Raw genomic sequence first — 144,179 nt, forward strand, 5'->3', positions numbered from 1 at the left:
TAAACACACACACCGTTATATATATATATATATATATATATATATATATCATTCCATGAAATATAGGACACATTGGTGACATGTTCTATGTTGAATATGATGGAAAGAGTTTCCCGGGTGAGATCTAGGGCAGCAGAGATGGTGAATTCTACAATGGAGCAAGCTGGCAGCTACTGGCAATGGACATCATCACCAGATGAAATATTTATTACATCTTCACAGTTAATCAGAAAGATAAAGATAAAGAAAGATAAACAGGCCCCCATTCATTCACGTGGATTCTACAGTTTTGAGTCATTTGTATCAAAGCTGTTTGACTGGGGGACAGAAATGTAACACGAGTCACATTCATATGTAAAATGAGTCACGTGTCATAGTTGATTGTAAGTATACTTTGGTTAACATTCAGTTTTTTGTTTGTGTGTAAATGATAAGTTTAGGGTCTTATAAGTGTATAGTATAACAATCGAACTGTAAAAATAATTAGGAGGGCAGGTTTAAATAAATATATAAGCCCCCTCAGTTTCTATGACCATTCTGTTGTAACACGAGTCACGCATATAAACAATAACATTTAACTACTAAGAGTGTATTTTGTTTCTGCTTGTAAGCATTAATTATGACTACCTACCCCATATATTATTGTCATATTTTTAAAATGTTGAATTTAATCTTTATTTTTGTGTGTGGTGCATTTAAACTTCTAAAAATTAACATGTAATGTAAGGCTAGTTGTATGGAATGATATATATATAATATATAACAGTCATGGCCAAAAGTTTTGAGAATGACAAGTATTGGTTTTCACAAGGTTTGCTACTTAAGTGTTTTTAGACCTTTTTGGCAGATGTTACTACGGTATACTGAAGTAAAATTACAAGCATTTGATAAGAATTTGATTGACAACATGCCAGGGCGAATTGCAGAGCTCTTGAAAAAGAAGGGTCAACACTGCAAATATTGACTCTTTGCATAAACCTGATGTAATTGTCAATAAAAGCCTTTGACACTTATGAAATGCTTATAATTTTACTTCAGTATACCATAGTAACATGTGACAAAAAGGTCTAAAAACACTGAAGCAGCAAACTTTGTGAAAACCAATACTTGTGTCATTCTCAAAACTTTTGGCCATGGCTGTACACATACATATATACATACAGTACTTTGCAGCATTTTTTCCACACCAGCCTAAAACTTGCAAAGTAAGAATGCTATCAAAAACAGAAGTATTAATAGTTTATTTTTTATCAGTTAGCAAAGTGAATGAACAGAAGAGAAATCTAAATCAAATCAATATTTGGTGTGACCACCCCTTTCAAAATAGCATCAATTCTTCTAGGTAGATTTGCACACAGCTTTTGAAGGAACTCGGCAGGGAGGTTGTTCCAAACATCTTGGAGGGGTTGGGTATGAGATACCAGTGGTTGGGATGCTGCTGTTCAGAATACCTTCAGTGGCATCCCAACAGTGAAGATCCCAACAGTGGTAGGTAAGTATAGTACAACTAACCCTAACCCCTACTCTATCCCTCCCTCCCTAGTGCCTAAACCCAACCTCCCCGCACCCTAGCTCTCCCTCCCCGATGCCTAAACCTAACCTCCCCCTCCCCGTGCCTAACCCTAACCTCTCCCTCCCTGCGCCCTCCATCTTCTCACGGTGGAGGGGGCTGCTGGGAGATGTAATTCTCCCAGTGCCCGTTAGGGAAGGGGGGTGCATACTTACACTTGGGGAAACACACACCGGGGGTCACTCACACTCACTCATAAACACTCACTTGGACATACTGCTGCTGCAGGAGACCAGGTCCCGACGCTGGATGCAGAAGACAGCTCTTTTGAAGGTGAGTATTACTGACTAATTAAGCTAATTGGAAACTTCCAATTACTTAATTAGTCATTAGGAGGGATGCCGCCGGGGTCACACAGCATTTCTCAACCTTTTTTCCTAAAATTAGGGATCTTAGGAAAAATTGGTCATGCTCTGGAGGTGCGCTAAAAAAAAAAAGACCTCCCGGCGCACAAATAATAGAAAACCCTGCTCCTAATTGAATAGCAAAAATCCCGCACCTGCAGGCAAAATCCTGCGGGTGCAGGATTTTTGCTATTCTCGACCCCAATTGAATATGCCCCAATGATGTTGAGATCAAGGCTCTGTGGGGGCCATAACATAACTTCCAGGACTCCTTGTTCTTCTTTATGCTCTATTTTTCTGCACCCCTGTTCCTATGTTTTCATGCATAGTAGAGACACAGCCTTTTTTCCACGTCAAAAGGTATGGCTTTTTAGCCGCAATTCTCCCATGAAGACCACTTCTGGCCAGACTTCTCCGAACAGTAGATGGATGTACCTGGGTCCCACTGATTTCTGCCAGTTTTAAGCTGATGGCACTGCTGGACATCTTCCGATTTAGAAGGGAAGTAAGCATGATGTGTCTTTCATCTGATGCACTAAGTTTCCTTGGCCGACCACGGAGTCTACGGTCCTCAACGTTGCCCGTTTCTTTGTGCTTCTTCAAAAGAACAGCACAATTTGAAATCCCAGTCTGCTTTGAAATCTTTGCCTTGATGAGACCTTGCTGATGCAGTATAACTACCTTGTGTCTTGTTGCTGTGCTCAGTCTTGCCATGGTGTATGACCTGAGACATGAAACGGTCTTCCACAACCTCACCTTTGTAGCATAGTTTGGCTGTTCCTCACCCAGTTTGAAGCCTCCTACACAGCTGTTTCTGTTTCAGTTAATGACTATGTGTCAACCTACATATGAAAATGATGATCATTATCACCTGTTTGATATGGTTGGTTAATCATACACCTGACTAAAATCCTACAAAATCCCTGACTTTGTGCAAGTGTACCTAGAATTGATGCTGTTTTGAAGGCAAAGGGCGGTCACACCAAGTATTTATTTGGTTTACATTTCTCTTCTGTTCATTCACTTTGCATTTTGTTAATTGATAAAAATAAACTATTAAACACTTCTATTTTTGAAAGGATTCTTACTTTGCAGCATTTTTTCCTCACCTGCCTAAAACTTTTGCACAGCATTGTATATTTATATTTAATATTAATCCTCTGAATAGTCTTATTTATGCAATTTGTGACTATTATGTTGGTCAGTGTGTCGACATCATCGTATGCTCTAGAAGGGTGATCCCTAAACTGAGAACCTGGTTATTAAATTTTATTTCATATTATTTTTTATACATTTTTTGTAAGTAAAACAGATTATTATACTTGACAGTGCCTTTTTCTTATTCTACCACTGAGCTCTGACTGCTCTGTAAGATCCTCCCCCCTCTGCCATCACATGACATGCTGAGAGGGCTGAGCCTGCCTGTGTGTGACTAGAAGCCATATTGCTTTCTCCTCCAGAGACATTTTGAAAAGGATAGTAATTTTTGTTTGCTGTGCTGCAAAAATTCATTATCAGATGCATGATTGGCTAAAAAAAACTTTACTTGCTATTTAATGGGAGAAAAGAAAAAGTTCTATTTGGGATTACAGAAACCAGTATAAAAAATAAATGGTTAGACAGTAATGAAGACTTCCGGACATATTTATGAAGTGGTGTCTCTTTTTCACTTATTAGTGCTGCTCTAAATGTTTAGGTCAATGCCTCCACAGCATATGAGTTACCTCCTACTGAGGACTCAGGGCCTGATGCAGCAAGGAACGCACGGATTCAGACCATGCACCCGGCTGCTGCGAGAATATGCTAATGAATGCATACGCACGGCAATCGCAGCAGAATAAGCAGACGCCCAGCACTACATAATACCAACCTCACTGGCGTCCTCTATACCTGGCAAGACAGCGGAAGCATCGGTAACATCAAGAACCATCGGACCCATACGCACAATAGTGGTTGACCTGACCCTCCCACAGACATAGCGAGACTTCCTGTGTGCAACCAGACCTCAAGCTGGGCATAATTATGCACGTCCCTGAAACAGTGTTTAAATGCACAGGCATTCTTGCGTTTGCCCTACCCCTCCCCCGTCACCACCTACAAATGGCACATTCAGTCAGTCATTTGGCCCTGGGGCTGCGGACACTGAGTACGCATACTCCATCGCACTGGTCAGTTCGCGCACTCGCACTGCGATGCAGAGCAAAACCATCGACCGATGGCGTGTATCTGCATCCGTGCGTTCCTTGCTGAATCAGACCCTCAGTTGGGTAGGTTTCTCCTAAATGGCTTAGGTTCCAGCCATCACCCCCAGCCATAGGTAGGACAATGCTTTAAATTAACAATTTGTACGGGAGTTCTCCTTGAAAGACAAGATCCTGGAGTTTCCTGGAGAGAGCAAGGTGGTAGCAGACTTAAGAGTAATTAAAATGACAAAAAACTTGTAAGACAAGTAAAACATAATAAAGAGGAGGATGAAGAAATGGAAACGAAATAAAAGGTAGGATGAAGAATTTCTAAAACGAAGAGGTACGTGTAAGGTAAATATGGATGTGTGCTTTTCAAATCCAGTCTTCTCTTCTAAGTTAGTTTATAGGTATAGTGCATTATTATAAATGTGAGCAGCACCAATATCCTGTAACTCTACAGAGAGGTGTGTTGGTGATAGAATGAGCTGGCCCCACTTCTAGAGCAGGGGTGGGGAACCTTTTTTCTGCCGAGGGCCATTTTGATATATATAACATTATTCGCGGGCCCGGTGTAGGCCACGCTCCCTCCATGTGACATCACACGGGGGCGGGACCACAATCACTGGTGATTACAGCAATGCCCGGAGCATCCTGAGGATGTTCCGTGGAGCTGTAAGGGCAGCGGTGTGACTGTCTGAAGTTTCCTAAGGATGCTTCTGGCGGCACTGCTGCATAGATTCTGGCTGCAGGGTGCCATTCTGAGGCTGGCAGAGAAAAGCTCCGAGGGGAGGACCAAATGATTCTAAGGGCCTTATGCGGCCCCCTGGCCTGAGGTTCCCCATCCCTGTTCTAGAGCAACAATTGAAGCAATTTGGCGTGCAGGCCAGGATGATATTATTAGGATGACACGAGTGAGAAATAGTGTTAGACCCACCTGACCCTGAGAAAACCTCTATATGATTATTGTTCACAGGGAGCATCTCCAATAAATAGATGTGATAACAATGACCCCTGTAAACAAATTCCACTGGTCACATATGACATACATATTTTCTAAAGCAACATGGCATCTGATGCTCTGGTTCCTGTTTAACTGTCACTCCTATGCTACCTTGGTGGGCTCCAACACTATGGATGCTTCAGTATAGAGAGAAGTAACACACCAAACTTATTTCTTGTAGTGTCGTGTTCAGAAAATGACTTTGGACAGAGGGCCAAAACAGAAGAGTTATGGTAAAACTTACCCTTGTTAACTCTTTCTTTGAGGTCCATAGGGTCCACAGGGGAAACAATGGGGTGTAGGTGGGACTTGGAGGACCGGACACCAACGGCAAAGCTTTCAATCCCAGGATGCTCCGGTCCTTCCACCTATACCCCGCCCACAGCATGAGGGCAACTCCGTTTTGTTAACAAGCCCAAGGCAGGAGCAGGATAGAAGAGAAGACTAGTACACTGAAGAAACCCATAGAAGCTAGGTATGTAGGGCAGGTGCCCTGTGGACCGAATGGACTTCAAAGAAAGAGAGTTAACAAGGGTAAGTTTTACCATAACTCTCCTTTTCTTCTTCAGGGTCCATAGGGCTCCACAGGGGAGACAATGGGGATGTCCCAAAGCAGTTGTTCAAGGACGGGGACGCTCCTGAGCTGAAAGAAGAACCCTGCACCTGAAGTAAGCATCCTGAAAGTTAAATGTATCAAAGACATAAAACCCAAGAAGTTGTGGACAGAAGACCACATGGCCACTTTGCATAGCTGTTCAGCAGCGGCGCCACGCCAGGCTTCCCACGAGGGACCCACAGAGGGTGTAGAATGAGTAGATACTGTAGCCAGAACAGGAAGGCCTGTCTGAGTGTAAGCCTGTGAGATAGTCATGCAAAGCCATCTGGCCAGAGTCTGTTTATTAGCTGGCCATCCCTTCTTATATAATCCATATAAGATGAAGAGAGAGTCCGATTTCCTGATGGAACTAGTACAGTCCACGTAGATCTTCAGAGCACGGACCACATCCAAAGAAGCCTTACCTGCCGAGAGGTCTGGCGCTTGAAAGGCCGAAACCACAAGTTCCTCATTAAAGTGGAAATGAGAAACCACTTTGGGAAGGAAGCCCGGGCGCGTTGTAAGAACAGCCCTGTCCTGATGAAAGATTAAAAAGGGGGAGCGACATGAAAGCACCCCTAAATGCGATACCCTACGGGCAGATGCTACAGGCAGAAGAAAGAGTCTTCGCAGCGAGCCACTTGACATCCACTGATTCCAGGGGTTCAAATGGAGGTTCCTGAAGTGCATGGAGAACCACTGACAAATCCCACGTAGCAACAGGAGGGACAAAGAGAGGTTGTATACGTAGAACACCTTGTAGGAAGGTGTGAACATCCGGTAGAAGAGCAATTCTGCGCTGGAACCAGATGGACAAAGCAGAGACGTCCACTTTCAGAGATGCTAGGCGGAGTCCAAGATCCAATCCAGGCAAGTATTCTAGAAAAACTTGAGGGTCATAGTTTCTAGGAGCACACCACTGGAAATATGCATGCCATATCCGGTGATAAATTCTGTCCGAGGCCGATTTAAATGCTGTGAGCATGGTCTGGATCACAGAGCTAGAAAATCCCTTAAGCCTTAGGTGGGATTTCTCAAAAGTCAAGCCGTTAAAGACAGGCAAGCCAGGTCTGGATGTAGACAACAGGTCTAAGAGTAGAGGAAGTTGAAGAGGAACATTTATGGAGAGACTTTGAAGATGAGAGTACCAATGGCATCTGGGCCAAGCCGAAGCTACCAACAGGACCATGCCTCCTTCCTGTTTGAACTTCCGAAGAACCCGATGAAGAAGAGATATTGGAGGGAAGAGGTACACCAAATGGAGGGTCCACCTCACAGATAATGCATCCACGAAGGGCACGTTGGGTCCCTTGTCCTGGCTCCATACACTGGAAGTTTGTGGTTGTGTCTTGAGGCCATGAGGTCCACATCCTGTAGACACCATTTGTCCACTGTCCACCAGGAGCTGAAAGACTTCTGGAGGTAGAGACCACTCTCCTGCATGCACGTCGTGACGGCTGAGGACATCCGCTTCCCAATTGAGAATTCCTGGGATGAACACTTTGGAGATGGCTAGGAAATGGAGTTTGGCCCATGTGAGAATGCGGGACACTTCTGCCATTGCTGTCCGACTTAGAGTGCCTCCTTGGTGATTGAGGTAGGCCACTCCCGTGGCGTTGTTGGACTGTACTTGTACTGGCCCGCCCTGAAGAATATCCTGAGCCAGAGTGAGAGCTCTGTAGATGGCTCGGCGTTCCAAGACGTTGATTGGTAAGACCGTCTTAGCTGGAGTCCTGCGGCTTTGGAAGGAGTGCTGGCCGGTCACTGCGCATCACACGCGGAGACTTACGTCCGTGGTGAGGAATGCCCAGTCCGGGATTCAAAAGGGGCGACCTTTGTTTAGGTGGGACATCTGTAGCCACAAGGATAGGGACAGGTGAACCTCTGGAGAGAGGCCCATCGTCTGGGATCTGAGCAGATGGGACAGCCCGTTCCACCTGGAGAGGACCAGGTGTTGTAGGGGCCTGGAGTGAAACTTAGCAAACTCCACCATGTCGAAGGTGGACATCATGGATCCCAAGGTCTGCATTGCAGAGTGAATTAACACTCAGCAACTGTGGTGTAATCTGTGCACTCAGTGCTGTAATACAGAGATTTTGTCCGCTATCAGAAAGATTCTCTGAGCCTGAGAATCCAGGAAGGGTCCCAGATGTACCATTCTTTAATTAGGGGTCAGGGAAGACTTTTTCCAGTTGATCAGTCAACCATGCATTTGTAGAAAGGCAATGGTTACCTGTAGATGGTGGTGAATACTTTCTGGCCAACAGCAAGAGCTCGTCTAAGTATGGGAGCAGTCTGATCCATTGACGACGACGATAGGCCACCATAACTGCCATGATCTTAGTAAAGACCCGAGGAGCCGTTGAAAGGCCAAAAGGCAGAGCCTGAAATTGGTATTGTTGCTGTAGTATGGCCAACCGGAGATATTGTTGATGAGAAGGCGCTATAGGTACATGTAGGTAAGCATCATGAATGTCCAGAGACACCATAAAGTCCCCAGGCTAAATAGCCAGGATAATAGAGCGAGGGTTTCCATATGAAACCTGGGCACTCTGTTAAACTTGTACAGAGACTTGAGGTTAGGCCGATGAGACCCGTTGGGCTTCTGAACTAAGAAAAGGGTAGAATAGCCCTTCCCTCACTGTGAGGAGGAGTCCGAAATTATTACTGCCGAGGGCAGTAAGGACTGAATGGCATTTTGGAGCAGCAGGGCCTTGCTTGGGTCCGATTGAGGTCCTGTGCAAAAGAACTGCTGGGGAGGTCACCTGAGGAAAGAGAGGACATATCCGTGGGAGACCACTTCTCTTACCCAGGTGTATGATGTGGTCAGACCTGGGCGAATTGAAGAAGTCGGCCTCCCACCCTGGGAGCCCCCATGGAGAGGCCCGCTCCATTAGGCTGAAGGCTTGTCCTCAGATTTGGTAGGTGGATGTCTAGTAGCCCAGGTCTGTTTACTCCTAAGCTTGGAGGCCTTAGTTGATGCAGGATGCCTTGGAAAGGACTGACCTTTAGCTTTTCCTTGAGGACAAAATGATGACATCCAAGGCTTCGCATTATATGCAGAGGGTATAAACGTCATCTTGGAAGCTGCCAAGGTAGTCACAATTTTGTCCAATTCTGGGCCAAACAGGATATCCCCAGAATAAGGCAGAGACTCCAATGCCTTTTTAGAGTCCAAATCTGCCTTCCATGAGAGGAGCCAAACAATACGGCGGGCTACTACAGAAGTGGCAGATGCAATGGAAGCTAGGAATGCCGTATCCATAGCTGCTTCACCAAAATAGGAGCCTGCATCTCTGATGCCTCGAGGGAACATCTGTTCTACATATCTCACAGAGGGAAATGTCTATTCTAGGGCCTCTGCCCAACTCTGAATGGCTTTTGCCACCCAGGCCGTAGCCCTAGTAGGACGAGTAATAGCTCCTGTAAGAGAGTATATAGATTTTAGACAAGCTTCCATCCTTCTATCCATAGACTCCTTCAAGGAGGTTGCAGTATGGATAGGTAAGGTAGCATTCTTGACCAGACGTGTTACGTGGGAACCCATTGCTGGGGAAGAGGGTAAAAGGAACTTAAACATTTAGGCAGCTGAAATCGGTTACTGGGCATATTCCATGGTTCACACATATGATCAGATAGCTGATCAGAGTGAGGGAACTCTGGCAAAACTACCTTCTGCCTTTTAAAGAGTGGCTCTTTGCCTTAGGAGCGGGTTTTGAAAAAAGTAGCCCAGAGTGGGTCCTGAGGAGAGGACACCTTGGCAGTATAACAAGATGCACAAAAACCATCCTGAATGAGGTCCTCTGAAGCAAAGGCTGCTGAGCAGGACTTACAAGACACCAGAGTGGGGTGAGTGGGCTTCTTGTTATTCTTGCCTCTGCCAGACCTAACTGCAAGATTAATGTAACACACAATCTGACACAGTGCAGTGAGCAACCCAGATGTATGTGTAATATGGCACGGTGAAGTGCGCAACAGCAATATATAGTATGTGGTAGACCTCACAAATATAGGGAGATGGCCGACAGATGCAGAGTTCCCGGCAGCGGAAGCCCGACAGCACTGGAAATCCCGATTGTCCTAAGGTAAGTATCTACTAACCTAACCCCCTAACCTTTCTTAGGGGTGCCTAACCCTAATCTCCCCCCCAAGTGCCTAACCCTAACCCCCCCTTTCCCCGCTGCCTAAACCTAAGTCCCCCTGGGGGTCCCTAATCCTCCCTCCCCCTAGCCTAACCCTAACCCTCCCGGGGGGGGGGTGCCTAACCCTAAGTCCCCCCCAGGTGCCCTAAACCTAACCCTCCCCCCCCGCGGCTGTCCGCTCGCGGTGCCCGGCATCCCTTCGATCGGGGCGCCGGTCTCCCGGCGTCGGGGAAATGTCAGGCGTTTACATCTAGACGCCCGGCATTTCATCCCTCGCCGGGTTATGACAGTCGGGAAGCTGGCTGCTGGTATTAAGGCAGCCGGCTTCCCGATTGTATACCGGTACAATGAACCCCCTAAACCTTAGTATGCCAGAGTTATAGTAGAATAAAGGCAAAGGTATAAGCTGACAGTAATATGAAAAAAAAGAAAACAGTCACATACAAATGAAGAATATACAACTGCAGTGGGCACTAAAATCAACTACACAGACCGCAGTGGCTGGTAGGATATAGCGCTGTATAACCTGGCCCTTGGGAGAGGTATACAAGGAGACTGGACCCATGCGTTCCCAGAGACCTGAATGCAGAAAATGGCTGCCGTGAGTCTCAGAGGGGGCGGAGGGTGAGGGAGGAGCAGCAAGACCGCAGTGGAATGGCGCATTGAGCTGGGGGAGGGACCACAGGGAGAGCGCCATCTCCCCTATGCCGACATTAACCACCGGGTCTCCTGGCTTTAATTGTGACTGTTTGTAATGCCCTGGTGGTCTAGTGGAGTCCCGGACGAACCGGTGTCCACAACAGCACCTCCGGTCCGTCTCCTGAGACCGAAGGCAAGACTGCGCATAGTCCCGACTGCAGTCTGGGGTCCTGGTAACCTTGCTAGTTGGGTCCCCTGTAGCAAGGGTGGGCTGCATTTGGCTGCCCCTGCTCTATACAGACATAGCTTATTCAATCATGCTGCCAGTAGTTTGGTGTCAGTACCACAAAGTCACTGATGCTATTGGGTGCATTGTTGCAATGAATTAAAGGAATTATAGTTTATTGGAACAATCATTGCACAGCAGCTGCTCTTAGAAGTGCACTGTGTACTGCAAAGTAGAAAACGGTCGCTGGGGTTTCACAATGCCTCATACAAAGACTTATTTTATTTGGGGTCACTATAATAATAAAACAGCCATGTCTTTAGTAAATATCAGCTTTATTACAGATAGCCTAACCATGCTGGGACGGTATGGATGCATTTGAAGCTGGCCAGGGCATCGAAGGAAGCTTATTGGCCATGGCAGACATCAAATCCACACTAGGGGGTCAGGCAAAGGGGGAAGTATTTCCCAAATTGCAGAGGTCAGAGTAGAGATTCCAATACTGGATTCCTGGAAAGTTTTTGGCCCCAGATATACCCGGGATTAAAAACATTAAATCCTGGGTATTATTGGATAACACGTACCGAGAGAAAACACCAACTCATGGTAAATACAGGTATATACTTTACAATCCTTGTATTTAATAGGTGCTCAGTGTTCTCATAGGCCCCACAATGTGTATTGGTGTTAATGTATGTAACTCCATCGGTATTTTATTTTAATTACATTTTTTCAATTACCAAGATGATTTCATAGTCATTGCCCATAACAGTTCTGCCGCTTTACGGAGGTAATACACCGCATACGAACATTCAGGGAAAATTCTAAAAACAGTTGCAAAAGAACTCTTTGGTGTTGCCCATAGCAACCTATGAGTTTTTTTTTTCCCGTCATTTTTTTAAACTGCAAAACAAAAATATGGCAGTTGGTTTCTATGGGCAACAAACTGTTTTTCATAAATGTCCAAACATTTTTTATTTTTTATTAACAATTGGGCAGTTAAAAAAAACAGGAGATATGGTAAGAACTTACCTTTGTTATCTCTGTTTCTCCGAAGTCCATAGGGTCCACAGGGTTGACCTTGGGGTTATAGCTGGAACAGGATCCATGGGCACCACACAGTTAAGCTTTTAGCTCCCAGGATGCACTTGGGTCCTCTTCTATACCCCGCCCCCGAGCCACAGGCACCTCAGTTGGTAAGCAGCCTAGGCCGGAGGAGAATATGGAACAGAGAGAAGGAAGACACACAAGAAACCATACTCACAGCAATAGGAGACGGAAAACCGGTGACCAGTAACACAGCCCATATGAAGCCAGGTGCGTCAGGGCGGGCGCCCTGTGGACCCTATGGACTTCGTAGAAACAGAGATAAAGGTAAGTTCTTACCATAACTCTTGTTTTCTACTTCAGGGTCCACAGGGTTGACCTTGGGGATGTCCCAAAGCAGTTCAACTAAGGGCGGGGACGCTCCTGTGCTGAAAGGAGCACCCGGCGCCCAAAGGAAGCATCCTGAGAGGCGAAGGTGTCAAACGCATAGAACCTCAAAAACGTTTGAATAGAAGACCAAGTGGCCGCCTTACACAGCTGAACAGCAGAAGCGCCACTTCTAGCAGCCCAAGAGGGACCCACAGAACGAGTGGAATGAGCCTTAACAGAGGCTGGCACAGGTAAACCCTCTTGTGCATAAGCCTCACAAATAACGGAACGAAGCCAACGGGCTAACGTTTGTTTGTTGGCAGGCCAACCCCTCTTGTGAAAACCAAAGAGGATAAACAAGGAATCAGACTTCCTAACCGAAGCCGTCCGGTCTACATAAATTCTAAGCGCCCGGACCACATCTAAGGAAGTCTCACCAGCTGAAAGATCAGGGGACTGAAAAGCTGGCACAACAAGTTCCTGATTAATGTGGAACTTCGAGACCACTTTGGGCAAAAACTCAGGACGAGTGCGGAGCACCGCTCTGTCCTGGTGAAAAATCAGGAAAGGAGGGCGACAGGAAAGCGCCCCCAATTCAGACACCCTCCTGGCCGAAGCAATTGCCAGGAGAAAAACCGTCTTAAATGTCAGCCACTTGAGCTCCACCGCCTCAAGAGGCTCAAACGGAGGACCCTGCAGGACCCGTAGCACCACCGTCAAGTCCCAAGGAGCCACAGGAGGCACAAAGGGAGGCTGGATCCTGAGAACACCCTGGAAAAAGGTGTGAACGTCTGGTAGTATTGCAATCCGCCGTTGAAACCACACGGACAAGGCGGACACATGAACCTTCAGAGATGCAAGGCGTAAGCCGAGATCCAATCCTGACTGAAGAAATTCCAAGATCCTGGAAACTCTGAACACCTGAGGATCATAATGTCTGGACTCACACCGCTGAAAGTAAGTGTGCCACACTCTGATAAATCCGTGCTGAAGCAGGCTTGCGTGCCCTGAGCATGGTACCAATAACCGAACTGGAGAAGCCCCGAGACCTCAAGAAGGCTGTCTCAAGAGCCACGCCGTCAAAGACAGCCGACCCAGATCCGGGTAAAGGCAGGGCCCCTGAGACAACAGGTCCCGACGCTGAGGAAGAAGGTACGGAGCGTCGATGGAGAGGCTCCTGAGATCGGAGTACCAAGGACGTCTGGGCCACGCCGGAGCTACCAGCACGAGCATGCCGCCGTCCTGCTTGAATTTCCGCAGAACCCGAGGAAGCAGGGATAGCGGAGGAAACAGATACGCCAGGTGAAACGTCCATTTCACCGACAGTGCGTCCACCAGACTTGCGCCTGCGTCTCTTGTCCTTGACCCGTAAACGGGCAACTTGTGATTGTGACGGGAGGCCATCAAGTCCAGCTCCGGCAGTCCCCACCTGTCCACGAGTAGCTGAAACACCTCTGGGTGAAGCGACCATTCCCCGGGATGCACGTCGTGACGGCTGAGGAAGTCCGCCTCCCAATTGAGGACTCCGGGGATGAAGACCGCCGAGATCGCCGGAATGTGACCCTCCGCCCAAGTCAGGATACGAGACACCTCCGACATCGCTGCCTGACTGCGAGTTCCGCCTTGGTGGTTGATATACGCCACCGTGGTGGCGTTGTCGGACTGCACCTGTACCGCCCTTCCGTGAAGAGCGGGGCCGGACGACTGCAGGGCCCTGTATACTGCCCGCAGTTCCAGGATGTTGATGGGGAGAAGTGCTTCTTCCGCTGACCAACGACCCTGAAGCGACAAAGAGCCGGTCACTGCCCCCCAACCCCGGAGACTGGCATCCGTCGTGAGCAGGACCCAGTCCGGGATCCAAAATGGGCGCCCCTCGACCAGATGAGCTGTCTGAAGCCACCAAGCCAAAGATTGCCGAACGTCCGGAGACAACACCAGCACCTGAGAGCGGATCCGGCGAGGTAACCCGTTCCATTCTGATAGAATCAGCCCCTGCAGGGGCCGGGAATGGAACTGGGCAAATTCCACCATGTCGAATGTCGACACCATGGACCCCAGAACTCTCATAGCCGAATGGACCGACAGACGGCAACGGCTCAGGCAACTGCGTATCCGCAGCTGTAGGGAGGCGACCTTCTCCGGAGTCAGGAAGATCCTTTGCTGACGCGAATCCAGCAGGGCTCCCAAATGAACCATCCGCTGTGATGGAATCAGGGAGGACTTTTTCCAATTTATCAACCACCCGTGTGCTTGCAGGCAAGCGATCGTCAGGTGGAGATGTTGAAGCAGTACCTCCGGGGAGCTCGCCAGCAACAGGAGGTCGTCCAGATACGGCAGCAGCCGTACATTCTGGTTCCGAAGATGTGCGGCCATGACCGCCATAATCTTCGTGAACACCCTTGGTGCCGTGGAGAGACCAAAGGCAGCGCCCGGAACTGATAGTGGTGTTGAAGGATAGCGAACCTGATACCGCTGGTGTGAAAATGCTATCGGAACATGGTGGTAGGCGTCCTGGATGTCCAGGGACACCATGTAATCCCCCGGTTCCATCGCCAGAATGATGGAACGTAACGTTTCCATCCTGAACTTGGGAACTCTGAGGAATTTGTTCAGAGACTTCAAGTTGAGAATAGGGCGATGAGAACCATTGGGTTTCTGCACCAGAAACAGAGACGAATAATACCCCGTCCCTCGTTGTGATAGAGGAACGGGAACAATGACCCCTGCTTTCAGCAAGGACTCTATAACCTCCTGAACCTGTAACGCCTTGGTCTTGTCCTGAGAAGGACTTGTGCAGAAAAACTGGTGGGGTGGTCTGTGCCGAAAAGACAGGGCGTACCCCTGGGAGACCACTTCTCGAACCCAGGCATCCGTGGTGGTATTGTGCCAGCACTGGGCAAATAGAAGAAGTCGGCCTCCCACTCTGAGGTCCCCCAGAGGGAGGCCCGTCCCATCAGGCCGCAGGTTTATCTTCCTGCTTGGAAGAAGGGCGCCGAGCACTCCAGGCTTGCTTCTTGGGTTTAGAGGCAGTCTTACTCGCAGACTGTCTCGGGAAGGACTGACCTTTCGCCTTACCCTGAACCCGAAAGGAACGAAAAGCCGAACTCCGGACCTTAGCAGGCAGTGCCGCCGAAGGGAGGAAGGCCGACTTGGATTTAGCCAGGGTGTCCACTATTTTGTCCAAGTCCGGACCAAATAGTAATTCCCCATTGAAAGGTAAGGCCTCCAGACCCTTCTTTGAATCAGAGTCCGCTCTCCAGGACCGCAACCACAAGGATCGGCGGCCAGACACCGCTGCAGCCGATACCCGCGAGGTCAGCAGACTAGCATCTAAAGAAGCTTCACCAATGTAAGAAGCAGCGTCCCTCATTTGTCCCAACAACGCCCGCTGGACATCCGGAGCGTCGTCTGGGAAGGTATCTTCCAATGCATTGGCCCACCCCTCAATGGCCTTGGCCACCCAGGAGATGGCCATGGACGGTCGGGCCACCGCCCCGGAGAGGGAGTAAACAGACTTTAAGCAAGTCTCAACTTTCCTGTCCGTGGGATCCTTCAGCGAGGATATCGACGGTAATGGTAAGGTGGCGCCCCGAGTTAAACGGGTTACATGGGAATCCACCGCCGGTGGAGTTTCCCATTTTTTACAATGTGCCTCAGGGAAGGGGTAATTAGAAGCCAACCGCTTCTGAGGAAGGAATCTCTTACTGGGCGCCTGCCAAGCTACCGCCATATGATCCGTCAACTGATCCGACAGGGGGAACACCGCAGAAGCCACCTTAGTTTTTTTGAAACTAGGAAACTTCGACTTAGGAACCGGTGCCTCATCCTCTATAAGAAGAATAGCTCGCACCGCCCTAACTAGTGCTCGCACATTAATGGACGACTTGGTATCCATTTCCTGGACCGAGGCGTCCGAGTCAGTGTCATCAGGGACCTCCCCATCATCTGAGGAACCCTCTGAGTCCGATACCTGAGCAGCCCGTGTCATGAGTGGGCGTTTTGAAATCCTAGAAGGCATGTCAGTCTGCAACATTGACTGAAAAGCCGAGGAAGCGGCCGCCAAATTTTGCACGGAGTTGGAGAGCACATCCACCCATGGTGGAGGAGTCGCCATAGAGGCCTGAAAAGGTACCACAGGCTGCTGCGGCACAGGGCAAGCCTGTATATACATAGGCAACCCCGCATAGGGACCTACTGATTGAGACCCAGGAGGACTCCGCAATAACTGCGGGACACCCGGGGAATGGGGGATGGTCGGCTGGGGCACCGCCCTAGTAGGGAGAGCAGTCGGGACCGACAGACGGTCCGCAATAGACACCAGCACTTGAGAAAACATCGCCCACGGTGGTTCCTGCGCCAGAGAAGGTCTGGATGGGCCAGGAGCCACCTGGCATCGACTACACAGGCCATCCTGTGACAAATCCTCCCTATCTACTCCTGCAGAACAGCGTCCGCAGGAGGCCAACACCGGAGCCACTGAGCGCTCAACCTCCTCGTCTGACATGACAGAATATATTATATATCTGGCACCAGGGTAGAAGTAAAACGCACTCACCGGTGTGCTGAACAACAGCCCACAATATGGCACTGAGTAGCACACAACTGTATGTGACGGACCTCACAAATACGTGATCTATATAAGTGAGGTCAGTAGAAACGCCCCTCCCCCACACACCTGTAGGGCTTGTAGGAGAAGTAAAGGGATAGGTATAAGCTGACAGTAAGTAGAAAATAAGCACAGACGGCAGCACTAGCAATAGTCACATACCATGCAGGAAGATATACTCACTGCACCTTTACACTACAATCAACCTGCCCAGATTCAGTGTCTGGGAGGGCTATAGTGCTGTGTACGCTGTCCTTAATCAGGGGAGAGGTACACAGGGGGACCGGTCCGCGTGCTCCCTGAGATCTGCGCTGCCACTGGGAAAATGGGCGCTGGAGACCTCAGAGGAGGAGTGGCCGTGTAACTGCAGCTCAGCGACGCCAGACTGCGTGCTGAAAGGCGCGCTGAGCTGAGGGGAGGAGCCGCTGACAGGGAAGGCTTCCTCCCCTGGCTGGCCATAACCCCAGGGATGCTGGCTTCCCGCTTGCCCCTTTATCCCTGGTGGTCTAGTGGTCCCACGGGTTATGGGGGGGGCCCGCCGCCACTGCCAGCAGCCTCCGGTCTGTCCCCAGGACCGGAGGCTAAAGGACTGCATTTAAGGCATTCCGCGCGCCGCCGGTAGCCAGCGACGCGCGGCTTACCTGAATCCCCGGCGACTCCGGCAGCAGTCCTGGGAGGTAGGCAGAGTCCGGCTAGTACGGACTCTGCCCTCCCGCCGCGATCCCCAGATCAGTACTGGCGTCGCGGCGCCAGTCGGGGATCAGAGCGGCAGCGTGGGCGTCTGTACAGACAGCCCTTCGCTGCCATCTGTAGTAAAAAGATTAAAATAAATAAAATCTAACTTAAAATAAAAAGCTTCTGGGGGCTGCTCCTGCAGCCCCCCTGCGCGGTGACCGACTCCGGCCGGGCACCAGCTTACACTGAGGTGCCTGTGGCTCGGGGGCGGGGTATAGAGGAGGACCCAAGTGCATCCTGTGAGCTAAAAGCTTAACTGTGTGGTGCCCATGGATCCTGTTCCAGCTATAACCCCAAGGTCAACCCTGTGGTCCCCCTATGGACCCTGAAGTAGAAAAAATAAAAAAATCATCTTTAGTTTATCATTTAGAGAACAGTTTAAAGTTAAAATTTAGGTGAAAAAAAAATAACCCCAGAATTCTTTAGCACCCATAATAATCCCAAAAATTGTTGAAGGAGTCAATTGAACAACAAACTGAGGGCCTGATTCAGAGCCGGACGCTATTTGCGGACAGTCGATCTGAAAAAGGGGCCGGATATTTAAATTAAGCGTTCGCTCTTTGCGGTCTGTTGACGCCTCTATGTCTGAACGAGCGAACGAAACATGCGCTCGGTATTTTGTAAAGACGCCCCCTGGCTGCTCGCATAAATACGTCATCTCCGCTATTTATTTGATGAATCGAGTACATCGAAAGGCGTATGAACTGCTCGCTATTCTTGTGGTAGCATTTTCCTACCGCAAATCATGCGAGCAGTTCAGGCTAAAAGACAACCAAGTGACGTGGCCGATGACGCTGCTTTGTTAATTATGCACACCCTTAAAACGCCCGTTTTGACCGTTTGGCACGCCTGCGTTCGGATTTCCACTCCCCGTTTTCAAGCACCTTCCCCTGTTACCACCCACAAACGCCTCATCCTGTCACTCAAATTAGCAGGCATTCACTATTTTGCGAGCACACGATTTCCGACCGCACTGACTGGTTGGCGCATGCGCATTACAACCCATACGCATGCGCAGATGTGCGAACATCGCTCGGAGCGAACGAGCGGCCGCTTACGAGCGGATCTGAATCAGGCCCTGAGACATGTTTGAGGTCTTATGGAACACTATTACATAAAGTGATGGTAACCAAGGTTACAAATACCTTTCTAGTAACACAATAAATACAAAGATATTTTTAATGACCTGCTACTGATACAAGAGATCAAGACATGCACACAAAATATTAGAATTTGTTAATTTTAAGTAACATTTTGCCAGGGAAATTATAGATTTTTGGGAATGCAGCTTTATTGATCGTTTGATTTTCAGTCGGATGCCAGCGAAACAGAAATGTCAGTTTACAAAAAGTGGGCTGATCCCAGTAGTGTGGATCAATAGTGTTTGGCAATGGCACCATAATAACATACAAAATGCACAAGTGACATGGAAGTAACAATGAAGGCCACCACGCCATTTAAACATCACACATAAGTTACCCATGCACTGCGATATCATAACCACGTGCGCGTGTGGGCTGAAAACGAGAAGAATGTGCTATAAAGTTCCCCTCAGGGGGGGGGTAATTAATGGGCACGGAGGAAAATGAAGCGGCAAGATGGCAGCATTTACGGGCTGCAATGGAGCCAGGAGTTATCCATCTCATTCAATTTGGCCGCCAACAGGTTTGGCCAAACTGAACGGTAATCCTCTTGCTGGAACGATCCTTGTGTGGCCAACTGTCCTTCCAGCAGTGCACACGGTATAAAACTGGAGTCGTCTTATGGCTCCCATTCCTTGCAGGGAATCAGGTGGGAATACGACTCCGCAGATACTCAAGAACTGCTACAGTACCTTTTGCCAAAATAGCCGCCCGCGGGTTTCGAAAAGGGTTTCCTTCCAAGTTCAGAGCTCTGCGGACAGGAAACATGACGTTATTTTACTCAGCGACCGGTTTATACATAATCTATTCACTTGCACTGTGGGCTCTCAATCAGGCATGAGCAAGCCACTAAGTTGCTGGACTTACATTTTGAAGGATTTAAGAAACATGTTACCATTATTTCCTGATAGGCGGTTGATTGTACACAGTGCAGTACACTAAGGAAGCCATAGCATGATAACAATACATGATCATCTAAAAAGGATGGAAACGCAAGTATTTGTTTTTGCAGTCGAGCAGCGACAACAATGTGATCTGTAGGATGGGGTGTCCAGTGACATGGAATTGGCAGCTACATTCTGTGTGGGAGCATGTTAGCCAGTATCATAGACACAGGAGCATTCTAGCTATGAAAAGGAACAAAAATAGATATAGAGCGCCCGCTCTGAATCAGGGAGGTTTTTTTTTTTTTTTTTTTTGTGCGTCCTCCTGGATGCTCACATAGCTGTGGGTTACCACCCACAGCTTATGCGAGCGTCCATGATGATGGTCGCGATGGTCAAGACCATCGCGACCATCGGGCTTGCGCTGAGACCCTTGCGGTCTAGTGATGTCAGTGGGGCCGGACCCAGACGGTAGGCGTTCCCATGGGAACGCCTCCGTCTGGCAGTCACGCCCCCGGCATGCCCACCAAAGGGGGCGTGCTGTCACTCAACATCGACAGCACGCCCCCTTTGCTGCGAGACCCCGAGCGACGGCTTCCCCGTCGCTCGCGGGGTCTCGCGCATGCGCACGACGGAGCTCCCTCCGTCGTGCGCATGCGCACTTGGGCACCATCGACTCACTTGCGAGCGTACAGCGCTCGCGAACGGGTCTGAATGAGACCCAGAAATCATACGGATGTCTACCTGATGCTGTACAAACCTACAGGATTACAGGACACAGGGTCCCTTATGCATACAAGAAACAACAAGAGATATGGTAAGAACTTACCTTTGTTATCTCTGTTTCTACGAAGTCCATAGGGTCCACAGGGTGACCTTGGGGTATAGCTGGATCCTGGATCCTCGGGCACCACGGAGTTAAAGCTTTCAGCTGCTCCCAGGATGCACTTGGGTTCAACCTCCCCTATACCCCGCCCCCGAGCCACAGGCACCTCAGTTGGTAAGCAGCCCAGGCCGGAGGAGGAGACGAAACAGAGAGAAGGAAGATTGGAGCACACAAGAACCATACTCACAGAAATGGGTGACGGAAAACCGGTGACCAGTCACAGAGCCCATATGAAGCCAGGTGCGTCAGGGCAGGTGCCCTGTGGACCCTATGGACTTCGTAGAAACAGAGATAACAAAGGTAAGTTCTTACCATATCTCTTGTTTTCTACTTCAGGGTCCATAGGGGTCCACAGGGTGACCTTGGGGACGTCCCAAAGCAGTCCAACTAAGGGCGGGGACGCTCCTGTGCTGATAGGAGAATCCGGCGCCCAAAGGATGCATCCTGAGAGGCAAAGGTGTCAAACGCATAGAACCTCAAAAAGGTCTGAATGGAAGACCAGGTGGCCACCTTACACAGCTGAACAGCAGAGGCGCCACGGCTAGCAGCCCACGAAGGGCCCACAGACCTTGTGGAATGAGCCTTAACAGAGGCTGGAACAGGTAAACTCTCCTGCATATAAGCCTCAATAATAACAGAATGAAGCCAATGGGCTAGAGTCTGTTTGTTGCAGGCCAACCCCTCTTGTGAAAACCAAAGAGGATAAACAAAGAATCCGACTTCCTCACAGAACTAGTCTGGTCCACATAAACCTGGAGTGCATGGACAACGTCTAAGGAAGCCTCCCCAGCCGAAAGATCAGGCGACTGAAAGGCTGGTACAACAATTTCCTGATTAATGTGGAACCTGGAAACCACCTTAGGCAGGAACTCTGTCCTGATGAAAAATCAGAAAAGGAGGACGACAAGAAAGCGCCCCCAAATCTGAAACCCTCCTGGCAGAAGCAATTGCCAAGAGGAAAACAGTTTTAAAAGTTAACCACTTGAGCTCCACTGACTCCAAGGGCTCAAAAGGCGGACCCTGTAAGGCCCGAAGAACCACCGCCAAATCCCACGGGGCCACAGGTGGCACAAAGGGAGGCTGGATTCTCAAAACTCCCTGGAAAAAGGTGTGTACGTCCGGCATAGCAGCGATCCTGCGCTGGAACCACACCGACAGAGCAGACACGTGCACCTTCAGCGAAGAAAGACGTAATCCTAAGTCCAAACCCGACTGAAGGAAAGCCAGAATACGCGAAACCCGGAACACCTGGGGATCATAGTTTCTGGCCTCGCACCACTGAAAGTAAGTGTGCCACACTCTGTGATAGATCCTCACGGAAGCAGGCTTGCGCGCCCTCAGCATGGTGGTAATAACGGAGCTAGAAAAGCCCCGAGACCTCAGGACGGCTGTCTCAAGAGCCATGCCGTCAAAGATAGTCGACCCAGATCCGGGTGAAGACAGGGCCCCCTGAGACAACAGGTCCCGCCGTTGAGGTAGGACGTACGGAGTGTCGATGGACAGGCTCCGCAGATCGGAGTACCACGGCCTTCTGGGCCACGCTGGTGCCACCAGGATCAGTGTGCCTCCGTCCTGTTTGAACTTGCGCAGGACCCGAGGCAGCAGAGATATCGGAGGGAACAAGTAAGCCAGTTGAAACAGCCATTTCACCGACAGCGCGTCTATCAGACTTGCGCCTGCGTCCCTTGTCCTTGACCCATACTCAGGCAGCTTGTGATTGTGACGGGACGCCATCAGGTCCAGCTCTGGCAGCCCCCACTTGTCCACGAGTAGTTGGAATACCTCTGGATGAAGCGACCATTCCCCGGGATGCACGTCATAACGGCTGAGGAAGTCTGCCTCCCAATTGAGGACTCCTGGGATGAAAACTGCCGAGAGAGCTGGAAGATAGCGCTCCGCCCAAGCCAGGACACGGGACACCTCCGACATCACAGCTCGACTGCGAGTCCCTCCCTGGTGATTGATGTACGCCACCGTGGTGGCGTTGTCTGACTGCACCTGAACGGCCCTTCCGTGAAGAGCGGTGCTGGACAACTGCAGGGCTCTGTATACTGCCCGCAGTTCCAGGATGTTGATGGGAAGAAGCGCTTCCTCCGCCGACCAACGACCCTGAAGTGACAAGGAGCCTGTCACCGCCCCCCAACCCCGGAGACTGGCATCTGTCGTGAGCAGAACCCATTCCGGGATCCAAAAGGGGCGCCCCTCTAGGAGATGAACTGTCTGCAGTCACCAGGCTAGGGACAGACGCACCTCCGAGGACAACACCAGCATCTGAGAGCGGATCCTGTGTGGCAATCCGTTCCATTCCGAAAGAATCAGCCCCTGCAGGGGCCTGGAATGGAACTGGGCAACCTCCACCATGTCGATTGCCGACACCATGGACCCCAAAACTCTCATCGCTGAGTGCACCGACACTCTGCCACTGCTCAGACAACTGTGAATCCGCAGCTGTAAGGAGGAGACCTTCTCTGGAGTCAGAAAAATCCGTTGCTGATGAGAGTCCAGCAGGGCCCCCAAATGAACCATCCGTTGTGATGGGATGAGGGAGGACTTCTTCCAGTTGATCAACCAGCCGTGCGCCTGTAGACAAGCGACCGTCAGGTGGAGATGCTGGATCAGTACCTCAGGGGAGCTTGCCAGCAAGAGGAGGTCGTCTAGATACGGTAGCAACCGTATTCCCTGGCTCCGAAGATGAGCCGCCATGACCGCCATCACCTTGGTAAATACCCTTGGTGCCGTGGAGAGACCAAAGGGTAGAGCCCTGAATTGGTAGTGGTTGTAGAGAATAGCAAACCGCAGAAACCGTTGGTGCGATGTTGCTATAGGCACATGGAGGTAGGCGTCCTGGATATCCAGGGAGACCATATAGTCCCCTGGTTCCATCGCCAGAATGATGGAACGCAAAAGTTTCCATCCTGAATTTGGGAACCCTGAGAAACCTGTTCAGGGACTTCAAATTTAGGATGGGGCGATGAGAGCCATTGGGTTTCTGCACCAGAAACAGCGTAGAGTAATACCCCATCCCACGTTGAGACTGTGGTACGGGTATAATGACCCCCGCCGTCAGCAAGGCCTCTATGGCTTCCTGAACCTGCAAGGCCTTGGTTTTGTCCTGAGAAGGACTTGTGCAAAAAAACTGGGCAGGCGGCCTGTGCCGAAAAGACAGGGCATACCCCTGGGAGACCACTTCTCGCACCCAGGCATCCGTGGTGGTATTCTGCCAGCACTGGGCAAATTGAAGAAGTCGGCCTCCCACTCTGGGGTCCCCCAGAGGGAGGCCCGTCCCATCACGCAGAAGGCTTATCTTCTTGCTTGGAAGAAGGGCGCCTAGCACTCCAGGCTTGCTTCTTTGGCTTTGAGGCGGTCTTGGGTGCGGACAGCCTCGGGAAGGACTGACCCTTTGCCTTGCCCTGAACCCGAAAGGAACGAAAGGCCGAGCTCCGGACCTTAGCAGGTGTAGTAGCTGAAGGGAGGAAGGCTGACTTGGATTTTGCCAGGGTATCTACTATTTTGTCCAGGTCCGGACCAAATAGTAATTCTCAATTAAAAGGTAAGGCCTCCAAGCCTTTCTTTGAATCCGCGTCTGCTCTCCAAGACCGCAACCACAAGGATCTACGAGCAGACACTGCTGCCGCCGAAACCCTAGAGGTCAACAGGCTAGCATCCAACGATGCTTCTCCAATGTAGGAGGCGGCATCTCTCATCTGTCCTAACAACGCCCTCTGGACGTCCGGAGCTTCATCCGTAAACGTGTTCTCCAAGGCGTTGGCCCACCCCTCAATGGCCTTGGCCACCCAGGAGATGGCCATGGACGGCCGGGCTACAGCCCCTGAGAGAGAATAAATAGACTTTAGACAAGTCTCCACCTTCCTGTCCGTAGGATCCTTCAGCGAGGATATAGACGGCAATGGCAAAGTAGCACTCCTGATGAGGCGTGTTACATGGGAATCGACTGCAGGCGGAGTTTCCCATTTCTTACAATGCGCTTCCGGGAATGGATAATTGGACGCCAAGCGTTTCTGTGGCAGGAAACGCTTACTGGGTGTCTGCCAGGCCACCGCCATGTGATCAGTCAACTGATCAGACAAGGGGAACGCTGCAGAAGTAACCTTAGCTTTTTTAAAACTAGGATACCTCGACTTGGGAGCGGGTGCCTCATCCTCAATCAGAAGAATGGCCCGCACCGCCTTAACCAGAGCCCGCACATTGATGGAAGACCTAGTGTCTACCTCCTGGACTGAGGCATCTGAGGCTGAGTCATCCTGCACCTCACCATCATCCGAGGACCCCTCAGAATCCGAAAGATGCGCAGCCTGCGCCATGACTGAGCGTTTATACGCCCTGGAGGGCACGTCACTGCGCAACATCGACTGAAAAGCCGAAGATGCTGCCGCCAAATCTTGGACAGTGTGGGAAAGCGCATCCACCCAGGGTGGAGGAGCTGCCACAGGAGCCTGAAACGGCACCACAGCCTGCTGCGCCACAGGGGTGGACTGAATATACATTGGCAACCCCGCATAGGGACCAACAGGCTGAGACTCCGGGGGAGTCTGCAATAATTGTGGGACACCCGGGGAATGGGGGATGGCAGGCAGGGGCAACGCCCTAGTAGGGGCGGCAGTCGGGACCGACAGACGGTCCGCGATGGACACCAGCACCTGGGAATACATCGCCCATGGTGGCTCCTGCGACATGGGAGGTTTAGACATACCAGGGAGTGCCTGGCACCGTCCGCACAGGCCGTCCTGTGACAAATCCTCCCTATCCACTCCTGCAGAACAGCGCCTGCAGGAGAACAATACCGGAGCCCCGGAGTGCTCAATCTCCTCCTCAGACATGACTTAGGAAGAAAACGTGCGCACTCACCAGTGTGCTGAACAACAGCCCACAATATGGTACTGTGTAGCACACAACTGTATGTGACGGACCTCACAAATACGTGATTTATATAGGCAAGGTCTGTAGAAACACCCTTCCCCCGCACACCTGTAGGGCTTGTAGGAGAAGGAAAGGGATAGGTATAGGCTGACAGTAAGTAGAAAAAAGACACAGACAGGCAGCACTAGCAAAAGTCACATACCATGCAGGAAGATATAGTCACTGCACCTTTCCACTACAATCAACCTCCCAGATTCAGTGTCTGGGAGGGCTATAGTGCTGTGTACACTGTCCTTGTCGGGGGAGACGTACACAGGGGGACCGGTCCGCGTGCTCCCTGAGAGAATCTGCGCTGCCACTGGAGAAAATGGCCGTTGGAGACCTCAGAGGAGGAGTGGCCGAGTAACTGCAGCTCAGCGACGCCAGACTCCGTGCTGAAAGGCGCGCTGAGCTGAGGGGAGGAGCCGCTAGACAGGGAAGGCTTCCTCCCCTGGCTAGCATATTTAACCCCCGGGTTGCCGGCATCCCGCTTGCCGCATAATTTACCCTGGTGGTCTAGTGGTCTGGCGGGGTATGCCTCCGCTGGAGGGGGGGCCCGCCGCCACCGCTAGCGCCCCCGGTCTGTCCCCTAGAACCGGGGGCATGGGACTGCATTTACAAGGAACCTTAATCTCCCTGGCGTCTTCCGGCAGCAGTCCCGGGGGAAGCCAGAGTCCAGCTAGTACAGACTCTGGCTTCCCCCGCTGCGATCCCCAGTTCAGTGCTGGCGTCGCGGCGCCAGCAGGGAGAAGGGAGCGGCAGCGTGGGCGTCTGTACAGACAGCCCATCGCTGCCGCTCTGGAGAAAAAAACTATAGTAAAAAAATTAAACTAAGTTAAAATAAAAAGCTTTAGGGGGCTGCTCCTGCAGCCCCGCCCCCCGCAGGGTGACCCGACTCCGGCCGGGCACCATCTTAAACTGAGGTGCCTGTGGCTCGGGGGCGGGGTATAGGGGAGGTTGGACCCAAGTGCATCCTGGGAGCAGCTGAAAGCTTTAACTCCGTGGTGCCCGAGGATCCAGCTATACCCCAAGGTCACCCTGTGGACCCCTATGGACCCTGAAGTAGAAAAAGTGTTAATGAATAGATGTGTAAAGGATTAAAAAGAGGAGGAAGAGAAGGCTCGAACCTTGTACAGTTAGGGCCCACACAGAGTTGAACTGCATGTACAACTCCATCGGCACGAGCTTGCTATAACATTGCCTAGGTGTGGACGCCCCCTTGTCGCCCTGCAACTCTACATGGGCTGCTATCTATAGGGTGCAGAAAGTAGGGTTATCTACAGAACAAGCGCGTTCACAGAGAACAGTACACTCTTAAAAGAAAGATATCATACAATTGCGTGACGTATTACAGTCCACGGTGACGCGACTGTGAAATGGTAAGAGGGGGGTCATTCCATGTCACGGGAACCAATGTCGATTACCTCTGCGCACATTTAGTACTACAAGGGAGGGGCTCAAATCCAAATTCAGAACTTTTTATCTCAGGAAGGTTTTTATTTATTAGAATTTGAAATGTCAACAATCTGAAAATTTTGACATTTAACAGTATACAAAAGCGAATATTCTCAGGTCAGAACAGGTGCACTTTGTGGAAGGTTTTAAATGTGCCGATAACGCTAACATTAAAAGCCCACTCTACAGCCGGAGTGTATTTTAGTGGAAACTGGTACAATGACTGATTGAGAGTTTCAGCATTTGCTGTAAGACGGGGGTATTTAACATGCGGCCCTCCAGCTGCTGTGGAACTACACATCCCAGCATGCCCTGTCACAGGTTTACTAATAGGGCATGTCAAAACTGTGGCAAGGCATGCTGGGATGTTTAGTTCCACAGCAGCAGGAGAGCCGCATGTGGAATACCTCTGCTGTAAGACATTATTCCCAGCCCATTAATGATGTTCAGATTCTCCATTTGTCTTTGTTTCTTAAGGTCACAAAACTTCTGCATCTGTGGATAACTAACTTTATCTCCTGTCCCGTACCTCAGACTTTCACAGTTCCCCAGGGCAGGAGGAACTTGCAGGAGGTCGTTATTCTGGAGATCCAGGGTAGAGAGTTTGGTTAGTTTTATTAGCTGGAGAGGATCTAGGCAGCCGATCTGATTGCTGCTGATAAGAATGGTGTCCAAAGTGGGGATGCGGTAGAGAACGTCAGGGAATGTTTTAAACCTGGTAATATAAATGCAAAAGTCAAAAGCTTTATTTCATATAACTATTCCAGGTAATCTAAAACACAAGACACTCTGCAAAATGTTACAGCAAGGACGAGATCTTTGTGAATACAAGCACAGTGGACTAAGTTTATATTCTTTAGTGCTCACTACAATAAATACCGATGTCACCGCAAAGTACTTAGGGGCACAATGTAGTGCTTTATATGAACCGATAGTACAGGTAGAGGCCTGTGTTACAGAATGTGTTCTGTGTCGGCTCTCTAAAGACTGCTGTAAAGTAACACCTAAGACATGAGGACAGGAGAATCGGTTCTAGAAAAAGCAGTATTCTAGGAAATCAAATTAGTTTCAGCGTGATGTACTGGCGATGTATAGAGCACAACTCCCGTACATACGGTATACACACCTTTATGGGACTGCTAGGTACAATGCGTGATGTATAGAACACACTAATCACATACATACGATATGCACACCCTTATGGGGCTGTTAGGTAAAATGCGTGATGTACCGTTGATGAATAGTGCGCACAAATCCCATACATACTGTATGTACAGCCTTATGGGGCTGCTAGGTAAAACGCGTCATGTACCGGCAATGTATAGTGCACACAAATCCCATAAATACGATATGCACAGCCTTATGGGGCTGCTAGGTAAAACGCGTCATGTACCGGCAATGTATAGTGCACACAAATCCCATAAATACGATATGCACAGCCTTATGGGGCTGCTAGGTAAAACGCGTGATGTACACATCCCATACATACGATAACATAACATTGTTCATTTTACTATGCACTTTTATGAAGCGGCTACGTCAAATGCGGAAAGTTGCAAGCATTCAACGACACTTTGTCAACCTCACAACTACTTGAGTTGCCCATATTATGTTCTACAAATAAATACAACTGTCTCCAAAGCTTGGCTTGTGTTCTATCTACAGGCAACACAAATAAACAGCTGTGTCTGCTCATACAAATACAAGAATGGAAAGCACAGAAGGAAGCCAGAAAAAAAACAACAATATAGTAAATAACGTCAAGAAGGCAGGTTCAAGCCAAGAGAGTAATTTGAAGGAGAGGAACACCTTTAAGAATATCTGCATCCAACATGCAAATCTGGTAATATATAGCACTAGTAACAAGCGCTAACTCTTACAGACCTGTTAAAAGAAAGGATTATGGTCTGCAGCCGAGTCAGCGCTTCCAGCTCATCAGGAAGGCCCACAAGCGCATTGTTCCTGCAATGTAAAACGTAAAGAATGCAAATTCCGCTGCTGCACAGAGCAAGGACTATACATGTTTATTTAAGATTCTTGTTCGAAAAGGTTTTCTTTTAAAAAAAATAAAAATAATAAATATAAGTTGTTACATGGTAAAGATAAGCTGGTGACTGGCAACTATTGATCATAAGGTGGCACTTTACACTGAAGTCTCTGGCTAAGTACTACAGGCAGCGTATCATTTCCCAGTATACTATAGGCTACCGGATACCTGTAGACGAAGAAGAAATTTTACGCTGAGCTCATAATCATGAACGCGTAGTCTATTAAATCATTAACTATGACGGAGGCACCGTGGAGGCATCATTTGTGGGCTTAGGGTTCCAAATTTACAGCTAAGGGAATAGTATTTCTGTGAACAGTGTCACATATTCAGGGTTGTGCGATATTTTATAGGTAGGAAACTTTCTCCTACGGAGAGCAGAGCGTGCTATAAATCAATATACGCAGACAGAATGCACTTCAATGATGATCAGAGTGTATTCCGTGTCTCAATGGACAACAGTACTGCTGGTCTGGCAACTTATTATACAGTGAATTAACTTGGTAACCCTAGTGGAATACTGTGAGTTTCTAGCACAGCACAGACGTTTACCAGTCTATCATTATTATTTATGTAACTTTCTGGCTACATCGTGTAACTTTGCAGTTTGTTCTCATGTTTTCCTGACTTTGTAGATGCTGAGACAACATTTAAATAAAAAGCAAAAAATAAAAAAATATGTAATAAAAATATGAACAGAAAGAAAACCCCAATGTCTAACCAATATGTACTGAATAAGAAAGACCCATTTAAGACCATGGAGATTTGTAGACTGTTAGCTCTCAATCCTTAAAGCTACACAGCTCGTCTACAGATCACATTTTGTGCTATGTGTTGTTGATGGTTGCTGTTGGAAATCGTCACCATTGTAATTAGGCTTCTTACTCTACTTCCCTGCTGCTATAATAAAATGAAGCAGATTGCTGGAACCAAGACGTGCCAAGGGTAAGGACATGGGACGGATTTGTCTACATTAGTGTGAAAGTTATGGATCAAGTACTTACCGCATGTCTAGGTGTGTTAATCTCAACAGCATGCACAGATTCAGGGAAATTGCTGGGATTTTATTGAAGCCGAGGTTGACATCACACACGGAATCTTTTAGTTCCACTATCCTGTAAATAAATCAAACATATTTGACGTTGGAATGATTTGTGAAATCCACCCCTGATGACAACATTCCTAGCTAATAGATCTAAGCTTTGTGGGCTGTCCGTTCAGCTCCGGACCCCCCTGATCAGCTCCTTCCCCACAGGGCCAGGGCCCGCCCGGTCAGCTCCCTCCTCAAAGGGTCATGGCCCGCCCGGTCAGCTCCCTCCCCAAAGGGTCATGGTCCATCCGGTCAGCTCCCTCCTCAAAGGGTCATGGCCCGCCCGGTCAGCTCCCTCCCCAAAGGACCATGGCCCATCCGGTCAGCTCCCTCCTCACAGGGTCATGGCCCAACCCGGACTGCTCCCTCCCCACAGGCCTAGCGCCTGCCCGGTCAGTTCCCTTCACACAGGGTCAAGGTCCACCCAGTCAGCTCCCCATATCATTGGTTGTTCTTTCAGTCCTGGCTATGTATTTATTAACGCGTGATGGGCTTTTCGCTCTTTCCACACTTTCAAAAATCCTACTGCAGCACCTAAACTAAATGATCCAATAAGCTAACGACCCCGTTACTCTATTACCTGTCCAAGTTAACCAGTTTTGGGGGAAGCTATTTAGCATCACAAGTTTTAAATGAAAATACTTTTAATTTAAGAAAAAAAAAAAAATAATAATAATTCCCCATAAACCTTAACATTATCAAAATGAAGAATGTCAGAACCATAAAGGAACTAAAAATGTTCGGGCTACGAGATGAAACACGCCAGCTGCGCACACCCCCCCCGGGATAAAGCGGTGGAACGCCACTCCAGTCATTTTCAGTAAGTGGGAAGGTTTTAAAATCCATGTCAAGGACTCTTAAAAAGGCAGATACTTGTCTCGGAAAGTGCTGTGAAATTATATCTCCCTTCCCCTGGCGCATGTAAAGCTATCAGAACATAATTTTTTGTTTTCTCCACGTTTTACAAATCCATGCAATGCAAGGTTGCTGCACCATTCCTTCCACAAGAGAAGGAAATGGATGTATTTAGAGAAAAGTCCTGACAATAGGAGAAAATAATAATAATATATCAGATTCATAAAATCAAGCAACTAGCAAAAAAAGGACATATTGTATTTGGGTATATTTTTAGAACATGTTGCCGGCTATATATAACTAGCTCCATTAACCTTTGTGACTTATATAAGATGTATCATGCAAACACCACTGACGGGTTATGTGGTTATAATGTACCCTTTATAAGAACCAAGACAGTGACCGTATGATCCACACTGACTAGTCTAATAGTCATTCCTGAGCAAAGCAAAGTAGAGGTGGTCAGTGTTTACGGGCGCTCACGCAGTCTGGTGCGGTTATCGTAGAACAGGATTTACCTCTTGGCCCTAATCAGCTAACTGAACAGCCACATTTAATGTCATGGTGCCACAGTAACATAGTTGTATATAAATCATAGCACACTTCTGTGTCTTCTTTTTCTTTTGCAACATAAGTGCCGTTAACAGGCGATAACATTTAGCACCGTGGGAAACCAGCTACACAGACTGAAACATTGTTACCTTGGATTTTTGTTGCAAACACAAGAAAAGAAAAGTACAAGTGCACAACTCCAACCTTACCAATTATATATAATACATTATGCAATAGAATTTTGCAATGCATAGAGGTTTTAGCATAATCATGGCCATGGTTATGGGCCTACCCACCGTGCCCAGGTAACCTCTGAGGGTAGGTCCCTAACCTACTGGGGATGAAATCCAGAGCACAGGACACCCCCAAACAGGCCCAGCTGAGCCACCCCAGGGCATCACTCTAATGAGAGAAGGTGAAGTGTAAGAAAGTGTAAGATAGATAAGAGCAGCTGCTGCTGCATATATAAGAAGGTGAAAAATACATACAGTCAGGTGCATAAATATTGGGACACTGAAAGAATTTTCATATTTTGGCCTCTATTCACCACCACAATGAGGGGTATTCAATATGAAACGTTAACTTCACGGTCGAAGTTAACGTTTCATATCGGAGTTTTTTCCTGCGTTAAAGTCTGGTGCGCGCTCCCGCTTATCCCCGTATTCAATATAAAATTAACGAAAACGGGAAACTCCGAATTTGCGTAAAATTACGAATTTTTCCTTAAAATAATTGTAAGACCCCCCTAAAGTTGTAAAAACATGGGGGAACACTATGGGTACCCCCGTTTTAGCCTTTAATTGAAAGTCAGGGATTTAAATAGCCGCAGCAGGTGTTTTTTTCCCGACATTGAAGAAGTGATGCAGAAGAACACTTAGGTTATTTTTTTCATTTTTTTAAGTGGTCCCATCAAATTTGGGGTACATGAAAATGGGTACTAGCATATTTTGATGTCCCTAAAGTAAGTTTTTAAAAATTCTGCATTTGTGCACCTGCCGCTATAATTCTATTCTTCAAAACACCTGCCGCATACATGCAGAATAGCCCTGAACCTATTTCCCTATTGCTTAACAATTTTTTCCCATTTTTTTTTTTTTGCACCCCAATTTTTTTATTAATTTTTTGGGGTGTCCCTATTTTTTTTTTTTTTTACTTTTTTTGACACAGTTCTTTTTTAAATGTCATTCTCAGGGGTGCAGGCTATTTTTTTTAAGCCTGCACCCCTAAACCCCAATTCTGCACTTTTTTTCGACACCTATTCAATGGTGAAAAGTTATCACCGTTTTTTATCAAAGACTTGTCAAAACTGCAATAAGTCTTTGAAATTGAATAGGGTGCAAAAGTCAAACCTGCGATAATGACGTCATAATTGCGATATTAACGCAAAAACGATGTTATCGCACCCATATTGAATACCCCTGAATGGCTTTGAAATGAAACAAACAAGATGTGCTTTAACTGCAGACTTTCAGATTTAATTTGAGGGCAATTCCATCCAAATCAGGTGAACGGTATAGGAATTACAACGGTTTCTATATGTGCCTCCCACTTTTTAAAGGGGCGAAAAGAAATGGGACTTTCAACTCAAAAGCTATTTCATGGACAGGTGTGGGCTATTCCCTCGTTATTTCATTATCAATTAAGCAGGTAAAAGGTCTGGAGTTGATTCTAGGTGTGACATTTGCATTTGGAATCAGTTGCTGTCGACTCTCAATATGAGATCCAAAGAGCTGTCACTATCAGTGAAGCAAGCCATCATTAGGCTGAAAAATCAAAACAAACTCATCAGAGAGATCGCAAAAACATTAGGTGTGGCCAAATCAACTGTTTGGAACATTCTTAAAAAGAAAGAACGCAGCGGAGAACTCAGCAACACCAAAAGACCCGGAAGACCACGGAAAACAACTGTGGTGGATGACAGAAGAATTATTTCCCTGGTGAAGAAAAACCCCTTCACAACAGTTGGCCAAATCAAGAACACTCTCCAGGAGGTAGGTGTATATGTGTCAAAGTCAACAATCAAGAGAAAAGACTTCACAAGAGTGAATATAGAGGGTTCACCACAAGATGTAAACCAGTGGTGAGCCACAAAAACAGGAAGACCAGATTAGAGTTTGCCAAACAACATCTAAAAAAGCCATTACAGTTCTGGAACAACATCCTATGGACAGATGAGACAAAGATCAACTTGTACCAGAGTGATGGGAAGAGAAGAGTATGGAGAAGGAAAGGAACTGCTCATGATCCAAAACATACCACCTCATCAGTGAAGCATGGTGGTGGTATTGTCATGGCGTGGGCATTTATGGCTGCCAATGGAACTGGTTCCCTTGTATTTATTGATGATGTGACTGCTGACAAAAGCAGCAGAATGAATTCTGAAGTGTTTCGGGCAATATTATATGCTCATATTCAGTCAAATGCTTCAAAACTCATTGGACGGCGCTTCACAGTGCAGATGGACAATGACCCGAAGCATACTGCAAAAGCAACCAAAGAGTTTTCTAAGGCTAAAAAGTGGAATGTTATGCAATGGCCAAGTCATTCCCCTGACCTGAATCGATTGAGCATGCATTTCACTTTATGAAGACAAAACTGAAGGGAAAATGCCCCAAGAACAAGCAGGAACTGAAGACATTTGCAGTAGAGGCCTGGCAGAGCATCACCAGGGATGAAACCCAGCGTCTGGTGATGTCTATGCGTTCCAGACATCAGGCTGTAATTGCCTGTAAAGGATTTGCAACAAAGTATTAAAAAGTGAAAGTTAGATTTAGGATTGTTTAGTTTGTCCCATTACTTTTGGCCCCTTAAAAAGTAGGAGGCACATATAGAAACCGTTGTAATTCCTACACCGTTCACCTGATTTGGATGTAGTTACCCTCAAATTAGATCTGAAAGTCTGCAGTTAAAGCACATCTTGTTTGTTTCAAAACCATTGTGGTGGTGAATAGAGGCCAAAATATGAAAATTCTGTTAATGTCCCAATATTTATGCACCTGACTGTATATATTAAACAAACAATAAAGGTGCTAAAAGTGCAAAAAGGAAAATGTGTTTATAATGCGATGCCCTGAAGCAGCCCAACCAAACCAATCCAGGGGACCCATGCCCCAAAAATCAACCCATAGCTGCACTGCTGTACAACATTTTTTAGGATTTACCTAGGATTGTGCTTTGTACTAAGGTGCAGTCAAAATGCCAGAATCCCTGCTTAAAACCAATGGGGGAGGGGTGCTAATCTAGGCTGAAGGCGTCTCAAACCTTCATGTGTGCATGGGAGCACACTAAATAGAGTACCGTATATACTCGAGTATAAGCAGAGTTTTTCAGCACAAAAAATGTGCTGAAAAAGTACCCCCTCGGCTTATACTCGAGTCAAGTGTAGCGCTGACCGGACGGAGTTCGGTCAGCGCTACACACTGCCAAACACACAGCCGCCGGAGCCGGCAGCTGCGTGTTTGGTGTAATCAGCAGCCGCTGAGAGTCTGTCAGACTCTCAGCGGCTGCTGCTGCTCCCACTGCGGGAGCCATCTTCCGGCTCCCGCAGTGGGTGATGGGAGACACGTCGTCATGACGACGTCTCTCCCATTCAAAGCGGCCGGAGGAGCGGACAGCGGCGGGACCAGGAGCGGGAGTTTAAGATAAGTGTTTATTTTTTTTAAATTCTTTTCACGTCTCTCTCTACTAGGGGGGGTGGGGAATACAGGGGGCACTACCAGGGGGCGATGACTACAGGGGCACTACCAGGGGGCGATTACTACAGGGGGCACTACCAAGGGGCATTATCAGGGGGCGATTACTACAGGGGCCACAACCAGGGGGAATTACTACTGGGGGCACTACCAGCTGCTGCCATTTCCCACACTAGGCTTATACTCGAGTCAGTAAGTTTTCCCAGTTTTTTTGGGTAAAAGTAGGTACCTCGGCTTATATTCAGGTCGACTTATACTCGAGTATATACGGTATATAGAAAGGGGGGCCCTAGACTGCACACCCTGAAAATATGTATAATATATATATATATATATATATATATATATATATATATAATGGGAGGTGCTACCTGTGAAGACTATTGTTGCAAACACAAGAAAAACAAGAGATATGGTAAGAACTTACCTTTGTTATCTCTGTTTCTACGAAGTCCATAGGGTCCACAGGGTTGACCTTGGGGGTATAGCTGGATCTGGATCCACGGGCACCACGCAGTTAAAGCTTTGCTGCTCCCAGGATGCACTTGGGTCCGTCCTCCTCTATACCCCGCCCCGGCCACAGGCACCTCAGTTGGTAAGCAGCTAAGGCCGGAGGAGGAGACTAAACAGAGAGAAGGAAGACTGGAACACACAAGAAACCATACTCACAGAAATGGGAGACGGAAAACCGGTGACCAGCCACACAGCCCATTTGAAGCCAGGTGCGTCAGGGCGGGCGCCCTGTGGACCCTATGGACTTCGTAGAAACAGAGATAACAAAGGTAAGTTCTTACCATATCTCTTGTTTTCTACTTCAGGGTCCATAGGGGGTCCACAGGGTTGACCTTGGGGATGTCCCAAAGCAGTTCAACTAAGGGCGGGGACGCTCCTGTGCTGAAAGGAGTACCCGGCGCCCAAAGGATGCATCCTGAGAGGCGAAGGTGTCAAACGCATAAAACCTCAAAAACGTCTGAATTGAAGACCAAGTAGCCGCCTTACACAGCTGAACAGCGGAGGCGCCACGTCTAGCAGCCCAAGAGGGACCCACAGAACGAGTGGAATGAGCCTTAACAGAGGCTGGCACAGGTAAACCCTCCTGCGCATAAGCCTCACAAATAACTGAACGAAGCCAACAGGCTAACGTTTGCTTGTTGGCAGGCCAACCCCTCTTGTGAAAACCGAAAAGGACAAACAAAGAATCCGACTTCCTAACCGAAGCAGTCCGGTCCACATAGATTCTAAGTGCCCGGACCACATCCAAGGAAGCCTCACCAGCAGAAAGATCAGGTGACTGAAAAGCTGGCACAACAAGTTCCTGATTAATGTGGAACTTTGAAACCACTTTGGGCAAAAACTCAGGACGCGTGCGGAGCACTGCCCTGTCCTGGTGAAAAATCAGAAAAGGAGGGCGACAGGAAAGCGCCCCCAATTCTGAAACCCTCCTGGCCGAAGCAATTGCCAGGAGAAAAATGGTCTTAAACGTCAGCCACTTGAGCTCCACCGACTCAAGCGGCTCAAAAGGAGGACCCTGCAAGACCCTCAGTACCACCGTCAAGTCCCACGGAGCCACCGGAGGCACGAAGGGAGGCTGGATCCTGAGAACACCTTGGAAAAAGGTGTAAACATCTGGCAGTGTAGCAATCCGTCGCTGAAACCACACGGACAAAGCAGACACATGAACCTTCAGAGAGGCCAGGCGTAAGCCGAGGTCCAAACCCGATTGAAGAAATTCCAAGATTCTGGAAACCCGGAACACCTGCGGATCATAGTTTCTGGATTCACACCACTGAAAATAAGTGCGCCACACCCTGTGGTAAATCCGCGCGGAGGCAGGCTTGCGTGCCCTAAGCATGGTACCAATCACTGAACTGGAGAAACCCCTAGACCTTAAGACGGCTGTCTCAAGAGCCACGCCGTCAAAGACAACCGACCCAGATCCGGGTAAAGGCAGGGCCCCTGAGACAACAGGTCCCGACGCTGAGGAAGAAGGTACGGAGCGTCGATGGAGAGGCACCTCAGATCGGAGTACCAAGGACGTCTGGGCCACGCCGGCGCCACCAGCACGAGCGTGCCGCCGTCCTGCTTGAATTTCCGCAGAACCCGAGGAAGTAAGGATATCGGAGGAAACAGATACGCCAGGTGAAACGTCCATTTCACCGACAGAGCGTCTACCAGACAGGCGCCTGCGTCTCTTGTCCTTGACCCGTAAACGGGCAACTTGTGATTGTGACGGGAGGCCATCAAGTCCAGCTCCGGCAGCCCCCACCTGTCCACGAGTAGCTGAAACACCTCTGGGTGAAGCGACCATTCCCCGGGATGCACATCGTGACGGCTGAGGAAGTCCGCCTCCCAATTGAGGACTCCGGGAATGAAGACTGCCGAGATCGCTGGAACGTGACACTCTGCCCAAGCAAGAATGCGAGACACCTCCGACATTGCTGCCCGACTGCGAGTTCCCCCTTGGTGGTTGATGTACGCCACCGTGGTGGCGTTGTCGGACTGCACCTGAACCGCCCTTCCGTGAAGAGCGGGGACGGACGACTGCAGGGCCCTGTACACAGCCCGCAGTTCCAGGATGTTGATGGGGAGAAGTGCTTCTTCCGCAGACCAACGACCCTGAAGCGATAATGAGCCGGTCACTGCCCCCCAACCCCGAAGACTGGCATCCGTCGTGAGCAGGACCCAGTCCGGGATCCAAAAGGGGCGCCCCTCGACCAGATGCACCGTCTGAAGCCACCAAGCCAAAGACTGCCGAACCTCCGCGGACAACACCAGCATCTGAGAGCGGATCCGGTGAGGTAACCCGTTCCATTCCGATAGAATCAGCCCCTGCAGGGGCCGGGAATGGAACTGGGCAAATTCCACCATGTCGAATGTCGACACCATGGACCCCAGAACTCTCATAGCTGAATGGACCGACAGGCGGCAACTGCTCAGGCAACTGTGTATCCGCAGCTGCAGGGAGGAGACCTTCTCTGGAGTCAGGAAAATCCGCTGCTGACGAGAATCCAGCAGGGCTCCCAAATGAACCATCCGCTGTGATGGAATCAGGGAGGACTTCTTTCAGTTTATCAACCACCCGTGTGCTTGAAGACAAGCAATTGTCAGGTGGAGATGTCGAAGAAGCACCTCCGGGGAGCTCGCCAGCAGCAGAAGATCGTCCAGGTACGGCAACAGACGTAGACCCTGACCCCGAAGGTGGGCAGCCATAACCGCCATCACCTTGGTGAACACCCTCGGAGCCGCGGAAAGGCCAAAAGGCAACGCCCGAAATTGGTAGTGATGGTTCAGGATAGCAAACCTCAGATACCGCTGATGTGCCGGTGCTATGGGCACATGGAGATAGGCGTCCTGGATATCGAGGGAGACCATATAATCCCCGGGTTCCATCGCCAGAATGATGGAACGTAACGTTTCCATCCTGAACCTGGGAACTCTGAGGTATCTGTTCAGAGACTTCAAATTCAGGATAGGGCGATGAGAACCATTGGGTTTCTGTACCAGAAACAGAGTAGAATAGTACCCCGTCCCGCGCTGAGACTGCGGAACGGGAACAATGACCCCTGCTTGTAGCAAGGATTCTATAGCTACCTGAATCTGACCCGCTTTGGTCTTGTCCAGAGAAGGACTCGTACAGAAAAACTGGTGGGGCGGCCTGAACCGAAAAGACAGGGCGTACCCCTGAGAGACTACTTCTCGAACCCAGGCATCCGTGGTGGTATTGTGCCAACACTGGGCGAATTGGAGAAGTCGGCCTCCCACTCTGGGGTCCCCCAGAGAGAGGCCCGTCCCATCAGGCAGCAGGCTTATCCTCCTGCTTGGAAGAAGGGCGCCGAGCACTCCATGCCTGCTTCTTGGGCTTGGGTGCGGCCTTGGTCGCCGAATGTCTCGGGAAGGACTGGCCCTTGGCCTTACCCTGAACCCGAAAGGACCGAAAGGCAGAGCTCCTCACTTTAGCCGGCGCAGAGGCCGAAGGGAGAAAAGCCGACTTGGACTTAGCCAAAGTATCCACTATTCTGTCCAAATCCGGACCAAATAGTAAATCACCATTAAAAGGCAAGGCCTCCAGACCCTTTTTTGAATCTGCATCAGCCCTCCAGGACCTCAGCCACAGGGAGCGCCGAGCAGATACCGCTGCAGCCGACACCCGAGAAGTGAGCAGGCTGGCATCCAAAGACGCTTCCCCAATATAGGAAGCTGCATCCCGCATCTGTCCCACTAACGCTCTCTGGATATCCGGAGCCTCATCAGGAAAGGTATCCTCCAAGGCATTGGCCCATGCCTCAATGGCTTTAGCCACCCAGGAGATAGCCATGGACGGGCGAGCCACCGCCCCGGAAAGAGAATAAATGGACTTTAAACAAGTCTCCACCTTCCTGTCCGTGGGATCCTTCAAAGAGGAGATAGACGGCAATGGCAACGTCGCGCTTTTGATCAAGCGGGTAACGTGGGAAACCACCGCCGGCGGAGTTTCCCATTTCCTGCAATGAGCTTCAGGAAAAGGATAGTTCGCCGCCAACCTCTTCTGTGGATGGAACCTCTTACTAGGTAATTGCCAGGCCGCCGCCATATGATCCTATAATTGATCAGACAGGGGGCTCAGTTGAGGTCACCTTGGCCTTTTTAAAGGTAGGAAACTTCGACCTAGGAGCCGGCGCATCATCCTCAACATGTAGGATAGCCCGCACCGCCCTAACTAAGGCTGGAACATTAATGGAGGACTTAGCTTCCACCTCCTGCCCCATGACATCAGAGTCAGAGTCCTCATGAATTTCTCCATCATCTGAGGACACTTCCGAGTCCGACAACTGCGCAGCTAGTGAACTCACAACCGGACGTTTAGACACCCTTGGTGGCACATCACCTTGCAACATGGACTGAAACGCCGAGGATGAAGCCGCCAGACTCTGTACGGAGCTGGATAGAACATCCACCCAAGGCGGAGGAGCCGTCGGAGCAAAACTCTGCAAAGGCACTACAGACTGACACGTCCCTGGGGAAGACTGCACATACACAGGCAGTCCCGAGTAAGGACCCACAGTCTGGGCCCCGGGGGAAGACCGCAACATTTGTGGAACCCTCGGGGAATGGGGGATGGTGGGCTGCGGTAACGCCCTAGAAGGGACCGCTGATGGGACCGATAACCGGTCCGCAATAGACGCCAGCACCTGTGAAAACATCGCCCAAGGAGGGTCCTGTGATACAGGGGGGTTGGAGGGGCCCGGTACCAGCTGGCACCGCCCGCACAGACCATCCTGAGATAAGTCCTCCCCATCAACTCCAGCAGCACAGCGTCTGCAGGAAAATAGCACAGGAGCCACAGAGCGCTCAGTCTCCTCATCAGACATGATACCATAAATCACAAGAAACAGGTATCACCAGAGGAATTACGGTTTTAACACCCGCGCACTCACCAGTATGCGACACAACAGCCCAGATATGGTACTGTGTAGCACACAACAGTATGTGACTGACCCCACAAATACGTGTTTTATATAAGTGAGGGTCTCAGAAAAACGCCCTTCCCCCACACACCTGCCGGGCCGTAGGAGAAGGAAAAGGATAGGTATAAGCTGACAGTAAAGGAGAATAAGTCACAGACAGGCAGCACTAGCAATAGTCACATACAATGCAGAAAAGTTATACTCACTGCACCTTCCGCTACAATCAACCGCCCAGATTCAGTGTCTGGGAGGGCTATAGCGCTGTGTACACTGTCCTTTAGCAGGGGAGAGGTACACAGGGGGACCGGTCCACTTGATACCGCCTGGGAGTCTGCGATGTGCCAGTAAAGATGGCTGCCGGAGACCTCAGAGGAGGAGTGGCCGAGAGATAAGAGCAGCTCAGCGACGCCAGACTCCTAGTTGAAAGGCGCGCTGAGCTGAGGGGAGGAGCCGCTAGACAGGGAAGGCTGCCTCCCCTGGCTAGCAATTAACCCCCGGGTTGCCGGTCCCGCTACCAGCCTGATACCCTGGTGGTCTAGCGGACACGCGGGGTATTCCTCAATTGAGGGGGAGCCCGCCGCCGCCGCTAGCGCCTCCGGTCTGTCCCCAGAGACCGGAGGCTCCTGACTGCATTGAAGTATCCGCGGGCCGCCGCACGCGGCGACCCGCGGCTTACCTGATCCCCGTCCGTCCGGCAGCAGTCAAGGGAGTCCCCAGAGCCCGGCTAGTACAGGCTCTGGGGTCCCGCCGCGATCCCCAGAGCTGTACTGGCGTCGCGGCGCCAGCGGGGAGAAGGAGCGGCAGCGTGGACGTCCTAAAGGACAGTCTGATGCTGTCGCTCTGATAGTGTAAAAAAAATAAATAAATAAAAAATTTCTCTTTTAAAATAAAGCTTAGGGGCTGCTCCTGCAGCCCCACTGCAACAGGGTGACCCAACTCCGGCCGGGCACCAACTAAAACTGAGGTGCCTGTGGCCGGGGCGGGGTATAGAGGAGGACGGACCCAAGTGCATCCTGGGAGCAGCAAAGCTTTAACTGCGTGGTGCCCGTGGATCCAGATCCAGCTATACCCCCAAGGTCAACCCTGTGGACCCCCTATGGACCCTGAAGTAGAAAGAAAGTACAAGTGCACAACTCCAACCTTACTAATTATATATAATACATTATGCAATAGAATTTTGCAATACATAGAGGTTTTAGCATAATCATGGCTGCTCTTATCTATCTTACACTTTCTTACACTTCACCTTCTCTCATTAGAGTGATGCCCTGGGATGGCTCAGCTGGGCCTGTTTGGGGTGTCCTGTGCTCTGGATTTCATCCCCAGTAGGTTAGGGACCTACCCTCAGGGGTTACCTGGGCGTGGTGGGTAGGCCCATAACCATGGCCATGATTATGCTAAAACCTCTATGTATTGCAAAATTCTATTGCATAATGTATTATATATAATTAGTAAGGTTGGAGTTGTGCACTTGTACTATCTTTTCTTGTGTTTGCAACAATAGTCTCCACAGGTAGCACCTCCCATTATATATATATTATATTATATATATTCAGGGTGTGCAGTCTAGGGCCCACCTTTCTATATAACTTGGATTTTTAACAGTAAGAATGGTGGTATTCGTATGCTAAATGAGTAATTGAGAAATGATGGAGATTTTAACCTTCTTGGTAATATAAGACCAACTAAATGGCTATGTGGTGTGTTATATTAACGTGGTCTAAATGTCATTTAACGAGTCAACAATGGGATTTTCAATGTAAACCTAACCGCAGTGTAACCCTAGCAGCAGCCTAACCCTAACATCATGTGTCGACCGCTTGCCAAGCACAGTGCGAACTATAATGAATGGCGACGGGTTACTAATAATTATAGCGCACACATATTCCGCAGCGCTTTAGGGAATATTTAGCCATTTACATCAGTCCCTGCCCCATTTTAGCTTACACTCTATATTCCCTGCCACATGAAGACTAGGGTTCATTGTCTTGTCATGAGCCAATTAACCTAGCAGAGTATAGTTTAGGATTGTAGGAGGAAACCTGAGAGCCCAGAGGAAACAGATACGGAAGAAAATACAAACTCCACATAGTTAAGGTCTTGGTGGGAACTGAACACAAGACCTCAGCGCTGTGAGGCAGTAATGCTAACTCTTACAGCAAACATGCTGCCGACAATATATAAATAAGCTACTTTTATGTCCAAATTCATTACCCAGACTCTGTGCTTTTATTAGTAAGCGCCACACTTAAAAGCCATAGGGCCTGATTCAGACCCGTTCACTAGATGCGATCGCTCGCATCCAGCGTATGCAAATTTTTCAAAGTGATGTCATGGGAAGCGAGCGCTAAGGCATAAGCACACCCCCACTTTAGCTGTGCGAGCAATCGCTCTGTGTATGCAGACACCCACTAGCGTATGTAGAGACGCCCACTAGCGCACGTCATCTCCAGGAAGTGTATTAAAACATTGGTACATCGAGCACCATCGGTAGTGAACGCAGCACTCGCGGTACCTTACCCTGCCGCAAGCACTGCGAGGACTTCAGTGTAAAAAACAGGCATGTGATGTGTACTATGACGCTGCCTGTTAATTATGCACGCCTTAAAAACGGCATTGAAACACCCTGGCACGCCTGCATTCGCACCGTCACTCGCCCGTTATTAGTGTCCTGCCCCTGTTACCACCCACAAACGGCCTCTCCTGTCACTCATTTCACTGGGCTGTCTTTGCTAAGCGAGCGACCAGCCTGCGACCGCACAGAGTAGTTCGTGCAAGCGCAGAACGAAGGTGCGCATGCGCAAAATATCGGGTCACTTGAGAGCGCACAGCGCTAGTGAACGGGTCTGAATCAGGCCCATAGTCCTCTGTGGACACAAAGGGTAAGCTTTGCAAATACATCCCTGTGTAGCTGACTGCTTAGCGGCACAGAGATAAATCAGATTATGCATCCTCAGGGGTCAATCATAGGCTGTCCCCCCTCTACCTCTGGCTGCCATTGCAGAGAAATCTAGCCGACATTAGCAGTTCTACAAGAACGAGCTATGCGTGTTTCATTTAGTTCAAACTATATTATCAGGGTTTAAAAGCAACAGTGGAGGTTAGACATAGGCAGAGGACTACATATGCTCAGATCTCAAAGATGAAGAATTGGATGTAAAGGAGTAGATGCACTAATATAGAGTGTATCCAACAGCTGTAAAGCTGGGTACACACCTAAAGATTTTCTGTCCAACCATCCAACTAGTTGATTGGTTGGAATGAAAATCTGGTAACGTATGGGAGTAACTGATGATCAGCAATTTGCTCCTAAATGCCAGAAAACAGATGAAAATGGTCGGTCAGACAAGTTTGTTAAATGTTTGATCTAAACAATTTGTTCAAACAACATGTTTTGTCCATTTTCCGGAATTTGGGAGCAAATTGCTGATTGTCATTTGCTTTCATACCTTACCAGATTTTCATTCCAACCAATCAACTAGTTGGATGGTTGGACAGAAAATCTTTACGTATGTGTGCAACTTAACATATTGGATACAGTTTCAGTTTATTTTGCATACTTAACTCTAAATAAAGAGGTCGTAACCATTAATCACTGTGTGACAATACTTTGTAAGGAATATCTTAGACCAATGTGAGAAATGTCTCCAATGAATGATCTACTGCTGGTCTCTGAAACGGTCTCACCTACGGTGCCTGTTTAGTAGTTAATGCTGCAGTTACAGTCTTTGCCAATGACTGTACCACGGATCCCCAACACTGGCTGCCTACTATATTTATTTTTAAATGAAAACTAGAACTTTACTGATCCAGTGGTGAATCTCCAGGTCAATCTGCAGGTTGGGTGGGGTATTCCGGCGATCGGGATGCCGACAGTAATAATATCGACAACGGCATCCCGACAGTCAGAATCCTGACGCCCAAAGGTAAGTTGCCTAACCCTCCCCCTAAATCACCTTTCCCGCAGACCAACCCTAATCCTAACCTTCCCATCCCGCAGCCTAACCCTTACCACTCCCTGAAAACGGGGTGGACACGCCCCCGTTTCCGGGAATGCCGGCCGACCCGGTCCCTGCACCACCCCTTAAACGCCTCCCCCTGTCAATCAGGCAGAGGCATCGAAAAGGCTTAGTCCGATTACGCAGGACCCATTCTGCACATTCGCGAGAATGGGTCCTGCGCACTAATAATCGGGAATCTTGCGTGCAACGCTGAATCAGCCCCTATGTCTGTAGTGACATTCAATGTTATATGTGCAGGGAGAAAATAATTTATATCACCGCAATCATTGACCAAGGTGTGAGATTTGCTCTGTCCTGTTTCATTTAGTAAATGTCTCCCACAAGCCTGCAAAGCAGTGTCTGTGGTCACACTTCTTTCAGCCACACGAAAGTGACAAAGGTAATTAGGGTTGATATCCCCTCACAAATCAAGCAACAATGGAAAAATGGAACCGTTTAAATTAATGTATGGGACATCCAAAAATGGTAGCTTTGGCCCTAAGGGGTCTATTTACTAAGCAGTGTTAGGCGACAGAGTGAAAAGTGATAAGGTGCCAGTCAATCAGCTCCCAACTGTCATTTTTCGAACACAGCCTGTGAGATGACAGTTAGGAGCTGATTGGCTGGTACCTTATCACTTTTCACTCTGTCGCCTAACACTGCTTAGTAAATAGACTCCTAAGTGATGTATACAATCTTTCCCATGTGCAATTTTTCAGGTGTATTCCCAAAGCTGCAAATGTAGGTGCATCCCTCTTTTACAGGGGTGTTCAACTTGAATGTGCATAGTTTCAGAGTAGCAGAAAGGGGTCACATTTACTGCAATCCGTAAATGACACTAAGTGACCCACCGGCTGTTTGGATTGATGGATTCATAAATAGGGACAGGGACTGTGATGTCCCAGCAGCTCAAATGACTGCAGGATCAGCTTTCTGACTTGCATGTTCTTTAACGATGCTCACATGAATAGACCTAAACTACATATACAGCACTAACATCTTACAATAAAATGCTTTTGATATTCAATTAGTGTGCAGGGCTACATTTTACCAATATAAAAATAAATGTGCTTCTTGTTATATATGAGGGAGACAGCGAAATCCTTCGAAAGAGGACAAGTACCCCATAGCAACCAATCAGCTTCTAGTTATCACTTATCCTATAAAATGAAAGCTTGGATCTAATTGGTTGCTATGGGCACATCTCCCCGTCCCTGTAAAGTGCACAGTGCCGAGCTGACATTTCTTACCTTACAGGAACCTCCGTTAGCTGATTTTTGCTGAAATTTACAATTGTGATAGGGGAAGTCCCAACTGCATTGAAAACACCCTCGGGAATGACGGGCGCCTGCTTATCACTGGGGGAATGGAGGCAAAAAAAACCATGAATGACAATGGGACCATTACATTTTTTTCAATCCTACGGCCTAACTAATATTAAAGAATAATTAAGTAACATGAGATTGTAAAACACACACAGTGGTGTATATACAGTACTAAAGTGAGAGTTTTTAGAAGTGGAGATGTTCCCCATAGCAACCAGATTTTAGCTATTATCTTCTAGAAGGTGCTAGTTAAATGTCAAGTAGAATCTGATTGGTTGCTATGGGCAACATCTCCACTTCTAAAAACTCTCACTTTAGTAAATATACAGTCTTCGTTTTCACAAGCTAATAAACCTTCATGTATGATATTGGATAAATACAGCCATTTACCTTCAGAAGCACACATACAGTTTGTTGATGCTTCTATTATACATTAAATGAATGGGGCGAGTAACCATGTGAACACAGAGCATGTGTGAGCCCAGGAACACTTGTGTTTACTGCTCCTTTATACATCTCACACTTACTTATTCTTGTCTCTGATTGGCTGCAAATAGCTTATATATGGACATCGCACATATACACAGACCTAATGATACCTGTACAAGCGTATAAGCTCATTAAATCAAAGTCACCGCTCTCACTTCAGCTTTGGGATGGAGTCATAATCCCGGCTGTCGAAATGCCGGCGCCGGAATCCGCACGCCAGTCAGAATCCCGGAGCCGGCATCCAGACAGTAAATAGAGGGGTTAGGGTTAGGCACTAGAGGGAGAAGGTTAGGTTTAGGCTGCAGGGGGGGGGAGAGGGGGACGTTAGGTTTGGACAGCGGCATGGGAGGGTTAGGGAGAGGGTTAGGATACTTACCGACAGGTATCGGACTCCTAACCCTGTCGGGATGCCGGTGTCGGCATTCTGACCGCCGCCATCCCATACCTCAGCTTTACACGTATAAGAAAGCAGACAGTGTCTGTTTAACCCCATGGTGACTGAGACGTATTAGACGGTACCGCATATCTAAAATTAGGTGCTAAAGACGTGACAGAAACCGGAAGCATACTTCTCGTACCTGTACTCTAAGGTCTTTAATGTAGTGATGGCGTGCGTATTAACAAGGGAGTCACTAGGCAGCGTCATGGCTGTAACCACAGGACCCTCTTTCTGTTCAGTCTTCGGGTCTACAAAGGAAACAACAGTCTATAGATTTATCCGGTGGATGCGGCAACGTCACGATAAATACACTAAAATGATATATTCAGGGTGTTTATAAAAAAAAAAATGGTGAAAAACTTAAAAGATAAAATAAAGCAAAACGTCAATAGTGCACATTTATAACGCAAATCCGGGAATTTACCAATAATGTTTTTTTACAATATATGAAATATATGGAGGCCTTAGGTTTGCTCTGGGACAAGTTAATGGATAATTATAGATCAGAAATCTGATCTATAACTATCTGACAGTACTCTCCTAATACAAGTGATGATAGCACAACTCTCCTGTTGTACAGAATATATACCTTAGTTATATACAATCTATACAGATATGTAACAAATCCAACAGTGATCCACAGATCATGTATGAAAGGGTCTGTGCTCTCCTATGGGAATACCACACATATGCTGTAAGCAGGTTAGGGCTTCTGACACATCTTACGTATATATACTGCTCTCATTAGACCCAGAACTCAGGTGCCTCTGTTTTATGGAGCAAGGCTTGCTTTATTACACTATTAATTACCTGGAACTTGAATTCTGCTCCTTAAAAACTTCAGTAATTCCTGAGTACCTTTCTAAGGGGACAGAAACAAAGTAATTATATTCTAAATCACAATTGTATTACATGAATTACAAAAGTGATAAGACTCAGTATAACCCTATTCATGTACAGTACATATAGTCGCCAGCAGTCAGACAAGTCGTGTATGTATAGGAAAACAAGAGATATGGTAAGAACTTACCTTTGTTATCTCTGTTTCTACGAAGTCCATAGGGTTGACCTTGGGGTATAGGTTGGGAACCAAATCCGGGCACCACGCAGTTAAAGCTTTTAGCTCCCAGGATGCACTGGGTCCACTCTCCCTATAACCCCACCCCCAAGCCAGAGGCACCTCAGTTTGTAAGTAGCCAAAGGCCGGAGGAGGAGAGAAAAAGAGAGAGAAAACTGGAACACTCAATAACCATACTCACCGAAATGGGAGACGGAAAACCGGTGACCAGCCACACAGCCCATATGAAGCCAGGTGCGTCAGGGCGGGCGCCCTGTGGACCCTATGGACTTCGTAGAAACAGAGATAACAAAGGTAAGTTCTTACCATATCTCTTGTTTTCTACTTCAGGGTCCATAGGGGGTCCACAGGGTTGACCTTGGGGATGTCCCAAAGCAGTTCAACCAAGGGTGGGGACGCTCCTGTGCTGAGGGGAGAATCCGTCGCCAAAAAGGAAGCATCCTGAGAGGCAAAGGAAACCAATGCCTAGAACCTTAAAAAGGTGTGGACAGAAGACCACGTGGCCACCTAGTAAGGTAAAACAGCCGAGGCGCCACAGCGAGCCGCACACATGGCCCGAGAAAAAACAAGCATCAACAACAGGAAGGCCTACCCATGGGTAGGCCCCTGAGGAAGACCTACGAGGCCATCCAGCCAACATTTGGTTATAGGCCGGCCATCCTTTCCTGTGAAAACCAGAAATCTCAGACCACCAATAAGGAGTCCGATTTCCGTAAGGAACCTGAACGGATCACAAAAATCCAAAGAGGCCAGACCACAGTCAATGAGGCCACACCAGCCGAGAGGACTGGGGACAGAATGGCCGTACCATAAGTTCCAGAACAATATGGAACCTGAAAACCACTAAGAAGCAACACAGGGCGAGAGCAACTCCCACCCTGACATGATGCCCTCCAGAAGAGGGAGCCACATGATAACGCTCCCAATTCAGACACTCTCCTGGTTGATATAAACACCCTGAGAGAAAGAGAGAGCCTAAGCAATAGACCATGTAATGGCTATCACAACCAGCGGTTCCATTGACTGTCCCCGGAGGTAACGAAGAACCACTACTTACTCCCCAGGAGTCCCTAGGGAGGACAAATGGAGGCATAATCAAGAAAACACTCCAAAGGATGAACTGGATACCAGAGTGGAGCAATTCCATATCTTAACCATACTGACAGTGTAGAGATCCGCACTGTCAGGAAGACCAGGCCAAGTGTGAAACCCAAGCCAGCCGGAAGGAATGCCAGAATATCTGGAAATCCTGGACACCGGAGGATTGTATCGACAGGTACAATACCATAAGATTTATGGCTGCCACAGTTTGTGGTAGGTCCCAGCAAAAGCTGATCCATGTGCTCTAATCATTCCAACGATGACAAAGCCAGGGAAGCCGTAAGACCACTGTAAGGACACAGTCAAAGACAAACGACCCAGGTCCAAGGCAAAACCAAAGACCCTGAGACAACAGGTCCGGGCAGTGAAGCATCAGGGATGGAGTATCAATGTAGAGACTCCGAAGATCCAAGTACCCCTGACATCTGGGGCAATCAGGAGCCACCAGCAGGAAAGCATCTCCGTCTCGATTGAAAACACTTCCAAAGACCTTGAGGAAGAAGGGAGACCGGAGAACACAGGTACACAAAGTGGAAGGACCACTTCACCGACAAAGAGTCGCTGAAGGTTGCTTCAGAATCCCCAAAGCTGAACTGTAACACCATAGTGTGATAAAGTCAGAAGGCCATGAGGGTCACCTCAGGGGGGCCCCCCCTGCTCACCAGGAGATGAAACCTCTCTTGGGGAAGAGACTAGTCCCCGGGATGCACGTCGTGACGGCTGAGGACTCCTGCTTCCCAATGGAGAGCTCCTGAAATGAACGCTGCCGAGATGGTCGGGAGGAGACCCTCGGACTATGTCCGAATATGTGACATACCTGTCATTGCCACCCAACGAACAGTGTTGCTAAAAAGGAAGCCACTGTCCTGACCCTGTCGGACTGAACCTTTTCAGGTTCACCGGGAAACAAGAGTTATGCCAGAGTAAGTTAATTGACAGGGTGGAATCGACAGACGTCCAACTGCACTGAAAAGGATTCGATCCAGACACTGTCCATAGCAAAGAAAACCCTGGACGAGATGGCCATAGCCACCCGGACAGGGACCGACTTGCCTCCGGAGAGAGCATCATCGTTTGAACAGTTATCCGACAGAAAAAACTCATTCCATCTGGAGATGAGCCAATTATGGAAAGGCCTGGAATGGAACTGAGCCCATTCCACCATGCATCCCAGAGTGTAAAGACATCTGTCGACTGCGCAGACAACCATGTACTCCTAATGGAAGAGAGGAGATTCCGTCTTACGCCAGAAGAATTCTCAGATTCTGAGAATCCAGCAGGGATCCTAGATGAAGAATACCCAGAGAGGGATGCAGGGAGGACTTTTTCCCCGTTGATTAAACGTCTGCACCCTGAAGAAGCCACAGTCATCCTGACCTGGCCGTAAAGTACCCCGGTGATCCCGCTAAGAGCAGGAGGCCGTCCAGGTACAGGAGCATTGGGATATACTGAACAGAAGAACTGTCAGAAAATCCAAAACGCTGGTAAACCCCTGTGGGGCTGAGGACAGTCCCAACAGGCAGAGCCCGAAAAATTGTAAGTGTTGCTGTGATACAGCAAACCTCAGCCCATGCTGAGGAAAGGTCTCTGTAAGTACCCGTAGGCACGCGTCCTGTATATCCAGTGATACCATAAAGTCCCCAGGTTCCAAACATCGTATGATGGAGCATAGGGATTTCCTCCTGAGCCCAGGTAGCTTTAGGAACTGGTTCAGGGAATTGAGACAGAGAATAGGCCAAAGAGGACCATTCAGCCACCGCACCAGAAAGAAAGCAGAACAACCAGTCCCTCACTGAGATAGTGGGGATGGCCTAATTAGCTCCGCTTACCGCAACAACTGCATAGCTTTCTGGATCTGTAAGGCCCTTGTAAAGAGGGCGTACCCTCCTACCCACGTAGCCGCGGCAACTTGACACTAATACCGGGCGAACTGAGAAAATCGGTATCTCCCAGTTGTAGGCCTGTCCCGTCAGGCTGAAGAGATATCCGTAGGTTCAGAAGCAGGATCGGCAATTGAGAGGATCCCGAGAAAACAAACCGCCCAAGGGGGTCGTGAAAGAGGCCGGCACCAGATGACGCCACATACAGAACCCTTTATGAGTCAAATCCTCCGCACTAACACCTGCAGCACATGACTTGCAGGATAGTAAAAATGGGTGCAGTATAACGCTCTATCTCCTGGTCAGACATATCTGACCAATCTTGGCGGAAATATTAAGCAGCGCTATACTGGTCCTGACTGATGCCAAAAATTAGCTGCAGGGACCCATTTTCAGCGTATGCAACACACAGTTCCATCTAAAATATGGCAACGTGCAGCACGCAACAGTATGTGACAAACCACACAAATATTAACAAGTATATAAATGTGAGGTCTCAGAACCACCCTAAGTACAGCTGTATTAGGGCAGATAAAGAAAAGGGATAGATATACACTGACAGGTGAGAGAATAAAGTACAGTCAGCACTAGCATAAGTCACATACAATGCAGATATATACATATATACATAAACATGTCATATAATATACTGCACTATTACACTGCATTCAACTGCCCAGATTCAGTGTCTGGGAAGGCTACAGTGCTGTGTACACTGACCTGATGGTGAGGTACGCAGGGGGACTGGACTCACTGCCATCCTGAGAGATTTCTGCTGCACCACAGAGATAAAATGGCCGCTGGAGACCTCAGAGGAAGCGTGGCCCGCGGAGGAAGCAGCTCAGCGACGCCAGACTATGGATACTGAAAGGCGCGCTGAGCTGAGGGGAGGAGCCGCTGTAACAGGGAAGGCTGCCTCCCCTGGCCGGCTATTAACCCCCGGGACGCCGGCTCCCTGCACCGATCGTTAAGTCCCTGGTGGTCTAGTGGACACACGGGGTATGGGGGGCCCGCCGCCACTGCCGGCGCCTCCGGTCTGTCCCCTGAGACCGGAGGCACAGGACTGCATTTGAAATGCGCGGATCACCGCAAGCGGTGATCCGCGACCTTACCTGCTCCCCGTGGATCCGGCAGCAGTCCTGGGCGCCCACAGAGTCCGGCTAGTACAGACTCTGGGGTCCCGCTGAGATCCCCAGATCTGTACTGGCGTCTCAGCGCCAGCGGGGTGACGGAGCGGCAGCTTAGACGTCCTATGGACAGTCCGACGCTGCCGCTCTGAAGAGTCCAAAGTCCATGGAAAAAACTTTGTCCCTAAAAAAATAAAATAAGCTTAGGGGCTGCTAATCAGCTCCCCCTGCGCTAACGGTGACCCGACTCCGGCCGGGCACCAACTTAAACTGAGGTGCCTCTGGCTTGGGGGTGGGGTTATAGGGAGAGTGGACCCAGTGCATCCTGGGAGCTAAAAGCTTTAACTGCGTGGTGCCCGGATTTGGTTCCCAACCTATACCCCAAGGTCAACCCTGTGGACCCCCTATGGACCCTGAAGTAGAAACATGAATAACATTTATCTCTGAAGTCAGTGCTCTTCCCACCAATCACGGCCGATGACAGCTGATCGGTACGTTCTATTCCTGCATGTACTATAATCTCTCCTCTGACTCACATATACAGTTAGCAATGGGGTAACACTCATCTGGGAGGAACAGCCCATAGGTTATACACAGTGCCCAACTTTACTCACGCTTAGAAGATCCCTCCGAATCCCTCTCAGGGGATTTCCTTCCAACTGGAGCGATTTTAAATTCTGAAGGCCTCCCAGGGAACTGGGTAGACTGAAAAGGTAAAAACAAATGGTCTAAAAAGTGGGGTGGTCACATGATACAGCAGGAAACACGAACATGTAAAGAGATTTTATGTATCACAAAAGTGTACAAATAAGCTTAGCTGAAATTCACTATTTTGTATTGCATTTGCTCTCTCAAGAGAGCAACATTCTCGCTACATTCCTCATATCCTGTTATGCAGAGCTAAGAATCTTATAATAAGAAAAGCTAAAGTTAGCAGTACAGAGGAATAACAAGAGATATGGTAAGAACTTACCTTTGTTATCTCTGTTTCTACGAAGTCCATAGGGTCCACAGGGTTGACCTTGGGGTATAGCTGGATCTGGATCCACGGGCACCACGCAGTTAAAGCTTTGCTGCTCCCAGGATGCACTTGGGTCCGTCCTCCTCTATACCCCGCCCCGGCCACAGGCACCTCAGTTGGTAAGCAGCACCTCAGTTGGTAAGCAGCTAAGGCCGGAGGAGGAGACTAAACAGAGAGAAGGAAGACTGGAACACACAAGAAACCATACTCACAGAAATGGGAGACGGAAAACCGGTGACCAGCCACACAGCCCATTTGAAGCCAGGTGCGTCAGGGCGGGCGCCCTGTGGACCCTATGGACTTCGTAGAAACAGAGATAACAAAGGTAAGTTCTTACCATATCTCTTGTTTTCTACTTCAGGGTCCATAGGGGGTCCACAGGGTTGACCTTGGGGATGTCCCAAAGCAGTTCAACTAAGGGCGGGGACGCTCCTGTGCTGAAAGGAGTACCCGGCGCCCAAAGGATGCATCCTGAGAGGCGAAGGTGTCAAACGCATAAAACCTCAAAAACGTCTGAATTGAAGACCAAGTAGCCGCCTTACACAGCTGAACAGCAGAGGCGCCACGTCTAGCAGCCCAAGAGGGACCCACAGAACGAGTGGAATGAGCCTTAACAGAGGCTGGCACAGGTAAACCCTCCTGCGCATAAGCCTCACAAATAACTGAACGAAGCCAACGGGCTAACGTTTGCTTGTTGGCAGGCCAACCCCTCTTGTGAAAACCGAAGAGGACAAACAAAGAATCCGACTTCCTAACCGAAGCAGTCCGGTCCACATAGATTCTAAGTGCCCGGACCACATCCAAGGAAGCCTCACCAGCCGAAAGATCAGGTGACTGAAAAGCTGGCACAACAAGTTCCTGATTAATGTGGAACTTTGAAACCACTTTGGGCAAAAACTCAGGACGCGTGCGGAGCACTGCCCTGTCCTGGTGAAAAATCAGAAAAGGAGGGCGACAGGAAAGCGCCCCCAATTCTGAAACCCTCCTGGCCGAAGCAATTGCCAGGAGAAAAATGGTCTTAAACGTCAGCCACTTGAGCTCCACCGACTCAAGCGGCTCAAAAGGAGGACCCTGCAAGACCCTCAGTACCACCGTCAAGTCCCACGGAGCCACCGGAGGCACGAAGGGAGGCTGGATCCTGAGAACACCTTGGAAAAAGGTGTAAACATCTGGCAGTGTAGCAATCCGTCGCTGAAACCACACGGACAAAGCAGACACATGAACCTTCAGAGAGGCCAGGCGTAAGCCGAGGTCCAAACCCGATTGAAGAAATCCCAAGATTCTGGAAACCCGGAACACCTGCGGATCATAGTTTCTGGATTCACACCATTGAAAATAAGTGCGCCACACCCTGTGGTAAATCCGCGCGGAGGCAGGCTTGCGTGCCCTAAGCATGGTACCAATCACTGAACTGGAGAAACCCCTAGACCTCAAGACGGCTGTCTCAAGAGCCACGCCGTCAAAGACAGCCGACCCAGATCCGGGTAAAGGCAGGGCCCCTGAGACAACAGGTCCCGACGCTGAGGAAGAAGGTACGGAGCGTCGATGGAGAGGCACCTCAGATCGGAGTACCAAGGACGTCTGGGCCACGCCGGCGCCACCAGCACGAGCGTGCCGCCGTCCTGCTTGAATTTCCGCAGAACCCGAGGAAGTAAGGATATCGGAGGAAACAGATACGCCAGGTGAAACGTCCATTTCACCGACAGAGCGTCTACCAGACAGGCGCCTGCGTCTCTTGTCCTTGACCCGTAAACGGGCAACTTGTGATTGTGACGGGAGGCCATCAAGTCCAGCTCCGGCAGCCCCCACCTGTCCACGAGTAGCTGAAACACCTCTGGGTGAAGCGACCATTCCCCGGGATGCACATCGTGACGGCTGAGGAAGTCCGCCTCCCAATTGAGGACTCCGGGAATGAAGACTGCCGAGATCGCTGGAACGTGACACTCCGCCCAAGCAAGAATGCGAGACACCTCCGACATTGCTGCCCGACTGCGAGTTCCCCCTTGGTGGTTGATGTACGCCACCGTGGTGGCGTTGTCGGACTGCACCTGAACCGCCCTTCCGTGAAGAGCGGGGCCGGACGACTGCAGGGCCCTTTACACAGCCCGCAGTTCCAGGATGTTGATGGGGAGAAGTGCTTCTTCCGCGGACCAACGACCCTGAAGCGATAATGAGCCGGTCACTGCCCCCCAACCCCGAAGACTGGCATCCGTTGTGAGCAGGACCCAGTCCGGGATCCAAAAGGGGCGCCCCTCGACCAGATGCACCGTCTGAAGCCACCAAGCCAAAGACTGCCGAACCTCCGCGGACAACACCAGCATCTGAGAGCGGATCCGGTGAGGTAACCCGTTCCATTCCGATAGAATCAGCCCCTGCAGGGGCCGGGAATGGAACTGGGCAAATTCCACCATGTCGAATGTCGACACCATGGACCCCAGAACTCTCATAGCTGAATGGATCGACAGGCGGCAACTGCTCAGGCAACTGTGTATCCGCAGCTGCAGGGAGGAGACCTTCTCTGGAGTCAGGAAAATCCGCTGCTGACGAGAATCCAGCAGGGCTCCCAAATGAACCATCCGCTGTGATGGAATCAGGGAGGACTTCTTCCAGTTTATCAACCACCCGTGTGCTTGAAGACAAGCAATGGTCAGGTGGAGATGTCGAAGAAGCACCTCCGGGGAGCTCGCCAGCAGCAGAAGATCGTCCAGGTACGGCAACAGACGTAGACCCTGACCCCGAAGGTGGGCAGCCATAACCGCCATCACCTTGGTGAACACCCTCGGAGCCGTGGAAAGGCCAAAAGGCAACGCCCGAAATTGGTAGTGATGGTTCAGGATAGCAAACCTCAGATACCGCTGATGTGCCGGTGCTATGGGCACATGGAGATAGGCGTCCTGGATATCGAGGGAGACCATATAATCCCCGGGTTCCATCGCCAGAATGATGGAACGTAACGTTTCCATCCTGAACCTGGGAACTCTGAGGTATCTGTTCAGAGACTTCAAATTCAGGATAGGGCGATGAGAACCATTGGGTTTCTGTACCAGAAACAGAGTAGAATAGTACCCCGTCCCGCGCTGAGACTGCGGAACGGGAACAATGACCCCTGCTTGTAGCAAGGATTCTATAGCTACCTGAATCTGACCAGCTTTGGTCTTGTCCAGAGAAGGACTCGTACAGAAAAACTGGTGGGGCGGCCTGAACCGAAAAGACAGGGCGTACCCCTGAGAGACTACTTCTCGAACCCAGGCATCCGTGGTGGTATTGTGCCAACACTGGGCGAATTGGAGAAGTCGGCCTCCCACTCTGGGGTCCCCCAGAGAGAGGCCCGTCCCATCAGGCAGCAGGCTTATCCTCCTGCTTGGAAGAAGGGCGCCGAGCACTCCATGCCTGCTTCTTGGGCTTGGGTGCGGCCTTGGTCGCCGAATGTCTCGGGAAGGACTGGCCCTTGGCCTTACCCTGAACCCGAAAGGACCGAAAGGCAGAGCTCCTCACTTTAGCCGGCGCAGAGGCCGAAGGGAGAAAAGCCGACTTGGACTTAGCCAAAGTATCCACTATTCTGTCCAAATCCGGACCAAATAGTAAATCACCATTAAAAGGCAAGGCCTCCAGACCCTTTTTTGAATCTGCATCAGCCCTCCAGGACCTCAGCCACAGGGAGCGCCGAGCAGATACCGCTGCAGCCGACACCCTAGAAGTGAGCAGGCTGGCATCCAAAGACGCTTCCCCAATATAGGAAGCTGCATCCCGCATCTGTCCCACTAACGCTCTCTGGATATCCGGAGCCTCATCAGGAAAGGTATCCTCCAAGGCATTGGCCCATGCCTCAATGGCTTTAGCCACCCAGGAGATAGCCATGGACGGGCGAGCCACCGCCCCGGAAAGAGAATAAATGGACTTTAAACAAGTCTCCACCTTCCTGTCCGTGGGATCCTTCAAAGAGGAGATAGACGGCAATGGCAACGTCGCGCTTTTGATCAAGCGGGTAACGTGGGAATCCACCGCCGGCGGAGTTTCCCATTTCCTGCAATGAGCTTCAGGAAAAGGATAGTTCGCCGCCAACCTCTTCTGTGGATGGAACCTCTTACTAGGTAATTGCCAGGCCGCCGCCATATGATCCGATAATTGATCAGACAGGGGGCTCAGTTGAGGTCACCTTGGCCTTTTTAAAATTAGGAAACTTCGACCTAGGAGCCGGCGCATCATCCTCAACATGTAGGATAGCCCGCACCGCCCTAACTAAGGCTGGAACATTAATGGAGGACTTAGCTTCCACCTCCTGCCCCATGACATCAGAGTCAGAGTCCTCATGGATTTCTCCATCATCTGAGGACACTTCCGAGTCCGACAACTGCGCAGCTAGTGAACTCACAACCGGACGTTTAGACACCCTTGGTGGCACATCACCTTGCAACATGGACTGAAACGCTGAGGATGAAGCCGCCAGACTCTGTACGGAGCTGGATAGAACATCCACCCAAGGCGGAGGAGCTGTCGGAGCAACACTCTGCAAAGGCACTACAGACTGACACGTCCCTGGGGAAGACTGCACATACACAGGCAGTCCCGAGTAAGGACCCACAGTCTGGGCCCCGGGGGAAGACCGCAACATTTGTGGAACCCTCGGGGAATGGGGGATGGTGGGCTGCGGTAACGCCCTAGAAGGGACCGCTGATGGGACCGATAACCGGTCCGCAATAGACGCCAGCACCTGTGAAAACATCGCCCAAGGAGGGTCCTGTGATACAGGGGGGTTGGAGGGGCCCGGTACCAGCTGGCACCGCCCGCACAGACCATCCTGAGATAAGTCCTCCCCATCAACTCCAGCAGCACAGCGTCTGCAGGAAAATAGCACAGGAGCCACAGAGCGCTCAGTCTCCTCATCCGACATGATACCGTAAATACACAAGAAATAGGTATCACCAGAGGAATTACGGTTTTAACACCCGCGCACTCTCCAGTATGCGACACAACAGCCCAGATATGGTACTGTGTAGCACACAACAGTATGTGACTGACCCCACAAATACGTGTTTTATATAAGTGAGGGTCTCAGAAAAACGCCCTTCCCCCACACACCTGCCGGGCCGTAGGAGAAGGAAATGGATAGTTATAAGCTGACAGTAAGGTGAATAAGTCACAGACAGGCAGCACTAGCAATAGTCACATACAATGCAGAAAAGTTATACTCACTGCACCTTCCGCTACAATCAACCGCCCAGATTCAGTGTCTGGGAGGGCTATAGCGCTGTGTACACTGTCCTTTAGCAGGGGAGAGGTACACAGGGGGACCGGTCCACTTGATACCGCCTGGGAGTCTGCGATGCCTGCCAGTAAAGATGGCCGCCGGAGACCTCAGAGGAGGAGTGGCCGAGAGATAAGAGCAGCTCAGCGACGCCAGACTCCTAGTTGAAAGGCGCGCTGAGCTGAGGGGAGGAGCCGATAGACAGGGAAGGCTGCCTCCCCTGGCTAGCAATTAACCCCCGGGTTGCCGGTCCCGCTACCAGCCTGATACCCTGGTGGTCTAGCGGACACGCGGGGTATTCCTCAATTGAGGGGGAGCCCGCCGCCGCCGCTAGCGCCTCCGGTCTGTCCCCAGAGACCGGAGGCTCCTGACTGCATTGAAGTATCCGCGAACCGCCGCACGCGGCGACCCGCGGCTTACCTGATCCCCGTCGCGTCCGGCAGCAGTCAAGGGAGTCCCCAGAGCCCGGCTAGTACAGGCTCTGGGGTCCCGCCGCGATCCCCAGAGCTGTACTGGCGTCGCGGCGCCAGCGGGGAGAAGGAGCGGCAGCGTGGACGTCCTAAAGGACAGTCTGATGCTGCCACTCTAACAGTGTAAAAAAAGAAGAAAAAAATAAAAAATTTATCTTTTAAAATAAAGCTTAGGGGCTGCTCCTGCAGCCCCACTGCGACAGGGTGACCCGACTCCGGCCGGGCACCAACTAAAACTGAGGTGCCTGTGGCCGGGGCGGGGTATAGAGGAGGACGGACCCAAGTGCATCCTGGGAGCAGCAAAGCTTTAACTGCGTGGTGCCCGTGGATCCAGATCCAGCTATACCCCAAGGTCAACCCTGTGGACCCCCTATGGACCCTGAAGTAGAAATTGCTTTTACTCCACTAAGTAACAATACTGAATATGGGAATGGTTACATATCATATCCTTTATAGGTAGTGAAAATCACCCCTCCTCCAACGCGACTGAGCTCTCCTCTTGCAGTCATGTTAGTTAGGAGTATCCGCCAACACAGAGGTGCAACGCCGTCACTAATTAATTCATCTTTAATTTTTATAGCACTTTTCATGCATAATCTGCAGCACAACTTGCTTTACAAACAAGAACCACAATAATTATCCTAAAATAAAATCCATCTATAAAAAAAGTAAAAGCAAAAGATATACATTTTAAGACGTCACCTGAATATTATTTATATTCTCTGCAATTTTTTGAATCCACTGGTGGGACAATGCCGAAGCTGAGGAGCAAAATAACCAGAAGATGCTTCTCCAGCCGCCTCTACGTGGCCTAGGTCCCACGTTTCGGAGACGTTGGCCGTATACAAATGAAGGACTCTTTGATCTTCTAGTTGTTGACTGTTTATTATTCCTAGAGTTATTCATTATCTAGCAATAGTAAATAGTCCAGAGCCGATCTAAAGCTGGGGACACACCTAGCAGATATATCTGCAGATGATGGCTGTTTGAACCATCATCATCTTCCACCTGTCAGCGAGTCCCGCTGGCTGGGGGTCGTGCCGCGACCCCCTCCTTGCGGCTGCCGATGCAAGTGTACGGGCGGTCGGCTGATCGCCCTTACACACAGCACGATGGACAGATATATCTGCCATCGGCTGTGCGATAGGTCTGTGAACGACGATATGTCTGTGGCCGTCTGGCATACAATATATTGGCCGATCAATTGATTGCCCAATATATCTGCCAGTGTGTACCCAGCATAAGAGTCCTACTAGGCTTGTTTACAGCCAACGTCTCAGAAATATATTTCGCGTCTAGGCCATATAGAGAATCACTGTTTCAATCGACCTACAATTTTCTTTTATAATTTTCTAGGAAAACCAGATAAAAGTGCATTACAGTAATCTAATCTACTTGATCTAAAACCATAAACTAAAACAAATTAAACCCCGCACTCTATCAATATTGCTAAAATGATAAAAAACAGATCTAATAGCAGTGACCCTGACCTTGCTTCCCGTCCCCCGTATACTCAGGTGTTTCCATTTTTTATCCACTACCTGTAAACGTTAAAACTCTCACAAAACTCTCCACCAGGTCCGACCTACTGCTGTTGGTCAATTTAAGGATGGCCATTATGAGACATTTATATCCGTACATGATGGACACCAGCACAATCATTTACACAGGCTCTCTCACCTGCCGAGGTCATTGTTGCGCAGATCCAGCCTTTCCAGTCCTTTCATTACAGCTATTTCCTCCGGCAAGTTATTCAGTTTATTATCCCGCAGTTCCAGAATAACCAGAGAAGCAAGATGTGTCAGGTGCCGGGGGCCCAAGATATTTATTTGGTTGTTACCAACGTGCAGCTCCTGGAGAGTTAAGGTTTAATAACACAATAATAAAGATAAATATCTGAATTCTAAGGGGTCATAAGCAGCTAAAACTGTATAAAATACAATAAGGGATAAATGACCCCCCCACAGAGACCCTTTTATCACAAGTTATATAACTGACCCTCGCCCGCCCGCTGGTGTACTCTACATCATTTCAAAGGGTACGTTGGTCTATTCACCTATTCAGTTTTACATGAAATACACTTTCTGTAATAATGAAAGATAAGATACATTTATACAAATCAGAAATGAATTGCACGTCTACCAGTCACTTGGAGGTATCTGATAAGACAGAGGATTTAAAATTCTTCTATAAGTCATCCTTCATTTATAAACCTTTGCCTACAGGCTTTTACAATTATCATATTAAGACGTAGGCGAGCATCACCTTGAGTATCTTGCAGTTGGGGAGCTCGGGCAGAAATGTGAGTTTGTTCTGTCTCAGGTACAATTGTTCTAGAGAATCCATACCAGCCAGCGAGGCCGGGATATCTTCCAGCAGATTAGACGTGCAGTCCAGCTGCCGGAGACCTGCAGGAATTATTCACAAACTGTGAGTCTGTACCATAACTAACCATTATCATGAATTATCGGGACATGAGAGGACTTATTTCTGGAAAACGCCCCGCACAAGTAATGCTATCCATTATTACCTTTATTATTCTCAATGGAAAATTATTTGGTGCCCATATTATATTTATAAGGGTTTAAGTTTTCTTTAGTTCTGAATAAATGGTGACTACTCTGCACAAGGAACTGCATTGATCTGCGCAGTGCTGCTAGCGGCTATAGCATGGAAAATGGTGCAATACCTGCTTGTATAACACTTAAACAATGCTACAAAAAAAACACACACACACACACACAAGCCCCCCCCCCCCCCCCCCGTTATCCGTTATATTTTTCATTAACACAGGCTTAAACAACCTGCAGCTCTACAGCTGGGATAATTCCTGTGGAACTACAAATTCCAGCATGCCGTGCCATTCTCTGGTGGCTTAGGTGCAGCTGGAAAGCCTCTGGCCACTGCTGGGAATCTGCAGCTCGTCTTACTTTTCATGTTGCTGATCTCTGCAGGAAGCGCCTTCAGTTTGTTGCTGGATAAGTTGAGCAGAACGAGGCCAGTAAGACGGCCGAGGCAGCTTGAAACGTTCCGTAGACTATTATTTGAGAGATCCTGCAAGTTGAAATGGATTTTCCTGAATTATTTGCCTGGTAACACAGAAATAATAAATGCAGTGAAACTTTGCTATTCTAGCATATTTCATACAAATGGTCGTCTAATTTTGTGACCAATTTCCATCACCTAATGCTTAAAATATATGAATCTCCAGTAATATCAGCAATAATGAGAGTTATGGTAAAACTTACGTTTGTTAACTCTCTTTCTTCGAAGTCCATAGGGTCCACAGGGATACCATGGGGTGTAGGTGGTGGATAAGGATCGGACACCAAACAGTTAAGCTTTCAACTGCCAGGATGCAACGGTCCCTCCCCCCTAAACCACACTCCTGAGCCTGAGGCAAGTCAGTTTAACAAGCCCAAGGCAGGAGGAGGAGAGAAGGAAGACTGGTACACAGAAGAATCACACTCTCACATCAAAGAGACAGGAAACCGGTGACCAGGAAACCCAACCCAGAGAAGCCAGGGGCGTCAGAACGGGCGCCCTGTGGACTTCGAAGAAAGAGTTAACAAAGGTAAGTTTTACCATAACTCTCATTTTCTTCTTCAGGGTCCATAGCGATCCACAGGGATACCATGGGGATGTCCCATTGCAGTATTCAAGGGTAGGGACGCTCCTGAGCTGAGGAGTATCCTGCGTCCAAATTAAGTATCCTGAGAGGCAAAGGTATCAAAGGCATAAAACCTAAGAAAGGTGTGGACAGAAGACCACGTGGCCACCTTACAATGCTGAGGCGCCACAGCGAGCTGCCCACGAGGGTCCCACAGAGCGAGTGGAATGAGTAGAGATGGTAGCCGGCACAGGAAGGCCCGTCTGTGTAAGCCTGTGAGATAGTCATGCAAAGCCATCTGGCCAGAGTCTGTTTGTTAGCTGGCCATCCCTTCTTATGGAATCCAGAGAGGACAAATAGGGAATCTGTTTTCCGAAGAGAACTTGTATGGTCCAAGCAGATCCTGAGAGCACGGACCACATCCAAGGAGGCCTCACCTGCTGAGAGGTTTGGTGATTGGAAGGCCGGGACTACGATTTCATCATTAATATGGAAATGAGAAACAACCTTGGAAAGGGTCAGGACGAGTTAGAAGAACAGCACTGCCCTGATGAAAGATCAGAAATGGGGAGCGACAGGAAAGCGTCCCTAAATCTGACAGCCTACGGGCGGACGCAAGAGCCAAAAGAAAGTCTTCGCTGTGAGCCACTTGAGTTCTATAGATTCCAAGGGTTCAAACGGAGGGCCCTGAAGGGCCTAGAGAACCACTGACAAATCCCACAGCGCCAGTGGAGGGACGCAGGGAGGTTGAATATGGAGGACCCCCCAAGGAAGGTGTGAACATCTGGCATTGGAGCAAATCTGCGCTGGAACCAAAATGGACAGAGCAGAGACATGCACTTTCAGCGAGGCCAGGTGGAGTCCAAGGTCCAATGCTGCTTGAAGGAGGGCCAGGACTCTAGAGACCCTAAAAACTTGATGGTCAAAACTTCTGGTAGCACACCACTGTTAGTATGTTTGCCACACTCTGTGATAGATCAGGGCAGAAGTCAGCTTACGCGCTCTGAGCATAGTCTGGACTACCGAGCTAGAAAATCCTTTGGACTTTAGGAGGGATGTCTCAAGAGCCACGCCGTCAAAGACAGATGGGCCAGGTCCGGATGTAGACATGGACCTTGAGACAACAGGTCCAAATTTTGGGGAAGTAGGAAAGGAGCGTCTATGGAGAGGCTGTGAAGATCGGCGTACGAATAAGGTCTTATTGGCCAGGCTGGAGTCACCAGCAGGACAGTTCCTCCATCTTGCTTGAACTTCCGAAGGACTCGAGGAAGAAGGGAGACTGGAGGGAATAGGTATGCCAGATGGAAGGCCCATTTCACCGACAAGGTGTCTACGAAGGCTACTTCGGCATCCCTTGTTCTGGACCCGTACACTGGCAGCTTGCGATTGTATCGGGAGGCCATGAGGTCCACCTCTGGCAGGCCCCACTTGTCCACTAGGAGTTGAAAGACCTCTGGGTGTAGAGACCATTCCCCGACATGCACATCGTCACGGCTGAGGAAGTCCGCTTCCCAGTTGAGAACTCCCAGAATGAACACCGCAGCGATGGCCGGGAGGTTACCTTCGGCCCATGCAAGAATGCGTGACACTTCTGCCATTGCTGACCGACTTCGAGTGCCTCCTTGGTGATTGATGTAGGCCACTGCTGTGGCAATGTCTGATTGCCCTTATACAGGCTTGCCCTGAAGAATATCCTGAGCCAGAGTGATGGGTCTGTAGATTTCTCGGAGTTCCAATACATTGATTGTCAGGGTTGACTCGACAGATGTCCAACAGCCCTGGAAGGAGTGTTAACCGGTCACTGCGCTCCAGCCCCGGAGGCTTGCGTCCATTGTAAGGAGTACCCACTCTGGGATCCAAAAGGGGCGACCCTTGGCTAGGTTGGACATCTGTAACCACCAGGAGAGGGACAGACGAACCTCTGGAGAGAGAATCATTGTCTGGGACCTGATCCGATGGGGTAACCCATTCCCTCTGGAGACCATTAGGTGTTGCAGAGGCCTGGAATGGAACTGAGCGTACTTCACCATGTCAAAGGTGGATACTATAGATCCCAGGATCTGCATTGTTGAGTGAACTGAGACTTGGCGACTGCGGAGTAATCTGCGCACTCGTTGTTGAAGTGTGGAGATCTTGTCCGTTGTCAGGAAGATTCTCTGAGCTTGAGAATCCAAAAGAGCCCCCAGATGGACCATCCTTTGTGAAGGGTTCAGGGGGGACTTTTTCCAATTGATTAACCAGACGTGTCTCTGTAGGAAGGCTATGGTTATCTGAAGATGGCATTGAAGAACTTCTGGGGAGCATGCTAAAGGTGCCCACACACATAGCGATCTGCACACGATCAGCCGATGTGTACGATTTCCCTTGAAACTCTCCCCGGCAGCTCTGCACATGATCTGTACACGAACTGCACGCGATTTGGTGTCCAGTCTTCATACGATCTCTCCTGCATCCAGACTTTCACAGTGCATCGCTTTCCTAGATTGTCAGATCTGCTCTACTGCACGGCAGATCTGGCAATGCGACGTACGACCAGTGGGGAAGCGCATCGCATCGTGAGTGGGGACTCACGATTTGGCCATATTTTACGCAATCTGTGGTTCCAATGTGTCGGAATCGGCCAGATCAGGTAAAATATCGCTATATAAATAAAGAGTAGTGTGTCCAGCGCTCACCTAGTGCTTGTGTAATGTGAAGAAGCAGGAAATATACTGTATATAGGCGAAACAGAAGAAGCAAATATCAAGTATATAAAAAACAGGAGGCGGGGTTATTAATGAAACTAAATATAGATAAAAAAACAAGTTTGGAACCTCTGCCCTATACCTTGATAGATTTTGTAACAGATACAGTATGTACATTCAGCACGAAGACAGTTCACTGCTATTGCTCCCTGTTATCAGCTCCTTGTGGTAGGGGAGAGGCTGCCTGCAAGTGTGATTACTGAAGTCTGCCATCCAGCCAGCAGGTGACCAGAAGCCGCGTGTGTCAACAGGAGGCGATCTGAGACGCCGTGCCAGTGAGACAGAGCATACTCACGGTAGGGACAGGAGTGCGGGACGCCACCCTTGTCTTGCACTGTCCATTTTTCCCACGCAGCCATACCACCACATTTAGTAAGGGGACGTATGACCCACATCCTTCACTAATACGCACAGGACAGTACTCTCCTTGATCTTTGGAGATTACACATACCAATACGGGAAAACGGGTTGTCACCATAGTGCTAAAAGGAATACGTAGGCACAAGTGTCATACGGAAAGGGACCCCAACAAAGGGTTACCTTATCTAACCTACAACCCAGATACGAAGGAAGGATATTATCCCTTCATCCAGACAATATAGGTCTTATCCTCTTAAGATCTACTATTACAATACTGGACACTTGGACATTTACAAGGGAGCACTGTGACTTCTTGTTTTTTACCTATATTTAGTTTCACTAAATATCTTTTGTTTTTTATCTATATTTAGTTTCATTAATAACCCCGCCCCCTGTTTTTGATATACTTGATATTTGTTTCTTCTGTTTCGCCTATATACAGTATATTTCCTGCTTCTTCACATTACACAAGCACTAGGTGAGCGCTGGACACACTACTCTTTATTTATATTACTTAATTTCCTGAGTTTTGGACAAACTCTGTGCCTAGCAGCTTCCGACGCATTGTTGGGGACCCTTTGCGCTGGTGGATACAAAATAAGTGACCACCAAAATATCGCTATGTGTGTGGGCAGCTTAATAGCAAGAGGTCGTCCAGATATGGTAGCAGCCTGACTCCCTGACAACGCAGGTGGGCTGCCATGACTGCCATACTTTTGGTCAAGACCAGTGGTGCTGTAGAAAGTCCAAAGGGCAGAGCCTGAAATTGGAAATGTTGCTGTAGTACAGCAAACCGGAGATAATGCTGATGAGAGGGAGTTATAGGTACATGTAGGTAAGCATCCTGAATATCCAGAGATACCATAAAGTCCCCCAGCTCCATAGCTAGTACAATAGAGCGCAGGGTTTCCATCCGCAATCTGGGCACCCTGATGAATTTGTTCAGGAATTTGAGGTTGAGGATAGGCCGATAAGACCCATTTGGTTTCTGCACCAGAAACGGTAGAATAATAACCATTACCTCGCTGCGATAGCGGAACTGGAACTATTACCCCTGCTTGCAGCAAGGACTGAATGGCTTTCTGGATAAGCAGGGCCCTGCTCGGGTATGATGGAGGGCTTGTGTAGAAAAACTGGTGGGGTGGCCGTCTTAGGAATGAGAGGGCGCACCCCTGTGAGACCACTTCTTGCCCCCAAGCATCTGTGGTGGTTTGACGCCAGTACTGGGCAAATTGAAGAAGTCGGCCTTCTACTCTGGGGTCCCCCAGGGAGAGGTCCGCCTAGTCAGGCTGAAGGTTCATCCTCAGATTTGGAAGCAGGACGTCGGGTGGCCCAGGTCTGCTTGGTCCAGGGCTTAGCGGCCCTTGTGGAAGCCGATTGCCGAGGAAAGGACTGGGCCTTAGGCTTTCCATGGGGATGAAAGGAACTGAAGGCCGTTGTCCGAGGCTTTGCAGTAGTTGCTTAGGTCAGAAAAGCAGTTTTTGATGCTGCCAAAGTGGCTACAATCTTGTCTAGATCTGGGCCAAGCAGGATCTCACCAGTGTAAGGTAATGATTCTAAGGCCTTCTTAGAGTTTGAATCCACCTTCCATGACCGTAGCCTAAGAGTTCGGCGGGCAGACACTGATGTAGCCGATGCTCTAGAGGCCAGGAGACTAGCATCCAAGGTCGCTTCTCTGATATAGGAAGCTGCATCTCTTAGGTGAGCTATAGAAGACATCTGATCCCTAGAGGCCTCTAGGGAGAAAGACTATTCTAGGGCATCAGCCCAGCTCTCAATTGTTTTCGCCACCCAGACAATAGCCAGAATTTGGCGAGCAATGGCTCCTGAAAGGGAATTCACAGATTTAAGGCCAGATTCAATCTTTCTATCCATAGGGTCCTTTAATGAGGAAGCTGTAGGGATAAGTAATGTGGAGCTGTTAATCAATCGTGTAACATGGGAATCTACTGCTGGGGGAGCCTCCCATTTTGCGCAATGAGCTGCAGGAAAAGTGTAAAAATAGGTCAGGCGTTTTTGGAGATGAAACCCTCTTACCAGGCATCTGCCAAGCTGCTGCCATGTGTTCGGCTAGCTGATCAAACAGAGGAAACTCTGCTGAAGCCACTATTTGTTGTTTAAATAGTGGGTGCTTTGATTTGAGGGCGGGCTCATCGCCTTCTATTTTTAGGATAGATCTGACAGCTCGCACCAAAGCAGGTATATTCATTTTAGATTAATGCTCTCCTTCCCCTGAGGGTGATTCAGTATCAGAGATTGTCAGTGCCTTCTGCCTCAGATGATATCTCAGATTCTGAAAGTTGCATAGACTGAAGACAACACAGTACTCTACGCTTGATAAGTTTACTGGGTAGGGGCTTCTCACCTTGCAACATATTTTGAAAGGCTGTAGAGGAAGCTGCTAGACTCTGTACCGAAGAAGAGAGGACATCTACCCATGGAGGTACCAGTACTGCCTATACCTTTTGAGGCAACACCATAGGGGGAATTACTGACGGAACTGTCAGGCGGTCTGCAATAGTAGCTAGCACCTGAGTCAGGGATGCCAAAGGAGGCTCCTGGGCTAGGGCAGAAGACGTACCTGGTGTAATATAACACGTTGTACATAGTCCATCCTGGACAACATCCTCCTCATTCAAGCTTGCTGCACAGGATTTACAAGAGAGCAATGTAGGTGTAGTCGCTTGCTTGCTACTTTTGCCTTTGTTAGACATAGTCGCAGAGTATACACTAATATGCAACAGAATACACCAAGTACAAATGGGTATGCAGACGCTATTATGCGACAGTGTATACAAATGGGTATGCAGTATAGTGATCCTGCCTATGCTTAAAAAAGCTGCAGGAGAGCACAGCACAGGATATGGTACTGTGTAGAGTGCAACCAAACATGATGTGACATTTATAAGTAAAAGTGAAGTATAGTAGACCCTGAATACACCGGTATGATAAGGTTATAGTGAGAGGAAAGGGAAAGGCATAGTCTGACAGATAAGAAAAATCATACGGACAGGTAGCGCTAGCAAAAGTCACATACTATGCAGAAAACCACTAACTGCAAAAGGGCGCTACATTCAACTACTCACACGCAGTGTCTGGTAGGCTATAGCGCTACATAACCTGACTCCTGGGTATGTAGGGGAACCGGACCCAGCGTTTTCCAGAGAGAGCTGTGGCTGAACCTGCAGAAAATGGCCGCCAGAGACCTCTGAGGGGGTTAAGGTAAAAGGAGGAGAGCAGCTCAGAGCGTCCAGACCCTGGTAGAATGGCGCCTTGAGCTGGGGGGAGGGGCCGCTGTAATAGGGAAAGCTGACCTCCCCTGGCTGATTTTTGACCACCAGGACGCTGGATACCCCGTACCATATGTACCCTGTTGGTCTAGTGCACAGGTTCTCAAACTCGGTCCTCAGGACCCCAAACATGTTTTCCAGGTCTCTTCACAGAATCACAAGTAAAATAATTAGCTCCACCTGTGGATCTTTTAAAATGTGTCAGTGAGTAATGAATACACCTGTGCACCTGCTGGGTGACCTGCGTGGGGTCCTGAGGACCGAGTTTGAGAACCACTGGTCTAGTGGATCACGAGGTTGAGGTCGGTGTTTAACCTCAGCACCTCCGGTCTGTCCCCTGAGACTGGAGGTAAGACTGCCCAGCCGCAGGCTGCCGCAAGCAGTAACCCGCCTTACCTGTCCCTTGCTTCAGAGTTGCAGTCTGGGGTCCTCCGCGGGGCCGGCTAGCAAGATCCCCGGGAGCCCCGCCGAAAGTACCAAGCGATGCTATGGAGTTGGAGGGGTGATGGAGTAGCAGCACAGACGTCCTAAGGACTGTCTGATGCCGCGCACTCAGTAATACAGTTATACAAGGTGATCCCAGCTCCTGCCGGACACCAAGCAAAACTGATTGGCGTTAGGGGCGGGGTTTAGGAGGTAGGGGACCACTGCACCCTGGCAGTTGAAAGCTTAACGGTTTGGTGTCCGGTCCTTATCCACCACCTACATCCCATGGTATCCCTGTGGATCCCTATGGACCCTGAAGAAGAAATCTGCTATATTGGCTGTTTGTAGGGGATACGTTCAGTATTCCGCCAAAAGGGACGGTGTGCAGATGCCGGAATCCCGACACTTGTCAGAATCCCGGCCGCCAGGATCCTGAAGGTAAGTAGCGGGGTTAGGTACTAAGGGGGGAGGGTTATGTTTAGGGTGCGAGGAGGGGGAGGTTAGGTTCAGGCACCGGGGAGGCAGGGTTAGGGAGAGGGGGGATGGTCAGGATACCGACCGACAGGTGACGGTATCCTAACCCTGTCATGATGCCGGCGTTGGGATTTGGACAGCCGGGATCCCGAGCTCATGATTGCAAAAATCTAAAAAAACAACAACAAAAAAAAAAAACTTTTTACACAATGTCATTATGGGGTATTGTGTGTAGAATTTTGAGGACAAAAATTAATTTATTCCATTTTGGAATAAGGCTGTAACATAGCAAAATGTGGAAAAAGTGAAGCGCTGTGAATACTTTCCGGATGCACTGTAGTTTTGTATGTAGCCAAAATATCCAGGTCTGGAGATAGAACGGCTCACACGCTCCTATATTATTAAAAACAATTGCCCCTAGTGTGTATTCATCAATACTCAACACTAACTGTTGCCCCTTATGTAATGTCTTTTGGGGATAACAATCGTCAAGATTCTGAGCCCAGTCCCAAGCTGATCTTTTATAAAAGTACACTCGTACACCTAGATTATTTAGTAGTTGTATTTGCAAGTACAGTGTTGCTCTAAGTATTGCCCCTGGGATAAGGAGCAGCAGGAGAGGCAGGGTTGAGGGAGGAAATAAAATAGGTTTAAATGGCGATTCTCCCAGCAGCACTGACAGGGTGGCAGTCTTCCAATTAGCCAACACTTTACAACCAATCCCAGCATAGGCCAACCATGAGTGCTGTGCGCTGACTGGTTAAAGGGAGACAACTTCCCATAGGCCAATAAGCAACCTCCAACTCTGTGTGCTCAGCCTGTTAACCATGAACGCTGCACACCAGCCAATAGGAAGCCAGTGGTTCCCAACCAATCACAGCCCACGCTACACACATGAAAGGAAAAACATGTGAGAATGACTCACAGGCAGGGCCCTCTTCCCTCAAGTACTTTTCCTTCTCTCAGTTATATCATCGTCTCCTCCCCACTGCTTACAATGGCACCAAACCTTTGAGTTCTGCCACCCTGCTGCTTATTTGGCTATTATGACTGCTGATGGACCTTGTCCATATTGTGCAATGTTCTGTGTAAGTCACTTTCTTTGGTTTTGCTTATTCGGTTTATGTACTTGATAAGGCGCTGCATTGGAAATTATGTATACACTAAATCATTAGAATAATGAGTATGCCCGCTACATTTACAGTGATTGCAAAATACGCGCTATAGTGCGTTTTTACGCACTACGGGACGTTGTTTTAAAACGGAGCGGGTCCTGCAGGAGGCGCTGTATGCAGTGCCACAACAGCCAATCATCACCGCTGCTGGCAGATTCTCATCAACCTATTGCTGCCGGCAGCGTCTCCTCCCCCGTTGGGCACAGACAGACTGGCTGGAGATGGATGTAAGCAGTTGAGCTACTGCTCCCAGATTCCCTGTGTCCGCCTTCTGCAGCTGCCGCTCCCCGCTAGTGCTCAGGAAGCCTCTGAGAAAACTCAGCGCACACTTCCGGGTGCCGCTGTGTGCGTTCCGCGTCTCCCTGCAGGACAGGCCGCGCTCTCCTCTCGCGGGGGCGTTGTCAAGGATACCGCCGCCGGTGACACCCGAAATGGTGTGCGGTAATTTGTCTACGCAGCAGCACGTATCCGGTGTCCATGCCGGAGGCACAGCCTGAATCCTATGCAGGGCCTATGGCCGAGCTCAGATCCTCTGGTCTCCAGTGACAGGTATACCCAGGGGTGGGAGCGGCTTAGACGTTATTATATTTATGTAGCTTTCCCTTCAATAATTCCTCTTTTTTTTTTTTTTAACACCCTGCACAAACAGCCTGTTGGTATCGATGGTGCTGTGTACTGTAATAGCAGTCATTCATATTTTATCAGGTTTTGTATTTCTAGTTACCTGACAATAGCTGGTTTTATTTTGCAAAACAAATATATATAAATATATATGGGTGCCGTCTTCACCCGCAGGTCGCAGTGTCCCGCGGGTGGGAAAATGTGCGGTGACCCGGTCACCGCCAGAGAATAGACACCGGGCGCACGCGCCCGGCATCTATTCTCTCTGTCAGCAGCGCTCGGGGGCTGCCCGGCGTGTCCGTAAGTGCCGGGCACGCCCCCCAAGAGCGACGCGTCTTATAGACACGCCCCCTTTTCAATGGCCACACTCCCTGTTCGGGCGCGCGCACGGAAGTGCCCTCTCTGGCTCCGGCGCCCTGCCTGCCGCCAGAGTGAACACTAAAAATAATGTTTGTTTTGCACATTTTACCTGTGCCCCCCCCAATCCTGACTATGTAACTGTGTTTATCCAACCTGACTGTGTAGCTGTATGCATTCCATCACTAGCCCGGCTGTGTAGCTGTATGCATTCCTTCACTAGCCCGGCTGTGTAGCTGTATGCATTCCTTCACTAGCCCGGCTGTGTAGCTGTATGCATTCCATCACTAGCCCGACTGTGTAACTGTATGCATTCCAACACTAGCCCGACTGTGTAGCTGTATGCATTCCAACACTAGCCCGACTGTGTAGCTGTATGCATTCCTTCACTATCCCGACTGTGTAGCTGTGTGCATTCCTTCACTATCCCGACTGTGTAGCTGTATGCATTCCATCACTAGCCCGACTGTGTAGCTGTATGCATTCCATCACTAGCCCGACTGTGTAACTGTATGCATTCCTTCACTAGCCCGACTGTGTAACTGTATGCATTCCAACACTAGCCCGACTGTGTAGCTGTATGCATTCCTTCACTATCCCGACTGTGTAGCTGTGTGCATTCCTTCACTATCCCGACTGTGTAACTGTATGCATTCCTTCACTAGCCCGACTGTGTAGCTGTATGCATTCCTTCACTAGCCCGACTGTGTAACTGTATGCATTCCTTCACTAGCCCGACTGTGTAACTGTATGCATTCCTTCACTAGCCCGACTGTGTAGCTGTATGCATTCCATCACTAGCCCGACTGTGTAACTGTGTGCATTCCATCACTAGCCCGACTGTGTAACTGTGTGCATTGCTTCACTATCCCGACTGTGTAGCTGTATGCATTCCATCACTAGCCCGACTGTGTAGCTGTATGCATTCCATCACTAGCCCGACTGTGTAACTGTATGCATTCCTTCACTATCCCGACTCTGTAACTGTATGCATTCCTTCACTAGCCTGACTGTGTAGCTGTATGCATTCCTTCACTAGCCCGACTGTGTAACTGTATGCATTCCATCACTAGCCCGACTGTGTAGCTGTATGCATTCCTTCACTAGCCCGACTGTGTAGCTGTATGCATTCCATCACTAGCCCGACTGTGTAACTGTATGCATTCCTTCACTAGCCCGACTGTGTAACTGTATGCATTCCTTCACTAGCCCGACTGTGTAACTGTATGCATTCCATCACTAGCCCGACTGTGTAACTGTATGCATTCCATCACTAGCCCGACTGTGTAGCTGTATGCATTCCTTCACTAGCCCGGCTGTGTAGCTGTATGCATTCCTTCACTAGCCCGGCTGTGTAGCTGTATGCATTCCAACACTAGCCCGACTGTGTAGCTGTATGCATTCCAACACTAGCCCGACTGTGTAGCTGTATGCATTCCTTCACTAGCCCGACTGTGTAGCTGTATGCATTCCATCACTAGCCCGACTGTGTAACTGTATGCATTCCTTCACTAGCCCGACTGTGTAACTGTATGCATTCCTTCACTAGCCCGACTGTGTAACTGTATGCATTCCATCACTAGCCCGACTGTGTAACTGTATGCATTCCATCACTAGCCCGACTGTGTAGCTGTATGCATTCCTTCACTAGCCCGGCTGTGTAGCTGTATGCATTCCTTCACTAGCCTGGCTGTGTAGCTGTATGCATTCCAACACTAGCCCGACTGTGTAGCTGTATGCATTCCAACACTAGCCCGACTGTGTAGCTGTATGCATTCCTTCACTAGCCCGGCTGTGTAGCTGTATGCATTCCATCACTAGCCCGGCTGTGTAACTGTATGCATTCCAACACTAGCCCGACTGTGTAGCTGTATGCATTCCAACACTAGCCCGACTGTGTAACTGTATGCATTCCTTCACTATCCCGACTGTGTAGCTGTATGCATTCCTTCACTAGCCCGACTGTGTAACTGTATGCATTCCTTCACTAGCCCGACTGTGTAGCTGTATGCATTCCATCACTAGCCCGACTGTGTAGCTGTATGCATTCCTTCACTAGCCCGACTGTGTAACTGTATGCATTCCTTCACTAGCCCGGCTGTGTAGCTGTATGCATTCCTTCACTAGCCCGACTGTGTAACTGTATGCATTCCTTCACTAGCCCGACTGTGTAGCTGTATGCATTCCATCACTAGCCCGACTGTGTAGCTGTATGCATTCCATCACTAGCCCGACTGTGTAGCTGTATGCATTCCATCACTAGCCCGACTGTGTAACTGTATGCATTCCTTCACTAGCCCGACTGTGTAGCTGTATGCATTCCTTCACTATCCCGACTGTGTAGCTGTATGCATTCCTTCACTAGCCCGGCTGTGTAGCTGTATGCATTCCATCACTAGCCCGGCTGTGTAACTGTATGCATTCCAACACTAGCCCGACTGTGTAGCTGTATGCATTCCAACACTAGCCCGACTGTGTAACTGTATGCATTCCTTCACTATCCCGACTGTGTAGCTGTATGCATTCCTTCACTAGCCCGACTGTGTAACTGTATGCATTCCTTCACTAGCCCGACTGTGTAGCTGTATGCATTCCATCACTAGCCCGACTGTGTAGCTGTATGCATTCCTTCACTAGCCCGACTGTGTAACTGTATGCATTCCTTCACTAGCCCGGCTGTGTAGCTGTATGCATTCCTTCACTAGCCCGACTGTGTAACTGTATGCATTCCTTCACTAGCCCGACTGTGTAGCTGTATGCATTCCATCACTAGCCCGACTGTGTAGCTGTATGCATTCCATCACTAGCCCGACTGTGTAGCTGTATGCATTCCATCACTAGCCCGACTGTGTAGCTGTATGCATTCCTTCACTAGCCCGACTGTGTAGCTGTATGCATTCCATCACTAGCCCGACTGTGTAACTGTATGCATTCCTTCACTAGCCCGACTGTGTAGCTGTATGCATTCCTTCACTATCCCGACTGTGTAGCTGTATGTATTTCCAATTAAAGGGAACGATACTCCGCGCTGACACTACAGTAAAATCACTGCGATCAATGAATAATAAGTGACAATGAGATGTGTATAAATATAAAAAAGAAACAAATTATTTAATAAACATTAAGCATAAAAAGACAAATGACTAGATAGAAACATAGAAGACTAAACATTACATACATACAGTAACCTAAATAAATATACAAACAATGTATCAAATGTAGGTATGATTATTTTGCCATATGGCTGACAATAAAACTGACCACTGTGCTCCTCTTGCAGGTAATGCAGAGACTGATTCAATTGTACAGCTGTAAAGTAATCGCTCAAATTCAGTTTACTGACCGCTCCTAACAGCGAGTGATGTGACGAGCAGGATATGGCTGAATTATACAGGGATATCCTGATTATAGTAGGAGTTTGCCCGTAAATAAATGACAATTGGTCTATTATTGTAGCCTTCCGTGTAACAGTCTCCGTATTTTAAACCAAAGTCATGTACTGACTCCTGATGACAGAATCATATATCATGTGCTTTCAGCCGTCCCTGCTGGATATCCGGCTCTTAGCAGCAACACAATAAATATTTGGTTATATTATAACAGCGTTCGGTGTAACAGTCTCTGTGTACTTAAAACACTGTATAGGCTCCTGGTAGTAGATTCAGATCTCATATGTAATCGGTCATCCCAGCTGAATAAAACCCTTTGTAAACAACTTTAAAAGTGCAGTATGGCAAAAACGTGGATCAGGTGAATACCATGCAGCTTGGGCAAAGTGAGTGACCACCGGCAGCTCATATGTTGTACCATAAGCCGAAACCCGCTTAAGTAGGGAGAAGTTTGTGAGTACTCACGGCGTGTAGATAAAAGTGGGGGCCCTCCTTTTTTTATATTCTCTCTTCCTCCTTATAGCTCGCTGGGTTCCGGAGCATTGTTTCGCCCACCACGCTGGACGTGGTAGCCGGTCTGTGCACCACAATGGTGCTCTCTGTAATAAGAAGAGATATGGTAAGAACTTACCTTTGTTATCTCGGTTTCTACGAAGTCCATAGGGGTCCACAGGTTTGACCTTGGGGTATAGGTTGGGAACCAAATCCGGGCACCACGCAGTTAAAGCTTTTAGCTCCCAGGATGCACTGGGTCCACTCTCCCTATAACCCCACCCCCAAGCCAGAGGCACCTCAGTTTGTAAGTAGCCAAAGGAGGAAAGAAAGAGAGAGAAGACTGGAACACTCAATAACCATACTCACAGAGAAGGAGACGGGAAACTGGTGACCAGAAACACAGCCCATATGAAGCCAGGTGCGTCAGGGCGGGCGTCCTGTGGACCCTATGGACTTCGTAGAAACAGAGATAACAAAGGCAAGTTCTTACCATATCTCTTGTTTTCTACTTCAGGGTCCATAGGGGGTCCACAGGGTTGACCTTGGGGATGTCCCAAAGCAGTCCTTATAAGGGTGGGGATGCTCCTGTGCTGAGAGGAGAATCCGTCGCCCAAAGGAAGCATCCTGAGAGGCAAAGGAAACCAATGCATAGAATCTTAAAAAGGTGTGGGCAGAAGAAAGCGTGGCCACCTTGCAAGGCAGAACAGAGAGAGAGGGAGGAAAAGAGAGGGAGGAAAAGAGAGGGAGGAAAAGAGAGGGAGAAAAAGAGAGGGAGAAAAAGAGAGGGAGAAAAAGAGGGAGAAAAAGAGAGAGAGAAAAAGAGGGAGAGAAAAAGAGGGAGAGAAAAAGAGGGAGAGAAAAAGAGGGAGAGAGGGAGAGAGAGAGAGAGAGAGAGAGAGAGAGAGAGAGAGAGAGAGAGAGAGAGAGAGAGAGAGAGAGAGAGAGAGAGAGAGAGAGAGAGAGAGAGAGAGAGAGAGAGAGAGAGAGAGACACTAACCTATAGACCATGTAATGGCTATCAAGGCTAGTGGTTCACATGAAAGTCCCAGGGGGGCACGAAGAACAACTACTAAACCCAAGGAGCCCCTAAGGGAGATAAAAGGAGGCATAATCCAGAAAAAACACCCTGAAGCATAAACCGTATACCAGAGAGTGGAGTAATTCCACATTCAAACCAAACTGACAGTGCAGAGATCCGCACTGACAGGAAGGCCAGGCAGAGGGCGAGACTCAAGCCAGCTGTCAGTGACTGACAAAGAGTCACTGAAGGTTGCTTCAGTACCCCTAGTGCTGGACTGTAACACCGGTAGTGTGTGATAGAGTCAGAAGGCCATGAGGATCACCTCAGGGAGGCCCTCTCTGCTCACCAGGAGTTGAAACCTCTCTTGGAGAAGAGACTAGTCCCCGGAAGCACGTCGTGACGGCTGAGGAAGCCCGCTTCCCAATGAAGAGCTCCCGGAATGAACACTGCAGAGATGGCCAGGAGGAGACCCTCGGACTATGTCCGAATGTGTGACATTCCTGTCATCGCCACCCAACTTCCAGTGTTGCCTAGATGGAAACCACTATTGTGGCACTGTCGGACTGAACCCTTTCAGGTTTAACGTGAAATATGTGTTAGGCCAGAGTGAAGGCCCAAGACAGCCTAAAGATCCAACAAGTAAATTGGCAGGGCGGAAGCAACATACTTCCAACTGCCCCAAAATGAATGCGGACCAGACGCTGTCCGTAGCAAAGAATACCCTGGACGAGATGGCCATAGCCACCCGGACAGAGACCGACTCGCCTCCGGAGAGAGCATCATCGTTTGAACAGCGATCCGATGGAAAAAACTCAATCCATCTGGAGAGGAGCCAATTATGGCAAGGCCCGGAATGGAACTGAGCACATTCCACCCTTGCAAAGGTAGACACTCTGGATATTTGACCGCGCATCACAGAGAGTAATGACATAAGTCTGCGTAGACATCTGCACACTCCTAGCTGAAGAGAAGATCTTGTCTTACGCCAGAGGAATTCTCAGATTCTGAGAATCCAGCAGGGCTCCCAGATGAAGAATACCCTGTGAGGGATGCAGGGAGGACTTTTTCCCCGTTGATTAAACATCTGTGCCCTGAAGAAGCCATGGCTATCCTGACCTGGCTGTAAAGTACCTCGATGATCCTGCTAAGAGCAGGAGGCCGTCCCGATACTGGAGCAGTCGGATACACTGAACAGGTGAACTGTAAGAAAATCCATAAAGCTAGTAAACCCCGATGGGGCTGAGGGCAGTCCCAAAAGGCAGAGCCCGAAAAACAGGATTTTGGTACTTACCGATAAATCCCTTTCTCCGATTCCACAGGGGACACTGGAGTTCAAGACAATGGGGTATAGACGGTGGTAGAGTAGAGCCTGGCACTTTAAATAATTCAGAAATGTGACTGGCTCCTCCCCCTCTATGCCCCATCAGCCCCAGTTTAAGAACTGAGCCCGAGAGGAGACGGAGGACAATTAGGAAAAAGAGGAGGAGAGGACCACAGAACGGAACAATACCGACTGAAGGAGAACAGAGGAAACCACTGCAGGGAACACATGCAGCCACACAATCATAGAAGGAACCAACAACACTGCAGGTACGCAGCGCCGGGCGGGCGTCCAGTGTCCCCTGTGGAATCGGAGAAAGGGATTTATCGGTAAGTACCAAAATCCTGTTTTCTCCTTCATCCACTAGGGGACACTGGAGTTCAAGACAATGGGGACGTCCCAAAGCCAACCTCCCGGGTGGGAAGCGCGGAGAACTTGTAGACCCTTTGGCAAAACCGAAAACCAGGATCGCCAAGAACTGTAGGCCCAAAGGAAAGGCAAGAGCTGAGGATCAAGTGTCACAGAGCAGAGGAGACAATCAGAACCCCCTGCCAAACAACCACAGAATTCCAGAACGTATAGTGTAATTAGAATGGAATAACGGCTAGCGAGAGAACACCCGCAGATGAAAGCATTAAACAGCGAAGTCGAACATAGGAAGCAATATAATACACAGACAGCAGACCCCCAGCAGTGCTGGACAGAATACATATAGATATAGGTAGAATAACACCATCTACAGAAACAGAGCTGATCCTGTCCACAGACTCCTAACAGGAGTAAACAGGGAGGCAAAAGTCAAGACCGAACAGTCGCCCAGGACCATTCTCGAGGCCCAACAACCACAAGGTTTTAAAACCAGTGGAAGGAAGTCTCCAACAAATAGAGATCTCACTGGGTATGAAGCAGAGGCGGCTTAGAAAGGAATTGTGGTCTCAATTCGTTCAGAGGGTCAGACAGCAACTGAAAACCTGCAGTTATAAATCCCCGTACCAGACCACTGGCAGAGTGTTTGGCAGCCCATCAGTTGCCTGCCTATAGAAACATCAAAACCGCTTGGGACGGGAACTACACTCATGTATGAGGCACTCCGGGTGGGGAGTATATGGCACACGCCCTGTGCCTGCCTGAAAGAAATCCAAAGCAACGAGCCCAACCAACAGACAACATCCATCATGATGGAAGTGTGTAGACAGTACAAACTGCTGGCCCGAACATAGTATGAAAACAACCCGGATACCCTGCCAGTTAAAGAGCACGGATGCAACAGCCACCCAGGGAGAGCTACCAATATAGGGAAGCATCCCATACAGCAAGGCTAGAGAACTAGGACAACCATAAAGGTACCCATCAGGTACCTGTCAGATGAAAATAGCCACAGATACTGAATAGGAATCGGGCTCCCTGCACAGAACATAATGACTGTCACACTTTAATGTAAATATGTGCCTTAACCCATAGATGCGCTACAGTCCTTGATAACCCCAACAGATTTTAGTAGAATAAAGTGACAATTAATCTGGAACGCTTCACGAATTTTCATGTCAACCTAGAGCAGGGGCTATGTTAATCTTCTATGTAACGTTCCAATTTTTAGTATATGTGCTGCCAAAGCGAGCACTCTCAATGTTGGAACTATGCACCCACACGCCAGGAAAACTCTAAGGTGTAGTAGAGCCACTGATTACAAGAGCGGATGCCTGCTAGTACTGCAGCTAGGGTGCGGAAGGGAGACTTGTAATGTTGGGTTGCATGAAAAGGGAGCATCTTCCGAGGCATTAGTGAGGTACCGCTTACCTGTGAGCAACCAGAAGCCCTCTAGACGCTATTCACTGACCTTTTCCATCTCACAGCAACCCGACCAGTCAGGTAGAGAGAGTAGTTCGGTGAGCTAAGAACAAATGCTCTACAGCACGAACTTAAGTCTGGCAATGTTCTCTTGGGAAATACTGTAGAAAACTAGCAAAATGTTTGTGGAGACAAGAAGGTTGTACAACAAGACTGTATACCTGAGCTTGTTACATTAGGGATGTGTATACTTATAGAGATTATATATATACCCCAATTACGGTCTGCTAGTGCATCAATACATGTATACCTATAATGGTGAAGTGCGTATTAGTTAAAAGGTGGATTTAAATAAGACCTTGTACCGGTCAAGATACACACAGAAATTTACCTATTTGATGATGGATCCCCACCAGTGACCCTTGAAAGTTATAGTAATGACAACAAGAGGGATTGAAAATTGAACCGCAGGGCCAAGGATTTACTTGATACTCACCATCTGATAAAGCCAGACCTGACCCTGCCTATTCGGCAGGTGGCCCTAGGCCTTCAGGCACGGGAGCAGTAACTGCAGTCTGTTGTCATTTAAATAATTAGGTCCTGAGGATGTGTGGATTCTCTATGTACTGATAGGAAGTGAATCTAGGGGCCACTTTATAGCCTCATTTTATCGGTATATTGACTAGACAATAATATTGAGTACTGGAATCTATACTGAGAAAGGCACCTGTACATAGACAGAGTGCATAAGGTATCCCAAGTAAAGAAGGGATATATATATCTGTAGAGAAAACCCCAGTTAGGGTTAAAAAACAAAAAACAAAACAGGTTTTCCCAAATATTAGGAAATATTCATACAAGGAATGTGAATATATATATGTACATATACACAAACACACACCCGTCAAACATAGTTGCAAGAGAAGGCAATCTCTTTGACGGAAGAGGGAAGTTAGTACCAACATGGAATGTTTACTTGTCAAGACTCCTTCACCAGGAGATCATCATTCTATAATATATATATATATATATATATATATATATATATATACACACATACACACACATCCATATATATATATGAATCCATATCCACATATATCTACATCTCCTATAAGTTTGCTCCACTATATCCATGTGTGGACATACAAGAGGGCCCCAGGACATGCATAGGGTCCATACTAGAACAATGCCTTAGGGAATTGTGACTATCACAATGTAAGCTGCAGAACATGACTGTAGTCTATAGAGCCACCATTTTATATATACAGTATATGGATATAGTAATTGTACCAAACTACCGCATCAGGAGAGTCCAGCCTCCAATCGCAGGATCCTCCTTTCTAAAATATGCTAGGTATCAGACAAAACTGATAACAGATCCTCCACTGTCTTTACGGTAAGGATCAGAAGCGATACATACATATATTTCCATAATGTATACGCGTACATACATCCAGATCAATAGGTGACAATATTATTTAATATGAGCAACAGTAAAGCCATGGAAGGATAAGCCTACAGCACCTGGTACTCCAAGGCAAAACTCCCATTCAAGTACTAACCAGGCCTGACCCTGCTTAGCTTCCGAGATCAGATGAGATTGAGCGTGTTGAGGGTGTGTGTCGTAGGCACTGAGCCAAGACCTTGGTTGAGCCCCGGACAATTCACTCCAGATATATATATATATATATATGTTCCAAAATAGGGCTTATGTATAAAATACAAATATATACATATGTGTGGCTTACCTCCTTGCAGGGAGACTGCTCATGTGCAGCGTGTGGCCGTCATTCTGCTACGGCGTTGGGGCCTGGATATCTTAACAGCGCGATGTCCCAGACTGGTTTAGATCCTGGGATCCTTCTGTCACTGGTGTACTCGCCTTATCAGGTGAGCCATGTGAGCTCCTGTTCAACCCGCTTTTTCAAAGTGGGAATCAAAGACAACTTCAGTGCAATGAAATATACTGCAGTATACTTGATGTATACAGGCCTATGTGACACAGACATAGATCAATCGGCAGATCATGTGGAGGGCAAGTGACATGGACACAGCCTCTATATTAGGCTGTGGGAATGTTCCTCTCTGAGCTAGTGTCAGGCCCGGACGCTCACTCTATAATAGTGGCGGTGAGTCCTGTTATATGTAGAGGTGCTGCTCTTCAATATGAGTACTGATTAATACTTAATCAGACAGACTCCTGCAGCCATCTTGAGATAGACAATTGTTAACTAGTCATAACTATCCTCTACACAGTAACATCACAATGACGTAAGGCAGCAGTTAGGATAGTTGTGGGGCCGGCTGTTTTCAGTGCTCTCCCGTCTAACAATTCACTGTGGAATCTGACCACCATATAGGAACTACCGAGATATATAAAGTTTAATTTGGAACTTGCCGCTGCGTAACTTGGTAAGCAGGAAGACTGCTACACTGCGCTCAGTATGCCATCAGCATAATCTATCCCAGCATTATAGTATAATAGAGACCAACTAGGTTCCATCCAGATCTGCAGCTGCCCATATATGTATATATAATATATATATATATATATATATATATACATACATATACACACACACACACACGCATACATATATATGTATATATACACATATATACACCACACATACATACATGCACAGGGCAGAAGACAAAACTGGGTAATAACCGACAGGCACACATATATGCATATATACACATACACATGCAGGGATGCCGCGCATATACATATAAACACATGCATACCCCATGTAGGTATGCATGCACAGTGTCATATACATTAGGAAGAGCAATGTTTTAATAAATCTGCACTGTACAGCGCGTCATGATAGGCTTAGCAAATGCCCTGGAGCAGTAATGGCCGCCAGACCTAAGCCACGCCCCCACACCGCCGGGTATAGCCCGTCGCTAACTCGCCCAGTCTGAACCGGCATATTTTTATATATATATATATATAGCTCCCGCTAATGGCGGCCGTTTAGCACGCCTACCGCGGCACTACACCTCCCGTTCTTTGGGGAGGACCCGATTGCGACGGGTCAGTCAGCGCTGCACTGCCTTGGGATCAGCGGTGCAGCGTCTCCTTAACAAGAGGGAGAGAAGAATGGCGCTGTTATTAGCGCGCCTCAACAGCCACACGGGAGTTGATAACAGCCGCTCAGTCAGTAAACAGGGCGCGCTGGAGCGGTGTCTAAATGCTCCTCTCAATGCCGTCGCCGGAGCTTCTACAATACAAGCTCCGGCGCGGCTAATAGCAACACTGTGTTTCCTCCCCTCATTAAATAGGAGGGGGGGATCAGAGCTAGGCCTAAGACAGAGACCTGGACGCTGACTGCCGATCCGGGTCTCGTCAGCAGCTCTGCAATGCCAGTTTTCTGGCAGAGGAAAGGAGGCTGTAATAGCCGCGCAGCGCGCGCTTCCCTGAGCCCAGCTTTTGGCCCACCACTCCAGCTAGTCAGGAGTGGTGGGATATACTTACGGGCTGCTGCGGCCGGGATGCTGGGCTTGAGGGGGCGGCGAGGAACCCGGACACATGCCGGTGTCAGCAGTGGCGGGTCCTCGCAGGGTCCGATGACCCCATCTGCTGGTGCCCCCTCCTCAGGGTCACCGGACACAGGCTGCAGTAGCCGTGGCGGTGCCCTTCCCGGCGGCTCCCACGTAGCAGGCAGACTGCCACAGCAAGAAGTCTGCCTGTCCTCAATGCTTTAAAATTATATGAAAAGGCTGGAGACAGCCTGATGTGCGACCGGCTCTCTCGGGCACATTCTAAAAACTGGGGCTGATGGGGCATAGAGGGGGAGGAGCCAGTCACACTTCTGAATTATTTAAAGTGCCAGGCTCTACTCTACCACCGTCTATACCCCATTGTCTTGAACTCCAGTGTCCCCTAGTGGATGAAGGAGAAATTGCAAGTGTTGCTGTGGCACAGCAAACCTGAGCCCATGCTGATGAGAGGGCTCTATATGTACCCGTAGGTACGTGACCTGAATATTCAGAGATACCATAAAGTCCCCAGGTTCCAAACATCGGATGATGGAGCATGGTGGACTCCTCCTGAGCCCAGGTACCTGTAGGAACTGGTTCAGGGAATTGAGACAGAGAATAGGCCAAAGAGGACCCTTCAGCCACTGCACCAGAAAGAAAGCAGAACAACGTGGTATGGGTGGGCATGGGGGGGGCCCGCCGCCACCGCCTCCGATCTGTCCCCAGAGACCGGAGGCACAGGACTGCATTTCAAATGCGCGATCCGCGACCTTACCTGCTTCCCGTGGATCCGGCAGCAGTCCTGGGTGCCCGCAGAGTCCGGCTAGTACAGACTCTGGGGTCCCGCTGAGATCCCCAGATCTGTACTGGCGTCTCAGCGCTGGCGGGGTGACAGAGCGGCAGCTTGGAGGTCCCATGGATAGTCCGACGCTGCCGCTCTGAAAAGTCCAAAAGTAAAGAAAAAATCCTTTAAACTCATAAAAATAAATTTTAAGCTTAGGGGCTGCTAATCAGCCCCCCTGCGCTAACGGTGACCTGACTCCGGCCGGGCATCAACTTAAACTGAGGTGCCTCTGGCTTGGGGGTGCGGTTATAGGGAGAGTGGACCCAGTGCATCCTGGGAGCTAAAAGCTTTAACTGCGTGGGGCCCGAATTTGGTTCCCAACCTATACCCCAAGTTAACCCTGTGGACCCCTATGGATCCTGAAGTAGAAAGACGCGTCAAAGCGTGAATCTGGATGGAGCGTTGGATAGTTCAAGTAGTGCACGGACCGGCTTCCACGTCCAGCGTGGTGGGCGAAACAACGCTCCGGAACCCAGCGAGCTATAAGGAGGAAGGGAGAATATAAAAAAAGGGGGACCCCCACTTTTATCTACACGCCGTGAGTACTCACAAACTTCTCCCTACTTAAGCGGGTTTCGGCTTATGGTACAACATATGAGCTGCCGGTGGTCACTCACTTTGCCCAAGCTGCATGGTATTCACCTGATCCACGTTTTTGCCATACTGCACTTTTAAAGTTGTTTACAAAGGGTTTTATTCAGCTGGGATGACCGATTACATATGAGATCTGAATCTACTACCAGGAGCCTATACAGTGTTTTAAGTACACAGAGACTGTTACACCGAACGCTGTTATAATATAACCAAATATTTATTGTGTTGCTGCTAAGAGCCGGATATCCAGCAGGGACGGCTGAAAGCACATGATATATGATTCTGTCATCAGGAGTCAGTACATGACTTTGGTTTAAAATACGGAGACTGTTACACGGAAGGCTACAATAATAGACCAATTGTCATTTATTTACGGGCAAACTCCTACTATAATCAGGATATCCCTGTATAATTCAGCCATATCCTGCTCGTCACATCACTCGCTGTTAGGAGCGGTCAGTAAACTGAATTTGAGCGATTACTTTACAGCTGTACAATTGAATCAGTCTCTGCATTACCTGCAAGAGGAGCACAGTGGTCAGTTTTATTGTCAGCCATATGGCAAAATAATCATACCTACATTTGATACATTGTTTGTATATTTATTTAGGTTACTGTATGTATGTAATGTTTAGTCTTCTATGTTTCTATCTAGTCATTTGTCTTTTTATGCTTAATGTTTATTAAATAATTTGTTTCTTTTTTATATTTATACACATCTCATTGTCACTTATTATTCACTGATCGCAGTGATTTTACTGTAGTGTCAGCGCGGAGTATCGTTCCCTTTATTTGTTATTTCTATTTCTGCAAACGCACACAGAGTTTGCTTACTCCGCTGCATCACTTCAGTAATGTATCTATAATAGGTTCCAGCGCCAGATATCGATTGTTGTATTTCCAATTAACCATGATTGTTAACGGTGTGCATCCGCCACCTTACCCCCAGCACTGCCTGTCCCTAACCTCCCCCTTGCCCCCAAGTCTACCCCAGCTATCTACCCTTGCCCCCTCCCTACCCTTAGTACTCTCTTACACCCAGTACGGCCCCAGCTGTTATCCACCCTTTCCCCCTTCCTAACCCCAGCGCTACCTCACCCTAGCCCCCTCCTTACCCCCCAGCACTGTTGCAATTGCTGTCTGCACTTACCCCTCCATACCGCAGCTCTGCCTGCCCTAACTCCCCTCCAGCCCCTGCTCTACCCTAACTTCTCTCTGCCTTTACACCAGCTCTACCCCAACTGCTGTGTGCCCTTAACCCCCTGTACCCCAACTGCTACCCCTGCCCCCAGCACTGTCCCAACTGCTGCTTGCCCTCAACCCCCATAATATGTGATGGGACCCAAAAACAGTGGAGCAGGACCCCAATTTTCCAAAGTGAGGGGTCCCTGGGACCCACAATTTTTACGCACAGCACGATCACTGAATTCTAGATTTTTTAAAAACAGGAACAATTTTTTAATGCATTGGCTTTTTATCATTATGAACTAACCAATTCTTCCAAAACGGCCAGCTGTCCGAGCGCGTCCGGTATTTCTTCTAACTGGTTCTGCTGGACGAGAAGGCTCTTGAGATTCTGCAGCTGCGCCAACTCTGCCGGAAGCGCTTTCAGCTTATTGTGACTGGTGATCAAGTAAAAAAGAAAAACACAATTTAAAATAGAAGTTTTCATAGGAATAAAAACCCAAACAATTATGATAAAAAAAAAAAAAAAACACCATATAGAAATGCCCACTGAAAAAAAAAAGAAGCGTGAAAATATCCCGCTATTTATACCAAAAGCGTCATATTATAGATTTATGCTACTTAATGAATGCGCAGAATAGGCTGCCAGAATTATTGGAATAGAATGTACCTAATATTCAACTTCTGTAGGTTTAGCAGCTCTCCGATTGCACTGGGAAGATCTGTCAGCAGATTGTCATGTACCTAGGAATATAAATCTGTATTTAATTCTGTATCTGCCCGTGTCTTTGGCATTTAATGTCCTGCTAGTTACCTACAATGTTTCTACTTTTGTTTATATAGAAGGCCTGATGTGTAGTTCATTTCAGGGATACCAAGTTAGGGATGAAAATCGGAAAACAGACCAATGTTAATGCTTTTGCCGTCAAATACTGGGTTTGCGACAGTTGCCAGCCATCGGAAGCTTTTGTCTGGTGCCAAGCCAATGGCTGCCAAGCTTGTATTCAAGTGGCATCTGCAGCACAGCACAAAGCTCTGACTTCTGTGCATGCACAGTTTCACCATCAATGGTTTTACCATCGAATGGTTTGTATTCAATTGTAACTTGTCAACGCATCGCACGATTTGATGTTGGAAACTTCCGATGTTCATCCCCATTTTAAGTAACACAGAGCACAAGTATCTCGAAAATCTTCTAAACCTTGTGACAAGCTGCCTGGTACCTGACACAATTCACCATTCTCCTGTAGTACCATCTGTACCAAAACACAAACACTGACTGGTGAGACAGCAGTTGAGCAGTGTATGCAGGAGCGTCAAGCGTCTTTTCGGGCATTTTTTTACCTTCAAATGCGTCTTATTCGCTCAGTGATGCGCATATATAGTACAAGCAGCTTCTGCTGATTAAAATGATATGCGTCATGCCTATATTATGTGTGTGTGACTGCGGGTGTATCTGCATGCTAAACACAGCCGCTGACACTGTAACATAGCAATTTGCATGCACATACACCCGCAGACGCACAGAGACAATTTAATCAGCAGAAGCTGCTTGTGCTATCTATTCACATCGTTGTGCAAATAAGACGCATTGGAACATAAAAAGAAGCACAAAAAGACGCTCGGCGCTACCGAGTCACTCCACGGCATGCCGCGACTAGAAGGGCTGTTTAACGCGCCAGGAGGCTAGATGTATGTGGACCCATTTGTAGTATAAATTTTAATCTGGAGGCCAGATTATGATGACCCACCTGTCCTCAATGGACTCAACATCTACTTGCTCACTGCTTTTAGGGGAGGCCACTAGGTGCAGTCACTGTATCATGATGCCCTTAACAGCTCTCAGTTAGTGTTGATATGTAAATATTAGCAGACAAGCGTTATGCGCATTCACAGCTCCCAGTGGTGCCATCTACAAGTAATGGGCACGTGGGGTCTCAAACCCCCAATGTTTATACCGCAGTCCGGTCTTCCGCCAACAATTTCTGTACATTATAGTTATGTAAAAGAACAGTTTAATATTTAAAAATGTGCTATTCTGTGAAGAATGATCCCTAAGAAATTTGTAACAGCACAATCTCAGTGTATCCAGCGGTATTCCCAGTAACCCCAACTCAGACTTACATCTAACACCACAAGAGCAGGAAGCAGCCTGATCTCTTCGGACAGTGACTGCAGTTTATTGGAAGCCAGAATCAGCTTTGTCAGATCAGTCTGTTCCCACCACCGGTCAGACCCGTCGAACTGTACGCTTGTCTTGGCCTCCTCTGGCGTGTCCAAATTTATTCTCCAAACACTCACTGGAACTAAACAGAGGATGGCATGAAAATACATTTCAGAAACATTAACTTGGTAACTGCAATGCGAGTACCTTGCCAAGAATCAAAGTTTATAACAAAATCAAACAATAGTCAACTGCCCAAACTTCCGGCGACCAGTTCGGTCATGATAAGTGAAATTGGTTACAATAGTTATGAGTAAAAAAACCAATCCCAGTATGCGTCAGATCGGGACTGATGATGTTGATTGTGACTGGTGGAATGTGAGGTCACATGATGACTTATCTGACCGTGTTTGCAGTCATTGTCCAACTGTACTAACTGGGTATCACAGGATCCGGTTGTCTGGCCTTACGAATATACGAACTGGTCAAATGTCACAAGCGTGTGGCCAAAGTGGACAAAGATGCAGGGTCTAGGGGAGGGTATGCCTGTATTACAAGCCTCAGAGGTGCCGTATTACAGCTTGTGCATGGGAAATGTCACTACGCGTTAATCTTCCTTGCTGGCCTGTAAGCAGTGACAGTGGCACTATTTAAGCACGGTTAATAGTAAATATTTTTGTGAAAGTTACTGTGTTTACTTAAATATTGCACAAGAATAAGTCTTGACAAAACATAATGAGATAATATACTATAAATAAGTACCTATAAAAATAAGTGTGTGTGTGCAGGGTAAATACTGGATGATTTTGCATGTAGCCAACAAATAACCCTGCAATTTAGATTTGAGTTTGGACACGCCCCCTCCCACATCTAAATCTCTCCGCACATTTTTAGGGCCTACTCAAACAGGTGCGAGAATACCGAAAATCTTTTTCCTGCAAGTGCGGGAATTTTGCTATTCATTTAGGTGCGGGGTTTTTAATTTTTTGAGTGGTGGGAGGTTTTATTCCTCGCTGCATCAGAGTAGGACCAATTTTTCCTGAAAACCATATCTTTAAAAACAATAAATCGGGAATTGCTCTGAGGCTCCTGAGGCACTCCCCCCACAACTAATTAAGCAATTGGAAGTTTCCAGTTAGCTTAGTCAGTGACCTTCCGAAGCAGTGTCTTCTTCATCCAGGGTGTCGGGACCCGGTCTTCTGCAGAAGCATGTGTGGTAAGTATGTGTGAGTGTCTGTGCGACCCCCGTGTGTGTGTGTAAATCTCCCCGGAGGCAGCAACAGACAGAGCTACAACTCCCAGCAGCCACCTCCCCAGTGCAAAGATGGAGGGGAGATGACCAGGAGTCGCGGAGACCACCGGACCAGTAAGTATTTCTTTCCTTTTTTTTTTTTTGTCGCACCGCTGGGTTTTCAGTGCTGACAACCCTGCATGCATTTTTTGTTTTTAGGATACCAACACCTTTTGGTCGGTATCCTAACTCTCCCCCTCTCCCGAACCCTCCCCCCTTAGTGTCTAACACGTTCCCTCCCCCTAGTGCCTAACCCTCCCCTTATCCCTGCTACTTACCTTCGGGATGTCGGCACCAGGATTCTGACAAGTGTTGGGATTCCGGCATCGGCATTCTGACCGCCAGCATCCCATTTGTAGGGGATATTTAACATATCCCGTTTAAATTGCATAATTTGGCCAATAAAGACATGTCAATTTTCAGGGGAATTTCTCTAAAAAGCTCAATGGATTAAATAAAGTGGGACAGGTAGGGAGAGGTGTAAATGATGTGGGGACAGGTAGGGAGAGGTGTAAATGATGTGGGGACAGGTAGGGAGAGGTGTAAATGATGTGGGGACAGGTATGTGGAGGTGTAAATGATGTGGGACAGGTATGTGGAGGTGTAAATGATGTGGGACAGGTATGGTGAGGTGTAAATGATGTGGGACAGGTAGAGTGAGGTGTAAATGATGTACAGGTAGGGTGAGGTGTAAATGATGTGGGACAGGTAGAGTGAGGTGTAAATGATGTGGGACAGGTATGGTGAGGTGTAAATGATGTGGGACAGGCAGAGTGAGGTGTAAATGATGTGGGACAGGTATGTGGAGGTGTAAATGATGTGGGACAGGTAGGGTGAGGTGTAAATGATGTGGGACAGGTATGGTGAGGTGTAAATGATGTGGGACAGGTATGGTGAGGTGTAAATGATGAGGGACAGGTATGTGGAGGTATAAATGATGTGGGACAGGTATGGTGAGGTGTAAATGATGTGGGACAGGTAGGGTGAGGTGTAAATGATGTGGGACAGGTATGTGGAGGTGTAAATGATGTACAGGTAGGGTGAGGTGTAAATGATGAGGGACAGGTATGGTGAGGTGTAAATGATGTACAGGTAGAGTGAGGTGTAAATGATGTGGGACAGGCAGAGTGAGGTATAAATGATGTGGGACAGGTATGTGGAGGTGTAAATGATGTGGGACAGGTAGGGTGAGGTGTAAATGATGTGGGACAGGTATGTGGAGGTGTAAATGATGTGGGACAGGTATGGTGAGGTGTAAATGATGTGGGACAGGTAGAGTGAGGTGTAAATGATGTACAGGTAGGGTGAGGTGTAAATGATGTGGGACAGGCAGAGTGAGGTGTAAATGATGTGGGACAGGTATGTGGAGGTGTAAATGATGTGGGACAGGTAGGGTGAGGTGTAAATGATGGGGGACAGGTAGGGTGAGGTGTAAATGATGAGGGACAGGTATGTGGAGGTGTAAATGATGTGGGACAGGTATGGTGAGGTGTAAATGATGAGGGACAGGTATGTGGAGGTATAAATGATGTGGGACAGGTATGGTGAGGTGTAAATGATGTGGGACAGGTAGGGTGAGGTGTAAATGATGTGGGACAGGTAGGGTGAGGTGTAAATGATGTACAGGTAGAGTGAGGTGTAAATGATGTGGGACAGGTAGAGTGAGGTGTAAATGATGTGGGACAGGTATGGTGAGGTGTAAATGATGTGGGACAGGCAGAGTGAGGTGTAAATGATGTGGGACAGGTATGTGGAGGTGTAAATGATGTGGGACAGGTATGGTGAGGTGTAAATGATGTGGGACAGGTATGGTGAGGTGTAAATGATGAGGGACAGGTAGGGTGAGGTGTAAATGATGTACAGGTAGAGTGAGGTGTAAATGATGTGGGACAGGTATGGTGAGGTGTAAATGATGAGGGACAGGTAGGGTGAGGTGTAAATGATGTACAGGTAGAGTGAGGTGTAAATGATGTGGGACAGGTAGGGTGAGGTGTAAATGATGTGGGACAGGTATGGTGAGGTGTAAATGATGTGGGACAGGTATGGTGAGGTGTAAATGATGAGGGACAGGTATGTGGAGGTATAAATGATGTGGGACAGGTATGGTGAGGTGTAAATGATGTGGGACAGGTAGGGTGAGGTGTAAATGATGTGGGACAGGTATGTGGAGGTGTAAATGATGTACAGGTAGGGTGAGGTGTAAATGATGAGGGACAGGTATGGTGAGGTGTAAATGATGTACAGGTAGAGTGAGGTGTAAATGATGTGGGACAGGCAGAGTGAGGTATAAATGATGTGGGACAGGTATGTGGAGGTGTAAATGATGTGGGACAGGTAGGGTGAGGTGTAAATGATGTGGGACAGGTATGTGGAGGTGTAAATGATGTGGGACAGGTATGGTGAGGTGTAAATGATGTGGGACAGGTAGAGTGAGGTGTAAATGATGTACAGGTAGGGTGAGGTGTAAATGATGTGGGACAGGCAGAGTGAGGTGTAAATGATGTGGGACAGGTATGTGGAGGTGTAAATGATGTGGGACAGGTAGGGTGAGGTGTAAATGATGGGGGACAGGTAGGGTGAGGTGTAAATGATGAGGGACAGGTATGTGGAGGTGTAAATGATGTGGGACAGGTATGGTGAGGTGTAAATGATGAGGGACAGGTATGTGGAGGTATAAATGATGTGGGACAGGTATGGTGAGGTGTAAATGATGTGGGACAGGTAGGGTGAGGTGTAAATGATGTGGGACAGGTAGGGTGAGGTGTAAATGATGTACAGGTAGAGTGAGGTGTAAATGATGTGGGACAGGTAGAGTGAGGTGTAAATGATGTGGGACAGGTATGGTGAGGTGTAAATGATGTGGGACAGGCAGAGTGAGGTGTAAATGATGTGGGACAGGTATGTGGAGGTGTAAATGATGTGGGACAGGTATGGTGAGGTGTAAATGATGTGGGACAGGTATGGTGAGGTGTAAATGATGAGGGACAGGTAGGGTGAGGTGTAAATGATGTACAGGTAGAGTGAGGTGTAAATGATGTGGGACAGGTATGGTGAGGTGTAAATGATGAGGGACAGGTAGGGTGAGGTGTAAATGATGTACAGGTAGAGTGAGGTGTAAATGATGTGGGACAGGTAGGGTGAGGTGTAAATGATGTGGGACAGGTATGGTGAGGTGTAAATGATGTGGGACAGGTATGGTGAGGTGTAAATGATGAGGGACAGGTATGTGGAGGTATAAATGATGTGGGACAGGTATGGTGAGGTGTAAATGATGTGGGACAGGTAGGGTGAGGTGTAAATGATGTGGGACAGGTATGTGGAGGTGTAAATGATGTACAGGTAGGGTGAGGTGTAAATGATGAGGGACAGGTATGGTGAGGTGTAAATGATGTACAGGTAGAGTGAGGTGTAAATGATGTGGGACAGGCAGAGTGAGGTATAAATGATGTGGGACAGGTATGTGGAGGTGTAAATGATGTGGGACAGGTAGGGTGAGGTGTAAATGATGTGGGACAGGTATGTGGAGGTGTAAATGATGTGGGACAGGTATGGTGAGGTGTAAATGATGTGGGACAGGTAGAGTGAGGTGTAAATGATGTACAGGTAGGGTGAGGTGTAAATGATGTGGGACAGGCAGAGTGAGGTGTAAATGATGTGGGACAGGTATGTGGAGGTGTAAATGATGTGGGACAGGTAGGGTGAGGTGTAAATGATGGGGGACAGGTAGGGTGAGGTGTAAATGATGAGGGACAGGTATGTGGAGGTGTAAATGATGTGGGACAGGTATGGTGAGGTGTAAATGATGAGGGACAGGTATGTGGAGGTATAAATGATGTGGGACAGGTATGGTGAGGTGTAAATGATGTGGGACAGGTAGGGTGAGGTGTAAATGATGTGGGACAGGTAGGGTGAGGTGTAAATGATGTACAGGTAGAGTGAGGTGTAAATGATGTGGGACAGGTAGAGTGAGGTGTAAATGATGTGGGACAGGTATGGTGAGGTGTAAATGATGTGGGACAGGCAGAGTGAGGTGTAAATGATGTGGGACAGGTATGTGGAGGTGTAAATGATGTGGGACAGGTATGGTGAGGTGTAAATGATGTGGGACAGGTATGGTGAGGTGTAAATGATGAGGGACAGGTAGGGTGAGGTGTAAATGATGTACAGGTAGAGTGAGGTGTAAATGATGTGGGACAGGTATGGTGAGGTGTAAATGATGAGGGACAGGTAGGGTGAGGTGTAAATGATGTACAGGTAGAGTGAGGTGTAAATGATGTGGGACAGGTAGAGTGAGGTGTAAATGATGTGGGACAGGTATGTGGAGGTGTAAATGATGTGGGACAGGTATGGTGAGGTGTAAATGATGTGGGACAGGTATGGTGAGGTGTAAATGATGAGGGACAGGTAGGGTGAGGTGTAAATGATGTACAGGTAGAGTGAGGTGTAAATGATGTGGGACAGGTATGGTGAGGTGTAAATGATGAGGGACAGGTAGGGTGAGGTGTAAATGATGTACAGGTAGAGTGAGGTGTAAATGATGTGGGACAGGTAGAGTGAGGTGTAAATGATGTGGGACAGGTATGGTGAGGTGTAAATGATGTGGGACAGGCAGAGTGAGGTGTAAATGATGTGGGACAGGTATGTGGAGGTGTAAATGATATGGGACAGGTATGGTGAGGTGTAAATGATGTGGGACAGGTATGTGGAGGTGTAAATGATGTGGGACAGGTAGGGTGAGGTGTAAATGATGGGGGACAGGTAGGGTGAGGTGTAAATGATGTGGGACAGGTATGTGGAGGTGTAAATGATGTGGGACAGGTATGTGGAGGTGTAAATGATGTGGGACAGGTATGTGGAGGTGTAAATGATGTGGGACAGGTAGGGTGAGGTGTAAATGATGGGGGACAGGTAGGGTGAGGGGTCACTGATGGGCACAGCATCCAACACACATGCCCCTGTCACCACTGGCACAGTATCCCCCCTCGTGCCCCTGCCCCCTCACCCTCACCCTCGGCCAGGCCTCTCGCTGACAGATTTAGTTGGCCGCTTTTCCTGGCTGCATTAATCAGTCCCTGGGGAACCGCCGGCTCCTTGTCTCTCTGGTCGGTGAAACCAGCCCGGGAGTTCAGGGCCGTACCTCCCGTCTTGAACCGAGACATGATGGCCGGGATCCGAGCTGGTGACCTGCAGTGCAGACAAGCCTAAATTCAAACTCAGGGAACCCGCCCGGACCTGTCACCGCCGGGGAGTCTCAAGATGGCGCCCGGGACAGAGCGGGAGTCCCAAGATGGCGCCTGTGTCTGTGCGGGGTAGTACATCGCCCTTATCCGTCTATTCAATGTGATTCTGTACATATCAGTCAGGGAGTATCAGTGTTATCAGAAGCCTGTGCTGGGAGAGTCAGGTGCAGCATTATTATATTATCACCTTCTACACAGACAGGGGACTGCTCCACATGTTATATATTACATCACCTACTACACAGGCAGGGGACTGCTCTTATATACATGTTATATATTACATCACCTACTACACAGGCAGGGGACTGCTCTTATATACATGTTATATATTACATCACCTACTACACAGGCAGGGGACTGCTCTTATATACATGTTATATATTACATCACCTACTACACAGGCAGGGGACTGCTCTTATATACATGTTATATATTACATCACCTACTACACAGGCAGGGGACTGCTCTTATATACATGTTATATATTACATCACCTACTACACAGGCAGGGGACTGCTCTTATATACATGTTATATATTACATCACCTACTACACAGGCAGGGGACTGCTCTTATATACATGTTATATATTACATCACCTACTACACAGGCAGGGGACTGCTCTTATATACATGTTATATATTACATCACCTACTACACAGGCAGGGGACTGCTCTTATATACATGTTATATATTACATCACCTACACAGGCAGGGGACTGCTCTTATATACATGTTATATATTACATCACCTACACAGGCAGGGGACTGCTCTTATATACATGTTATATATTACATCACCTTCTACACAGACAGGGGACTGCTCTTATATATACATGTTATCTTCTACACAGACAGGGGACTGCTCTTATATATACACTGTACATATTATATTACATCACCTTCTACACAGGCAGGGGACTGATCTTAAATATACACTGTACATGTTATATTACATCACCTTCTACACAGGCAGGGGACTGATCTTATATATACACTGTACATGTTATATTACATCACCTTCTACACAGGCAGGGTGCTGCTCTTATATATACATGTTATATTATATCACATTCTACACAGACAGGGAGCTGCTCACATATACAGGTTTTATTACAATACCACCTTCACAGACAGGGAGCTGCTCTTATATACAGGTTTTATTACAATACCACTGATACCCCTTTTCCACTGGCCAAAATATCCGGGCTATTGCAGTGTCAACCCGGGTAGTGGCTCAGTGGAAAAGGCTCCTAGGAAAAAATCCCAGGTACTGTAGATTTCCCCAGCATTTCTTCCTGGGTATCGAGCAGGGTTTTTAGTGGGTAAAACCCTGGTCATGCTCAGTGGCAACGGGTTACCCGGGCCTTCCGACCTAAGACCCTCTCCGGTGACAGCTGTGACATCACAGCCTCCCGAAAGGACACCATCCGAGAAGGAGCCCCTCGCCTGGTCCGCTCCGGTCTGTCGTTCAGGGGAGAGCTGGAGTTTCCGGCGCTTGGTGATGACATCATCTCCAAGCACCGGCATCCGCGTGCTGTGGGAACGGCACCGACCCGGGATATTCCCGGGTTGGCGCCCCAGTGGAAATGGGGTAAATCCTGTGTCTGACCCGGCTTGGAACTGTGGACCTGATTCAGCGCCGGTCGCTAAGTAGCGTTCGCTCATAGCTGGCCGATGTTCGCATTCTGCGTATGCATTGAAGTGCGCAAACCAGTGCGAGAGACCGGGAAGCGGTCGCTCGCTGCGCATAGACAGCCCAGCAGAGTGAATGACAGGAGAAGCCGTTTGTGGGTGGTAACGGGCTGGCCACTAGCAACTGTGGGCTCAATTCAGAGCCGCTCGCTAGATGCGTACGCTCACACCCAGCGTATGCAAATTCGGCTAAGTGACAGCATGTCAGGCGACCGCAAGGCAAGGCATAAGCGCAACTATGTCCTGGCGTGCGATCGCTTTGTGTATGCAGACTCCCACCAGCCTGTCTTTAGATGCCCACTTGTGCACGTAATTTCCAGGAAGTCTATGCAACCATCTGTACATCGGGTACCATCGGAAGTGAACGCAGCGCTTGAGGTTGACTATACCCTACCACAAGCACTGCATGTACTATGACGCTGCCTGTTAATTATGTACGCCTCTGAAACAACGTTAAGACGCTCAGGCACGCCTGTGTTCGCACCTCCATTCCCCCGTTTCTAATGGCCAGCCCATGTTACCACCTACAAACGGCTTCTCCTGTCACTCACTCTGCTGGGCAGACTATGCGCAGCGAGCGACCGCATCCCGATCTCTCGCACTGTCACACGCAGTGCGATGCATACGCATGTGCAGAATGCGAAAATGGCCAGATACAAGCGAACGCTTCTTAGCGACTGGGTCTGAATCAGGTTCTGTGTCCAAATCCCAGGTCAGACCCAGGATTTTGGTGGAAACGGGGTATTATACAGACTGGGAGCTGCCCTTATATATAGAATTTCTTGCCAAGGCAAGACAAGAAGACTCCTTTTGGGTCACTTATAATCCATATAGTATGTATTGTGATGAATGAATACAATTAAAACATCAATTTTATTAATATTATACTCATTAAAAAGTAAAGTGCCAAAGTGTAATGTGTTTGTAATATATTCACATATATAATCAATGTGGTATCAATCCTGTTTTTGAGAGTCCATGGTTGACCCTCAATAGCAGGACTCGTTGGGCGAATATATTGGTTAATAATCCTTAGCTAATTGATCAGACTACATGTTATCTACGAGATGCAGGATTTTTCCTTGTAGCCTCAGGAGCTGCTAGGAGAAATTCACGTTAAAATGCAGATTCCGTATTATAACGCGCAGGGAAAGCCATTCGTTCCGCACTTAATGATGAATCAATGGGTTCACGCTAATTAATTGAATAGCTATTAGCTGCATGGCGCGATCAATTAGCTGGTCAGCATATCCCGCAGCTAATTGAATTCCCCCATATGATGTTTAAAAAATAATATTTGATTATAAGCTTTCATAGAGAAAGCAATCACAATGGAATAAATTAAAATTGATCTTTTAAAATAAAAAAATAGGCAGGGGCTTCAGTACATAATAATTCAGTATAACACTTAAAAATTAAGTAAATAAATGGGATAAAAATTTAATAAAATAAAAACAATTGTTAAAAAGAGGGAGAGTAAAAAATGGTTAAAATTCACCACGCTCTCCCTCCATTAAATATTCAATGCGTTTCACAGATCAGGACCGCCACTAACCATACAGAATACAGGGAAATGCAAATTCTGGGCCGGCAGATCAGCTGCCACTTTTCTGTATGGCCACGAATGCCTGCTTACTACACTGTGCATTTGTAGGTGGAAGCCCGTCCTGCCCACTGTTCTTACATCCACTGAGGTCATCATTAATACAGGGACTCTCACCAGACCCATGCTCTGCTGCCAAAGATCCACCTGAAACAGACGTCCCAACAGTCTTTATTATACCGACCGCAATAATATATGTGGATAAATCTGTTGTGAAGACATAGGGGCATATTCAATTAGAAGCGAAAAAGTCCCATACTTTTCGCATGCCGGACTTTTCATCGTCATCGCTGGTTTTGCATGCGAAAAAGTATTGAACGCGTCCCCGCTAATCCCCGTATTAAATTCCAAAGGACGCGAAAACGCATCCCAGCGAAACTCAAACAGGCGAAAAGTGCTGGCAGATATGGGGTAATCAGCCTGACACCCCCCAAAAGATGCACTGACATGGGGTATCACTATGGATACCCCCGAATAGCTCTGCTGGAGGTATTTGGGGTGCTTAAATGCTCTCAATTGCTGCTATTTTACGTCTGCACAAGTGATGAAGAATAGCATTTTGCAGTTTTTTGGGCAAAAATAAGTAGTCCTAGCAAATATGGGGTACATGAAAATGGGTACAAGCATGGTTAAAAATGTGAGGTCTTAAAAAGCATTAAAAACGCACCTGCAATCAAAGAAACACCTCCCCCAAACTTGCAGAGCCCCCTGCCCCCAAAAACTCTATTTCGCTAGTTTTTAAGTTTGTACCCAAACTTTGAACTTTTTCGCCCCCTTTTTCAAAGTCATTTTTTGGGGTGTTCTTTCATTCTTTTTTGGATTTTTTTTTACGCAGTTTACCTTTGGGGACCTGTCCTAAGAGTGCAGGGTGGTTTCCCTACCTTTGCACTGCAAAACCGCAATTCTGCACATTCTTCCGCCAGCTATGATAGGCAAAACTTTTCCGCCGGATAGATTGCATTGCGTTTTCGCACCGGCGAAAAGGCACAACAATTGAATACGGTGATAAATTTCCACTGGCGAAATGATGTTACCGGCGAAACTTTTTCGCAAAAAAATGGCTTTTCGCCACTAATTGAATACGGCCCATAGGGGTAAATTTACTAAAGTGAGCGTTTTTAGAACTTAATTTTAGAAGAGATGTTGCCCATAGCAACCAATCAGATTATAGCTTGTATCTTCTAGAAGGTGCTAGTTAAATGTCAAGTAGAATCTGTTTGGTTGCTATGGGCAACATCTCTTCTAAAACTCACTTCTAAAAACTCTCATGTTAGTAAATTTACCCCATAGCATCAATACAACCAAATCTCACATCTACTGAATTCACAGTGGATGCATACGTGCAAATAGATAAGTGAGTTTTAAAAGTGATGTTGCTCATAGCAACCAATCAGATTCTACTTAACATTTAACTAGCACCTTCTAGAAGATCATAGCTAGAATCTGATTGGTTGAAAACTCACTTCCAAAAACTCTCACTTCAGTAGATTTACCCCCTAGTCAAGAGAGTATACACTTTTTGGAGGCAAGGGGTATTCTCTAGGAACCATAATATCATCAGACACCATTGATCGGCTACAACCTAGCGTTATATCCTGGGTGATATGAAGTGTGTAGCGGGAACATAAGAATAACAAACTCACCACCCTTGATATATAAATTATAATACTATCGATTTGACCGTCTTATTAGTATCTTAGGAGAACATACATCTATAACTGTAAAATCATTCACACCGGACCTGGGTCTGCAGTGACCCGGGTCTTCCGACGTTGCAGTGGATGCTTGGAGATGATGTCATCTCCAAGCGCCGCTGAAGCCGGCCAATCAGCTAGCATGAGGTGCGACCCGAGTCACGCCATTTACACTGCAGGATGACAGTGGAATGACCCATGCTCAACCCTGCAAGCTAGATGGGTCAGATCCCGGGGTCACTGGACCTGGGTTGATCCGTTTACACTGACAAAAATCCCGGGTTCACGTGCATCAACCCAGGATTTTTAAGTCAGTGTAAAAGGTGTATAATACCAACGGCTGACAGGAGTACTGACATTTTTTAAAATCTTGCTGAATCCAGAAATAATACACAGATTCTATGATTGAAGCTGCAATATAAAGTTCTTTCAATCTAAAGTGGCCATTATAGTGATGGAAGGATTTGTTTGGTGGAGTTAAAAATAAATATAATTCAGAAACGGAACTCGAAACATTTTATAACTGGATACAATTATTGAGATTTTGAAATAAAGAATATTTTCCTACAAGCAATCAAAAAAGAGTGTCCAATTGATGTTTATTATTTATAGAAACATTTATTTGAAGTTAAGACACTCACATAGATACAATTAGAAATACAGGTACTCACCACTATACAATTTTTGATATTTTTTGAAAAATAAGGAAATTAATATAATTACTAGTGGAGCATAGTGGTAAACTATATTTTATGTATATATACAGTTTTTTTCACAAGTATATGTCTCACTTAGGGCCGTATTCAATTTGAGGCGTTAAGTCCGGATTTGCGGTAATTTACCGCCGATGACGTCATTATCGCCTGTTTTAGTTTTACCCCGTATTCAATTTGAAAGACTTTCCGCCTAGGCGTTGAGTCAATGCAATGTACAAGGCGGTAAAGTATCGCCTATGAATGGCAGGCGTTAAAAAGTGCAGAATTGGGGTTTGGGGTGCAACATTTTGGGAACCCCCGTGGAGCCTTCAGACAGTCCCCCAAAGGTAATCTGTGTCAAAAAAGTAAAAAAAAAAAATTAAGGGCACCCCAAAAATTTACTTTGAAAAAAGGGGTGAAAAAAAAAAAGTTGGGGTACAAACTTAAAAAACAGCAAACTTGACTCTGGGGGGGTCCCCAAGTATGCCCCAAGTGTTTTTTTGATTGCAAGTGTTTGCGGCAGGTGGGTTTTTCATGATTTTTAAAAATCACTTTAGCAACTTTAAAATATGCTGAACCCCGTTTTCAAGTACCCCAAATTTGATGGCCATAGTTGTTTTGCCCTAAAAAAACTTCTAAATGCTCTTCTGCATCACCTTATTCAAAGCCGCACTTATGCACCTGCCGCGGCTACTAGAAACCCCAACTTCCTTCAGTAGTTAAAAATGGGGGTACCCATAGTGATCCCCCATGTCTACACATCTTTAGGGGGGTCCCTAGAAATATATCCCGAAAATTCCCGTTTTTTTTAACCTGTAAAAAAAAGTAGGAAAAATGTACAAAAAAAATGACATTAGGTCCCCCCCAAAAGCCGAACCAGCCCCAGGCTTGCCAGCCAGTGGTGGTTTCTAAAAATACAGGGAACAAAATGTGTAGGGTTCCACCATATTTTAGAAACCAACACCAGGCTGCAGGGACTAGTGCTGGTTTTAAATATAGGGGGCAAAAAAGATGTGGGGTACCCTCTATATTTAAGACCAGCACCAGACCCAACCGACTGGGGTTTAGTGCCACAGCCCGGAGACCCAATCACCGGGGCTCCAGGTCAAAGCATTAGCACCCCAAGTCGGTCAGCGCAAGCCAGTGATCTCGTGGGAGTTTGGGCCCCCCTAAAGAATGGTCCCCCCCCTCCCGAGCACCCCAGACTTACACTGAAGCCCGGGGCTCTTCCCCATACCCCTTGCTTGGTGGGTATGGAGGTAATGGGGGGGCCAAATAATGTAAAACTATTGTGTTTTACAGTGGAACTACAAGTGCCAGCATGCCTGCCATTTTGCACTTGTGGAACTACAAGTGCCAGCAGACATGCTCTCCTGCATCACTTCTTCAAAGTCGGGAAAAAAAACACTTGCCGCAGCTATTTAAAAACCCGACTTTCTTTTGCAGCAGTTTTCACCGCCAATCCAAGTATCGCCGGGTCCCATTTTCGCCTAGTTTCAAATTGAATACGGGGATACGCGGGCACGCGTGCGATACTTTAACGCCTGGAAAACAGGCGAAGGCAGCGTTAAGTCCGGGCCGTGTTAATTAACGCGGCTCGGCTCAAATTGAATACATGCCATAATGTGTTAAGTTTCAATATTTTGCTTAGGATATTTGCCTTCTAAAGCAATATATGTATTTTTATTAATGCCAATAAAAGTTATATTTTAAGTAAATTTGGTCCAGGTGCACTGCCAGTTCAACTTCATTCTTTTCTCATTGTTTGCTGACAGCCTTGAGTAAGTTAGGCAGTGGCACATCCTGGATGATTTGAATTAAAGTACTAGATCAGTGATTTTCAACCTTTTTCAACTCGAGGCACGCTATGCAAGATTTTAAAATTGGCAAGGCACGCCATCCAGCAATACGGCGTGCGCGACCTATGAAAAAACATACGTATTGGCTGCTCCACATAAAAAAACACACCCACCGGCCTCCACATGAATAAAACACACTACATTGGCCTCCACAGGAATAAAACACACTACAATGGCCTCAACAAGAATAAAACACACTACAATGGCCTCCACAGGAATAAAACACACTACATTGGCCTCCACAGGAATAAAACACACTACATTGGCCTCCACAGGAATAAAACACACTACAATGGCCTCCACAGGAATAATACACACTACATTGGCCTCCACAGGAATAAAACACACTACATTGGCCTCCACAGGAATAAAACACACTACATTGGCCTCCACAGGAATAAAACACACTACATTGGCCTGCACAGGAATAAAACACACTACAATGGCCTCCACAGGAATAAAACACACTACATTGGCCTCCACAGGAATAAAACACACCACAATGGCCTCCACAGGAATAAAACACACTACATTGGCCTCCACAGGAATAAAACACACTACATTGGCCTCCACAGGAATAAAACACACTACATTGGCCTCCACAGGAATAAAACACACTACATTGGCCTCCACAGAAATAAAACACACTACATTGGCCTCCACAGGAATAAAACACACTACAATGGCCTCCACAGGAATAAAACACTACATTGGCCTCCACAGGAATAAAACACACTACAATGGCCTCCACAGGAATAAAACACACTACACTGGCCTCCACAGGAATAAAACACAATACATTGGCCTCCACAGGAATAAAACACACTACATTGGCCTCCACAGGAATAAAACACACTACATTGGCCTCCACAGGAATAAAACACACTACATTGGCCTCCACAGGAATAAAACACACTACATTGGCCTCCACAGAAATAAAACACACTACAATGGCCTCCACAGGAATAAAACACACTACATTGGCCTCCACAGAAATAAAACACACTACATTGGCCTCCACAGGAATAAAACACACTACAATGGCCTCCACAGGAATAAAACACTACATTGGCCTCCACAGGAATAAAACACACTACAATGGCCTCCACAGGAATAAAACACACTACACTGGCCTCCACAGGAATAAAACACAATACATTGGCCTCCACAGGAATAAAACACAATACATTGGCCTCCACAGGAATAAAACACACTACATTGGCCTCCACAGGAATAAAACACACTACATTGGCCTCCACAGGAATAAAACACACTACATTGGCCTCCACAGGAATAAAACACACTACATTGGCCTCCACAGAAATAAAACACACTACAATTGCCTCCACAGGAATAAAACACACTACATTGGCCTCCACAGGAATAAAACACACTACAATGGCCTCCACAGGAATAAAACACACTACATTGGCCTCCACAGGAATAAAACACAATACATTGGCCTCCACAGGAATAAAACACACTACATTGGCCTCCACAGGAATAAAATACACTACATTGGCCTCCACAGGAATAAAACACACTACAATGGCCTCCACAGGAATAAAACACACTACAATGGCCTCCACAGGAATAAAACACACTACATTGGCCTCCACAGGAATAAAACACACTACATTGGCCTCCACAGGAATAAAACACACTACATTGGCCTCCACAGGAATAAAACACACTACATTGGCCTCCACAGGAATAAAACACACTACATTGGCCTCTACAGGAATAAAACACATTACATTGGCCTCCACAGGAATAAAACACACATACATTGGCCCCAGGGGTGTATCTAGGGGTCCGAGCACACTAAACAACCGCCCGGGGCACACTATTGTGCCGCTGCACAGCGATTGCAACCTCTGTACTAAATGATAATTTTGGGTTCATTGGACCTACTTGTTATGGAAGTATCTGAATGATATTCAGGCTATATGTCCTGTGTGGAGAACACAAATTTGTTTTGGTTAGACGTTCCATCTCCATCTGCACGCTGCAAATAAGCACTGAAATCGTCTGATGCACCCATGACACTCCCATGAGATAAACCACTTCCATGGTAATGGCACCATTACCATGGAAGTGCAGCAAGGGGTGGGGCCATAATGACGTGATCGTGCTCTCACACCCTGCCCACCTTGTCATGCCGCGTTCCTATGCAGAGGGTGTGGTATACCTCCCAACTGTCCCTCATTCAATGGGACAGATCCAGTTTTTCTGGCACTGTGCTGCTGTGCCACCGGTGGGCCATAGTGTCCCGTGGTGGGCATGGGGGAAGCACACACACAGCAGCAGAATAGATCCAGCAAGGCTCTGCCCCTTTCTCCAGCGCTCCTTTCCCTTTTACAGAGACTCCGCCCTTGCCGCACGTAATGTCCTGATTCCTGTTAGAGTAAAGTTGGGCGGTATGGTGTGGTGTGTCAAAGTGGGGGGCACATCCACTTTGCTGAACCACACAATCCGCATAACAGACTGGTCTGGCCCATCTTACAGGGAGTAGCCAGGAAGTCGGCCATATGATTCACAGAGGGCAGGCAATGTCCGGCACTTCAGCTGCTGTGGAACTACACCTCCCAGCATGTCAGTTTTAGCATTCCCTAACAAAAAAGCCTGCTACAGTCTTAGAATGCCCTAACACAAAAAATGTGACAGGGAATGCTAGGATATGTAGTTCCACAGCAGCTGGAGTGCCGCATGTTGCTGACCCCTGATCTATCACCTTCTATAAAATGACAGGGGGGAATTCTCTTCCCAATATCGTCGCTATGTGCTATTCCAAAACGGAACATTGCGTCCTGCCAACATCACCTTTTCCCTTTGCACCTATGTGCCCTTAAGAAGCTGGTTGGTTGCTATGGGCAACTTCTCCACTTTTCCTCTTCTCCGGAAGGGGTGATACATCTCCCCCCTGAAAAGAAAAGAGCATGGAGAAATAAAGTGGTCCTACTGTAGAGTCTGTATAGCAGGGGTATTCAACATGAGGCCTTTCAGCTGCTGTGGAACTATATATCCCAGCCAGAGGTGGCTAAAGGAGAGATCTGTTGTCGTCTATAACCTGGATAACTCTGCACATTAGGAGTAAATGACAGTGCAGGTAGCGTATTCTCATAGCGTTTGGAATGGGGAATATCAGGAGCACAGACCGACTTACAGAACAGAAATCAGTATAGCTTCCAAAATCACTAGAGTTTCAAAAATCACTGCAGAACAGAGGGGGTGAGTCAGCTGCAGACGGATATGCTATCGCAGCTGCCAACATCTAGTATGGTAATGCGGCAGGAGGTCCTTCTGCATGCATTACTGATCCATGCTGCATCTAAGGACGTACCATCGGATCATCTGTGATCCCTTCGGCTGGCTGAGTGACCATGGGGTCATGCAAGCCAGCCACCGCAGATGAGTAAAATAGGCCAGGAAATCTCCGTTAGCCACCTCCACTCCTTCCAAAAGCACTGACATGCCTCCGTTTTGGGAAGCCCCTCCCCACCCAGAAATGTCAGCAGACTATCAATCACTGACCGTCTGATTGCGGACTGAGGGCCTGATTCTGACCCGCTCGCAAGCGGGTCCATGGTGCCCTAGTGCGCATGCGCACGACGGAGGGAGCTCCTTCGTGTGCATGCGCGAGACCCAAATAACGACGGGGTAGCCGTCGTTATGGGTCTAGCACCAAAGGGGGCGTGCTGTCGATGGTGAGTGACAGCACGCCCCCTTTGGTGGGCGTGGCTGCCAGACGGAGGCGTCCCCATGGGAACGCCTACTGTCTGGGTCCGGCCCCACTGACATCACTAGTGATGTCAGTGGGAGTGATTTTGGCTCTGATAGAGCCAAAATCACTCCAGGGCTTGCGGTCACCGAGACCCTACCGCAGGGTCTCATCGCAAGCCCGATGGATCGCGACCATCATCATGGACGCACGCATAAGCTGTGGGTGGTAACCCACAGCTATACGAGCGTCCAAAAGGCTGCTTTGCAAAAAAAAGAAAAACCACGCCCTGATTCAGAGCGGGCGCTCGTTCAGAGCGTCCGGCTCTGAATCAGGCCCTGAATTCGGGATCACAGACCCATACTGCACATGCACAGTATTGTTCAGGCACATGCGCAGTTTCCTGACACTAAGGAACTGACTAACTCTGTATTTCATGTATGCGGCTGTTGAAAAAGTTAAATGACACAGCACTTTGGAAGAGATGAGAGAGTGACCGTGTGTGTAGAAAGCCAGCCCCAGAATCTGTGTAATTTCAGACTGTCCCGGTTTTATGGGATTGTGTGACAGTGTGGGGTCCTGATCAACTTCAAACCTAGGTAAAAACCTTATACTGGTCAAACTACATCACCTCACCATGCCAAATTTGGTGGAGCTGGATACAACACTTTGGCCGTGCATATAGGACATACAGGCACACACACTTTCTCGCTTATTATATAGATAAAGTAGATTATTTTCTTTCATCTATGTATCAGGATGGTACTATTCTCTGCAAAGAAAACAAGATCTAGAGCAGAACCTCAATAAACTTTTAGTACATTCATATTCACAGAACTTCACAAATGTTACTCCATTACTGTGAGCATCTTTCTGTTACTACTTTGCATTATTACTCTTGTTTCATGTTGCATTTAGTAAGATTTGTGACTCTTGTTTAGTGTAATCATTGTGCTCCTATGACTTCAGCTACAAAGCACTTTGTAAACTTTTTTCATTGTATACCATGGGGCTAAGGATTGCATTAACACCTGTATAGGTGTCATAGACGCCTTTGCAATTAACATACGCTCTTAAAAAGGTCTCATTAACATTTTTCATGCATGAGACAAATAGGAGTAAAGAAATGGTGGCACTGCCTCTGCTGTAGCTGTGACTTTGTACCTTCTGCAGTTGGGTCCCTGGAGGTGTTTGCAAGCAGAATATGAGGGTAATGAGGATATGTTTATTTTTGGTATTGAAGGGGGCTGGTACCAAAGGAAATTTTCACCCTGGGCTCCACTTGCTCTAGAACCAGCCCTGATCCCAGCATCTCCTGCCAGAGTTGTGCTATTAGGATATGCTGAAAATGTGGCAAGGCATGCTGGAGTGTGTAGTTCCACAGCGGCTGGAGAGCAGCATGTTGAATACCCGTTCTACCGAGTCCAGTCGTCTCTGCCTATGTTAAACTGAATACACCCTTATGACGTTACGACCAAGCTATGTGATGTATGATGCATCGCATCGTCGTCCACTACAAGATCGTCCACTAAACGATCCGCCATACAATGGCGAGATGTATCGATACATGCTGTATGGGAATGTAGTCAGCATCGCGGCTGACGGCCTAAATACCGGGGCCAGAATCCCGACAGCAGTCAGGATCCCGGCTCCAGAATACCGACCGTTGGCATCCTGAAGGTAAGTATTGGGGGTTAGGGGGAGGGTTGAGGTGCGGGGTTAAGGACCAGGGGGCAGGGTTAAGCACTAAGGGGGGAGAGATAGGTTTAGGGTGCGGGGAGGAGTGGTTAGGTTCAGGCACTAGGGGGGCGTTAGGATTAGGCACCAGGAAGGGAAGGTTAGGGTAGGGAGTGGTGGAAGGTTAGAATGCCGACCAACAAGTGTCGGTATGTTAGCCCTGTTGAGATCCCGGCGTCGGGATTCTGACGACGGGATCTTGACTGCCGGCAACCCATACCCAACCTGCTGCATGCATGTGAGAGCACCGCATCAGCTGGAGTCATCCCACCTAATGTGCAGCAAAACAGATGGGATGATTCAATGAATGACGGCCGGTAACAAATGGATTGGGCATACACACTATACGATGCGTAACACACTTAAACTGGGTACACACTTGAGTGACCCAGTGGCCGACAGGTCGTCACACCGATCGAGTGCCGATTTGGTAAACTATACACACTTACCAATCGGGTGCTCGTTATGTCTGGCCAGACATCACAGCTGGGCGGGCATTTACAATTGCCCACCCAGTTTTGATGTCAGTTGCGTCACAAAGGGGATGTGGGCCGCAACCGGGTCTCACCCACCGAGGGGTGACACCAAAGTGCACCTCCGGCACCCCCCGCTACCCCCAAGTGATAAGAACGCCAAACGGGGGTTCAGATGCAAGGCCACGCCCCCTGAAGGCGATGCCACTCCCCCTTTTGTCGGCGCTCCCCTCACCAGGTGTCAGTGTTTCCAGTGGCCAGAGGGCCTGATTCAGAGCCAAACGTTCTGACCAGAGCGCTCGCTCTGAATCAGGGCCCTCCTCCCTAAAAATGGAGCGGCCTCTTGGACGCTCGCATAGCTGTGGGTTACCACCCACAGCTATAGCGAGCGTCCATGATGATGGTCGCGATGGTCAAGACCATCGCGACCATCTGGCTTGCGACGAGACCCTGCGGTAGGGTCTCGCTGCCGCAAGCCCTGGAGTGATTTTGGCTCTATCAGAGCCAATATCACTCCCACTGACATCACTACTGATGTCAGTGGGGCCGGACTTCAGACGGTATGCGTTTCCATGGGAACGCCTCCGTCTGGCAGCCACGCCCCCGGCACGCCCACCAAAGGGGGCGTGCTGTCACTCACCATCGACAGCACGTCCCCTTTGGTGCGAGACCCCGAGCGACGGATTCCTCGTCGCTTGCCGGGTCTCGCGCATGCGCACGACGGATCTCCCTCCGCATGCGCATTCTGGCACCATCGACCCGCTTGCGAGCGTCCTTCGCTCGCGAGCGGGTCTGAATTAGGCCCAGAGTACGGGTTGGCCAGCGGGTCGCCCATATACACAGACAGATTCTCCGATATAGAGGTGCAAATGGAAAACGTGATGTTGGCAGGATGTGATGGTCCGTTTCAGAATGGCACAACGTGTCGATATTGGGAATAGAATCCCCCCCCTCCTGTAATTAGATAGAAAGAACTAGATGTCGACAACATGTGGCACTGCAGCTGCTGTGAATATATGTGAATATCCCAGCATTCCCTGCTATTTGTTTTTTTTTTAGGGCATGCTAAAGACTGCAGCAGGCTTTATTTGTTAAAGCTGGGTACACACTATGCCATCAGTCTTGCCATATATATAGTTCCGATCCGCATATATTGTGTGGACCGTATAGTGTTTATGCCCGGTTGCGATGCAATGAACGACACCATTCTGCTACGTGCAGCATGGAATGATATATCGGTTGGCCGTACACCAGATCGTGTAGCGTGCACGCAATATATCGTTCCATCACGTCGGGCCATCGCAGGGTACACACACTGCATAGGGGACCTGATTCAGCAAGGATCGCAGTTGCTAATACGCACGCCATCGGCCGATTGTTGCGTTCTGTGCATGCGTATCACAGTGCGCGAGCCAGTCACAGCGATCGTGACTGTGATCGCAGCAACCACGCAGACCCATCGCAGAGTGATTAACAGGAAGTGCCGTTTGTGGGTGGTGACGGGCGGTTGTCGGTGAAACGCAGGCGTGCCAGGGCGTTTGAACGCCGTTGCAGGGGGCGTGCATAAATTATCCACTGGGATGCTCTACGCAGCCTAAGGCCTGATAGCGTGCGCTGAAGTTAGCAATTCCCGAGTAAGCTCAGAGCTTGTGCAAGTGTGCGTGAGGCTGCGATGGTACTCGATTGTACCGATGTTTTTGCAGTCTTGCTAAACATTACGGATGTGTGTAAGGTAAAGTGGGCGTCCGCTGTTGCATTCGCAAGTTGGGATCCGTAATGAATCAGGCCCAGCGTGTACCCAGCTATGGGCATGTGCAACGATCGAACGAGCGATATATCGACATAACTGTGTCTGGCAGGTGTAGATGGATGAGCACCAGGAAGGACTCAGGAGGAAGTCGCTTGCTGGCATAATAATGACATAGGCCGGCCGCCAGGGGGCGCACGCTGTGGCAGCAGGAGGGGCTGGCGGGCCGCGCAGTGCGCAGGCGCGCCCGGGTGCATTGTGGGATACTGCGGCCCAGTCAGGTTCCTGTGGTTGTTTCATGGCGGCGGCGACGGCGGCGGTTCCCGGCTCCTCCTCCTCGCTGTAACCGGCCGCTCTCCCGCCCGTCCCGCTCCGGGGCCCTGACTCGCCACATTACTAATCCTGTGTGTTCCTCTTTTCTCTCTCCGTATTTAATGTGTTAGAGCAGGAGGCCGGGACAATGACTTCCAGCACCGACGTGATCCAGGTGACGAACGTGTCCCCCAGCGCCAGCGCCGAGCAGATGAGAACCCTCTTCGGGTTCCTGGGCAAGATCGACGAGTTGCAGCTCTTCCCGCCCGAGTAAGTCACCCGAGAGGGGGTGAGGGGTGGCGGGTGCTGGGGGGGGGGTAGAGGTTATTTGGGGAGGGTCTCCCCATGTGCTGACTCGTGATCTCAGGCCGCCCCTTTCCTGGCTGCCATAATGATCGCCCTAATCCGGCTGTTCCTTTTCTTATCCCTTCAATCTCACCATAGGAGGATAAAAATCGGGATATACAAAGGTTATGGGGGACCCAGAAAACCTAGTGGGTTTGATTTGCTGCTGTGGAACTAGAAGTCCCAGCCTGCTCTTGCCCAACTGTATGTTGCCGGGATGGCTAATTGCACTACAGCTGGGCAACCGCACGGCCCCCCCCAGACTGCTTCCAGTAACAGTGGGAAAAAAATATATAATCTATTAAAAAAAACTCCCTAAAAATTTTTATTTCTAAGAATAAAAAATATAAATAATCTCTTAAAAAAATGTGTGTAACATATATATATATATATCTAAAATAAAAGTAAATATATAATCTCTTACAAAAAATATATATGATCTCTTAAAAAATGTGTGTATATAATATATATATTTTTTTCTAAAATAAAAGTAAATATATAATCTCTTACAAAAAATATATATGATCTCTTAAAAAATGTGTGTATATAATATATATATTTTTTTCTAAAATAAAAGTAAATATATAATCTCTTACAAAAAATAAAAATATATATTTTCTCTTAAATGTGTGTAAAATATATATATATATACATGTGTGTGTATATATAATAAAAGTAAATATATAATCTCTTAAAAAAAAAAAAAAAAATAATAATAAAAAAATATATATACAATTCTTTACGCCTCGATAGTATATAAAATAAAACATCCTCCTGGTCCCCTCCGGTTCTTCAGCAGAAGGAGAAATACTCGTCCCTATTGCCAATCTGGTGTGTTTTGGTAATTTTTATTTAAGTAGTATTAATTAAATATCATTGTTTCTGCAGACGCCGTGTTTAGGTTCTGTTTGGCTTCCTGACAATGTGCGTAGATTGTTTAGATTTTTAATACTTTTTTTTATTTTTTTTTAATAAACAACCTGTTTGTGTTTTTAAGGGGATGACTGAGCAGAGCAGGTTAGCATATGTTTCCTCTTATAGTTGCTGGACCTTAATTACCCCACGAACGCTCTTGCACACAATGCAGTGCGGCTGCATTGTCATTGTGTGATACGTTTTATAGGGATGTTCAGTGTTGGTAAATGAACTTCCAGCTAAATGCTGCTGCTCTCCGGAGGGATCTTACATAGTATGGAGGGAGGGGATTTGTTTTGCTGTGCTTGTAGATGGTGCAATGTAATTTCCTCCAAGCTATTGGTTCAGGCAAGGAAGCAACGCAGTGTCCTGTATATATTGGGATTTATGTGCAGCAAGTAACCGTGCATGTTGTTGTGGAAGTAGCTTTTGCTTTAATAACAGTATTAAAGTGTGGGTTTTTAAAAAAGAAAAAAAAGAAAAATGACGGCTGGTTTGGATGTTTTGTGTGCGTATCAGCAGATGTCACTGTTCCCATAGCTTTGCCAGTGATGGAGCCACGCGGCCTCTTCTGTGGGTTAAATAACTTGCACTGGGAGTTAGTTTTCATGGTCGGATCAGCGTCACTACATACAACCTGTATACAGGGCACGTTGCAGGAGAGCAGCTTTGTAAAGCCCTTGCTGCACTGAGATTTACATGTTTATAGTAATATAGAGCACACTATAGGCTTTTTTTAATTAAATTTATAATTTCAACATATTTTACAGAATAAATGAATTTTTCAGTATGATCTAATATGGAATAATTAAATTTTGTACGGTTGGCACTTTTTTTTTTTTTTTTTTTTTAATCCTTATGCCAGTTACGTTTGTGAATCTAAGTAAATTGAATATGATTCAAGCAGCATTTACTGGTAAATGAATTGGACATTTGTAGTTATCAATTCAGAAGGACAATGAGCTTTTTATTCATCTGCTGTGTGAGTGTGAGTGCTCTGTTGGAATGTGATTATATGGATATTTAGCTACATAGTATCTGTATTTTGGCAGATGTCCTCACGTAATGATTTTATTTTGGCATAGGCTCTCACGTAAGCAATGTGTATAATCTGAAATACATTATTAATGTTTAAATGTTAAGTTTCTATAGTGTCAGTATATCTCACTGTGTATTGTTTAAAGGCTGACTTTTTTTTTTTTTTTTTTTAACCAGGGATTTTTGTATTTTTGCAATTTGATTAATTGACAGTAGTGTCTTTTTTAGTTTGCATAGGGATTGCTTTTAATAGCATTTTTTAATAGTTTTAATGGGCAATTCAATTGTTTGAGAGAATTAACTCCCATCTAAAGTGACCGAGAACTAATTCAGTTATTTGCATGACCGGCCCCGCGCTTTTCGCCGGAGTTGCATACTTGTGTCCTATTACACCGGATTAGACGTGTTAAGCGGCTTCTCCTGTGCTAAGTGCCAGGCGCACTGCAGTTACGACGCACCCCAAATTCCTTCTCGATGTAGGTTTTTGCTGGAACTTCAGGAGGGTGGAAGCAGAAATCCATGTGGGTGCAGCCTTGGGGCTGGTTGCCCAAAAAGAAGTGAATTAGCTACCAGCCACTTTAGATCTGAGTTAATTATGTGTTCAAAGGGGGCGATTCAATTGCTTTATAGTGCCCAATCTTCCGTCTAAAGTGACGGGTGATTGGGGGACGATATTAAATTTTATTTTGGGAGCCCATGCCTTTTTCACACACTTCTCGCCCTAATAGACGAGCAAAATTGTTAAACCTGTCTAAAGTCCTCAGAAGTGTGCGCGTGTCCACCCATGGCATTCGCACCCGAACAGAGCAACAATTGAATTGCTGCGTCGAGCGCCCATTAGTCATAGGTGCTGGTGAAAACTATTGAATCTCTCTCTAAAAACTAATTTTTGCTCCCCTAGAATGCTGACTTTTTAGTATATACCCTGTTTCTACTATAGACAACTAATGTTTATTCTAAAGTTTCAGGAAAATTATATAGGCCAGCAGTAAAGGGGGAGATTATTATTAAAAATGTATTTTTATTTTTGCTATGGGGTTGTCTCATTTAAATGTGATGTGCCTTTTTTTTTTTATAGTGCTTTGATGCAGACAACACGTTGTATATTTTGCCTCGCACCCCACAGGGGTGCCCTAGAAATAGCACGTTGGGCTACCATATGTTTGTTCTCTATTATGTGCATCTTAACGGCAGATATCCTATTAAAAAAACCTTGTACAATATAGTTCTTTTGGAGGCCTGGGTGACCACATCTGTCCCCAACTACCCACACACGGGGCATGTCCTGTCACTCAGACAAACTGCGAGCCACTTCATCTACACGGATGACCAAATTGGATTGGTCGGGTTGCTCTGCAATAGATGGTTTTCAAGCCCAGCTCTTGTGATTATAAGCGCAGGCAATAAATGGCAGGTCATGTGCTGGCTTGATTTGCAGCAGGCCCAGAAATGATCCGGTCTTCGCTTGAATTGTTTTGGCCGCTCGCTATGAGGGCGCACACACGTGAACATTTCCTGATATTGAGAACTAATTTCATGAGGTTTTGGGATCACTATTAGGCATCTTCCTAGATGTTAAATTGTGGACTAACAGATGAGTGACTTTGTGCAGATCATATAAAGTTTCTAACATTCATTTGTTTAAAAAATTTCTGGCAAGTCCAAACAATTAAAGTGTCCATTTACCGTTTGCGACAAAGTCTGCCACCATTGATATCTAAAGCTACTGGAGGGACTTCTTGCTGTGGGTGCTTATCCTCACCAATTGCCTCTTTTGTAAAAAGGTGCAAATCGGTGGCCAAAGGTGAGTATTGCACCACATGGCAATCTGTAAGTAAATGGACACCTAGTTTGTTGCGCTACATCTATAACGAGAAGTTCTATATTTTTTTCTTTTTTAGCTCTTCCCCCAAAATAAAGTGTCTCTTGCTGAAATATTCATGATTTTCACCTGGGTTTTTCCTTTCCTTTTTTTAGTGATTCTCCTTTGCCTGTAACATCTCGTGTCTGTTTTGTAAAGTTCCATGATCCAGACTCATCCGTGGTCGCTCAGCACCTGACTAACACCGTGTTCGTGGACAGAGCGTTAATCGTGATACCCTACGCAGAAGGTTGGTACGCGGCTTGATTACGCACATCACTACAAGATAAGGGGTAGAGGGTGTCTGTTATGGTATAAGTGGGCACTGTCTGCATGCTTCAATGGTTTGTTTTACCTGAGATCCCTGGTATACTCTGAATGTGTTATTGTCGCCAAAGGACAACTTCGTATCCTCTCAACGTCTAACGCCCTATTGTCCGACCGCGAATTTACAGCCCTCATTTCTCTACATAACATTTTTAAACTTTGTGGGCATCATGCAATTCGGAATGATGGCTTTTCCTGTTTAATATCTAAGCCTTGCAATCCAAATAGTGTACGGTTGCTCATTAACGAGCCCTTTCAGTCACTGTGTACCATGGATCAAATGAGGTGTGCCTGTAAGTCCGTAACGGTGCTGCATTGGGCAGAGGGTATTTACGCTTCTTCTCTCCCTCTCAAGTTTGCATCCTCACAGTATTTGCCAAATAATGAACTCTCTTCTCTGTTATTTGTGTGTGTGATTTTTATAGTGGAGAAGGCATTTGCAAAGCTCTTCCTGATGGCAGAAAAAACTGGGTCCTCTTCTGCTTCAGGGGATTCTAGACATTAACTAGACGCCAGCAAGCACTCGCGTCCCCACGCGTTTAACATGGTGTAACTACTCGCTAACGACATGCTCTTCCTTTACACATGCGGATGGCTTTATGCATTGTAAAACTGCGCCTGTTTATTTTTATTCCATTTCTGTGTTTTTAATGGGGGGTGGGGGTTCTGCACTGATTTTTCTCCAGTTGTCCCTAGGAGCAACTTTAATAGAAACTTTATTAGCTGATTTTCTTTGTACCCAAATGGAAAATTTCACTACAAATAATTTTGCGTAATTTATTTTACATGGGAATGATACATAAAATTAATTATGTGTAAGTTGCAAACTGGCCGAATTTGGTGACTCTGCTCCAAGCCATCAGCTTTCTCTTAGAAATAAGATGAAGTGTTTGCATCTAGTGTTTTACTAGGCAGCTTAACTCTCGGAGAGTCGGCCATGGACTGCAGCTGTTAGTTAGATAGTAGACATTCTCCACCTGTTGCATCCTGCCAAATGCAGATCCTAACCAATGCCAGGGGTTCCTTCACTCCTCTGTTAAATTGTGTTAGGGCTTATATTTAAATACTTTTCATGGAGTGACAATAATATGCCTCTATATCTTATCATGAAATAGTAGTGGCAGAATAAAGTTGCTTAGGTTAGAGGGGGGGGTTGTAAATGGTACACGTGCAGGAAGCCGTCTTTGGACTACATTGGCATGGCAGGATTAAAGTTTTTAGAAGATAAATAAGTAAATGAAACTGTTTGTGCTGCAGACCTTATCATTTGCACATCGTGGCCAGTATACCGTGGAATAATACCTCCGGTGTACTGTCTCCGATTAACGTATGGGTGGCGCAATCACTACATCTATGTATTTCTTTTCCCAAACGTGTTCTTTCAAGGGAATATTAAGTGCTCCTAGGTGTAGGTTTACGGATTATTGTTGAAGTCCTGGATATAAGGGAATACAAAGAATTTTCAATTGTTTGCCTTGTCCGGGCAGGAGGGGGGGTATAATTGGTGATATACCCCTAGAAGGCACAGGACCAGAAAGACCATAACGACTCCACCCTAAAACTACCCCTGCTCTCCAAAAGTTGCAAAGTTTTGTAGTTTATATTAAACTGCCAGACAAAACGAGAAATGTTTTTGATTATACAATCGATTGTGAATGGAAATTACATCATTGTTTAAATTTAGTTTTACTTTCCCATATTGTTGATGTCCATGAAATGACCAGGCTTTTGGAAAATTATGGTAGAAGTGTGTTGGGGGGTCACAAAGGAACACACAGACGCCCCAAATGTAATGGCCTGCAATTTGGTTTTGCCTTAGCGCTGATTGCTGCTTTAAATCTAGCTGCTAAATGGCCAATATCGCCCATGTGCCCGCAAATTGCGGGTTATTTCATTTGGGCCAAAACACCTTTTAGCGGAATCTGTTTTTAATAGAAACTTGGCTGTAAGACGAGAGGAACTATCCAGCCCATTATGTTACATGTGTTTCTGTAGAGCAGGCAAGTGTAAAGGTTAGAAGTGTAGTTTCATGGGGGGGAGATGTTGGCATGTCTTCAAATTAAAAATAGTTTTTCTATTTATACCAGCCTTCAGTGCTGGCTGTAAAGCAGTGAGTTAGGGGATCTAAGGGCTGCATTGTACGATTTGTTTGTTAATCTCTCTGTCACTGAAATAGCCTGTAGGAAGGACCTTTTTGTTACGGGTCAGGATACAATTGCTCACAGTGGGACTGAGGGTTGGGAAGTACATAATTAAAAGTGCATATTCTCTACAATTCTCCTGAAAGACTGCCTTAGCGATGAGTGACCATTCAGTTGGTTTTGATTGTGCACCATATTCTAAAAATCATGTGGAATATGTTTGAAGGCAATCAGGTCCTTCTTGTTGACCTGTGTATAGTCCAATATCGTCTTTAGTGTTCATTCTAGCACCCTGCACAGGTCACAACCCCTGCGGTTCCTTTTTCCTGCCCGGTGTGTCGCTCACTGCTCTGGTGATTCTAGCATACTCAGCTGTTGCAACAAACTGCTGAGATACAGACCAGAGTGTGCTAGAAGCACCAGAGCAGAACACGGCACCTCCAGACAGGAAGGAGGAACTGCACTGGGTGTGACTGGTGCAGGGTGCTTGAATGAACACTATGCTCTGCAGCAGTATTTGAGGACAAGTTTCTGCCGCTTAATCCATTTAATATAATGCGCAAGAATGGGTGCTGTAACGCACAACCGCTCATCACTGCGCTCTTGCACCGTGCAATTAAATAAGCTCCTCTATTTGGCTTATTACTAAAGCAAAGAGAGAGGGACATGCCATCCTTCCTGTACCCTTGGTAATTTGCTGTCTGATTGAGATGGGGGGGTGGGCAGTTTAATAGATGAATCACTGTGTCTATTTTCCATAAATGAGAAGTTTGGCAGGATTTCAGGTGTACTGGTTAATGTTTGTTTCTTTTGTCTGTTTCTTTTTTTTTTCTTTCATTTCAACATATCCACGCAGTATTTCATGGTTCTAACAAAGCGGCAGTGTAAAAATATAAACCATGACGCATGAAAAATACCTGGTGAGGGTCCTCATTGCTTTTTAATTTTAGTTTTTTTTTTCAAATTTTTACTTTTATTTTACTTTTTATTTTTTTTTTTGTAAATTGCGTTGTTGACAATAATTAAAAAAAAAAAATTAAACTGTTGAAATATCACAACTGGTGTACCCAGTGCATGATTTATGGTACCTGCTGTCTCCAGTAAGACCTTTTTATGTAGTTCCAGAGTAATTCTGGCCACCCTAGTTTGTCTCTGGACCAATGCATGTCTGTCCCAGGAGACCATATACAGTACCCTACATATGTGTGTGGTGTATGGTGAGACACACAAAGGCCGACCAGTAGTCCGACCCCCCCCGTGCTCAGAGCAGGAATCTGCCACATGCAGTGTAATATCTATTTGTTTAAGTGCTACAGCTCACAGCTTAGGTGGAAGGAACCATGACCTTTATTTAACAGTGGTTTTTCTTTTTTGTTGTTGTGTTTTACAGTTCTTTTCCCTGGTTCAGCCTGAACTATTTACCAGGCCCTGCTGAAAATACCACTCAACCGTTTTCTTCTCCAGCTTGTCCAGTTTCTCTTAAGTGCCCTGTACATGTTGTATGTTTTATGCTGACATGCACTTTGTTAACCCAAGACAAATCACTGGTATTTGAAAACTCTCTAGTTACATTTTGTTTTCCATTTCTTTGCTTTGCTCACACTCTCTGATTTTGGGGGGGTGGGGGGGAGGTGGGATAAGGGCAGATTAAATCTGTGTACAGCCTCTTCCTATCAATAATGTAGCGCCACCCAAGTCCTGGTTTAGCTCCCCTGGTGCTCACAGTGGGGGCAGTGATTATGTTAGCCGAACCAATATTCCTGGCAGCGCAAGCCTATTCCTTCACTAGGATAAAGTGCATCAGATGTTCCTAGAGGGCGAACAGGCTCAGTATTGGTGAAGCCAGCAAAGTGGCTGCAATTACTGTGCATAGGCCGATAGTGGTCCACAGACACACACACTCTTTCGGATGGAGCAGCCGCAGTAGACTGTGTGGCTTTCCACCCATAAGCCCAAGAGTCTGTGCTCTTAGCTCGTCTGATCAGGTAAGGAAAGAGCAATTCTGCCTACTGAACTCAGCTGGGACATGTTATTGGGCTTTATTAACCTTCCAGACCTCTTTACACCACATAGCAAAATCTATCTTACACCGTTTTATGGTAGGTATGCTGAAAGAGCTAGTGAACTGTTCCGTATGAATATCTCCTAAATCAAACTTTTTTTTTTTTTTTTTGTCTTGTGTATCTTGATTTTTCTGTGTGCTTTATAGTGAAGCAGCCGACACGAGTCGTTGTTCATTAAACAGCTTTTGAAAGTTGAGAGCACACCCCCGGAGAACCGACTGTGCTTGCTTACGTTTGATTCATGAATTAAAAATCGAGTACAGGTGATGAAATCTCGGCAGTGTTAACACCAAACAAAAAAGTAGTGTGTATTGTGCAGTATCTTCCTTACTGTAGACTCTTTTAACCATTTGTAGAGAGAGAAAAAAAGTCAAATGATTTCTTTTCACTTAATGGTTAACCTGTATAGAGCTTAGAATATGGCAGCCAGAATAAGTTCTTTCAGCAAGTTCGAGTGTTGGATCAGTTACAGCATTTCTGGGTGTTTTTTCTGTTTTTGTTTTTTATTTATTTTTTTTATTTCGTTTTTTTTTATTGTGTGTTTTTTTTTTGTTTGTTTTTTTTTACTTGTCCTTCTCTAAACAGTGTATCTAATTCAGATGTGTTTTTCTACAGGAATAATACCCGATGAATCTAAAGCTCTAACCCTTGTGGCCCCAGCCAATGCAGTCTCGGGTCTGTTGCCGGGAGGTGGGCTTCTACCCACTCCAAATCCACTGAGTCAGGTGAGTCCATGCAGAGAAACGCACTGAAAGTTTTTTCTATTATTGTTGATTATCACCAAGCCTGGTACTGTATGACCAGTAAGTGGGTCACCAGGAAGGACCGAGCTCCTAGCAGTTCGAAATCAACGCTCATCCTTGCAGGCAAACTTGGTATCGTTGGTTCAGTCCAATAGATGTGGAGAGACCCTGCTGAGGAAGACTTGCCAAGCACAGGACTGGACTGAGAATTTATTACCCAACATGTGCTTCTAGAATTCTGCTGTAAGCTGCAAATGAGCATATAGGGGTGATGGCCAAGCTCTTGTCCAGGTAAAGAATGACCGTTACCCACCACAGAAGTGTACTTTAGTAAATACCCTTGAAGCTGTGGCCAACCCCAGGGGCAGCTGTGAACTGGAATAGGATTATTACCAATGTGAACCTGAGGGATATGTGATGACCCTGGTAGATATTCTTCCTGCTCCTTGAATAATTGGCATAACGCGGAAAAACCATCCTGTATCCTGTGACCCGCATGAAGGACACAATCTAGTATAGTCACTTGGACAGATTATGGAAAGGAACACCTGGGCAGACCCCCTATAGGGTACAAGACATTTTGCAATGCCCATAACCCACCAGTTCAAGGATGAATACCCTAAGGGAGTGTATTGGGGCAAGGGGGAAAATAGGAGGGGAGCCCACTTACCACGGTAGGACACGCAGCACAGCTAGTCAGCTCTGTATTAGTGGATGGCCATTAGTGACCCTGTGCTCAGTCCAGCTCCACCAACTCTCCCCACCTGACCGGCATAGACTTTGGTTCTCAGTTACACAAACCACACATCAGGCGTCTGGTTGCAGACATCCATATAAACATAAGCCTTGGCAGATTGGGCATTGAAAATATCCAGAAACTAAAGAATGGCAGTACTCCATATAAGTACCTCAACAGAATGACTCCGCTAAAAAGATGGCAATACTCAGCGTTGTACAATGGGGAGAGTACCGTGACAGGATACGTTTAGCTAAAGAAAGGTTAGTACTCGACGTGGAGAAAATGGGTGCAGCTCCGTATTAGAACACATCCGCTTAAAGTCCCTTATTCAACATAATAAATTTGGGAGAGTACAATGACTCAGAATATTGGACTCCACATAATAAAATGGGGGAGAGTATATTGGAACATATGGAAAGTACTGCTGATAGAATTGAGTGTTGTTCAATGCTCTTGTCCAGTAGATACCTGGAGCAAATCAGACAATGCCGCGGCTGTAGCTAATATATAAATCACTGGGTCATCAACAGTGCCCTTGTCATGATAGAGGCCAATGGGATCAGGTGTTGGGTGAAGCAAAATTTCCCAGCTGTCACAGCGATTTTCATCTCGGGGGTAGTGAACTTGGAAGTAAGCTAGCTCTGCTGACAGGTTTATTACTTACTCCATGTGGAAGGCTTCCAGGATATTGTGGACTGGTGAGGACATCAGATGTCAACATGTCATCTCTGTTGAACCACAAGGTGGAGCACTTTTGCTTGAGGAGAGGGATCCACAGGCTGTTAGACACCATGTTGGTGCTTTGAAACTACCATCTGATCTACCTGTTACTCTAATGATGTTTCCACGAGTGCTCAAAATGGTAAAAAGAAAAGACATTCGGAAGACTGATGGCTCCACAGGGGAGACAATGGTGTGTAGGTGGGACCTAGTGGACCCGGACACCAACAGCAAAGCTTTTCAATCCCAGGATGCTCCGGTCTTTCCCCCTATACCCCGCCCACAGCCTGAGGGCAACTCTGTTTCGTTGGTGTCCGGAAGGAGCTGGATCACTGTTTTAACAGTGGGCTGCTATTAAGCAGCCCAAGCTTTTATGATTTAATTAAATGATTTCTACTTCAGGGTCTTTAGGGTCCACAGGTATATCTTGGGGTATAGGTGGTTGGGGAGCAACGCAATTACTTTTCAGCCTCCCAGGATGCACTGGGCTCCCTTCCTATACCCCGGCCAAGGCACCTTCAGTTTCGTAGGTGCCCGGCCAGAGTCGGGTGTTCCACGCAAGGGGGGCTGCTCAGCCCCAGAAGATTCTTCAAGAGCGGTGTTGTGGACAGTCCAGCGGACGTCCACATCACCGCTCCCCCGCCGGCGCCGATCTGTACTGATCTGGGGATCTTGGTGGGCTTCACTAGCAGGGACCCCGGAGGATCCCTGACTGTGTGCCGGGCGTACGGGGACTTTGCAAGTAGCGGGCGTAGCCATTATAGTCTTCTATTCTTCCCCAGGGCTGGGTGCTCCCTGGGGAAGAGGCTATTAGTGGAGCCAGGCACTGAGTCCTGCGCTGCCACTAGACCACCAGGGAATGTGGACCGGAGCATGCAGCGGTACCGCTCCGGCGTCCCTGGGGTTAATAGCAGGCCAGGGGGGGCGCCTTACCTGTTTAACAGCCGGCTCCTCCCCCGCTGCTTAGCGTGCCTTCTGGGCGCGCTATTGATCTCCTCCCCCGGCTACTCACTGCAGAGCTCCGGCGTCCATCTTTGGTGATGGGCAGCGTAGTCAGCGGTGGAACCGGGTCCCCCTCCACATACCTCTCCCTCCAAGGCTGTGAGGTATATGTAGTTAGCGCTTGTCCTACCAGGTACAGAGCCTGTGTAGTTGACAATAAGTGCCATTAGAGCACTGCTCTGCATTGTATGTGACTTTCAGCCATTTTAACTATCCCTGTTTTTCTCATTGCTGGACCCTTACAGTACATGTGCTGTTCGGGGGAAAAGGGGGGGGGGGGGGGTTATTTTGTGTCAGTGTCTCTGTGCCTAAGTGTCACATACATTGGGTCTGCTACCATGTCAGGTAGTGTGGAGTCTGTGCAGATTTCCTGCATCAGATGTAAGGCAGCAATTGGGTAAGAGGAGGCTGATAGGGGAGGCTTATGTGCTACGTGTGCGCTCCCAGGCCCTTCTCAGGTTTCCTGTAATGCTCAGGAGCCCCCTTGGGCCTGTTTGGCTCAGGGAATAACAGCCCTGGCAGGGCGTCTCTCGGCTCCAACAGTGTACTCTCCCATGGGGTTTACACAGCAGCCGTTGGTCCCGGCTCCCTTACAGGGGTACCCCGGGCAGATGGTGGTGGCGCAGTTCCCCCCTCTTAATTGGATGAACCCTCTGCCTACCACTATTCCGACCCTTACCTAGCATTCCCAGGAATCCCCGCTTAGGCCGGCTAAAAGGCTGCTATTGTCCTCCCAGTCTACCCATTATGAGGAGGATGACATGACGTCAGATGACTGAGATTCTATTCTATTATATTATATTCCAATATTCAAAATGCTTGGGACCAGGAGTATGTTGGATAACGGAATATTCCATATTTTGGAATATTTGCACAACATAATGAAATATCTTGTGAATGGGACCCAAATTTACACACAGAATGCATTTATGTGTTATATACACCTTATACACACAGCCTGCAGCTCATTTTATACAATATTTTCAATAATTTTGTGGCTCAAACAGTTTGTTTACATAAATGAAATTCATTTGTTTCCTATACACCTTATACACATAGCCTGAAGGTAATTTTATACAATATTTTTAATAATTTGCGCCTTAGACAAAGTTTGTGTACATTGAACCATCAAAAATCAAAGGTTTTATTATCTGTCAAACCAAAAAAATTCCGTATTTCAGAATATTTGGATATGGGAGACTCGACCTGTACATGCATAATATCCCAGGCCTCATACGGGCGGTCCGTGAGGGTCATGGTGGTTGAAGACAAGGATTTGACTGAGAATAAGCCTACATATGCTTATTTAAAAAATGTTAAAAGCACTAATGCAGTGTTTCCGCTATCTGGTCAGTTAGTAGATCATTTGGAGGAGGCGTGGAAGTCTCCTGGGAAGCGGTTTCAGCCTCAACGACGTTTGGCTTATGCCTACCCTTTTGCGGAGAATTATTTTTCAAAGTGGGAATCTCCTCCTCAGGTGGATTCTCGCGTGACACGCCTAGTTAAGAGTGCGACCCTGCCTATGCCGTCCATATCCTCTCTGAAAGAAGATACCCTCCACCTTGCGGTCTGTATGTCTGAAGTCCATTTACTCTCGCTGGAGGGGCCGCCAGACCTGCTATGGCTGTATGCTGGGTGGCCAGAGCCATGGAAAAATGGGCCAATGCCTTGGAAGCGTCATTATCTTCTGGGGCTACCAATGAGCAAATTGTGCTGGTGGGCAATCTCTGGGATTCAGCCGCTTACATCAATGAGGCAGCGTTGAATGTTAGCCTACTTACTTCAAGGATTTCTACAGCGGCGATTTCAGCTCGCCGTTCCTTGTGGCTACGCTTTTGGAGGGCGGATGCGGAGTCCAAGAAGGGCTTGGAATGTTTACCGTATAATGGTCAGGTCCTATTTGGTCCTGCTTTGGACAAGATTGTGGATACACTGGCGGCAGCATAATCTGCATGTCTGCCTTCTGCTCCGGCTCCATCGGGCTCTCCTATCGACCTCAGGGTAAGCCAAAAGTGCAGTCCTTTCTGAGACCATCAGGAGCCAAGAAGACTACCAAGCCCAGGAAACAGGCTTGGAGCACCAGACACCAAGCCTGACGACTAACCCTCAGCCTGACGGGACGGGCCTCCCCTTAGGTGGGAGGCCGACTTCTTCAGTTCGCCCAGTGCTGGTGCCAGACCACCACAGACACTCGGGTAAGGGAAGTGGTCTCTCACGAGTATACCCTCTCCTTCCGCAGAAGGCCTCCCCATCAGTTCTTTACCACAGACAATTCAAATCAGGTGAAGGCTCTGGAGGTTCACAAGGTAGTACACTCTATGCTCCGGGAAGGGGTTATAGTGCCTGTACCGTTACCCCAACGAGGGACGGGTTATTACTCCAACCTCTTTCTGGTGCAGAAACCAAATGGATTGTACTGGCCTATACTCAAACTAAAGTCCTTTTAAACAAGTTTTTGAGGGTACCTCGGGTTCAGAATGGAAACACTGCGTTCCATTATTTTGATTATGGAACCTGGGGATTTTATGGTGTCTCTGGATATTCAGGATGCCTACCTGCATATCCCAATAGCTACATCTCATCAGCGTTTCCTCAAGTTTGCAGTAGCGAACCAGTATTACAGTTTCAGGCACTACCATTTGGCCTCTCTACAGCTCCGAGGGTGTTTACCAAAGTTATGGCGGCACATCTGCAGCTGCAGGGGGTCCGCCTATTACCCTACCTGGACCTGCAGGGTCTCCAGGGGTACTTCACCACCATCTGCAACTGACGATATCTCTGTTGCAAACTCACGGCTGGCTGATAAATTGGAAGAATCGCCTTCTCGAAGGCTGCTCCATCTCGGGGACTCTCAACAGCAGAGGATCTTTTTGACGGAGGACAAGATCTTGGTGTTGCAGAGGAGGGTTCGCAATTGTCTGCGAGATCGGCGAGTGTCCATTCACTCTGCAATGAGGTTACTGGGGTCCATGGTGTCAACGTTCGACATGGTGGAGTATGCCCAGTTCCACTCGAGGCCTCTGCAGAAGTTAATCCTCTACAGATGGGATGGGTTGCCCCATCGGCTAAAGACTCAGATGATGGTGCTTTCTCCAGAGGTACATCTGTCTCTTGCCTGGTGGCTACAGACGTCTCATCTCTACAAGGGACGCCCCTTCTGGATCTCGGATTGGGTCCTTCTGATGACGGACGCCTGTCTCCGGGGGTGGGGCACTGTGACAAGTCCACACGTATTTCAAGGCTGGTGGACAGTGGCGGAGTCTGCTCTTCCAATCAACATATTGGAACTACGAGCAGTCTTCAGAGTTCTACAGCAAGCAAGGCTTTTCTCTTCATGGGAAACCTGTGCAGATTGTCAGACAACGCCACGAATGTGGCTTACATAAATCGTCAAGGAGGAACTCTAAGTTAGGCGGCACTAAAGGAGGTATCCCGCATTCTGACTTGGGCGGAAGGCAAGCTAACCGCCATCTCTGCAGTGTTCATTCCAGGAATGCTCAACTGGGAAGCGGACTTCCTAAGCCGTCACGACGTGCATCTAGGGGAATGGTCCCTTCACCAGGAAGTATTTCAGCTCCTAGTGCACAGGTGGGGCCTTCCAGAAATAGACCTCATGGCCTCCAGACACAACCGCAAACTGCGGGCGTACGGAACCCGAACAAGAGATTCAGGGGCTCTCCTGGTGGACGCTCTGTCGGTACGGTGGACTTTCCAGTTTGCGTACCTGTTTCGTCCGTTCTCCCTTCTTCCTCGAGTGCTTTGAAAGCTCAAGCAAGAAAGAGACATGATCCTGCTGGTGGCTCCAATGTGGCCCAGACGTCACTGGTACTCAGATCTTTGGAGTCTCTCAATCGACACTCTGTTGCTATTACCTCAACGCCAGGACCTGTTGCCTCAGGGTCCTTGTCTTTACCCAGATCTGGGTTGTCTGTCTTTGACGGCGTGGCTCTTGAGGTCTAAGGGTTTTTCCAGCTCTGTGGTGAATACCATGCTCAGGGCTCGGAAGCCTGCTTCGGCCTGGATTTACCACAGGGTGTGGCATACCTATTTTGAATGGTGTCGCCCTAAAGGGTACGATCCTCTGGTGTTTCGGGTTTCCAGAGTTCTAGCTTTCCTTCAAGTGGGCTTGGATCAGGGTCTACGCCTCGCTTCCTTAAAGGTGCAGGTCTCTGCTGTGTCGGTGTTTCAGCGTAGGATTGCTCCTCTTGCCGATGTCCGCACTTTTATGCAGGGGGTCCTTCGCATACAGCCTCCCTTTGTCCCTCCAGTGGCTCCTTGGGATTTGGCTGTGGTCCTGAAGGCCCTACAAGGTCCCCCTTTTGAACCACTGGGCTCAGTGGATCTCAAATGGCTTACAGCTAAGGCTGTTTTTCTTAAGGCTATTGCATCTGCCAGAAGGGTGTCAGATTTGGGGGCTCTTTCCTGTCGTCCCCCCTATTTGATTTTTCATCAGGATAGGGCGGTTCTTCGGGCTTGCCCCGGTTTCCTCCCTAAGGTGGTATCGTGTTTCCACATTAATGAGGAGATCTTTGTGCCAGCCTTTCACTCTCCAGGTTTGTTGGTGGGTGAGGCCACTTTAGACGTGGTTCCGCACTCTTCGGATTTATGTGGAGCGTACCTGTTCTTTCCGGAAATCGGATTCTTTTTGTGTTGTACGGTTTCCGCAATAAGGGATGGCCGGCCAATAAGCAGACTTTAGCTCGATGGATTTGCTTGGTGATCTCTGAGGCTTATGTTCATGAGGGCATTCCTGTTCTGCCCTCTGACACTGCTCATTCTACAAGGTCTGTGGGTCCATCGTGGGCAGCTCGGAGTGGCGCCTCAGCTGTGTAAGGTGGCCACGTGGTCTTCGGTTCAGACCTTTGTAAGGTATTATTATGCTTTCGATATCTTCGCCTCTCGGGATGCTTCCTTCGGGCGGTGGATTCTCCTTTCTGCACAGGAGCGTCCCCACCCTTGAAGGATAACGCTTTGGGACATCCCCAAGGTATCCCTGTGGACCCTAAGGACCCTAAAGTAGAAAATAAGAGAGATGGTAAGAACTTACCTTGGTTATCTCTGTTTCTACGAGGTCCTTAGGGTCCACAGGGCGCCCGCCCTGTGCTTCAGTAGGGTCTTGTTCTGGTCACCAGTTTTTTGCCTCCTTTATGTGAGAGTGAGATTCTTGTGTGTACCAGACTTTTTTTTCTCTTTCTCCTCCTCTGGCTTGGTACGTAACTGAAGGTGCCTTGGCCGGGGGGCGGGGTATAGGAAGGGAGCCCGGTGCATCCTGGAAGGCTGAAAATTAGCTGCGTGGTATCCGTGTTGGTCCCCAACCACCTATACCCCAAGGTATCCCTGTGGACCCTAAGGACCTCGTAGAGGCAGAGATAACCAAGCTAAGTTCTTACCCTATCTCTTGTTTTTATTTATCTACTATGAGCAGCAGCACGAGACAGTCCATAGGACATCTGCACTGCTGCTCCATCACCCCTCCGCAGCGCCGTGACACCAGCCCTCGTCTAGGTACTATCGGCGGGGCTCTGAGGGGGACCTAACTAGCAGAGGCTCCCTGAACCCCAGACAGCAGCACCCGGGAACAAGGGGACAGGTAACCACGTGTATGCGCAGTCTTACCTCCGGTCTTGGGTGACAGATCGGAGGCGCTGACGTGGACACTGGTTCATCCGGGACTCCACTAGACCACCAGGGCATTAATACAACTGGCGCAGGGCATTTTGTAAGGCCAGGGGACCCGGTTGTTGAAGTCTGCATAGGAACAAGGCGCTCTCCCTGCGGCTCCTCCCCCAACTCAGGGCGCCATCCACTCTGGTTTTGCTGCCTCCTGAGCTGCTCCTCCCTCATCCTCCGCCCCCTCTGAGACTCACGGCAGCCATTTTCTGCAGTCAGGTCTCTGGGAACGCTGGGTCCACTCTCCCTGTATACCTCTACCAAGGGCCCGGTTATACAGCGCTATAGCTTGATTTTAGTGCCCACTGCAATTATATTGTATTTTCTGCATTGTATGTAACTTATGCTAGTGCTGCTGTCTGGTTTTTTTTTTCACATGACTGTCAGCTTATACCTTTCCCTTTCTTCCGATATAACCCTGGCATACTGAGGTATAAAGGGGTTCATTGTACCTCACATCTCCATATATTTGTGAGGGCGATCACATACTACACCGTGCCATATTGCACATACATCTGGGTTGCTCACTGCACTGTGTCAGATTGTTACATTATTCTTGCAGCTATGTCTGGCAGAGGCAAGAATAAGAAACAGCCTGCTGCCCCCACTCTGGTGTCTTGTAAGTGCTGCTCAGCAGGCTTGGCTTCAGAGGACCTCATTCAGGATGGCCTTTGTGCATCTTGTTATACTGCCCCGGGCCCATCAGCCCCGATGTCCCTCTCCTCAGGACCCACCCTGGGCTACTTTTTCACAGGTGCTGGCAAAAATTACGGACCACCTAATGGTCCCTGTGGTATCTTCCCTGATGGGATGGCCACAGCAGGTACTCCCTGCAAATCCTTTGCTTCTCCCATGGGTAGATGGTCTGGCGGATACCTCTACAGCCTTTCAACAAATGCTGCAAAAGGAGAGACCCATACCTAGTAACCTACTAAGCGTGCTGTGTTATCTTCCCAGTCCACCCAGCTATCACTCGGATTTATCATCTGGGGAGGCAGAAGATGCAGACCTCTCTCTCTCTGACTCCCCATTTACCTGCACTTGTAAGAGCTGTAAAATCTATTCTTCAAATAGAAGAGACAGAACCTGCTCCTAAAGCAAAACAGCCATCTTTTAAACGACAAAAGGTAGTTTTACCAGAGTTTCCTCACTCTGATCAGCTATCGGATCATATGAGTGAGGCGTGAAATATTCTCTCCTAAAAGATTTCCGCTTCCTAAACGTTTAAGCTCCTTTTATCCTCTTACTGCTACTGATTGCACTAAATGGGAAGTTCCCCCAGCAGTAGATTCCCTCGTGACACGTTTAGTCAAGAATGCTACCTTATTTATCCATACTGCAACCTCATTGAAGGAGACTACGGATAGAAGGATGGAAGCTTGTCGAAAGTCTATATACTCTCTTACCGGAGCTATTACTCGTCCTGCTAGGGCTATAGCCTGGGTGGCTAAGGCCCTAGAAGAGACAATTCCCTCTGATGCTTCGAGGGAACAGCTGTCAGCTGTTCTACATATCTCGCATTACAGATGCAGCCTCCTATTTGGGTGAAGCAGCTATGGATATGGCATTCCTAGCCTCCAAGGCATCTGCCACACCTGTAGTAGCCCGCCGTATTGTTTGGCTCCACTCATGGAAGGCAGATGCGTACCCTAAAAAGACTTTGTAGTCTCTGCCTTATTCAGGAGATATCCTGTTTGGTCCAGAATTGGACAAAATTGTGACTACCTTAGCAGTCTCCAAGACTGCATTCCTGCCCTCTGCATATAATGCAAAGCCTCAGACGTCATCCTTTTGGTCGATCCTTCAAGAAAAAGCTCTTTTCAAGGCATCAGGCATCAACTAAAGATTCCAAGCCTAGGCCCAAGCAGACCTGGGCCAATAGACATCCACCTACCAGATCTGAGGACAAACCCTCAGTCTGACTGGGCAGACCGCTCCCTGGGGGCTCCCAGGGTGGGAGGCCGACTTCAATTTGCCCAGTTCTGGCGTCAGACCACAACAGACGCCTAGGTAAGAGAAGTGGTCTCTTATGGTTATGCCCTATCCTTCTTGAGGAGATCCCCCCCAAGCAGTTCTTTTTCTCAGGCCCTCCATCGGACCCAAGCAAGGCCCTGCTGATTCAAAAGGCCAATCAGTCCTTACTGCTCTCAGGAGTCATTATTCCGGTCCCCTCCGCACAGTGAGGGAAGGGCTATTATTGCACCCTTTTCTTAGTTCGGAAACCCAATGGGTCTCATCGGCTTATTATCAAGTCTCTGAACAAGTTTATTAGGGTGCCCAGGTTTCATATGGAAGCCCTCCACTCTATTATTCTGGCTATGGAGCCTGGGGACTTTATGGTGTCTCTGGACATTCAAGACTCTTACCTTCATGTCCCTATAGCGCCTTTTATACTACAGCAACATTACCAATTTCAGGCTTTGACCTTTCAACGACTCTTCGGGTCATTACCAAGATCATGGTAGTTATGGCGGCCTATCTTCGGCGTCAAGGGATCAGACTGCTCCCATATTTAGACTACCTCTTGCTGTTGGCCAGCTCTCCAGAAATTCTTCACCGCCATCTGCAAATAACCATTGCTTTTCTACAAACGCACAGATGGCGGATAAACTGGAAAAAGTCTTCCTTGACAACTTGGTACATCTGGGAGCCCTCCTGGACTCTCCGGTTCAGAGAATCTTCCAGGAGACAAAATCTCTGTATTACAGCAACGGATACACAGACTACTACACAGTCGCCGAGTGTCTATTCACTCTGCAATGCAGAGCCTGGGGTCCATGGTGTCCACCTTCGACATGGTGGAGTTCGCTTAGTTTCACTCCAGGCCCCTACAACACCTGATCCTCTCCAGGTGGAATGGGCTGCCTCATCTGCTCAAATCACAGATGAGTCTCTCCCCAGAGGTTCGCCTGTCTCTGGCCTGGTGGCTACAACGTCCCACTTGAACAAGGGACGCCCCTTTTGGATCCTGGAGTGGGTACTCCTAACCACGGCTGGTGTCCAGCTAACACTCCTTCCAGGGCTGCTGGACTTGCCGAGACAGTCTTATCAATCAATGTCCTGGAACTCCGAGTCATCTACAGAGCTCTCACTCTGGCTCAGGTTATCTTTCAGAGCAGGCCAGTAAAAGTACAGTCTGACAACGCCACGGCAGTGGCCTACCTAAATCACCAGGGAGTCGCTCTTAAGTCAAGCAGCAATGGCAGAAGTGTCCCGCATTCTCACATGGACCGAACACCATCTCCCAGCTATTTCCGCAGTGTTCATCACAGGAATTCCCTAAGCCGTTTTGACGTGCATGCAGGAGAGTGGTCTCTACATCCAGAAGTCTTTCAGCTTCTGGTGGACAAATGGGGTCTACCAGATGTGGATATGCCATGGCCTCTAGACACAACCTCAAACTTCCAGTTTCAGGACCCCTGATGCAAGGGACCCCAACGCGGCTTTTGTGGATGCATTATCTATGAAGTGGACCTCCCATTTGGTGTACCTCTTCCCTCCAATATCCCTTCTTCCTTGAGTTCTTCGGATGTTCAAACTGGAAGGGGGCACATTCCTATCGGTAGCTCCGGATTGGTCCAGACGCCATTGGTACTCCGACCTTCAAAGTCTCTCCATAGACGCTCCTCTACAAGCAGACCTGTTGTCTCAGGGTCCCTGTCTACATCAGGACCTGGCCCACCTGTTTTTATTGGCTTGGCTCTTGAGACATCCCTTCTGAGGTCTAACTGTTTTTCTAGCTCTGTGGTCCAGACCATGATCAGAGCTCGTAAACCGGCCTCTGCCAGGATTTATTACCGGGTATGGCATACATATTTCCAGTGGTGTTCCCCTAGAAACTATGACCCTCAAGTTTTTAAGGTTTCTACTATACTTGCCTTTCTTCAGGCTGGATTGGATGTTGGACGCCACCTGGCATCTCTGAATGTGCACGCCTCTTCTCTGTCCGTCTGGTTCCAGGGCAAATTTACTCCTCTACCAGATGTTCATACCTTCCTACAGTGTGTTCTACGTATACATCCTCTTTCCCTCCTGTGGCTCTGTGGGATTTGACAGTGGTTCTCCACACACTCCAGGAATCTTCATTCGAACCCTTGCAATCAGTGGATGTCAAGTGGCTCACTGCGAAGACTGTTTCTTCTGGCTATAGCATCTGCCCGTAGGGTATTGGATTTAGGGGCGCTTTCATGTCGCTCTTCCTTTTTAATCTATCATCAGGACAGAGCTCTTCTTAGAATGCTCCCTGGCTTCCTTCCCAAAGTGGTTTCTCGTTTCCAAATTAATGAGGAAATTGTGGTTCCGGCCTTTCAATCACCAGACCACTCAGCAGGTGAGGCCTCCTTGGATATGGTCCCTGCTCTGAAGATCTATGTGGACCGCACTAGTTCCATCAGGAAATCAGACTCCCTCTTCATCTTATATGGAATCCACGGGACGGCCAGCTAACAGACTGACCAGATAGCTTCTCATGACTATCTCACAGGCTTACACGTAGACTGGCCTTCCTATGCTGGCTACAGTACCTGCTCATTCTACTTCTCATTCTGTGGGTCCCTTGTGGGCAGCCTGGCGTGGCGCCTCTGCTGAACTATGCAAGGCGGCTACGTGCTCTTCTATCCACACCTTTCTTAGGTTCTATGCCTCTGATACATTTGCCTCTCAGGATGTTTCCTTCGGGCACAGACTTCTTCTCAGCTCAGGAGCATTCCCTCCCGTGAACAACTGCTTTGGAACATCCCCATTGTCTCCCCTGTGGAGCCCTATGGACCCTGAAGAAGAAAAGGAGTTATGGTAAAACTTACCCTTGTTAACTTTCGTAGTCCACAGAGCACCCACCCTGACGCAGCTGCCTTCTGAGGGTTTCTTCTCTTGGTCACTTGTTTCCTTCTCTGTGTGAGAGTGTGATTCCTCAGTGTGCCAGTCTTCCTTCTCTCCTTGCCTGCTCCTGCCTTGGGCTTGTTGACAAAACTGAGTTGTCCTCAGGCTATGGGTTCGGTATAGGGGGAAGGACCGGAGCATCCTGGGATTGAAAAGCTTTGCTGTTGGTGTCCGGTCCTACAGGTCCCACCTACACCCCATTGTCTCCCCCTGTGGACCCTATGGACTTAGTTAACAAGGGTAAGTTTTACCATAACTCTCCTTTTTCAGCCGAAGGTGGTCTCTAAGCGCCATCAGGATATAGTGATCTTGGCCTTATACCATCATATAACTCTACTGAGGAAGAGCTTTCTGAGTGTTGTAAGGGTAATACGGGGGTAATATGTTATGCTGATCCATTTCTCACGAAAGGTTAGTCGGTGTCAAAATAGACTATTGCTAGGTGGATTACTTTGGCAATTTGATAGACTAACCTTGGGGCAGGACAAACCTGTTCCTGAACATGAGAGCAGTTCCTCCTGAGTTACACGCCAGGTCTCTGCTGAGTCGCTGTGCCAAGCATCCATCTGATCGCTGGACACCAACACACAACTTTGTGTACAAATCAGATTACAGTGTCTGAGCATTCCTTTCTTTTTTTTTTTACAGATTCGGGATGTCCATTATATTTAGTGTAACCCATGTAATGAACGCTATCAGGGGTATTCAATATGGAGCGAAAACTCAGTTTTTGCGATGTTTTCGCACCGATGACGTCATTTTCGGTTTTGGTTTTACACCGTATTCAATTTCAAAGACTTTTCGCAGGTTCGAAAAGTCTTTGAAAAAAAACGGGGATAACTTTTCACCACTGAATAGGTGGCGAAAAAAAGTGCAGAATTGGGGTTTAGGTGTGCAGGCTTAAAAAAAATAGCCTGCACCCCTGGGAATGACATTTTTAAAATAACTTTAAAAAAAAGTTTTAAAAAAAATAGGGACACCCCAAAAATTAATTCAAAAATTGGGGTGAAAAAAAAAATGGGAAAAAATTGTTTAAAACTAGGGAAATAGGTTCAGGGCTATTCTGCAAGTATGCGGCAGATGTATTCTAGAATAGATTATTAGCGGCAGGTGCATAGTTGCAGAATTTTTAAAAAATTACTTTAGGGACATAAAAATATGCTAGTACCCATTTTCATGTACCCCAAATTTGATGGGACCACTTAAAAAAACGAAAAAAATAACCTAAGTGCTCTTCTGCATCACTTCTTCAATGTCTGGAAAAAAACACCTGCCGCAGCTATTTAAATCCCCGACTTTCATTTGCAGGCTAAAACGGGGGTACCCATAGTGATCCCCCATGTTTTTACAGCTTTAGGGGGGTCCTACAATTTATTCTAGGTAAATTTGTGTTTTTTTCGCCGATCCTACTTCGCCGGGTCCCGTTTTCGTAGTTTTCATATTGAATACGGGGTTAAAGCGGCCGCGCGCCCGATAATTTATCCCAGGAAAATCTCCGATATGCAGCGTAAACTTCAACAGCGAAGTTTACGTATCATATTGGATACCCCTCTCTTAGGCCGGGTACACACTAGACTAGGGGTGGGCAATAAGCGGCCCCCCAGATGTTGTAAAACTACACATCCCTGCATGCCCTGCCACAGTTTTGCTATTTGGCCATGCTAAAAATTTAGCAATGCATTCTGGAATTTGTAGTTCAACAGCTGGAGGGTCCGCTTATTGCCCACCCTTGCACTAGACGACTTATGGTCCACATCAGACAGTCTATACCCGCTATGTCGCTGGCGATGCGCGCTCCCGCGAATCGTCAACATCACCCGTTGGACCTGTATGCAGGTCCGACGGGCGGTATCGTCAGTTGGGGCCAAGCTGCTGAATGCGACCGGAATGGGACCCGGCGGGGGTTCTGGCATCGGCAAGTGCGTACACACTTCATGCCGGAACACCCGCCGAGTGTGGTCTGTACTTGTGGTGTTTTAATTTAGGATTGATCTCATTAGATTTCCTGTAGAGGGGGAGGAGCGTAACCTGCAACGTGCCCACGCTCCTGCCACTACTGTCTCTACCATATTGTACTCCGTATCCCCCAGAAGGACTAACGGGTGTATGGATTCTATATCTAGTACAAACGTCACATTTCTGTCACAGGAATTGGTGTATTGCAAATAAGACTCCTAGACCTCTCATTTCTGCTAGGAGCGGCCATCCACACATGGACCACAGTTCTAGTACGGTCCAGTCATGGGTCACTTATTTCCTGTGCAGCAGCTATGAATGCAGATCAGCATTTTATACCCTAAGCCTGTGTAGGAGTGCTCAGGATGAGTCTTTGGAATGCAGTCACCTGGAAGACTAGTGTTTGGAGTCTGGTGGCACTAGAGAGCCCAGAAATTCAGTCAATTGGTCATTTAATATTGGAATCCCTGAGGGAGACGCATGAGGCGATTGCATGAACAATGACTAACATAATTTTCTTCCGCCTAAATGGCCCTGAACCCGTTTTGATGGGAAAATCCCACACAGTGTAATGCATAGAGCGTTGCATCATGACCGTCAGCAAATTTCCTTTTGTCTTGCTTTGTTTAAATTGAGAGGAAAGGGCTGGGGTGATAGTTTCAGGGGTCTGGTATATCATGTCGACATGGCCTGAATGTCAACAAGTTCACAATGTCATCATTTGACATGTTGACTTTCACAGTGTCGACAGTACTGTTTGACCCCCAAATGCAAGCCTAACCCTAATATGTTCAAGGGGATGCAGTCTGGAAGCCGACGGTCGAAAATGCCGACCGCCGGCTTCCCGATTGTCTAATCCCTGCAGGGGTCAAATGACTGCTGTCATTTTACCTACGCTGGGAGCCCGACGCCCGGCATACCGATTGAAGGTAAGGCGGGCGCGGACAGCCGTGGGGGGGGGAAGAGTTAAGTTAGGGGCTCCCGTGGGGGGGGGGTGGGGGTTTAGGGTCAGGCTAGGGAAGGGGAGGCTAGGGTTAGGGCCCCCCCCCCCCCCCAGGAGACTTAGGTTTAGGCTGCGGGGAAGGGGGGGGGGGTAGGTTTAGGCATTTGTGCGGAGGTTAGGGTTAGGCATCCCCCCCCCGAGGCTTAGGTTTAGGCTGCGGGGAAGGGGGGGGGGGAGTAGGTTTAGGCACTTGGGGGGAGGTTAGGGTTTAGGCGCCCCTAAGGGAGGGTTAGAGTTGGGGGGTTTAGGTATACTTACCTGTTGGGATCTTCACTGCCGGTGTTCCAGCGTCTGGATTCGAACATGCGTCTGGCGGTATTTTATACCCATCCCATATTAAAGATGTCGACATTTTGTCAGTGTCAACATTTTGAATTTTGACCAAAAGTGTCAACATCCGATACCTGTTGACATTACAGAATGTTAATATGGTGACTACATACTGATACGATGTGGTATGTAGTATGCGGGCTGCATTACCATCTCAGATATTTAGTATTTTGGCCATAAATGCCCCAGGGTGAAGGCATGCTGAGGGAATTGGAGAGATACCGCACGCTCATGATTGCAGGCAGGAGGAGATAAAATCTGATGTTAGTGTGACATTGAAAAGACCAGTAGAAAATAGCGGCATTTTCCAGAGCATATTTTAAAACTGCCTACGTATCGGCACAGGGAAGCATGCCACTTTCACAGTACGCTTTCCTTATGTCCTTATTCACTTTAGAGCATGAAACAAAGGATTTAGAAAAAGCACAAAATCTCCCCCGTCTGCGTAAGCTCTAAATTCCTTAGTTAGATACGAGTCTTATACAGGGTTTTTTATTTTTTGCTGTGCTGAGTTTCTGTAGATCTCTAATCCTCTGCTTTCTCTCACCAGCTTGGCGCTGTTCCTCTCTCTGCCCTGGGAGCTCCTTCACTTGATCCGACTCTGGCGGCCCTTGGTATACCGGGAGCTAATCTAAACACGCAGGTACAATTTCATTTGTGGAGCTATTGTATTACATTACCGTAGTGTTTAGAGCAGATGCCGTGGTGTGCACCAGTTATCATTTAGCATTAATATACTTGACGCTGTAGAAATGCTTCTTATTACCATCGTGGAATCGGGCTTCATAAAGCACCAATTTTTTTTTGTACCTCGTATATGACTAGGGAGTGAGGAGCGTGTGCGAGGCTTGTGAGCATTAGTAACAGTGGTGTGATGTACAGTACCAGTCAAAAGTTTGGACACACCTTCTCATTCAGTGGTTTTTGTTGATTTAAATTATTTTCAACATAGTAGATTAATACTGAAGACATCAAAGAACACATATGGAATTATGTTGTAAAAAAATCAAAATGTTTTATATTTTAGATTCCTCAAAGTAGCCCCCTTTTGATTTGATGACCGCTTTGCACACTCTTGGCATTCTCTCAATCGGCTTCATGAGGTGGTCTCCTGGAATGGTTTTCCAACAGTCTTGAAGGAGTTCCCAGAGGTGCTGAGCACTTGTTGGCTGCTTTTCCTTCACTCTGCGGTCCAACTCATTCCAAACCAGCTCAATTGGGTTAAGGTTGGGTGATTGTGGAGGCCAGGTCATCTGGCGCAGAACTCCATCACTTTCCTTCTTGGTCAAGTAGCCCTTACATAGCCTGGAGGTGTGTTTGGGGTCATTGTCTTGTTAAAAAACAAATGATGGTCCCAGTAAGCTCAAACCAGATGGGATGGCATGGCGCCGCAGAATTCTGTGGTAGCCATGCTGGTTACGTGTGCCTTGAATTTTGAATAAATCACCAGCAAAGCACCCCCACACCATCACACCTGCTCCTCCATGCTTCACAGTGGGAACCACACACGCAGAAACCATCCACTCACCTTCTCTGCGTCTCACAAAGACACGGCGGTTGGAACCAAAAATCTCAAATTTGGACTCATCAGACCAAAGTACAGATTTCCACTGGTCTAATGTCCATTCCTTGTATTTCTTGGCCCAAACAATTCTCCTCTTGTTGTTCATCCTCAGTAGTGACTTCCTCGCAGCAATACAACCATGAATGCCTGATTCCCACAGTCTCCTCTGAACAGTTGATGTTGAGATTTGTCTGCTACTTGAACTCTGTGAAGACTTTACGTGGTCTCTAATCTGAGGTGTTGTTAAGTAGCGGTTTCTGAGACTGGTAACTTTAATGAACTTATCCTCTGTAGCAGAGGTAACTCTTGGTCTTCCTTTCCTAGGGCGGTCCTCATGAGAGCCAGTTTCATCATAGAGTTTGATGGTTTTTGCAACTACACTTGAGGATACATTCAAAGTTCTTGAAATTTTCCGTATTGACTGTCGTTTCTCTTTACTGAGTTGAGTGGTTGGTGCCATTATATGGTTTACAACAGTAGTCAAATAGTGGTGTCCACTGTGTACTAACCCTACCTCTGCACAACACAACTGATGGTCTCAAAACACATTAAGAAGGCAAGTAATTCCACAGACTGACTCCTGACAAGGCACACCTGTTACTTCAAACCCATTCCAGGAGACTACCTCATGAAGCTGATTAAGAGAATGCCAAGAGTGTGCAAAGCTGTCATCCAAGCAAAAGGGGGCTACTTTGAGGAATCTAAAATATAAAACCTATTTTGCTTTAACACTTTTTTTTTTTGTTTACAACATAATTCCATATGTGTTTTCATAGTTTGATGTCTTCAGTGTTAATCTACTATGTTGAAAATAATTGAAATAAACAAAAACCATTGAATGAGGTCTGTCCAAACTTTTGACTGGGACTGTATACTTTCATTATCATATAGAATATGAAAGTTTTGGTTTCCGTAATGACTGATATGAAACAGGGTAGGTGGTATTCTAATTGCGGGAATACCTTCCAGCCATGACGTATCCATACATTTAGTAATTCAGTTCTGGTCTTGGCTGTCTTATTTTAGGTTTCCTATAAAAGTATAGGACATCACCAGCCATGTCTTTTTTTTTTTTATCTCCAAGATGAAAGTGGTTGTTGAACCCTCACGAGGTGGTGCCAGCCTTGTCCTCTAGTTTATGGAGGAGTTGAATTGTTTAGAGAAGTAGAACTACTGTTTTTATACGGTTAATGTGTTTTTTGTTTTTTCGTTCTAGTCTCTTGCAACAGATCAGCTGTTAAAACTTATGAGCACTGTGGAAACAAAGTAAGTAATTCTATTTCGTAGCAGTTTTCTTACTTTCAGCAAGTCTATACAGATTATTTGGTCTATGTATATGCATTGCCTGAACTGTCATTGATGTGTCCGCTAGGCTGAATCATGTAACCGCAGGGATAGTGTCGCCAAGTCTGAAATCTGACGCCTCTAACAAAGACATCGAGGAAGCAATGAAAAGGGTCCGTGAGGCTCAGTCCTTGATTTCCGCTGCCATTGAGCCCGGTAAGCTGCTGGTCTTATGAAGGTTTAGAATGCTACTGATAAGTGGTCTGACCCAGGTGACTTTATTTTATTTTTTCTACTTCAGGGTCCATAGGGTATCCACAGGATACCTTGGGGTATAGGTGTGACGTCAGTCGCAGGGCACCAAAGAGTTAAGCTTTCAGCCTCTCAGGATGCACTAGGTCCCCCTCCTATACCCCGCCCCCGGGCCAAGGCACCTCAGTTTAGTTTGGTGCCCGGCCGGAGTCGGGTGCACCTGTTGGAGTGGGGGCTAGAAGAGCCCCTGAAGCTTATTCTTCATGCAGCTGTGGCTGCACAACTGGATGAACAGCATGGACAGTCAGTCATGACGTCCATGCTGTCTTCCCTACACCCCGCCGGTACCAGAACGCCGGTACTGATCCGGGGATGCTGGTGGGCGTCTGGGGTCACAGCTAGCGGTGACCCCAGATGCTCCGGACCATGGCCGGATTCAAGGGGGACAGAGGTAAGCAGCGGGGTCCCGCGGTGGGTCCCCGCTGATCACATGGTCCTAAGTCCCCAGGCAGGGGGCTCCCTGGGGACTGGCTGCAGCGTGGAGCCAGGCGACCAACCTGCGCTTCCACTACCCCCTGGGACAGCGGACCGCAGCAGAGCGGTAGCGCTGCGGCGTCCCAGGGGTTAAATGCATGCCAGGGGAGCGCGCCTTCCCTGTCTCACAGCCGGCGCCTCCCCCGCTGCACACAGCCCTCTCTGCATGCTGCCGACTGGTCCTGTGGCAGCGCTCCTCCCCCAGGCCAGCCTCCTCTCTGCTCCTCGGCGGCCATCTTCTCCAGAACGCATGGTGAACGCTGCTGGAAGCGCTGGACGGAAGCATCGTGGTCTGGGTCCCCCCGCATACCTCTCCTCCGCTGTGGTCAGGTCTGTGTATGCAGCGCTGTGTCCTACCAGGCCCTGTGTCTGTGTAGTTGAGTGATCAGCGCTGTTAGTGCAGGAATTGTTATTTTTCTGCATTGTATGTGACTGTGCTAGCGCTGCTGCCTGTAATCTTTTCTTCTCTAAACTGTCAGCTTTATTACTGTCCCTGTTCTTTCTGCTAAAGCCCTTGCGGTGCGGTGCTGCAGGGTGGTCTCTCGCCTATTTAATACTTAATTGGTGAGAGAGGTCACATACGTGGTGCCATCATGTCTGAAAGTGATTTTCCCCTCCGGCTACAGTGTACCACGTGCAAAGTACCGTTAGCGGAGGGGGAGGGTAGCGCGGAGGGCCTTTGCCGGCAGTGTTTGTCCATGGCGCGGCCTATTACGGTTACAGCACCGGTACAGGAGCCGCCCTGGGCTTGTTTCGCTCAGGCGTTAACAGCTTTAGTGGGCCAGTTAGCTCCGCAGCCCGCGTTTACTCCGATGGGTTTGTCCCAGCAGTCTGTGGTGTCGTCACCCATGCAGGGGTTCCCACGACAATTGGTGGTACCCCACAGTCTCCCTATTTCCCCGCTCCCGGGTTCTCAGGAGCCAGCGTGGGTTAACTCCCTGACGAGTTCTGTACAGCACTTGTCGGATGTGTTGCAAGGGGAGTCTGTGATGCGTTCTCATAAAAGGCCGGTGGAGTCTCTGTCCGCTCCTTATGAGGATGACGAAGGGACGTCTGATGATGGGGAGATTCTAGATCCTTACGATCAGGAACCTCTCCATACTAAGGACGCTGATGCTAAGTCCAAAGTATATATTCCTGGACTTATTCGGGCGGTCCGCACAGCCTTGGTGATTGAGGACGAAGTTCCCCCAGCGGCTAAATCTAAGTATGCCTTTTTCAAAGATGTGAAGGGCGATGCCACAGTCTTTCCTCTTTCGGGTCAGTTGGTGGACCATTTAGAGGAGGCGTGGAAACAACCTGGCAAAAGATACCAGCCGCAGAGACGCCTGGCGGTGGCTTATCCGTTCGCGGATAATTATTTTGCGAAGTGGGAATCCCCTCCACAAGTGGATTCTCACGTGACCCGTCTTGTCCGTAGTGCCACATTGCCGATGCCATCCATGTCCTCCCTTAAGGATGCTACGGACCGCAAGGTAGAAATCTGCCTGAAGTCCGCTTATTCCCTTGCAGGGGGGGCAGCACGGCCGGCTATGGCCATTTGCTGGGTTGCCAGAGCGATGGAGCGCTGGGCGGATTCATTAGAGGCTTCTTTTGAATCCGACTGTCCGGCCGATCAGGCGGAGTTGATTGGCAATCTCCGTGATTCGGCCACCTACATCAACGAGGCGGCTCTAGACATTAGTACTCTGGTGTCTAGAATTTCTTCAGCAGCGGTAGCTGCTCATCGCACCTTGTGGCTGCGATCCTGGAAGGCGGACGCAGATTCCAAGAAAGGTCTGGAAGCGTTGCCGTTTACCGGAGAAGTTCTCTTCGGTCCGGATCTGGATAAGATTGTGGCCACGCTGGCGGCAGCCAAATCTGCCTGTCTCCCGTCGGCCGCTGCTCCTTCTGGTTCGGGACCATCGTCCTTTCGGTCATCTAGGGCCCAGGGCAGGCCCAAACCACAGTCGTTTCCTCAACAGGCTGGCCCTAAGAAATCGGTCAAGCCCCGGAAGCAGGCATGGAGTACCAGACGTCCGGCCCCCAAGCCAGATGACAAGCCTGCGGCCTGACGGTCCGGGCCTCCCTTTGGGGGATCCCAGGGTGGGAGGCCGCCTGCTACAGTTCGCCCAGTGTTGGTCGACCACTACGACAGACACTTGGGTTCTGGAGGTGGTTTCCCACGGATACGCCCTCTCCTTCCGGCACAGACCCCCGGCTCGCTTCTTCACCACGGGTCTCCCATCAGACCGGAACAAGGCTACGGAGCTGCGGAAGGTATTGCACACTATGCTCCAGGCTGGAGTTATAGTGGCGGTTCCATTCTCCCAGAGGGGCCAGGGTTTCTATTCAAATCTATTTTTGGTACAGAAACCCAATGGTTCATATCGTCCGATTCTCAACCTCAAAGCACTCAACAAGTCTTTGCGGGTCCCGAAGTTTCGGATGGAGACCCTACGGTCCATCATTCTGGCGCTGGAACCTGGGGACTACTTGGTGTCATTGGACATACAGGACGCTTACCTGCATGTCCCTATTCTTTGGCGCCATCAACAGTTCCTCAGGTTTGCAGTCAGCAGCGACCACTTCCAGTTTCGGGCGTTACCTTTTGGCCTGGCAACAGCACCACGTGTTTTCACCAAGGTGATGGCGGTCATGGCGGCTTCTCTGCGGCTGCAGGGAGTCCGCATGTTGCCGTATTTGGACGACCTGTTATTGGTGGCAGGATCTCCAGAGCTCCTGTTACGCCACTTGGACCTGACCATTGCACTGCTGCAACGGCACGGCTGGCTAATCAACTGGCAGAAGTCCACTCTAATCCCGTATCGGAGGATTCTGCATCTTGGAGCCTTATTGGTCTCGGGACAGCAAAGGATCTTCGTGACGGAGGACAAGATCTCTGCTTTACAGTCAAGGGTGCGCAGTTGTCTGCACAGCCGCCGGGTGTCCTTACACTCGGCGATGAGGTTACTGGGCTCCATGGTGTCGGTGTTCGACATGGTGGAATACGCCCAGTTTCACTCCAGACCTCTGCAGCACCTGATCCTGTCCAAGTGGAACGGGCTGACTCAGTCTCTGAAGTCCCAGACGATTGTGCTCACCCAGGAGGTTCGCCTGTCCCTTGCGTGGTGGTTACAGACGACCCACCTCAACAAGGGACGTCCGTTCTGGGTTCCAAATTGGGTCCTGTTGACAACGGACGCCAGTCTTCGGGGCTGGGGAGCAGTTTCGGGTCCACACTTGTTCCAGGGCAGGTGGACGCCGACAGAAGCGGAGCTTCCAATAAATATCTTGGAACTCCGTGCGGTCTTCAATGCTCTCCAGCAGGCGCAGCGGTTTCTCCAGGGTCGCCCGGTGCAGGTCCAGTCGGACAACGCTACCACCGTGGCCTACATAAACAGGCAAGGAGGAACTCGCAGTCGGGCGGCTCTCGTAGAGGTCTCTCGGATCCTGGTTTGGGCGGAGCGCAATCTTCCGGCCATATCAGCGGTCTTCATCCCGGGAGTGCTCAATTGGGAGGCGGACTTTCTAAGTCGCCAGGACGTTCATCCGGGGGAATGGTCCCTGCACCCGGACGTTTTTCAACTACTGGTGGACAGGTGGGGTCTTCCAGAAATCGACCTCATGGCGTCCCGGCACAACAACAAGTTGCCGGTGTACGGGTCTCGCACAAGAGACGAAGGGGCGTCTCTGGTGGATGCTCTGTCCGTCCGGTGGACGTTCCGGTTCGCATACCTGTTCCCTCCGGTCTCCCTTCTTCCACGGGTAATCCGGAAATTCAAACAGGAAGGAGGGACGCTCCTGTTGATAGCTCCCGCGTGGCCCAGACGGCACTGGTTCTCAGACCTTCAGGGTCTGTCCGTGGACATTCCTCTGCGGTTGCCGCTACGACCGGACCTTCTGTCTCAGGGTCCTTGCCTTCACCCGGACCTGACTCGGCTGTCTTTGACGGCGTGGCTGTTGAGACGGCCATGCTGAGGTCCCGGGGGTTTTCCAGCTCTGTGGTGCGTACCATGTTACGAGCTAGGAAACTGTCTTCCGCGAGGATATACCATCGCTTGTGGCATACGTTCTTCCAGTGGTGTCGACCGAGAGGTTATGCACCGCGGGAGTTTCGTCTGTCTCGGATTCTCGCCTTCCTGCAAGCGGGACTAGATCATGGGCTTCGCCTTGCTTCTTTGAAGGTACAAGTTTCAGCCCTATCTGTCTGGTTTCACCGTAGGATTGCTACAATCCCGGATGTGCGCACCCTTATGCAGGGTGTTCTCCGCATTCAGCCGCCCTTTGTTCCACCTGTGGCGCCTTGGGATTTGGCTGTGGTCCTGAGGGCTCTCCAAGGACCGCCGTTTGAACCACTGGGCTCAGTGGATCTTAAATGGCTAACAGCTAAGACTGTTTTCCTTCTGGCCATTGCTTCGGCCAGACGTGTTTCTGAGTTAGGGGCTCTTTCTTGTAGACCCCCTTTCTTGGTTTTTTATGGGAACAGGGCAGTGCTCCGCACTCGGCCCGAGTTTCTTCCCAAAGTTGTTTCCCAGTTTCATATTAACGAGGAAATAGTTGTTCCGGCCTTTAACTCACCGGGTCTTTCCGTGGGTGAGGCCTCTTTGGATGTTGTGCGGGCCTTAAGGACTTATGTTGACCGCACTTCTTCGTTTAGGAAGTCGGACGCTTTGTTTGTCCTCTTTGGCTTCCGTAAAAAGGGTTGGCCTGCTTCAAAGCAAACTTTGGCAGCCTGGATCCGTATGGCTATTTCTGAAGCTTATCTTCATGAAGGCCTACCGGTCCCTCCTTCTCTGAAGGCTCATTCCACTAGGTCTGTG

The 144,179-nt window shown here is 48.1% G+C and overlaps 2 protein-coding genes and 1 non-coding gene across 5 annotated transcripts in view; 1 reads left to right on the top strand and 2 right to left on the bottom strand.

Moving 5' to 3' along the window:
- Positions 1 to 18,649: 18,649 nt before the first annotated feature.
- On the bottom strand, positions 18,650 to 94,535 carry LRRC40 (leucine rich repeat containing 40). Of its 2 annotated transcripts, none has more exons than XM_088466542.1 (15): positions 94,375 to 94,535; positions 87,907 to 88,088; positions 86,453 to 86,526; positions 86,090 to 86,219; positions 61,530 to 61,653; positions 60,865 to 61,007; positions 60,280 to 60,452; positions 52,478 to 52,568; positions 47,488 to 47,539; positions 46,817 to 46,925; positions 45,675 to 45,782; positions 29,795 to 29,905; positions 28,628 to 28,705; positions 27,273 to 27,458; positions 18,650 to 19,352 (listed from the first exon to the last, which is right to left on the bottom strand). In XM_088466542.1, the coding sequence occupies exons 1-15, from the start codon at positions 94,394 to 94,396 to the stop codon at positions 19,247 to 19,249; spliced, it is 1,689 nt and encodes a 562-aa protein (XP_088322668.1). In that variant the 5' UTR covers positions 94,397 to 94,535; the 3' UTR covers positions 18,650 to 19,246. The 2 variants fall into 2 exon arrangements, with proteins under 2 accessions (XP_088322668.1, XP_088322667.1); XM_088466541.1 differs by having other exon boundaries at positions 94,246 to 94,535.
- Positions 79,396 to 79,503, bottom strand: LOC148430690 (U6 spliceosomal RNA). Its single transcript, XR_015877374.1, has one exon. It is a non-coding gene; the product is annotated as a U6 spliceosomal RNA (small nuclear RNA).
- Positions 94,536 to 109,944: 15,409 nt separating the features above from the next.
- SRSF11 (serine and arginine rich splicing factor 11) overlaps positions 109,945 to 144,179 on the top strand; it is a 48,613-nt gene continuing 14,378 nt past the window's right edge. Inside the window, exons 1-6 of one of the 2 annotated variants that reach the window (XM_088466546.1) lie at positions 109,945 to 110,282; positions 114,288 to 114,421; positions 119,318 to 119,427; positions 136,294 to 136,386; positions 138,524 to 138,573; positions 138,680 to 138,807. In XM_088466546.1, the coding sequence (XP_088322672.1) occupies positions 110,161 to 110,282; positions 114,288 to 114,421; positions 119,318 to 119,427; positions 136,294 to 136,386; positions 138,524 to 138,573; positions 138,680 to 138,807 (637 nt within the window). In that variant the 5' untranslated portion in view covers positions 109,945 to 110,160. The remainder of the gene's footprint in view (positions 110,283 to 114,287; positions 114,422 to 119,317; positions 119,428 to 136,293; positions 136,387 to 138,523; positions 138,574 to 138,679; positions 138,808 to 144,179) is intronic. The other variant, XM_088466544.1, reaches the window with a different exon arrangement.

This window comes from Taudactylus pleione, unplaced genomic scaffold (assembly GCF_031769625.1).
Source record: "Taudactylus pleione unplaced genomic scaffold, aTauple2 ptg003505l, whole genome shotgun sequence".
Lineage (NCBI taxonomy): Eukaryota > Metazoa > Chordata > Amphibia > Anura > Myobatrachidae > Taudactylus > Taudactylus pleione.

Excerpts from the sequence above, each read along its gene's own strand:
- LRRC40 (XM_088466541.1), bottom strand. The coding sequence starts at position 94,396 with ATGTCTCGGTTCAAGACGGGAGGTACGGCCCTGAACTCCCGGGCTGGT. Across the intron at positions 86,220-86,452 it reads CTACAGAAGTTGAATATTAG|TCACAATAAGCTGAAAGCGC; the intron begins GTACATTCTATT and ends CTTGATCACCAG. Across the intron at positions 61,008-61,529 it reads AGAGATCAGCAACATGAAAA|GTCTCCGGCAGCTGGACTGC; the intron begins GTAAGACGAGCT and ends TAATTCCTGCAG.